The following is a 124,737-nucleotide window of genomic DNA, read 5'->3' on the forward strand; positions in this document are numbered from 1 at the left end:
AGACTATTCCTTGCAAACAGTGGCTGCAAAGGGCACATCAGCAAAAATGAGCCTGAGGTCAGCTGTAGTAATTACCTGGATGCAGCCATGTCTATTCACTGCACAAGCATCTTGCATGTGATGCAGGGCAGAATTCTTGTTATTACATGGCAGGTTACAGTTATTCTCATTACTACAAGGGGGTGGCAGGTTACAGTGGATGAGCGAGAGGGTTGTGAGTGTCTTGCATAGTGCAGTGGGTTGAACTAGATCAGGGGTAGTCAACCTGTGGTCTTCCAGATGTTCATGGACTACAATTCCCATTTGCTGGCAGGGGCTCATGGGAATTGTAGCCCATGAACATCTGGAGGACCACAGGTTGACTACCCCTGGACTAGATGACCCATGAGGTGCCTTCCAACTCTATTATTCTATGATTCTATGGGCAGAGTAGCACACAAAAGGTTTACCATTTGCTATATACCTTCAGTAGTCATCTGCCCACATATTTTCCTTATGCAAACCTCAGGCTGCTTGCCTTATGGACTTTGCTAATATTTATTTGCCTCCAGAAGAACTAATCTATATCTGCACCCCAAAGAAGGAAGAATATTCTTATCATCCTTGGGGTTTAACATTAAACTGGTAATGAAAAAAAATAACAGGTTAACAACAGAAGACATTTGGAAATGTCATCTTTTCCTCACCTATCACCAACTTATAATAAACAGTATCCTGTCTTGACACTAAGGTAATAGTGAAATTGGAATTTCACAGATAAGCAAATAAAATCTTCTTCTAGACAACGACAGTGAGCAGGGCAGATGCATATTGGCATAGGTGCTCTTGTCCCTTCAGACACTGAACAGACTAGTCCAATTTCCTGTAGTGTCCAAATCTTACGTAGCCATTGCAAAAGAATAGGTATACAATGCCTATCTTTTGTCAGCTGACTAAAACCAAATGGGCCTAAACCAAATGGAATTTTGCCAATCAAATAAATCCAGAATTACAGTTTAAACAGTTAGAGTGTGACTACGGTGTAAGATAAATGTTGGAGAGAAAGCATAAATAATTCCTTCCCAGTTCATTCTGACACAGAGATCATCAACTTTAATTTGCTTTGCATGCTGAATGGTGGAGGTTTTCTGGTTTCTGGCTGCTGTCATCATCCAACAAATTATTATACATTAAAGAAATGAGCTCTGTCTCAAGGGAATGATGCCAACAATTCATGAGCTAGAAAATAATGGGGAAAAATTGCACCTACAGAATTATTGAAAACATCTGAAGAAATGAGTTAATGGTGATTGCTTACCAATTCCTTTCGAATGTCTCCAATGGTGTGCTACGAAATAAGGAATAGAAATACGAGGACCAGATGTGAATGTGTGGCTAGGATTCAAGTTTTATGAGAACTTCTAATCGAAACTTAATGGTTCCATATTTTATTATAACTCCTCCTGCTGAATTCCAGGGAGGATACTTGTTTCAGTCAAAACAACAAAGGTTCTAGTGGGAACTTAAGACTGACAGATCAGCTCTGCACTATCTTCAAGATGTGCCAAAATAAAATGTTAGTCTCTTGTCGGAGACTGCTTCCATACTGGGAACTTCACTACCCCATATCCCATGCTGGAACACACATCTGGGGCCGATGAGGAACACTGGGCCAAATGCTCCCCTGTGTGGGAGAAGGAAGAGGCAGGACAACCAGATCTATCTCAAATTCCAGTCTGACGCAAAGCCTCCAGTGCGGAAACAGTTAGTGTGGAGGAAAAGTCAGGGAGGTCCCTAGACTGGAGTGGCAGGCTTTCACTCCCAGCAGCAGTAGAATGATGTTTGCAAAAAGGATTACTGCTTTCCATGGTACCCTCAGCTGGCAGATAGACAAAGAAGCTGTGAAACAAATAAATCAAGGTCTGAAAGGCAGGTCTGTCTGTCCGTCCGTCCATCCGTCCTTCCTTCCTTCCTCCCTCCCTTCCTCCCTCCCTTCCTCCCTCCCTTCCTTCCTTCTTTCCTGTAGGGATGTAAAATTGGTTACAGATGTGGCTGGATACTAAAAGGAAACCAACAGAAACTTACTCCAGGTTTAAGAAGGTTATTTAGACCCAAGAAATAAAAGACACAGGTGGAAACTGGAAGATGCCCAAGGCACACCTGCACCATTGGCTACTGCACTGGCATTTCCAACAGCAACCATTCACTTCCAGGATTGTCTTGCCTATGCAGGAAAATCCAGTAGCAAATGATTACCATAGTACAACAATACTGTAATAGCCACTTGTGGGTGCAGCCCAAGTTTAATTGGAGAGTCCAGAGATTCAAATTAAATGGAAAGCAAAGAGAAGTGCAAGCACAAAACCCTCAAACTGCTAAAATCACCCACTAACTTAGTACCTAGGCAGGAGAGAGGAACAGCCAAGTCCAGCTTCCTCACTCTTCCTGTGTGTGTTAGCAACACTGGGGTCCTTTTAATAGATGATGTGAATTCCAGTGGCCTATTATGTCATTGGTTTTTCTAGAGCACAAAGTAGGAGCCGCAGGTTTCCCAGGTAAGTCACTCCTCCTAGCCCAATACGCCAGACTTAAATGTCTGGACGGGTACTGTTCTCAAGTTATTCAATTTAGCTGACCAAGGCTATTAGTGCCCCTTTCACACCAATTTGCCACACTTAGGAATGTTCTGTTTTTCTCTGTACAGTCCATCCACTTTCCTGCCACCTAGAAGCATCCTAGGTCTTTCTTTTCTTTTGCCAGCTAGTCACAGCTGACTTATGGCGACCCCAGAGGGGTCTTCAAGGCAATTCAGAGATGGTTTGCCAGTGCCTGCTTCCATGTCACAACCCTGGTATTCTTTGGAGGTCTCCCATCCAAAAACTAGAAAGACCTGATCCTGCTTAGCACCCAAGATCTAATGAGACTGAACTAACACAAACTATCCAGGGCAGAGTCTGCACTTACTTTGTTTATTCCATTGTCAATCCTGTTGAATTCAGATAGATTTGAACTCGGGTCTTCCCCCCCCCCCATTGAAACAGGAAAGTGTTCTGCACATGGTTAGGGTGGTTCAGAATGGGGGGGTATCCAAGCCTTTTTCTTTCTTTTCTTGAAGGGGGGGGGAGAGGAGCAAAGCAGGGCGCCTTTTTCTTTTCTTGGAGGGGGGGGAGAGAATCGAAGAAGGCAGAGGAGGGAGAAAAAATCCAAGACCGATAGAAGTTGAGAGAAATTAGGGGCTTCTCCTTTAAGGCAAGCTTGTCACATGGCCACCTTTGGCCAATCAGGACGTCTCCACCACAGAAGTTCAAAACAGCTTGCTTTCTCAATCTGAATCTTAAAATATTGAGGTTTAAAAGCACTCTAAGATATCGCACAATAAAGGTAGGGTCACTCCAGATCAATCCTTCTTGCTGCAGAAGGAAAATTTAAATCGCCCAAAATCAAAACAGAAATCGCATTCTGTGTAGACGACAGGGACTGAATCGACCTGGGATTGGAATAAAACCTCTGTGCAGTTTACACCCAGGTCAGCCCATTTTTGATACAAAAGAAATATTTGAGGGAAGGATGAAAGGCACTTGTCATCACAGGTGTCACAAGTTTGTTGTTTCCCCTGCAGAATGATCCAATGGGACACCCAACCCAACCCTCTCTCTCTTTGTGTATGATCCCAGGGCAGCAGTCCTTGATTGCTACCTCATTGTGAACCAGGATTGGCCAGAAACAGTGCCTGCATTGTGGAAATCCCAGCCAGAAGGTGTTAAGCAAACACGGTATCTTAGTTTCTATTAAAGATGTCAAATATTCCTTTTCCAGATAACATTTGAAATGACTAAAGGGAAGTTTTTTATTAGTTTAATCTGAATTATTGGGGATTCCTTGTATTTGTCTTTGGACTATCGTTTTGATGCTTTATTTCTTCCTTGGGACTTTGTTAAACTCCTTCAAGTTTAAATAATAATAAAATTGCAATAAAAATTGCGAGCAGTTTGGGAGTTCGGATAAGGAATGCTTCAGGCTCCCAGAAGACTCTTTCCTATTTTAATTCCTAAGGTCTTTCCCAGTGTCCTTTGTGCCTCCAGGAAACACTAAGTGGCTTTTGTAATTTGCGAGCCATTGTGGGTTAAGAGTACTGGATAAATACCTGAGAGACCTGGGTCAAACGCCCACTGGTGCTGAGGAAGTTCTCTGGGTGACCTTGGGCCAGTCACTCCCTCTTGATTGTTGTGAGGATAAAATGGAGGCCAGGAGCAAGATGTAAGCTGCTTTAGGTCCACAATGGCGAGAAAGATGGGATACCAATGAACTAAATAAATAAAAGTATTGTGTGATAATTATTATCAGACTGGGGCCAGAGAGACCCAGATTTGAGTCTCTGCTCTGCCAGGATGCTCACTGGCAGAGAATAAAATGGGCCATGCAGGTTGCCATGATGGAAGAAAGGGTAAAAATAAAATAAGCATATTTATTTACTTAGACCCTACTTTTTTCTTCCTTGGGGACCTAAAGAGCTAATACCATTCTCTCCTCCTTTTAACTTTGCAACAACAACCCTGTGAAGTGGGTTAGGCTGAGAGAATGTGACAGGCCCAAGGTCACCCACCGAGCATCCATGGTAGACTGGAGATTTAAATCTGGGTCGCTCAGATCCTGACCCGACACTCTAGCCACATTGGCTCATGGATAAAGGCCTTTATATGGCTCTGTATTTTACCTGTCGCATTGGAACAAGTGATCCGTCTCCTCTGATCTATTTTCAGCTCTCCTCTGCTTTCTCCTGCCCAGTCTTATTTGCCCCTTGCTCTAGATTCATTCCAGGATCTGAGCTGTCATACAGCATCTTATTTATCCCTGACCTTTTCTATACAGTCATTTTTATGTGTTTTCCAGGTTATTTATTTGTGCAGCTATGCTTTTATCACCACAGCCGAACAACAGAATAGAAAATAAACCATTCTGCTTCCTTTTAAACACAAAGGGAACCATTCAGCACATCCATCAACTAGCATAAAAGACACTTGTGGCGGCAGCAGTGAAACTAAACATTCTGGAACTAAACTGAGTGACTTCCCCATTTGCATTTCAATGTGCCACATATTCATTCAGCCCAGAGCTGCTCCATGAAAAAGTACTGCTGTATGAACTCTCTGGAAATAAACCGAAAAGCTTGCATGTCACTTTCAACAATGGAGGACAACACAGAAGAATTAGGTTTCTGCTTAGAGCTTATTTGGGGTTCTTTTGTGTTGTTGTTTTGTTACAGTCTCTGTAATAAAGTATTTACAAGAATCACAATTTCCAGAGTGATTCGTTTTCCTCTAAGGTATTGGAAAAGGTGCAAGCTGAGAAAGTTCTGTTTGCTTGCTTAGCGTTTCAGGGCGACTTGGTTTTGAAATACTTCCTGATATTCTTCATACTCAGCAGCCTGTGCACTCCCCAGAAATTACAACGCAATCCTAAGCACACTTTCCTGGAAATAAGCCCCGTTTAATAGACTGAGTAGGATTTTGAGTGGACCCATTTAGGACGGCATTATGAGCCAGGTACTCAGTTGCGGCTTGATATTTAAAGAGGAAGCAATTGCTTATGGAGGGAGGGAAGCCAGCATGGTGTAGTCTGTTCTCATCAGATCTTGGGAGCTAAGCAGTGATGGTCCCTGGCTAGGAGACCACCAGGGAAGGCTCTGCAGACGAAGGCAATGGCAAACCACCTCTGCTTCTCGCTGGCCTAGAAAGCCCCTTTCTGGGGTCACCCTCAGTTGGCTGCAATCTCCATATGGGCTTATGGCAGGGATGTGGCTGCAGGTTTCAACTTAAGTGTCTTCAGTAAGTACCTCCGCTTCACTAGGGTGTTGCATCAGCCACACACTGGAAGTAAGAATTGGGACCTACAGGTGTCCAGCGCTGTACAGCCCTGCACCCACCGCAGATTCATTTCCTACAGTTTTCTTGATAAAAGATTCAGGGTTACTCAATGTAATTCATTGGCTGCATGATCATGGGAGCCCTTATTCATACCTAGATAAGGTATGGACATTTATGCCACAAGACGCTGGCAAATAAGGGTTAGACAAATGCAGGCAGGCCATTATTTGCCTACAAGAGCACTAATAAAAGTAGAAACTCCACCTGCAATGTACCTATTTGCTTGTGGTGCTTTTCTTAACATGCCTCGCCTGTGACTTTCACAGAAGGATTTGGCTTATGCAGTTTGGTGTCACCACACCTTTGAGGAATTTGAAATGGCATACCTAGCATAGTTCTTGGTCTTCCCCATTTGTCTACAGAACCCTGCAAGGTAGATCAGGCTGAGAGATCGTGACTTGCCCAAGATCACCCAGAAAGCTTCATAGCTAATGGTTGGCCTGAATACAGGTCTCCCTCCTCCTAAGTCAGCTCTCTAACCATTGCACTACACTGGCTTGCTTACTGAAGGTGAGTGCTGATCTAGGTTTTATATTTGCTTGCCTCCTTAAACAGTTCCCTGCCATAGCATTTACTGTTGCCTCACCCTTACTGATGTAAAAATGTGAAGTGTTAAGTGATACCCATATGCCCCCCCCCTTTATTTTCATACACAGACACTTTAGGCCTGACATGTTCCTAACGCCCATTGTCTGCCACCGCTCCAAGAGGCGATGGGATTTTAAAGTTCACTGGCACTGTGAGCGTGATGATGTCACTTCTGGGCTTTCCCAGCAATAGCCCTAGGAATTACCAGAAACTCTATGGTTTCACCATAGAGTTTCTCTAGAGCTACAGCTGTCATTTCCAAGTTTTCCTCAAAAGTAGTGTCATCACACTTGTACCACTGCTCCCCTGTCCTGCCCCACCCCCAACTCTCTTGCTGGTTGCCAGGCAACCCTAACACATACCTACAGTTCTTGTGGAAAAGAAGCGAAGAGAGGTTTTTTATCTGTAGTAATATTAGCAGTGCAAAATTGAAACACACAGTGGGGGGGCAAAGGCAAACACATACAGAGATCATTATTTTGGTTACAGTAGGCACAAAAAAGTTGTTGAATATAGATTACGTTCCTGGAAAAGAACGTTGCAAATGCTAACCAGTTCAATATAATTTGTCAACAATTGCGAAACTGAAGTCCTTTGCCACTAGGTGGCTCCCTTTTGCATTCTAGTGAAACAGCTTCTAACATTTCCATTTCTTCTGTTTATATTAACAACTCCAACGGAATATTCTCACAGTTGCAACTTGGCTATGAAAAAAACTACTTTCACTGAAAACCTCATATAAATAAAAGTCTGCAAGAAATAAAACTCAATCTGCAGTGAGAATCACTGCATGGAACGAGTATGACCAAGTAAACAAAGTTTGAGTCCAGTGGCACCTTTAAGACCAACAAAGTTTTATTCAAAGTATAACCTTTAGTGCAGTGATCCCCAACCCCCAGTCCAAGGACCAGTACCGGTCCGTTGATAAGTTGGTACCGGGCCGAAGCTCCTCGTCCTCCTCCCCGGCTGCTGCCTCGGGGGCTGCCCTGCCACTCTGCCACCAGCTCACCTTTGTTGCTCTCCAGTGGCCGCCATGGCTGGGGCTCCCCCTCGGCGTGGCACAGTGCAGTTGCTGCTGGCAGCGGCCTTAGCAGGCAGCAGGAAGTCAGGGGTGCCGGTGAAAGCAAGTGGAGCAGGGGCTTAGGCATCCCTCGGCAAAAGACTACCCCCACCTCCAGGTCTCAGTAAAATTATCAAGCGTTGACCGGTCCCCAGTGATAAAAAGGTTGGGGACCACTGCTTTAGTGTGCATGTAGACTTCTTCATATACCAACCTGGAGATTGATACCCTCATTGCAGGCCCGAATCATTCTTAAGGCCTTGCCAAAATTGTGTTAAATACTGAGGTCCATTCTGCATAGCGTTAATGTAGCTGAAGTGTTGCCATTGTGTAATGCTATATATTTCTCGTTATTCACAATGTCGTACACAATCAGCAACACTCCTACAACACTCCCGCAAAAATCGCTTCGTTGTAGTGCTTTTCGGGGAATCCACAAAAGTGGATTCCCCTTAAAAAAAACTGCTAGACTCTTGGGAACAACCTGCAACACATCCGGAAAAGACATGTGCGTTCAGAATGTAACGGTAGAAAGAATGTCCCTCCCTAATCTTTCGCACCCAGTGTCGCGATCGCCATTCCCCCCTCCTTAAACCAGAAAAAGCAACGAATAATTTCATTGGCTGAAATCACTCCACAAGCAAGTGTCTGTAAAGTTTCCAAGCACAATACAGCCCACTCCCCCCACCCCACTTCGTCACTGCCCATAATTTCAGCCAGGAATAGCAGGGGGGGGGGTATTCTTTTCTTTAAGAGCGTGCAAACAATTAAGCGCCAGCTCCTATGCCAGCAGAAAAGGTCTCTCTGATACATGGAAGTAACAAATATGCGTTGCTACCGGCGTTTTCGAGTTTTTAAAAAAGAGTTCTTAAAGGTAAACACAAACACAACAGTTAATTGGCTGTTCTGGTTGATTGATAGCCAGGGGCGGGAGGAAGCACGGAAAAATATCACCTCCTCTGTTGCGATTTCGGCGAGACCGGAAACTTGTGCATTAGCAGAGCAGTGCGACCTGCTGCTTTTTCCTGCAGCACTTTTTCAATAGCGCTCAGACTTAGCAACATTGCCCTTTGTGCGGAACTGCCCTGAGCAGTTGAACAAGAACAGACGACAAAGGGGAATTCTTGAGCTACAAATTATTGCAATACTTAGGACAATGGAACCCCCAGGACTTTACACTGATATTAGTTTTTTATCTCACTATACTAGCTAAGAGCCTCTTGTGGCGCAGAGTGGTAAGGCAGCCGTCTGAAAGCTTTGCCGATAAGGCTGTGAGTTCAATCCCAGCAGCCGGCTCAAGGTTGACTCAGCCTTCCATCCTTCCGAGGTCGGTAAAATGAGTACCCAGCTTGCTGGGGGGTAAACGGTAATGACTGGGGAAGGCACTGGCAAACCACCCCGTATTGAGTCTGCCATGAAAACGCTAGAGGGCGTCACCCCAAGGATCAGACATGACTCGGTGCTTGCACAGGGGATACCTTTACCTTTACCTTTACCTTTATACTAGCTAACTTCATTGAGTTCTTACATCTGTATTCCCACAAATCCCCCAGAAGGGATAGTCTCTTTATTTTATATATATCCTCTTTATTTTATTTATTTGGAATTGTAGATTGTAATGTAATGAATAGTAGAATGTAATATAATTTGGAATGTAGATTGGAATGCATTTCTCTGGTCTGGGAACCAAGATACACTGCACAGCTAAGTGCTCCACTTCAAATAAGAGAATGCAGTAAAGTTGCCTCCACACTTGAAAGGAAACAGATGAAGCATGATAGCAGGAGCTCAGTTAATTACACTCAACATTCTCCAATTAGGAAAGTAGATCTAGGTGGGAAGCCATGTTAGTCTGAAGCGACAGAACACATTTTGAGTCCAGTAGCTCCTTTATGATCAACCAAGTTTTTTTTTTTCAAGCTATAAGCTTTTGGGTGCACACACACATTTCTTGAGATACAATGAACTGGAAATTTCCAGTCCATATGCATAGGTAGAAAGTGAGCAGTATATTAGCATACAGCATAAAGGACCAAAAAAAGAATAAACTGAGATCATATGGTTACCATTTGCTTGGGTTTAATGGGGGGGGGGGGCTAGTAAAGGAAATAAACGTCAACATTGGTTCACAGGGACCACTATTTAAATTAGTTATATAGAAGGCAGGGGGGGTGGGGGATCATTAGTTTTCCATAGGAACCCTGAGCATGGGGATTGTTCATCCTCCCCCCCCCACATTATTTCTCAGAAGCCCCTTTGTCGTTCACTGATAATATGAAGAGGGGCATAGAAGAGTAACTACAAGTAAAGCCTTGACTCTAAGGAGATATGAAAGCGCAGAAATGTTGAATAAAATAATTTATTTAAAAGTGCAACGCTAATACTCGTATGTTTGCAAAAAACAAAATGATCAGCATAGACAAACTACATGCCATTCAGAGAAATAGTCCAACAGCATTAATCCTTCCCTGTATTTCCTTGCAGGGGAAGGCAGAGCTCAATTTAAGCGGGACGTTACCTTGTGTAAAAATAAAAGTGCAACATTTCAATGAGTCTCATGCCTGTGTGAAGCTCTGGTGGGCAAAGGGAACAAAGTTTTTTCCACATTGTCTCCGCCTTGAAGTAACATCGGCTAACCCGCGCCCTCCCCCCAAACTGCAAGACCCCCTTCAAAAGGCATTTCCGTCCCGCCGATAAGGTTAGCGCAGTACCTCCGAGAATTTTTCAATCCCTTCACGTACTGCAGCAAAGCCTACAACTCCCAGAGGGCAACGAGTCCCGCGCGATGGGAGGAGGCCGGGCGGCCCAGCTCCAGCCACTCTTGTCGGAGTATGCCGAGTCACGCTCCGTCTTCCTGCGGTGCTTGCTGGGACTTGTAGTTTGAGACGACGGGACGGGGCCGCGTGAATCTAACCCGACGAACCAGTGGCGGCGTCGCGGGCAACTCGGGGCGGACGCTGCAGCGGCGAGGCTGCTCCCGCACAACAGGTAGGCGCTGCTGCTGCCGCCGCTTTGCTCTTCCAGCCACCCTCCCTCCGCTTGCTGGGCTTGGCCGCCTCCGCTTCTCGGCGTCTCTCTCTCTCTCTGCCGGCGGGGCAGCGCGATGAAGAGGGCGAAGCTGAAACGGAGGACGAGGCGTGAGAGCGGCTGCGGCGGCCGGTGAGGCGAGGGGGCGCCGGGCCCGGTAGGTAGGAAGGAAGGTGGGTAGAAGAGTGGCCTTGGCTGCCTCCCTGGGGCGAGACGGAGAACAGACCCCCTTCCTCCCTCTCAGGCGGCCGTCCTGGGCGCGCTTGGCGGGAAGGAGTCACGGGACGCGCTCCTGAGTAAGCCTGCCTGGCGTGGCCCCCCCTGGATTCAGGGAGAGTTGCCCCCTGGGCCCGCTTACGGGAGAGGAGCAGATGGCCGAGGTGTGCATTGAAGGCAGCAGGAGTAAAATTGCTCCGTCCGAGTCCTCGGGAAGGAAAAGGGGGAGGGGGCCGTTCTGCCGGGGTCTTTGCATGGCCCCTCAGCGTGGAGAGCCAGTTTGGTGTCGTGGCTGAGAGCAGCGGCCTCTAATGTGGAGAATCGGGTTTGATTTCCCCACTCATGCTCCGCAGGCAGATAGCTGCCTGCTGGGCTGTTACAGCTCTCTCAGAGCTCTCTCAGCCTCACCTACCTCACAGGGAGATAGGGTGGTCAGCTCTGGGTTGGGAAATACCTGGAGACTTTGGGGGTGGAGCTGGGAGTGGATGGATTATAATGCTATGGAGTCTGCCCTCCGAAGTAAGCCGTTTTCCCCAGAGGAACGGATCCTGAGATCAGTCTGCGTATATATGAGTTATAATTCCTGGGGATCTCCAGGCCTCACCTGGAGTCTGGCATCCCTGTGAGAGGAGGGGTAGGCAGTTGTAAACCGTTTTGAGACTCTTTGGGGGTAGTTAAAAGTGGGGCACAAACCCCCCCCCCCCAACATTTCTTCTAATGTGGAGAAGATTTTGTGGTGTAAGTTTTTTAGTGTGGTACCTGGAATGTTACCTGTTAATGTTTTAGGAAAGAAAACAGGCAGTTAAAAAGAAAAACAACCAGTTTGTTTTTGTTTCCTGGCTATCCTTTACAAATAGGATGAGATTATTAAATGGCTAGATTAAATTCCTATAACACTTTAGAGACCAACAAGATTGAGGGGTGTATGTTTCTGAGTCAGAGCTACTTTCTTCAGAAACAAGTTGAAATTGAAATTTCTGAAAACATATCTGAGTCAGAAGGTGGTGGAGTTTTGTTGAGGCCATTGCTGACTTATTCAGCTGCATTTTTATTGTGTGATGGCAAACCACCCTCTCTGTCTCCTGCCTAGAAAATCCTCCAGGGTCTCCATAAATCAGGTGTGATTTGAGGGCCCTTTCTACTACCACATTGAGATTGAGTACTGTTGTTAAGTACACTTTTACAACAAATTCTTCAGGGCAGAATTCATCATTCTGCCTTCATTTTCTTCTCTCAACAAGCCTATGAGGATAGGTTACGCTGTAAGTGGCTGGTCTAAAGTCACCCCTCAAGAAGGAGGGATGAATCAGAGTCTTACCGATCCTAGCCCAACACTAGCCACATTACCATCCTGAATGTATTAGAATAGAAAACAAATTGCAAACCTTGAGGGCAAAAGGCCATGAGATGCAAGAGGTACTATCTTGGGTTCTTGTTTGCCCCTGCTGTTTGTAGTCTTTTCCTGTGTGTTAGAGCATGGTGATATTTATAAACACTTCATACATCTGATGCAGTTCATCAAATGGTATTTAAGATGCCGGCCTTGACCTGGATGGCCCTCACATGCCTGAACTCAGAAGCTAAGCAGAGTTGGCCCTGATTAGTATTTGAATGGGAAACCACTAAGCAGTTTCAAGGGTGCTACACTGAGGCAGGCAAGGGCAAACTACTTCTGAATGTCTCTTCCCAATGGGTCTCCATAAGCTGGCTGCTCCTTGACAGCACTTCCTACCACCACCATCATATAAGATGCTACAGGATGGTTTGATTGAGTAAGTGGCCACAGTTTAATCTTTCATTACTTTCTATTTCCACAGTCCTAATCATGGAATGTAACATTTATGCCATGGATAGTCAGAGCTTGACAAATTAATATTGCAAAGGTGTGATTGCTTACCTAGTTCAGTGGTTCTCAACCTTCCTAATGCCATGACCCTTTAATAAAGTTTCTCATGTTGTGGTGACTCCCAACCATAAAATTATGCAAGTGTTCTTAAACAGAAATTAAATCGAGACTGACCAATGGCATGAAGATCCATTGTTCAAGATTGTATATAAATTGTTTTTCCCCACGGGGTTTCTCAGTTCAGTTCTGCCTTGTCCCACCATGCCAATCTTGCTCTTTTCCACTGTTCCGGACAGACGAATGCTCTATCTTGATCTACCTCGCAAGGCTGTTGTGAGGATGAAATGGAAGAGGAGGGATGTCGGCCATTTTGGGACCCCCTTGGAGAGAAGGGTGGGGTACGAACCGAGTAACAAAAAACAATGATTTGGAAGAACAAAAATTGAGTCCAGGGGCACCTTTAAGCCCAACAAAGATTTATTCAAGGTGTGAGCTTTGGTGTGCAAGCACCCTCCCTCAGACTCCAGGAGTGCCTGGCAGGAGATTGCACTGTGCTGGAGGCGCAGCTGGCAGTTGAACACAGGCGCCTGCAGGAGCAGCAACAGTGGTGGCGCCTCCTACCGCCAAGCTGCTTGCCCTGCTGTGACCCCTGTGAAAGGGTCATTTGACCTCCCAAAGGGGAGCCAACCCCCAGGTTAAGAACCACTTCCGTAGTTCATTTTGTGATGGCTTATGATAAGATAGTCAGTCACTGCCTTTTTGTATGCTTTGGTGGGTTTTATTGAACATTTTATGACTATTGGAGAAAATTAAGGTTGGATGTTCAAGATGACTGACCTTAAATATCTTGAGAACTTCCAGGATTCAGAGATTTCCTTGGGCCACTATTTTGTGAACTCACAAGAATCTTTTCTATCAGCACATTTTAATATTTCATTAGATAAGTAACATACCTAAATGTTGAGATTTTGCTTTTAATCTAAACTGTAAGTGGGTGCTTGCTAACTGGAAAATTTGGGTAAGAGATATATGGATGCTTTCATGAATTCTTTATGGTTGTGTCTTGTCCATTGTTCATTATAAACCATGACCTGTATCCTGCTTTTCCAGCCTAAGGAGCTTTCCTCAATTTAAGTTAATTTTCCTGCAGAAGAACTAGTTTAGATGGAGGGAGGGTAGAGACTGTAATAGCAGGATATTATAGACCATTATTTTCCACTAAATTCTAAATTGGTGGGTCTTGTTAGTGGATGAATCTTTCAATACTGGGAATGAGCTGGCACAAAAACCGAGCTATATTACCATGGAATCCAAAGCATTTCCCAAACAAACTGATAAATAAATTTCAATTTGTTGTGATGTAGAATGAATGGCTTTTAAATAAGAGCATTCATTGTTGTTAGCTTGTATACAGACTGTCCTACTACTGGAAACTGTTTAGGACCTGTTCCTATCATTGTGTTAGTCCTACCTGATCAGCAGTTAGATAATTGCCATTCCTTGAGGTATGGTTAGAAGACACACAAAGCAAAGGAAGAGAAAAGGCAATCAAGGTGACTAGGCAAGGAAAGAGATAGGGTGGGAGCAAAACACTGGGTTGGTAGAGCTCTCCAAGGCTAGGTTTCTCCAAAATGTCCTAGAAAGCCAGCTGCAACATTGGTGTGTGCATGTGTAAGCACCTTTTCTGTTGTGGAAATTGCAACCTGTTCTCAAAGGGGCGGTGATGTTTCAAAAAAGAGATTGGAAATAGATGTTTTGTTACAATTTAAGAACCCCTCCAATGGGGTTCAATTGAGCCTCTTGTGGCGCAGAGTGGTAAGGCAGCCGTCTGACAGCTTTGCCCATAAGGCTGGGAGTTCAATCCCAGCAGCCGGCTCAAGGTTGACTCAGCCTTCCATCCTTCCGAGGTCGGTAAAATGAGTACCCAGCTTGCTGGGGGGTAAACGGTAATGACTGGGGAAGGCACTGGCAAACCACCCCGTATTGAGTCTGCCAAGAAAACGCTAGAGGGCGTCACCCCAAGGGTCAGACATGACTCGGTGCTTGCACAGGGGATACCTTTACCTTTACCAATGGTAAGGTTGGGGATATGAGGACGTATGACTCGCAACAGGTTGCACTGCTTATCCTTTGCCCTTGTTTCAGATGTGTGTGGTATAGTAAGTGCCAGATTTTTCAGTCTCATGCAGCAAATCCATTCCACAGCATGGTTCACCTGTGTATGAAGTTCCCTTACTATCTGAATTGCTGGGACAGTGAAAGCTGCCAAACTCAGTAAAGACGAGCAGGTAACAGAGAGAAAGAGAGAGGATTGAAAACATAATATAGAGAGTGCTATGGAGTGTAAGAAAAAAAGTGGGGATTAAAAAGATCTGGTATGGGAAGAAAATAAAGTTGAAGATGACTGAAAGGGGAAAGGAAAGAGAGAATGGTTTTAATGTGTGGGGGGGGTTGGAGAGAGGATTGTGGGATCGAAAGATAGTAGGGGTGAGGCAAAACAATGGTACAGACCTGTCATTGTGCAACAAAGCAGAATGGAATACTATGAGATTCAGCGAGAGAATGCTGTGGAAAGTAACGAAAGTTAATAGAAAACAGTAAACAGTGAAAAGTGAAAAACAAGAAAGAGTTAAAATAAAATAGTAACAATATAAATGTTTTAAGAAACACCATTGTATTCTGATATTCTCGTAAACAAATCCCACTTTCTTCCCCCCCTCCAGACACATGAAGGAGAAAATTAATGAAATCGTTGTTTTAAGTTCTGCAATCAAGAACAATAAATGTTCTTAGGCTACCTGTGAAGAATGGCTACCCCATATGTTCCTGTTCCAATTCCTATAGGAAGTTCCACTACTTTTTCAGCAAATAGAAGCCAAAGAAGATCATCTCTTGGGAGCATTTCAACAAGTTCTAGTTTGTCCAAAGGGCAGCTGGAAGTCTCTTCTAACAGTAGCTTTAAAAAGATGAGTGTTCCTGATGAGATTGGTGCCACTTCATCTCCTTGTAATAGCCCACTTGTTAGGACTAAATTTGTAGGTATGAACTCATCTATGGAATACTGCACCCACCCCTCAGAAGATACCACACAAAATACAGATTCTGGAAGCTGGGAAGATCGGCCTACTACACCTACGATACTAGGGTATGAGGTGATGGAAGAAAGAGCGAAATTTACTGTAAGTTGTGTGTTTCTTGTCTCAAATCCTTCTTCCTTCGAAGGGTTTGACCCCAGCACTTTAATATTTGAAGATTATATAATGTTTTATGAATGAATATTATTCTAATTTCATGGTGAACTGAAATACAGGTATGGGATTCTTCCTAGACTTCTTTTTACTATAATGATTTTTAAGTTGCCCCTGCTGTACTAGGCTCTTTAAACTACTATAAAACTAGCTAGTTTAAATTTTTTTAAAGATAAATATGTCAGTTCTGCAAACTTTAACTTTGTTCATCTGTATACAGGTAGTTTAACTTTTGCTTGATCACATAGGATCACTTCTACCATTCTTGGCCTGGTTCCACAGTTTGGTTTTTGAAGTTTTTGGAGGATGAGGGCTATTCTGATTTGGCATTACTGTTTTATACAAGTCAGGGCTTGTGTTGAGTTGGCTGCATAATCCTGTTCATTAGCTCCAGTCAGTGAATTGAAAACTTCCATTATAATGAAAAGAATTATGGTAGTAGTATGGTAGAAGTATGGTAGCTGCTAATAGGCAGAAAGGAAAGAAGTCGGGGGAGTCATCTTCCTGTGGGATAAATGCCAGTAATGTTTGATACCATCGTACCTAGATGTTTTAATACCTTCGCACTTGGTATAGTTAAATAACACTAAACTTAGAATGGTGTTTCCGAATATTATGTTGTATCCTGCCATTCCACTTAGCTAATTTGAGAGCCTTTTTTCAGTATAAGAAGCTCACACCAGAGGGAAAGAACCTTTTATGCTAGTGGTAGGCTCTGCACTTAGCTGAGGAGAATGAAAGGATTCAATACATCCTGTTTGGTGTTGCAGTTCTTCTGATTGTGTTGGGTCAGTGATGATCTTTTATGAAATCCACATAAAAACAGCATATTCTAAATCCCATTCACTAGATTAATTGCAATTTGTAAGCCTAATTGTGCAATACCTGATGAAGGGATGAATCTCTAATACAACATATATAAACACATTGAAGCTTCCTTATACTGAATCTGATCATCTGTATTGTCAAGATCAGTTTTGTCTACTCAGACTAGCAGTGGCTTTCCAGGGTGTAAGACAGAGGTCTTTCGTGTCACCTGCTACCTGATCCTTTTCACTGGAGATGTCAAGGATTAAACTTGGGGCCTTCTGCTACCAAACAGATGCTGTGGAGATACAAATAAGCAGTTAATTGCTTTCCAAAATGTAGTATGAAGTTAAACAAAGGTTTCCCAGCCATGGTACCCAAGGTACCATGTGATACAGCAAAAGCCCCTCAATGGTACCAAGAATTTGGGGTTTTCAAAATGGTGACTAGGAAGAGTTCCCTTGTGTCTGCTATCTCTGTTTCTGGGTGAAGAGGAAAGAGGTATTTAAAAAAAATTAAACAATTCTACCCTTATTTGGACAGGTTTACCTGCCCCCTTCCAAAGTGGCCAGTGATGGGCCTGGAGGAGTCCTGGCCATTTAAACCTTTACCGTCCAAGACTCCTCTCACTTCTGAGGGGACGTGATAGAGAGGCGTAGCCAGCTGAGCACTTCCTAGTACCTCAATGCCTGAAAAATATTTTACCAGTACCTCCATGGCCAAAAGGTTGAAAAAGGCTAGGTTATCAGTGTATGAAGCAGACTTCTCTGGTAGCATACAAATCATCCCTTCTAGAGGTTCAGTGCTTACATCCTAGTAGCAAATATTCCCATAAGTAGCAAACATTTCCATGGGGGAGGACCAGAAGCAGCTTTTGGTTGAGAGGATTAAAGATATCTTGCAGTTCTTGTTGAAACAGGAAATATTTGGGCAAGCAATTATTTAGATATTTAAGTACATATGTTTGATTGTTTTCTAATTTCACTTATAAAAGTTAGCAAATTCTGATATTAATTTACCACATTATCAGTGAGAGTTTTACTTATAACAGTTAAATGGCTAATGTCTTAAATCAAATAAAGCCATTGACGTGCTAGTGACACAGTTACAATTACAATCAGATTGTAAAGTTTTGCGTAATTTGTGGAATCTTCTCTGCTCATGAAAGAGCTTTTAAAAATGGAAAATCTGAATTCCTCCTTCTGGCAACAGTTGGCTTTCTGAAAAATGCTACATTCGTAAATACCATGCCAGCCTTATGCATTCATGAAACAGATGTTCATTTTTCAAACTTTAGTCAACATTCAACAAGTTTTGATCACACTTGTTCTCTTCCTCAAACAAAGCATGTTTATATTGGCTTTCAAGTAATTATAGTGTAAGTATGCTACACTGTACAGAAGATTTAGTGAAGTGGTTTTAATAGATTTCTGCTTAACAGGTTTATAAAATCCTTATTAAGAGAAATCCTGAGAAAAACTGGGTGGTTTTCAGAAGGTATGCTGACTTCTCCAGGCTTAATGACAAGGTAAATTAAAAGGCAAACATGTCCAGTTATTTTTTTATTGGACTTATATACCTGGCCAGTTGACTTGAGGTGGATTAATTTATAAATGAATTATAGAAATTCCTTTTGTTTCATTTTTTCATAAATTGTCAGGTTTTCAAAATATGAATGGTTTTTTATTGAGAGGTATTGATAATTATTTTATCATAGAATATTACTCATAAAAATACCTTCTAATTAGGGTTCTCCAGCTAGTGTTTCCAACCACCCTTCCTGTGACCAGTGGGAAAAATTAAGTTGTGATATTTCTACTAGAGAAAGCCTGGAAGTGATATCAGTCCACATAAGGAATCATCAGAAACACTATGGCTTTACCATAGTTTTTCCAGCAATTTTCCAAGAGGCATGATGTCACTTCCATGTTTTTTCAGGAAATGGCAGTTGCCTCCAAGCATGTACTCTTCCACCAGTTGCCAGGCTGTGCCTCTCAATGCTTCCTCCTGTATTTATCTGAAGTGCTGTCACATATAATTATTCATCTGCAGAGTATTTAACTAATGACTCCCTTAATATCTCTATGCAGTACTAGTGAAGACCATGCAATGGGTTGGATCCATTCCTTATTCAAATGGAAAGTATTTTTTTCTTGTGTGAGCATGATTTCTGTATTTTCCCCCATCTACCTACAGTGTCTTGTAATACAGGGGTAGTCAACGTGTGGTCCTCCAGATCTTCTTGGACTACAATTCCCATGAGCCCCTGCCAGCATTTGCTGGCAGGGGCTCCTGGGAATTGTAGTCCATGAACATCTGGAAGACCACAGGCTGATTACCCCTGTTGTAACATATCTTCCATCATGGAGTGGACCTTTTGAGGCATTTCAGTGACTTTGAGGAATGGGGAGGTTGTAAAAGATAAATTTCATGATTAGAACTCTGCTCACAGTTCTTAGGATCTGCCTTTATGGTCACCTCTCACATGCTAAATGATACTGATGTGCATTCTTTCAAGATGATCATATTCCCATGTAATTTGTCTGCCTCTCTTTTTTTGCTTGACTGAAAAGTAAATGAATTTGTATCTTGGTGACATTCAGATAGGTTAGGGAAAGCACAGGGAAGGCAGTATAAAGGCACAAGAAGTAAGCTCCAGTATGTAAATGTCATTGTGCAATTTTTGTTCCTACTAATACATGTATCAGTGTATCAAAGAAAAGGGGTTGTATTCTGGGAGAAATGTTTCAGTTGTCTGTATTTGATGCTCAGGTCAGCAGTTCATCCTATAAGAAATGCACTACTGTGGATACTCCTAACCAGTGAGCTGGCCAGTGTAATCGGGAGGCTCATGTTTTTGAAATTATATTTGAAGAGCCAAAACTGGATCATGAAACTCTCTGGATTACAATACTGGCTAGAAGTTTAAGCTTTGTTAGTTTTCTGCTGCCGCTTTTTACTTCCTTTTGGAGCCTGGTCATTATAATCACTGTTGATGAAAACACTAAGATGCAAGAGTCACATCCTTACTTAGTAAACACTCGCCAAACAGGACCAGTAACTGCCCTTTAAAGTATCTTATTGTCCCTCGATCTAGCACTCTGCTGCAGAGACCAATATTTTTATCATAATAATAATTCTATACCACCCTCCCAAAATGGCTCAAGGTGGTGTATATAATAAAAATCTGCTAAGGGAGCAGCTCATTGGGGAAAAAGAGTGTGGGAAGGAACATGATTGGTGCTAACTTAAATCCTGCTTAGAAGTACAAAAAGCAACTAACTCCTTATTTTGGTGTATTTTTTCAGCTGAAAGATATGTTTCCTGGTTTTCGATTGGCACTTCCACCAAAGCGTTGGTTCAAGGATAATTACAACCCTGACTTCCTGGAAGACAGACAGCTAGGACTGCAAGCATTCTTACAGAATTTAGTTGCTCACAAAGACATTACTAATTGGTAGGTGATACCCACCTCTCTCTTCCAAATCTCTCTGGCTGTCCTTAGAACCTAATAGATATTAGGAGTGGTCTAAGTTGTGCTATCATCATTTTGAATTGTATTATCGCTTTTTCTGTGTAGTGTTGTAAGTAATTGAATCCCCTAGTTTTTTTTTTATTAAGAATTTTAAAAACATAGGAAGCTAAGAGATCTTAATGTTATGATGAGAAAACGCAGTAGTTTAAGAAAAGTAATGGAACTTAATTGTTAGGCTTCAACAGGAATTTTAGGTGGAATAGCCCAGGCTAGCCCTACCTTGTCAGATCTCAGAAGTGAAGCAGGGTTGACCCTGGCTAGTAGTTGGATGGAAAACCTCCAAGGAATACTGGGCTGCAATGCAAAGGCAGTCAAGGGCAAATTACCTCTGAACATCTCTTGCCTTGAAAATCCTACAGGGTTGCCATGTCACCCATTTAGTGACTTTGAAAAAGAGAAAAGGTTACAGGAAAGAGAGTATCTGAACTGTTTAATATATCAGAAAACAATAATTGGTTACCATGAATTCAATACTAGGAGAATATTAAGATCACATATTTCCTTCTTGCCACATCCTCATGCTCAGATGATTATTTAAAACATTGATAGAGCTACCTATTTTCTGGAAACTGGAACCCACTATGAGAACCAAAAACTGTACATCTTTTTGAAAAATCAATCCATCATTAAAATAGCAAGCAGTAACAAATGTATCATTGTCCAAACAGTTGCCCCCTTCCACATCTACCCATTGTTGCCACTCCGTTCAACCCAGCAAGCTGTAGCTTGTGTGGCCTGTAAAACCGGATTTGAAACAGTGGATTGTTCCCAATTTGAAAATCTGCTTTGTAAGGCAAGTGCAAACCTTAATTCTGTTTGTGCGGATATAACAAATGTGCTTGCTGTTGCCAGAAATAATTAACTTCCGCATGAGGGAAGGCAAGAAGGAAAGTCAGCCCAAAGTTCTTTCACGCTCATTCACAGGGGGGTTTGAACCAAGTACCTTGCATGAGCAGACAGTGTTTAGCAGCAGAGGGACACATGTCACAATAGAGGACAGCACTGCATAAGTAGTGTATGGGATCCAAGCTGAAGTAATCATGCTGAGTACATTCTGCTTGGTAAAATGGGTTTTGAGACGATTGAAGGTTCTTCATTATTGAAAAGTTGGACTCTGTGTTCCACATTTCATAATGCTTTTGCTACCTGGGAATATGGTGTACTCACCAAGTGCAAACATAAACATGGTGTGGAATTTATATGTTTTGGATAAATGTATGCACAAGTGTATCTGAAGAATAGGAGGAAGCAGTTCTAAATCTAAAGGGCTGATTTTCTTGACGAGAAAGAGAGAGAAGGTAGAGAATGGAAGTGAGCCTAGAGAGGAAGGAAGAGACTTAGGATTGGTGCAGGAACTGGGGGGAGAGAATAAAAATGTACAATTGTCTGGGGTTAAAGGAAGAGCCATTCTTTGCCTGTTCTAGAAGGATAAGGATGGTCTTGGTACCCAGGTGCAGCAGCATGATGGTAAAGGGCAATGCATTTAGTTTGCTGACAAATTCTGGGCTTCAAAAGCCCTCCTTTAGACTCTGATTTCATGTTTTTGTTTGTGTAATTGGAAAGGAAGTCATTGAGAGTCACTCTGGGATTAGCGACCATGCATGATGTACAGGAGATGGCTGTTTTGTTGTTTTATCCAAGAAGTGACATTGGTTGTCTTACATGATGGCTCTGGAATTTTTCTAATTATGTAGGAATGCGTCATCCTACCTCTGTTTTGGGAGTTATCTTAGTGAGTCAAAAGACAGCCCTTCCAGCAGAAGGGGTTCATGATTCCCTTTTCTCCATACATTGAGTCATTTTTATTTAAGGGTAATTTATAAGTTCTCTTGACTTTGCCAGGCGAGCCTGAGCTGTCCTATACAGCTTCTAGGACACAAGGATGTCTTTTTAGGGTAACAGTTTGAAGAGAAAAAAGGAAAGGCCAATAATGCCATTGCTCCCTTAATGCCTTTGTAATTAAGTCCTAAATTGTGGTTAACCAAGTATATTTCATATTAGAATTCTAGTCATATAGTTACTTAGTAAACATTATAAAAATTATAAAAACATAAAAGAGCCCTGCTGGACCAGATCACAGGTTCATGTAGTCCAGCATCCTATTTCCAACAGCTATTGCTGTTTCTCTCTGAGATCTAATATTCAGAAGTGTTTTGTGTCTAACCATGAAGAGTTCATATATTGAAGATATATTCATGCATTATTCTTAAGTATAGTTGTATTACAGTTTAAGAAAATTGAAAAGGATAGTTTTCATAGTTGCGTAATGTGTTTGTTTTAGTCCAGCCAAACACTCCACAACCTTCCTTAAAAGTCCAATTGATATTTTAAACTCATTGATGTAAGAATATTGTATATTTTATCATCAGCCTTCCACATAACATCTTGGCAACACTAGATACATATTTGTGTATCAAAATTGAGCTGTAATTCAGTAGCCTTGTCTAAATTTGTTATGGAACAAGTTAAATCAAGGGTGAAAAGCACAATGTTTTCCTATAATAAGTTGTTTTAAAAGAACCGTTTGCAACTTCATAACCACAGATTTGAAAAGAGCAGTTCAACCATGAAGAGATGGTCCACTGTAAATACGTTTGGGAAGGGCCAACTATTGTTCCTGTCAAATGAACCAAAGTAGCAGAGTCGGTTCTGATTTTTAGATAGCATTTATCCAGCCAAACAACCTGTGAATGGAAAAGGAACACTGGCTTTAGTTTTCCCATTGACAAGCCTGCAGATTTGTGTATGACAATGTAATAACTCCCTGGTGGCTGTCTTTGTGTGAAAATATAATATAGAAACCCCATGGAAAGCTTTCTGTTTTTAGAACCTCCCCACAGTTCTGGACCTTTCAGCATACCAGCATCCTGCAAAAAAAAAAAAAAAAAAAAAAAAAAGGATTCCTTATACCCTGCCTGTCTCCCCAGTGAGGAACCAAAATGGTTTAAATATTACTAAATGTATTGGGCATCTCTCCCTAAGACAGGCTCAAGGTAGCTAACAGATACACAAAGTAAATATAAAAACATGGTAAGGGAGGTATCAAAGATTACCCCCAGACTCCAGATGGTGTGTGCTGTTTCCAGCTGCACTCTTGCAGGTAGGGGAGGTGCACTTCCTCTTCGGGTCTTTTCCTGCCCAGTCAAAAGGACCTGCGTCTTCAAGGGGTCAAGCTTCAGGTCGCTTTGTTGCATCCACTCTGTCATGGCTCCCAGCCACCTGGCCAACGTTTTGGGTGCAGTATTTGGCCAGCTGTATATCAACGGGTGTCATCTGCATACTGGTGACACTCTAGCCCATATCCCCAAACCAGCTGCGCTAGAGGCACAACAAGATGTTAAATAGTATCGGGGAGAGGATTGTGCCCTGTGGAGCTCCACAGTGGACAGTGGCTCAACAGCTCTTCCCCAATCACAACCCTCTGTCCCTGACCATAGAGAAAGGAGACTAACCACTGCAACAGTTGCTATAACATTTAATAATATGAGCAGGTTGGAAGCCAGACTGGAATGGGTCCATTGATCCCATTTATCCTAGAATTGTTCCTCTGAGTTAGGTTAGCCAGATTTGAACCTCAGTCTCCCATATCTTTGTCCGCCATTCCAACCACTACACCACAGTGTCTGTATCTCTTTGCAGCTTGATGCTATACCCACTGAATTACATTTTGAGTATCAACCATGCTGGTTTCCATGTGTAGAGGCACCCTTACTTTTTACTCAGGAATTTATAATTTATAACTTTTGCTAGGCAATAGTAGACTTTAAAATACATAAAAGTGGCCATCTGGAGATGGCCATAACAGCAAATCTTGTTTCATCTGTAGATGTATTTGTATCTCCCCTTAGTTTGACAAGTTTGCTATGGAGCATTGATGGCTTGCTGTTGTATTTCTCAAATTTTGCAACTCCGCTGGATGGCTGCAATTAATTGGCTTTTTTTTACTCCTCAACTATTACATTCTCTATTCAAATTCATATATAAATCTAAATAAATATTTATGCCAGTTGATTTAAAACATACCTGTTTTAAAACCCGGTTGCTTTAATCATTTCTAGATTTTCACTAGCTCAATGCTTCTTTGAACTGTAGCAATTTGTTCTTTTAAAAGAGTCACTTGTATTGGACTACTTGGAAGGAATTGTCACTGATTTTTCTTGTCTTTGAAAAGATTTGCTGAATCCCCCCAAGCTGTTTTTGGGGAGATTCCCCCATCTTCCAAGAGCTGCATTTGAGGAGTATTTGGAGTCCTGCAGAAGGATATCAGCATAGAAATGCTGGACAGGATCCAAGCCACTGTTTCACTGTTCAACCTACACAGAAAAACACAAGTTAAAAAACGTAGGGAAACCTACCCATTATTAACTCAAGTAGTTCAGTACAGTGACTCTTCTTAGTAGAACAAATTGCTACAGTTCAAAGAAGCATTGTACTTTAGGATGCTTTCTCATTGGGCTAATTTTGGATGTTAATTCCACTTTTCTGCCATCTCTTCTTTCTAAGTCTTGCAGTAAGGGAGTTTCTTTGTTTGGATGATCCACCAGGGCCTTTTGATAGCCTCGAAGAGAGCAGGGTAAGTAATCTGTTGTTACAAAAAGGACTTTAACTGAACTCTTAAGTCTGAGCTTTGCCTTAACAGTGTTCTGTAACAGGGTTGTTTTTTTTTTAACAGAAGAGCATATATTTGTTCTTTGTTTACCACAGACACAAAAATATGTCTCCTGCATGGGAAAAACTACAAAATGAATAATCCATGGATTGTGCATTAGTACCTAAAGAACACCAGAATTTGCAGAAAGACAGAGCCAGTAATGAAGCACAGATTGCTGAAGGAGGCCAAGGGCAGGAAAAGAATGAGGAAGTAATAAGAAATAATTATACAATTTCACATTCTTCTAAATGTCATTGGCATTCTTCCATTTGCCTCACTGGTCATTTAGTGTCAATGAAATTGAATAATTTCTTCTCACTTGAATTTTTCTTTTTCTGAACTTTCATGATCTTATCACCTGTAATGTGTGTGTCAGTCTCACATACAAGTCTTTCTGCTTTGTTTAATGTTGCTTTTCATTTGCTTGGATCCCAATTACAATAGCATTTTTTTAATTGGATCATGTTTCACATTTTTGGAAAATATTTTTTCACACCTATTTATTATCGTTTATCCTCTCCACTCAAGAGCCTCTTGTGGCGCAGAGTGGTAAGGCAGCAGAAATGTTGTCTGAAAGCTCTGCCCATAAGGCTGGGAGTTCAATCGCAGCAGCCGGCTCAAGGTCGACTCAGCCTTCCATCCTTCCGAGGTCGGTAAAATGAGTACCCAGCTTGCTGGGGGGTAAACGGTAATGACTGGGGAAGGCACTGGCAAACCACCTCATATTGAGTCTGCCATGAAAACGCTAGAGGGCGTCACTCCAAGGGTCAGACATGACCCAGTGCTTACACAGGGGATACCTTTACCTTATCCTCTCCACTCAGAATGACATATGTAGTACTTCATTTTTATCCTCATGACAATCCTGAGAGGTAGATTAAGCTAAGAGTGTAACTTACCCTAGATGACAGTGAATTAATTGCTAAGTAGGGTTTGATCCCGGGTCTTATTAATGTTAACTCATCCTCTTATTACTATACCACAACAGTTCTATATTATTAACACATAACATATAATTGTTTACTCTCCTAATGTATTTGTATCTCTCTAACTTTGCTCCAAAAGTCTTATCCTGCCTAATATAGTATGTTGCCCAGATTGCTTGCAGCTGTTGGTGTTATTTTGACTTGGGCGTCTGATTTTGCAAAACAGTGCAGAACACAATTAAGTGACTTTATGAAATTAAAACCCTATCTAATTAAAATAATACATTCTAAATATATGCAACAAAGTAGCATATTTGGATTGCTTCCATCATAAGTAAATTATGGAAAAAGCTGTTGCTTACCAACTACATTGATTTCAGCCTGTAAACTTATAATATAAATTTGCTTTTGAATCTCATACCAAGTGACTCACTTCAATGTGTCCAATTTATCTCACAGAATAAATAGCTTGAATATGCTACAATAACATACTAAACTGATTAATACAGACTATTCTAACATTTAAATTAAAGTATCATAATAGCATTAATATTTTCCGGTGCCTATTCACTTTGGCTGTGATGAACTTCATATTGAAGTGTTTCTACAGTTAAGAGATTATCTTCTTTGACTCATCATGAACATATGATTAACTGACAGTATCATCCTAAGCAGAGTTTACGCACTTTGTTGCATTTAGTGTACACTGGATTTAGTGTACACTCTGCTTAGGTCAACAATATGAATGTGCTACAGTGCCAAATGAAAATTTCTGCCAAGAATCACAAGTTTCTTCTGTTTGTGGAATGATAAATATGAAATGCAAATTTATCGTCAGTTGTGGAATGGTGGGTTCTCTTTTAGTGCTTTGCAATTTCTCATACTTAGATGGTAAGAATTCAAAAAATTGACATACTTTGGCTTCTACTCCTCTCAGTAGGGAATCCCCATTTACCAGCACCTAATCCCAATATCTTGGAGAGCAGACGAGCTAGTCCTCTCATCTGCAGGGGCCTGTGACACGTCTGCTGAGCTTCAGGGAGAATAACCCTTGTTCCTATGGTCCAGAGTCACTTTCTATAGGCAGGTCTTGGAAATTATTTCTGAGAATCCGGGGGCAGAACATTTTTTTTAAATACCTCTGGGTAACGTTTTTCCATCCGCTATCCTCTTGTGTTGGGTTCTTCTCTGATTGGTGAGATAACTTTCCCACCTCTCCCAATTGCCCTCCAGAAAGTGCTCCATGAGTTCTTTCCAAGAACTCTTCACCCTCCTTTATAGAATAAAGTGTGGACAGGCATTCTTCTAGCTTCTGTACCTTCTTCTCCAGGAGTGCTACTAAGTTGCACTTGGTGCATGTGTATTTAAAGTTACCCTGAAGTAAAGATACAAACTTGTCATAGCCTCAGGCCCATTATCAGCTACTTTGCTTTGATCCATTGGGTGAAGAACCTGACCTCTTCTGCAAACCCTGGAACACTTGCAGAGTCCTCTGGCTTGATCACTCATCTGGTGAGTGATCATCTAGTGAGTGATATAGCACAAAGGCCCACCCAGCAGAGGGTGGAGCTAATATTCAGCCCCAAGCAAAATTGTCACCTAAGGCAAATCAGCTAATGCATTTAGCTGCAATCCTCACCACCCAGACAAGAAACATAAAAACATAACACTCAAACAGCCCCCACTCTCCTGCAACATATATACCCTCGCACACTATAAGAAAGAAAGCAGCACTCACTGGTAGCTCCCAAGCTGGTTCTTGCTCTTTCTCCCTGTCCAGCTGCTTGCATTGCTTTAAAAATCATATTTATATCCAGTTTACTGCTACTAGTAGTGATTTTTGTTTGATTTATTAGTCTTATGTGAGGTTTGGAAGGGATCATTTGTATGTTTCAAAACCGTTATATCCTGTCTTTCCCCTCTGTGTTAAAGGTACCAGTTATCGTTTATTAGTTTCAAACCAACTTTATCCTGTTTGATTAACATTCTTGTGTTTGAAGTTACCCCACTTAAAATGCGATAGCCAAAACTAGTTACACAGTTCCATTTGAGACTAAAACTTTTCACAATAGAATGGTGGCATTTTCAATATTCATGATACTTCTGTTTATAAATAGAAATGAAGACAAACAATAATTGACCAATTTTGATTAGGTGTCATCACCCTGGGGGGCATCATCAGCTTGAGGATTTACATTTTTCCTCATTCCCCCTTCCCTCATTTTGTCTTCACTCTACTACATGAGGCTTTAGTCTTTGAACTTTTAAAATTAAGGCTTTAATTTTTATTTTCATTCTTTGAAGTTACATCTAAATTTTATTCTATTATAAAGGGTGATAAGCATAATTCAACTTGTGACAAAGATGCTGAACAAACTGTTAAACTCAATCTCAGAAGAGCATTCCAAACAAATTTCTAAGCAAACTTCCTTGCAAACTGGAAGAACATGTTTCCTTTGATCTTGCTTTGCAGGCTTATCAGGAAGCTTTTATGAAAACAAAATTTTTGAACTTAATAAAGTAATTCAGTAAGACTCCATATATTTTAATATGCTTACAGAAGAAGATTTGGTTCTCCTATGCTGCTTTTCTTTATTCAAAGGAGTCTCAAAGCGGTTTACAGTCACCTTCCCTTTCCTCTCCCCTCAACAGACACCCTGTGAGGTGGGTGAGGCTGAGAGAGCCCTGATATCGATCAGAATAGCTTTGTCAGTGCTGTGGCGGGCCCAAAGTCACCCAGCTGGTTGCATGTGGGGGAGTGCAGATTCAAACCTGGCTCACCAGATTAGAAGTCTGTACTCCTAACCCACTACACCAAGCTGGCTCACTAGTTTTCAAAGATGCTTGTTGTGTTGTACTGGCGGCTAGGGATGTGTATTCAGCTGAACTGAGCTGAAAAAATAACTGAGGAATACCTTACCAATACTGGGAGGGGAGTATTATTTAAGTTGATTACTGATTTTCTGATCTCATTGGCTACCAGTATAGTTTGAATAAAAGCCGAATTCTTTCAGTTTCTCTTTGGGGATATTTAACTATACTGATCAGCTGGGATGGTGGCAAGAGACCTCTCCACCTCACTCAGATTGTGGGGACAACTTCTGCTGTGACACGGTTTAAACCCCACCAAAGCAGAAGCCTTCCCAGCCAGGTCTGTGTGCAGTGGGGAGGTCTCTGCCTGCAACATGCAGATCCTGGGGACAACTTCTCCTACAGCACTGGTTGGACTGGCTTTAAAAAAAAAAAAGAATGCTTTTCTTTTTGGAGCTATTGAACCCCCCCCCCAAAAAAAATCAGGATTTCTAAAAACTCCTGAAAATAAAGACTATACCAGGATTTTCCAGAAAAAAAGAAAGAAAAATGGGTCCAATTTTTTAATTGCACACCCTATTGACTGCTGATTAGTTTCTCCATCCATACTTTTAAAGGATTGTGTTACCAGAGTTGGAATCTTATGAAAGAAACAAGGCCATTAAGTAACAATTTGGAAGGGTATGGTACATCTCAGGAGCAAAATAAGTTAGCTTAAAAGGGTTTTAACATACCAAAAACGTTCATTTGTGATGTTTTTTGCGCATTACTACTAAAAAATATTCTTAGTGTAATGTAGTGAAATCAAGGAATTCTGTACTTTGTTAACATTATTTTTTATTTAAAAGATCCATTAAGGCAACCATGAATACAAAAATTATTATATCAATATGACCTGTTTGGAGTTCACCACATAAAACTGTTGTAAAAATATTACTAACTTTCTTCTAGGCTTTTTGTGAGACTCTGGAGGAAACAAATTACCGCCTACAAAAGGAACTTGCTGAAAAACAAAGGGAAGTAGAAGCTCTAAAAAATACATTACATGAAAAAGAAGTATATATAAATGCTATGGAGAAAAGAATTAGGTAAGCTGAATGGAAATGCTTGGAAATTTTCACCCTGATCCAAAGTGTTACTGAGTTCCTGAAGAACCTTCCCAAGGCACTCCCGTTGTAAAGTCAACCTTCAGAAGCCTGTGGCAGAGCACGTGACCTAGATGAAGGAGCGAATCAGGGAAATCTCACTGTGTTTTTAGAAGGACTGGAGCATGTGCTCATGACTGTTGAGAACTCAGCCTCAGTGGCTGATGTAGCATATGTGTGCTGAATTCAGCAGCTGACATTTTTTTGAGGTTGGAATAGAGGGAAGAAAGCAGAAGCTTATGGCAGCTGCACCAAAGCAAAATCTTTACTGATATGTACAGCCTGATCTTTTCCCGTAAACATTTTAAATTGTAGCTTGGAGATGAAAGCGAGAAAAATAAATGAAACCCTTAATATTTCTCCAAGTAAAGCTTGGTGTTCATATTGAGGATGTCTTTTTATCAGATACAGTCCAATTGGCAGTGCATATTGGGGAATGGGCTGTAGTCCATGAAAGTTTGTATTGAGGTGTCCCAAGTCTGTATTTCTTTTTAAAACGTTTGTGATATTTTTACACCATTCAATTTAAAAGATCTTGCTGCTCAGTACTTTTTACTGTTTGCCAAGATGGGAGTCCATTGGGACATCTCAATTTCATAGCTGGGGGATTCAATAATAGCTGTTGCTTGTGAGTGAAGAAAAAAGGGCAATTAGAACACGGTTGTTTCTTAGCAAATTGTTGTCTGAAGGCCAGTACAGTGGTAGAAATACATTTCTATTTGCCAAGGTCTTTTCAAGGAAGATTTGCTTGGGTGCTTTATTTTCAAGCTTAAATATACTGTGAGTTAAATATCTATTGATTTTTATTTTCAGGGATTTAAATGTAGAGGAAACAAAGTCTGGTAAATTGTCTGGAGAAGACAGTGAGTGCAGCGGAGAAGTGGAATCTTCTGCAATAGAAGCAGATCAAGGTGGCCTGAGTGAAGACAACTGGTAAACCAAACACTCTAGTTTTAATTTCACATTGTTTGTCTAAAATGTGTTGCGCCTGCAGGAATAACAATCAATCCTCAGGAATGTTCTGCTGCACAAGAACCATTAATTTTTTTAGTGGTGCACAGAATTTCCTAGAGGATTGTGCTCTTTGCTGGAAAGCTGGGTTTTATTTTGCTTGTTGTAGAACATTTATATCCTGAGGGTTCCAGGTAGGCAGCTCAGAAATAAAACTGAAAATATAGATATGGTAGTAATAAGAAGAGATCCAGAAAACTGCTCAAATCTTCTCAACGAAATACCAAAAGCAGTAGTAAAAAGATAACTAATCAGAAGCATTCAGGAAAAGGTCAAGGAGAATAGAATATCTTGTTAGGCAACAGATGGAGCCAAACAGTGCTATGCTAAGCAGAACTGGACTGTTCTTAGCCCATTAGCTACAATGGACTCTGTTTAGGATACACTTTAAGTATATGTAGCAGTTGAACCTTACCAGGGTTGGCATTCCATAGATGGGTTGGAAAGGATATCACAGAGATGGGGAAAGCTCAGGAGAAGGCAATCAAGATGATTAGAAGATTGTAACACTTTCCTTATGAAGGAAGGCTGAAGAATCCAGAATCTTAGATTAGAAAAGAGGTGACTGGGCAGGGAGAGAGAAGCTTGGTAGAGGCTGATAAAATTATGCATGGCGTGGAAGGAGATGACAAAGAATTTCTTCTCCTGCCTCCAAAATACTAGGGCAACATCCAATAAATTTGAGAGACATTAGGCTCAGGATGGACAAAAGGAAATACTTATTTACATAGCAAGTGACTAAAATGTGGAATTTACTGCCAGAGGATGTAGTGATGGCCACAGACATAGACAACTTTAAAAGATGATAAAGATAGACTTCTTTATGAATCTATCAATGGCTATTAGCCATGGTGACTAAAGGAATCTCTTCATTCAGAGGCACTAAACATCTGAGTCCCAGAGCCAGGAAGCAACCTCAGGGGAAGGCCTTTTTATTGGCCCTTTGTGCCCTTTTATTGGCCCTTTGGAGGAACTGGTTGGCTGTTGTGTATGAGACGGGATGTTGGCTCCTCTTGTGTTCTCATATAATACTTTTTTAAATGATGACAATAAGCCAAACACATACACAGTAATCAGGGTCAGCAAAGGTAAACCAGTAAAACAGATAAGTCTTCATCCCCTGCTGGAGGACAGATGAAAATCTCTGGGGAAAGAATTCTATAGTTTTGTAATTAAGAAACGTACTGAAGTTGGAGAAAGGAGGTCTAGTTTTGATAGCTGGTCTAACTTCCAAATAAGGAGGTCTCAGAATCGGGGCCTCTATCATGAATAAATATTTCCTCCTCTAAAGGTACTGGCTTCAGTCTGCAAGGTGCTGTTTGAAATGGGAAGGAATGCTGAAAAGCGTTAATGATTAGAGGAGGGCACAAATTGCAAAAATGTAGGTCAGTTCAGGGTTCACTTCATAGCTCAGCAGAAACTGAACCCTGAACTGGGGCGGGAGGCCTTTTGTTAACTGGATTAATTTGTGCAGGTTGGGGCCCTGCAATTGAACCACAGACCCATTCATTGGGGCTTGTAGAAAGCCTGAAAAACATGTGAGTGGGAGGGAGCAGTCTTTTCCCTACCACTTAGCTGTTTTGGGTTGTGTTGTATAGTCCCTTTAAAGGTTGAAAGGACTGCAGAAGACAGCCCGGATAACAGTGGGCCACAGAAGGTGGGGAAGGAGACAGGGGAGATCGCTGGGAGAAGTCTCCCTCTCCCTTTTCAGGGCTTCATAGCCAGGAAGAAGGGAGAGATCTCCCAGGAGAAAGTGGATCTCCCTGCCTGCCCATTGGTCTTGGACTTACTCACACAGCACATTTAAAGTGGAAAGGACAGGGAGTCAGAGGCAGCTAAGCTGACTCCCTGGTAGTCCCTTTAAACAGGTTGTGCAAGTGAGCCGAAGACTGCTGAGACCTGAAGAAATACGCTTCCACGTGAAAGCTTACACCTTGAATAAAACCTTGTTGGTCTTAAAAGTGCCATTGTACTGAAACTTTCTTCTGCTGCCTCAGACCAGTATGGCTACCCACCTGAATCTATTTCCACATGTACTTGTAAGAAATGGATATAAATCATCTGGTAGGCTTTGTAACAGGATTTTCTTATCCCCTTCCACCACAGTTCAGAAAAAGAGAATCAAGAACCATCTTGGAGTAGTTCAGCGGCAGAAAATTCTGTACCGGAAATTGAAGTTGCTGAGATAGCATGTTCTGCAGATGAAGAGATGTAAATGACACCAGTTGCTGTTACAAAATAATAAATAATGTCTGAAGCAGTTGGAACAAAAGCATAAAATAGCTCTGAGGCAAGCACAGCAGGTAAGAAGGCCAGGCTAAGTAAAGGCTAAGCATAGGAAGTATATGTGCTGCTTTAGTTCAGCTGTTATCTAGCCTTTAGATATATTTAATATATTTTATATATATGTATATATGTGTGTTTGTAAGTACTGGTTAAGGCCAGCTCAAATTATTCCTAAAATTCTAAGTAAAATACAAAAATGGCTGCAGTTTAGCAATATGTAAAGGCTAAAAAGTCAAATCGGTAGAGACCAATCATGTTTGCTTGTCATGTGACATGTTGCTGCAAATCACATGTTTGCTATTAATAGATGATACATTTTGAATGGGCAGCTTTCTGGCATCTGATTATTATTTTTTTTACAAATTCTTTATACAGGCATATAATTTTATGCTCTTGGAAATATAACTATGCCGTCTAGGCTTAATAAAAGAATATGATCTCTTGTGGTTTTTAAAGTCATAAATGTAAATAACTGATATGCAAATTTTAATGCATTAAAAATAGGAATGCTTACAGTACCAAAAGAATGTTTTAGAAATGGAAATATGATTGAAAGACTTTATGATGAAAATCAACTCGGTGAAGGAGAACCCAGACACACTGTGAATATTCACCAATATGAGGGAAAATGTAAAAACTGAATAACTTTTATTTTTATTAAACCTTCTGCCACTTTTGCCACAATGCCATGTAATCATCAACTCAACAACTTTGCCTTATATAATGAACACTACCTCTTTGTTGCTGATGCATCGCGTGTGTTTTTCTGTATATTATATGCAGATAGTTTGGGTTCTTAAAACCATGGCTGTCCTGTGCAGTTAATTCGCTAAGTAAAATCTAGTTGCGGTTTTCCCCTTTTAGAATGCTGTACACATGGAAACTTGCTACAATGTGTTTGTGTAGCCTATTTTCCAGTCGTATTATGTCCAATGGTGCACTTTATTATAATAATAAGACTTATTGTGCCAAGTTCATTGGCTAATTTTTTTATTTTTAGAGTTGGACCCTTGAGATTCAGAAAAGTGGGGGAAAGGATTGCATTGCCATGTCTTGTTATTGTGCTTCTTCTAAGCATGTTTGTGGGTCAGCTTTATGAAATCTTCAAAAAATTCTGGTCAGCAGTTGTTTGCTCAAAGTGCCTTGTTTTGTCCGGTCATCGGGTGGGAAGAAGGCTGTTTTTGTTTTCTTCTGTGCAACCTACTCCTTTGTTTAATTCTGTTAACATGCAATCACAATGTGCTGGTGGCTTATTTCAATGCTCACTTTGTATTTTGGAGCATAGGGACAACAGTCTGTCGAACTGCATAAAACTGTCTGGGAAAATAAAATTTTGGACATTACAACTGATCATTTCTGTTAAAATCTGTGCTGACAATAAGGGGTTGGGATACACACTGATCAACAGTTAACCGTAGACTGGAGGAATTAATGGAGCATAAAATGATTTTAATGTTTGCATGTAGCTCACTCTCTTGAAATGTTTTGAAATAAGGCTTTATTATGTTGCCTCTTTCAGTTTCTGATTACAGCTAGTAATCTACAGTTCTTGAACAATACATAGTTGGAAGTATGTAATGGGAATTTGAGTACATTAGGTAGGCTTTGAAGCTCATGTTTTGTACTTCGCATCTAGCTGATTGACCAGTTTCCCTGGTTGCTCTTTGGGTATTGAAAGCCTCATCTGTGCCAACTTGGTTAATGTGTCGTGCAAAAACCTGAGACAAAAATGCTAAAAGTTACTTAAGACTTGTTATTGTAAGAGCAGAATTTTGCCCTATTTCTTTAAAAAACTGCACAAGTGTTCTTAAATTAACAATGAAATCCTGAATAGAGTTATATCCTTCTAAAGCCATTTACTTCAATGGACTTGGAAGGCTATGATTGTGTTTAGGATTGTGATGTTGAGTGCTACAATTGGATACGTTTGTAACTATTGGCTTCTAATTTGTGGGTCAATTGAAATGTGTATCTCTTTCAAATGCAGACCTTTAAATGTAGACTCTACAGGACTTTTTTTTTTTTAAAAAAAAGGTTTCCTTTGGTTAACTGTCTTGACATAACAAGATGAGAAAGAAAAACACTTTTCCTATCCACCAGAGATAGGTGTATACTGCACATTTTGGAAATTCCTGGTTACAGTGATTTCATCGATCAAGTCAGAAGCTAATTTGTGGCTGCCCACTGGAGAAATGTATGCAATTGTTTTCCTGCCTATTTTAAGTCATTTGTGCATGCCCCTTTCCTCATTGCCATCCTCCCCCCCTCTTTTCCTCTCCCTCCCTCCATCCCAAAATATCAGCCTTTTTAATAAAATGGGTAATCACGTCACAATGCAGTTTCTAGCAATAAAAAAGCAGCAGTCTTCCATGTTGTACTGCTGCAGCATTGAACCATGATAATTCATGTTTAAAGAAAAACATACATCCATTATATTTGGTGGGGGTGGGGAGGTGGGAGATCAAGGGCACAGAATTGGTGGAATTAAGGGGTGCAATGAAATTGAAGCTGCAAACTGGCGTTATATTGTGTAAAAAAAAAAGGGGGGGGGAGCATTTTAGCCTAGGAAAAGCCTGTCTAGAGTTGACTCACAGCATCCAAAGGAAACCCCTAAAGCAAGGCTAAAATAAGATACATCTCCTGTCAGGTTGACTGACTGGAAACAATCACTTCTCAGGAAGAAAGCATTTATTTTCCAAGCAGATCCATACCTTAGAATTTCAAAGCCAAAACTGGCGAGTACACTCAAAAGACAGTACTTTTACCCCAAAGATTTCCCACTCCCTTCAAGGGTGCCCCCTCCCATGCCCAGGTACCATCCGGGAAAGCAGCCAAGCCAAGGCAATAACCCAAACCTCCCTGACCTTGGTTCAGCTAGCTACAGCTACTACACATATAAGACTGTCTGATAATGTTGCAAAGGAGAACAAAGCATTTCAGAAAGTACAGTTAACAGAAGGCCAAAGCAGACAAGCTGGTCATACAGAATCCAAGATGGATACACATTGGTTCACAGATCTCATGGCAGTGATCATGTGATTCTGACACTAATGTGGAAATGTTCAGAGCGGTCCCATACTCACCAGGGCCTTCCAAATCACCTGAAAGACATTTGAGCTGAAATGATTCAGCATGAGAGGGTGCCTGTTTTCCTGATAAATCTTTTAAATTGTTTTTGTATGGTTGCTGTGTATGTTTGATTGAATCTACCATGGGGGTGGCTTGTCCTCAGTTGCATAGGGCAGAGGTAGTCAACCTGTGGTCCTCCAGATGTTCATGGCCAACCAGGTTGGGCTCTGCCAGTTACGCAGGGGTGGGAGAAGGAAAGCAAATGAACTAGCGATGGAAGGTGAGCTGCTAGGGGGCAAATGGAGGAAAGCAAAGCATAACCACTACCATCCCCCCCAAAAAAAACCCTTAGGGCAAGGGTAATCAACCTGTGGTCCACCAGATGTTCATGGACTACAATACCCATGAGCCCCTGCCAGCAAATGCTGGCAGGGGCTCATGGGAATTGTAGTTCATGAACATGTGGAAGATCACAGGTTGACTATCCCTGGCATGGGGGATATTTTGCTATTTCACCCAATGATGCTTCTGCTGTACTGAGATCAGCAAACACTTTATTGCCTTACCCAGGCAGCCACCAGCACCTGGCACCACCATCTTTTTAGAAGGTGGGCAAGGCTAGATTAATATTTTGGCCAGGGAGGTTCTGAATGGCCATTTGAGATCTGATTAGCTGTACAAATTTTTAAAAGCATTGCTTTGGCAGCAGCCACCACTACAGCTCTGGCTCCTGCAGGAAAATTCCAAGGGTACCCACAACTTGAAAAAAACTGGGAAGCTCTGAAATAAGCCTGTTTGCCCCTTAAAAGAAGCTGAGATCTTGAAAGTGGAATAAAGGATGGCTGGGCCTGGTGGCAAAGCTGATTTGGATTAACTGGAACAGGAACAAGTTTCTGGTAACTTGGGGGGAAATTGTAGAGCAGGGATGGACCCAAAGGGGATAATTACAAGCCAAGAGAACAAGGAAATCAATTGTGCATTACCTTGGCAGTGATGCATTAAATGGTCCTTTTATTTGCTTCCCAGAACAATTATCTGAGAATAGAAAAGGTTTTATGGTCAGGCACTGGACTTTTGTTGTTGTCATGATTTGGTACTGTATCTATAAATTTTAAACATGGCTCTTTACATTTGTTAGGATTCTTATGAAAGGTCTGTCTGTTGTAGACTGTGTGACTTTAAGTAAGTTTCCTACCTCTGTGTCCTATTCCTTTTACCTTTTTGAGTGTATTGCCTAGATGTGGGTTTAAGGTCTCCTACTAGAATTTAACGGTAATGACTGGGGAAGGCACTGGCAAACCACCCTGTATTGAGTCTGCCAAGAAAACGCTAGAGGATGTCACCCCAAGGGTCAGACATGACTCGGTGCTTGCACAGGGGATAACTTTACCTTTTTACTAGAATTTAATGATTTAGGAGGATGTCACACAGGAGGCACATGCTCACGTAGCTTAGAGTTGGTTACCTTGTCGAATCCTTTCAAGCAGTTCTGTCTTACAACCTTCTCTTCGTCTGCCATCATGGAGATTTTGGCACCCACCCTGCCCCCATTGTGAGTGCAATCTAGTTTGCAGTCTGTGTTGTGTGCAAAGTCACCCCCACCCCACCCTGCTTTCAGTTTATGGATTAGATGTGATGCCGTTCTAGTCTGCTTTAATGATTCCAAGTTGGTTAGTATAGTTAAAACTGAACTGGTAGGTACTTGGGATGTGTAATGGAAGTATTGTACTTTCAGCACCATTTAGTTCAAAGGCTAGACAATTGTAGACTAACTCCTAGCCATCCTGTATTCAAATATTTCCTTATGGTGATTTCCTCCTGCCTGTGTAATATTTCCTTTTTTGGATACTACCCTGTGGGTCCTTTTGCCTGTCTAGGAGCCTAGGAAAAAGGGCATATGGTTTGAGCTTAAATTCTAGCAGGATCTTCAGTGTGGGTTGAGCATGCAGCATACAAAACTACATCTTCTATGCATGATGAGATTATAGATCCAAGGAATACCTGACAAAAACTATGTGCTGCCCATCTCTTCATAGCTGAACTTCCCATCTGTGATAGATATGGAAGTACCTTTAAAGGGGGGAGGTGTTCTGAATTTGAGTTCTTGCCTTGTAATGCTTTAGTGAAATTCCTTGCTGCTGCTCTTTGAATTTCCCCATCATGACTCTTTGGCAAGAAGCTCATTGTATAAAGTATGACCAGGTGAGTTTGACTAGTCATTATGGGGAGCTGGTTTCAGAAAATGCAGTTTGGGGCAAGTGATCCCCAACACTCAGAACCTCAGTATCTTTTCACTCAATAGTTTTGAAGTTAATTTATGCTTTTTTGGGGGGGTGGGAATAGCCTGAGGGTAATTATATTACTTGCACATTTCCAGTTTTACGGAATATGGATGGCTTGAACTGCTACTAATGCAGGATCTTAAGGCTCATGAGTCTGCTAAAATTAAATCATGCAATGTAATGGGATTTCCTTAGTCCATAAAGGAACGATCTTCATTTCAGATATAAATGTTCATAACTTTGCTTTTGTCTAAAACTCTTCTACAGAGCTCAAGTTAAAAATAGCAAATGATCTAATTCTCATAGGCAAAGGGAAAATTGGGAGGGGCCATGACTTCGGGTAGAATATCTGCTTAGCATGCAGAAGGTCCCAGGTTCAATCCCAATCTCCACTTAAAATACCTGGTACCTGTGAAAGACCTAAGCCTAGATCTTGAAGAATCACTCCCAATTTGAGTAGACAACACAGATTTTGGTAACATTGTAATTCACATCCTTTATTCATGCACTGTTTTCTCTAAGAGTCTTCTGGGTCTTAGAGTCATAAGCAAAACTGGCGTATTTATTGATTCTACTATATTTCTGATGAAGTGTGCTTGTCTATATATTGGCAGTGAGTTATGAGAGGACCCTTAACGAGATGCCACATTGCTGAGTGTGCAAGAAATCTGAGAGCTTTGTTTCTTAAAACCAAGTACCAGGCCCTCTAAATCTGCCCCATGACTCAGCCTTTATAGTTTCAACAGCACAGAACTTTTGATATAGTAAAAAAATAAAATAAAATAACTTGCTTTAAATGGTGACAGACTCTATCAGCATAAGGTTTTGAGGTTATAACTTTCTTTGTCAAATGCATGGAGTCCATCCTTAGCCAGCAAAGATACACTTGTGGAAGTGTGAATAAAATGTGAACAGTGGGATTAAAAGACCATGACAGGCAAGAGGGTATAATCACTGCGGAAACAGCAAGGAATGGGGGAAATAACCAAGTGATAGGAGTGCCACTTATCAAACAGTGTGGAGCAAAACTCAAGACTTCACAAGTAGGCAAGCATTAGTGGTTAGAGTGCTGACCTGAAGTCTCTGGGTGACCCAAGGCCAGTTGCTTACTCTTAGCCTACCCTACTTTTCAGGATTGTTGTGAAGATAAAAAGCAGCTTTGCATTCCTAGGGAGGGAAAGGGAAGGTATAAACAAGTATAGGAGCCAACCAGGTTGGGCTCTGCAAGTGAGGCAGGGATGGAAGCAGGAAAGCAAATGAACTAGTGATGGAAGGTGAGCTGCTAGGGGGCAAATAGAGGAAAGCAAAGCATAACCACTACCATCTCCCCCCCCCAAAAAAAACCCTTAGGGCAAGGGTAGTCAACCTGTGGTCCTCTAGATGTTCATGGACTACAATTCCCACAAGCCCCTGCCAGCAAATACTGGCAGGGGCTCATGGGAATTGTAGTCCATGAACATCTAGAGGACCACAGGTTAACTACCCCTGCCTTAGGGGGTGCAAAGTGTTGGTATACAGCTGCCTAATGTTCTTGTGTCTAACTGATACGTAACTGGACAAAAGTCTGTTTGGCATCAATGAAACTTCCTTCTTTGTAAATAAGCACAGGGTGGAGTCTTTCTGTTGCATGGCAACAAAGTACATTCCTCAGGATATTTAGCAGCTAGACTCATATCTGCAGTTCTGTGTGTGAGAGAAATAGTGAGTGAGGTGTTTGTTGGCAGGACTGTAGGACTATCCCCCTCCCTCCATGATATAAGACTAGGGGAGGGCATAGCAGCCATCCTGGACAACGGGTGGTGATTAGGCTTCAGGATCCCATAATTTTGCTGGTGAGAGGGGGAGGGTGAAGGTACCATTGTGCCTGTAGTGCTTGAAGCCTTCTGCATCTGGTTGTCTTCCTGACTCTGTTCATCCCCACCTGCGATGAGTCAGTGCTGGCACTTTCTCTGTGAAGGGCTAATTGTGTATGAAGATGCAGTACCCCATGGCTTGTTTTCCCGGGTTCCCTGCCACTGCTGTTTCTTTTGTTTGGGACCATTATGGCATACAGAAGGTTTCTGCCTTTTCATCTAAACTCAATCCAAGCTTTCCGAATAGCAAGAGTGTGCCTGGGAATAGCTGAAAGATTCACAAATTTATTCTGCTTGCGTTTTTAAATGCCACGGGATGCTTGGGCAGGCTAGTGAGGTGATTGCTCTGGACTTTATGAAGTAGTCAGCCCTGTATAGTATGTTGCAAGAGATACTATGTGCTCCCCAACAATATTTGTGGGTGCTGATTTCTTAATATGAAAAAGGTTGAAACTGTAGATTTTTGTGGGAAAATGAATTTAGGGTGCCCCCTAATGGTCAGAAAAAACGTTGCCTTGCATAATTTCACATACTGTATTTGCTGGCGTATAAGTCTACTTTTTTATAAGACTACCCCTAAAAAACATGCTTCCAAATGGGGGGGGTCATCCTATACGCCGGGTGCACTTCAGTTGGGATAGACATAGCTGCCCATAGTGGCCTCCCAATGCCCACCCACCTCATTCTACATACCATCCAGTATCGCGTGGTATCCAGCGCGGCCGCAGCAGGTCATCAGCGTGGCTGCAGCGAGTATCAGCAGCAAGACAGGGGTGCCTGCCTTTTTGGCGTGACTGGTCCCGCCCCACCCCTTGTCTACGCAGAGCTCGCACGTGCGCACTAGTGCCGGTCACAGGGAGATGCAGGGGTGGGCCGGGTATATAACAAACTATATTTTGAGTGGAAATGTTGGGGGGTTTTCTTATACGCTGGCAAATATGGTATTACTCAAATTACATGCAACAGAGGCATAGTTCTTTTCAGATGCTCACTGGTACCCTGCTTCTAAGCACAATAACATTAAGGGGCATTGCAGCATCTTCTTGCTTTTACTGCTGAGAATTGCCTTGCTTTCTCCCTGCTCTAATTAGATGTGACACAGAACACTTGTAAGGTTAGGCCTCTGCAAGAGCTGTAGGCCTCTGACTAGGCAGGAGGCAAAGGGTGAGAGCACAAAGGTTCTTGGGCTGGAGGCCAGCCATTTTATAAAAGAATTTGAAGTAGGCTGATGAGACATCCCTTCTTAAAGTGGACAACCAGAATAGTTCCTTCTCCCGCCCTATAACAATTATCTCCAACTAGCCTTTATATGCCCTCAGGGGTAGCCAACCTGTGACCCTCCCGATCTCCATGGACTACAATTCCCATGAGAACTGTAGTCCATGAACATCTGGAGGACCACAGGTTGACTACCCCTGCCCTAGATAATCCCATGTTTTGAGCAGAAATTACATTTAATAGCAACTCCTGTAAGGACAGATGAATTGGACTTATTCCTTTCACTGCATCATTGGGGTTTTTTTTAGAATCTTAGGTTTCTACATTCATGGAATCTTCCTTCTGGTCTTTAGGTTAGTATGAAAGAGTGACACAATATTTGACCAGTACCATGTGAATATATAGACCTGTCACATTGTGTTTCAGTCTTCAGACAAACTTCAGCCATTAAGCACCTGGCTCTTGGCTTTAGCATTGTGCTATGCTTGGACCAATGAAAGACTCCTACAAGCTGTTTCTTAACTAGCTGCCTAGAAAAGAGCTATCCCAAAATTGGCTGTGGGTTTAGATTTCCTGAAGCAAGCTATAACTGTACAGTTTCCACCCAGACACTAATTATACATTTTGTCTTAGTCTGTCTCGTAAACAACAGGCTCACAAATACCTTACAGAAATCTCTAGAAAATCCAGAACCCTGTTCTTTCCCCAATCCCGGGTCATGATTAGACCAAGAAAAATAAAGCCTTAAACTACATCATATCCACTGGCACACCTATGATTAAGGTTGAAAAATGATTAACTCTGTAAGTTACTACTGGAAGGTCTACATTCATTAAATGGCAGATGCCAAACAGTAGATTGTCCAGTCTATTTGTTACTTCTGGGGTTAACCTGGAAGCAATGTCTGGAATTGGGAAGGAGCTTAGTGGGAACATGATGCCGTAGAATCGGAAGCTGTCCTTAATTCCAGGATCTGTAAACCAGAGTCTACTAATTCCAAACACCATTCTTGAGGTTGGTAATCCTAGTTATTCAGGGCCTCAGGAGCACGAAATACAGCCAAACTCGAAATGCCCTTTTTCAGAGGGCTTCACTGATATTTGCTTCAACTCAGTTTCATCAGGGAGGAATACCGAAGTTAACTATGAAAGGAATCCCAGAACTTCTAACTGTGGATGCACCAGCAACCTCATGCCCCTTTGGATCCTGGATTGTCAGTATCCAAGGGGCAAACAGTTCACTGTTTGTCTTCATCCAGCTGTTCAAGAAAACTAATTAAAAGCCTGATTCTAATACTCATGAAAATAAAATATGACATTAATTTAAATGGTATTTATTGCAAAGAAGCACAGATGTGCATGATTCCAAAAGGCACAGAGTTGCTACTAGACGTCTAGTTCACCTTTACCTTATTTCCAAACAGCATCACACTAGACATTTCTATTCTCCACCAGCCCCCTAACTCACAGCACTGACAAGGGTAAGGCAATTCTCTGCCCAATAGATACGATGTATGGTAAACAGAGAGCCTCCTATACTCAGTAGTCTAGTTCACATAAGGTGAAACCCGGCCTGCCTTGAACAATGCTTGTTCCATCCTCCTTGTTCTTCCCTTGCCAAAACCCAGCTTGTATCCCAGCCTGCACTGCAGCAAAGACAGTGCCACAACATCTATGTTCATTCAACTGGAAAGTCTAATTAGGTTAATAAACAAAATTCATGGTTTGAGAATCCTAGGCATTTAAATGAAGTCCTATAAGGGCTAAACTGAAGCAAAAAAAAAAATTGGCATGTTGAATTTATAACCTATACAAGTGAGTGTCAACCAGCACACCAGTCACAATGTCAGTCCCCTCCCACCAACTGCTGCTAGATCAAACCCTGCTCAACATCGCATGTATACAGTATGTGATTAGTAAACGGTACTCAACAGCAACACTTTATTTACATTTGCTCTTCCTTGCCAGTCGCCCATTCGTCTGCGCACACCTAGCTTTGTGGTAAGGGTGTTCCATATTTTGCAGCCTTTGTCAAAAGGTAACTGGCTGCAAAATATGGAACACAAAATCAAATAAGTTATTCCAATCCTGTAATTAAACATTTAAAGAAGAGATTAATTCAAACAAAACACATTGAAGAAATGGGAGCCTTTTCAAAAAGCTACAATCTTAAAAGCTTTTAAGACTGTTCCTTTCAGCAACAGGCGGGGCACTGTGAAATCTCTCTATGAAAGATTCAGCGTTATAAAGGAAACTGAATGGAAAATGCAGCAAATGAGTCTCTTCTTTACTCTGGTCACAGCAGAGACTGGCATGTCCCACTTGATTTTAGCGCAAGGCCCTCACATTCGTTTTAATTTGGATTTCCTCCCAGTTACTTTTGCAAGTATGTTAAAACTAAAATAGTCTAATTCAAGGAAGAAATCTGTGAGTTCCACCTTTTCTATTAAGTATTTTAGATCGCATTCAAAATAATGTTTTGTGACACCTCAGGGACTAATAATGCAGTAGAGTTATACTGCTTAGTGCTTTATGATTATGTGCCTATGTAAGATAAGTCATCTTTTCATACACTGATGTAAAGAGGAGCTTGCAACTATACTTGCATTAGCCATTAAAGTGCCATGGGATTTTGTTTTCCTGACTACAAGTATTTGCATGAAGTAAGAGTCTGTATATAAGTACAGAAATTCAACAGTGCAAAATCACTTGTGGATCTGTATTTCCTGTATGCAATAACAGCTAAATGGGGGCCCCAATGGACTATCAATTTTAATCCCCTACCCCAAATCTGCAAAGGCCTGTACAAAAGAGACTCCCATTTTCAACTCATTCCTTTTCTACCTGAGATGGGGAAATCTAGCATTTAAACTATGCTAAACTCACCACCATTGCATCAGCTATCCTGTGCAGCAAGCCAGTTTTGCAGCGTATTTGCCCAGAACAGCTAAGCTACCTTGGCCCAAAGGGGAAAGAAGCTGGAGGGCCTTGTAAGAGCTGGATCTCTATCTTGCTGCTGCAGAACATTTCATGCTGACAGAGAAAGACATACAGACAATCCTTAAGGCCAAAGGATAATAAATACTGTGATTACCCAGTAATATGTCTCTTCAATACACATACAAAAGAAAAAACTACATGAGAAGAAAGGGCATTTTTGATACTGTTTTGGAGTATTCCCAGCGCAGTTTTTAAAAAATGAAGATACAAAAAACATCAACAGTGACCAGTTTGGTCTGTACCAAACACAAACACACTGTGTAGAACACATGAACTCTGGCCGTGGTGTTTGCCGTAAGTCCCCAAGCTCCTGTTAAGAGGCCCAGGCTGCCAGCTGCTTCATGTCGTCGTCATCCTCCACTCTTCTCCTTGAAGACGCTGTAGCAACAGATGAGTAAAAAACAAGTCACTATACAGGAGTAACAAGATACGAAGTCTATGATTTAATAGAAACTCTTCCACATGAATTGCAGCTGTGTTGTACCGAACTCAGATTCCAGTAAAATCAGGTGGAAGATGTGCTTGCCATTGTTAAGAAAAGTCTTGTTGGAAGGTGCTAGAACCACTCAAAGAGCTTTGTTCTGTGAGCCAGGCTTCGATCCATGGTCTTAGTTCAGAGATTTGGATAGCCAGTTGCCGATCTTTATGCACTATTCCTGTACCTCCTCCTCCTACTACCAGTGCAGGTTCTAATCCCATGCTTGTCATGGGCAGTATGTCTGTTGCTATTAAATACACAAAATGGCTTGGGTCCTGGAAACTGCCAGACAAGGTCACTGATGGTCCAAAATCTCCCTTCCCCCCCAGGATCTGCTTTCCAACACAGGGAGCATTCCCAACATGGAAGGATTCATGTGTCAACCTTTTTGCCTCTCCAATGAGCAGAGCTATGCTCATAGAGGGGACAGAAAGGACTGATTTCCTCCCTCCTTCCCCGCTGCCTGACCTGCACAGCTATTAGTACACATGAGTATATGAGAAATAAACTTTCCACAACCTTGCACTAACAGGAGTCCACCCAATAAATATCAGCAAGAGACAATATCCTGGACAATTGAGAAAATGAGGCAGTAGCAGCAAAAGGAAGCATTTCTATTATTTGTCTTCAGCATTGGGCAACATTTGCTAGAACAACTCTACACTGTAGCTGTGAAACTGCTATGTAGTTTGGCTCTAACCTATGAATGCAACCAACTCTGGCATCATTTAAAATCTACAGATGCAATAAGCTTGGTGTTATTTAAAAACACAGATTTTAAAATGACAACAGTCACGACACCTGTAGCTTTTCAAATAATTAAACAAGCAAGAGTACCCAATAGGAGTTCAGTGTTTTTCAGATCTACACAGTACTCTTGAAAGAACCAGGAAAAGGTCACTCTTCAGTGTGAACATTAAGCACAGGACAGCTTGGTCAATATTGCTGTATAGCAAATCCTGACTGTATTATTGCTGCCAACCTGGCTTTCTGTTTTGTTATTATACAGTGACCTCAATAAGGGCTCAGGTAATATAACAGTAGCTTTCTTCCGCTGAGACTTAGTCCAAGGAGTGGGTGGGGGAAAAACAACGAGGCCAGCCAGGAGAAACCTTGTGCCCAGTCCCTAAGGAAATATCCATGAACACTAATGGTCATAGCAGCTCTCCAGTACCTTGCAGTCCTTTTATGCTAGCCCATAAACTATCTAGATCTTCACATGAAGGCAACAAAAGTAGGATCAATGAAGCCTGTAGGACTGAAAACTCTAGTACCCTTATATTAAAATAACAGTTGCAAAAACAAGAAACAAGTTTATCCGTTAGAAATGAATTGTATCATAGGTCATCTCTTGCCCCTGATTATTTCCATTTTATACCCTGCCAACTGGCAACTCAACACAACCAACAGCTTACTGGGCTGTGAGGGCAGCGATGTGGCCGGTACACTTGGTAATCGGACATTTGCCATTTTGTTGTTGAGTTCCTCTTGCTCCAGTTCCTCCAATTCTGCCAGCAGTTCATCCTGAAAGTAAGAGGTTCAAGAAATAAGCTCAGTTATAAATTGGGCACCAGTGAGTAACTGCATGGATAGGGCAGGGAAATGAACGGAGGAGCTTCACTCTGATCCAGGGTTTCTTCTCTAGGAGAGTATAAGCCTCTAGTGGGCTTGTGTAGCCCAGTTTCAAAACTCCCATTTCCTTTTCTACTTGACATTCCATGCCTCCTAAACAGAAATGAGCATGCTAAGTCCACATCAGGCCACGGTGGAATTCTCTTTTTTAAAATTGTCTTTTTCTATTATTTATCTAACTAGTATCAAAGCCCATTTTAAAAATGGGCTTTGAAAGGGGTGGCAGGCAGGAGGGCGTGAGAGGGTGGCCGTGGCTCCCTTTGATCCGCAAAGCGGGCGACAGGGCTTTGTGGCCCGCAGGGAGGCTGCAAACTCCCCCCCCCCGCTCCCTCCCAGCAGGAGCGTACCTGCGGGCTGCAAAGTCCTATCGCTGCCTCTCTCCTCATGGGCGACAATGGAGGCCGCAGCCACAAGGCTTCTAGCAGCCAAGGAGGGAGGGTGGGAGCTGGAGGGGGAGGGCTAATCAGGGTGGACCTGGATGGACAGGGCCCTGGACAGTCTCCTCCCAGGAGGCTGTTTCCCAAATATATAAGGGAGCAAAATAGTATTAAGGATTTATATGCCTCCTTCCCCCAGGGCTCAGGATGGCTTACAACATCTACAGTAACAGAGTTAAAACATTTGTCTATTAAAAATTAAGGTGGGGCATTAAAACAGTTAATGTTAAAGAACTTAGGCAACCAGGCTGGGAAGCTCTTATAAATGGGCTAGTTCTTTGCTCCCTTTCAACACACCCCAGACATATTTGGTATGTGCAAGAGAGCAGCAACTGTCTTGTAGACCAGTAATTTTAAATACAAGAGACAGTTGTCAGCCAATTCAGATCCCCAGGGGAGAAAAAACTGGAATATAAATTCCGTAAATTATTTGCAGGGTTGGATTGGTTAAAAAACCCAACCAAGTATTAGTTTCTCAGGCATCAGAAAACAGCTCTGAACAAGTTTTCAGAGTCATTCTGTCTTCCAGTACAGAAGAGTCACATGACTCTTGGGTTCTTACTCATTCACGATGGATCAGGTGGAGGTACAACAATGGAGAGCTTGATCCCAATAGCTTTGATGTTGCCCCACTAGGTGATCAAGAAGAGGCTAGGGCCTTTTGATACCACACAGCATCAGCAGAACATGCAGGCATATCAGAATGCCTCAAGAACAATTTGCCCCCACACGACAAACCTCCTGAAAGAGAAGCATCAAGTGAAAGGCCACACTTGCTTTAAAGGGGGCCAGGGTTTGAAAGGCCACCTTCCGTTCTTCTCTGAGGTTGTGGCTATTTGGTGTACCCATGAGGCAGTGGATGGCTAAAGGCACTGAAAAATTGTGCTTTATTCCCACACTGTAGGACTCTTCCTTGTTCCACTTGAAAGAGCCGAGAACATGGGGATGATTTAGGGGCATAAGTGAGCTGAATGTCAGTGTTGTATGCATCTGCTCTGAAGGCAGACTTGGCTGGAATATCTCATTCCACTTCTGTGTATCACAGCATGGTAGGCATAAATCACACAACTGAACCAATGTATTTTTAAAAAAGTAAAAACAGTGGAAGTAGTAGCCCTGAGATAGAAGGCATGCTTCCAGGGGTGAGGATGCAAGACTCTTAAAATACAGACTGAATTTCAGTAATTCTGACCACTTGGCAAAAGTGGTCCGCAGAATTTTACCCCAGTCCTATACTTAAGATTTCTTTTGAGAAAATTTATCTCTAGCATGGCCCTTATTCAGAGCTGGGTAGTCTGAAATCTATTTTTTCACCACTTGAGCACAGTCTGCTTCTTAAGTCAACTGAGGTTTGAAGTGCAAGTGTGTTAAGTACTTGGAAATGAGCTTGACAAAATTTGATCAAATTAAAACAAGAGAGTGACATTTCAGCAGTAGGCATGGTTTCTTTTTCATTTGGCTGTATTACCAACCTCATCAAAATCATCACCAACTTTTCTTGTAAGAGCCTCTGTTATCTCTTGTGCAATATCTTGCTGTTCAGTGATATCTTGCATCATGTCATCAATTTTGTCCAGATCCCTGTGGAAACAAACATCCCAATTACTTGATTTCTCCAAATGAATTCACAGATTGGAAAGGGTTCCATTGGTAGACTCAGTTTTTTTGCATGCAAGGATCTCAATGCAGCTGGAATGTAAGTGGCCTGAAAAGCACAGTCTTCAGTGAACTATGGCCCAGGTCACACGGAGATAAAGCTGCCAACAGTCTGGAGGGGGAAAAAATAACCTGCTTCTTTAACAGAAGCAAAATGGGATGTTATTTATATTTCCTTCCATGCCATGAAGTTTCAGCTGCCCGTTTTCACACCTTAGCCCTCTATTAAAGGGCAGGACATTGTTCTCCAGGCCTGTCGACAATGCTATTCAGAGGATGAACTAGTGTTGCTAGCCCAGGGCTAGCAACCAGCTGGAGGCATACCAGCATCGGGGAAGCTCACCAGTGCCAGGCACATCCCAGAAGATATGTCATCCACGTGGGGTGATACTGTAACTAGAGTATCATTCACATATGATGCCACTTCCGGGTCACACTAAATGGACAGTACTGCATTGCCATCACAGGCAAGTTTCCCCTCCATCTCCCCCCTCATGGAGGAAGAAGACTGCCATTCCTGGAGCCCTGGGAACCCTAAGATGAGCTGAAAGTGGGACAAGGAACAGAACATCCAAACTCCGCTATTGGTACACATAACAGACATAGCAATGGGTAATTTGAACTGAATTGGCCACTACAAAACCTGAATAGGGAAAATGAAACAGCTCTCGCAAGGACTGAATTCTAGCACTTCCTAGAATCGAAAGCTGTACGGGCCAATAGCATCCATAGCAACAGCCCACAAAATTAGAATTTCTAGCCAAAAAGGAAACCGAACTCCAACAATAGCAAAAATTGTAGCCATAATGACAAGGGCAATTTCCTAAGAAATGTTGCTATTTTTCTCCACTTACATATTTTCGTGGACTTTTTTCATTGCTTGAGCAGCATAACCCATGTTTTTGAATACTTCTGTGTTTGTGTAGGAATTTTCAAGGGCTTCACGCTGGAATTCAATGGTGGAAAGCGTCCCATCGATTTGGGTCAGCTGTTTCTCATATCTCTTTTTTCTCTTCAATGCTTGCAGTGCGACTGTTTGCATAATAAGGGAGAAGATGTCAGCTATGTATCATTTCATAATGCAATAGAAATGCAAATGCTTCACAGATTTAGTGCTGAACGAGGAAGGAATCAGGCAAGATGGAAAACCTGGACATGGAAAAGTAAATGGAGACGCAGAATCTCTCAGTTCCTTATGAGGGTCTTCTTTGAATTATTGTAAAGAACCATGAATATCTGTTTGTATTCCACGCATGAGACAGAAAGACCCACCCCAGAATCACTATGGTTTGGGAAAACGGGGGGAGGGGGAAGCCTCCCTCCCTCCACCCCCCCCCCCTCCCCCAGAATTGCCAACTCCATCTTGGGAAATTCCTGGGGCATGGAGGGAAGAATGTGACTGAAGCTGCTACTTCCTGCTGGCGAACTGTAGTCTAGAATTTTTTAATTTATTTTCAACTGTCTCATCATAATTCCAGAAGAACTCCAGGCTCCACCTAGTAATAGTGATAGTCCCTCATGACTTGGTCCTGAGCCAAACTGGACCTCCATAGACTTTTAAAATAATATTTCCTGCAGCTCTTGTGTGGCTGCAGAGAAAGCAAGTCCCTGGACCAGACCCATTGGCACTGTCAGGGTTGATTATTATTATACTCCTCCCATGTCCTCCTCCCAACATGGTGCAGTTGTTAGGAGCTGCAGCTTCTAATCTAGAGAGCAGGGCTTGATTCCCTGCTTCTCCACATGCAGCCAGCTGGGTCACCTTGGGCTTGCCACAGCCCTAATACTGCTGTTCTCACAGAGCAGTAATATCAGGGCTCTCTCAGCCTCACCTACCTCACAGGGCAGGCACCTTTGAGCAGTGAAAAGCTGCTTTGAGACTCCTTTGGGCAGTGAAAAGCACGGTATAAAAACCAAATCTTCTAGTGCCAATTATTATTATTGCCATGAATGGAACACTGTATAAGCCAATAGGATCTGTTTCACTGTAACCTATAATCTGTTTCAATTGCAATTTGATATACAGTAAGGGAAAGAAACGCTGTCCAAGAACAAAAAGTGAAAAATTCCATGGAATGCACACAGATATTTACATTGAAAAATTTTACATTGTGTTGTAGGCCCAGACCCCTCATTTGTTCTGACTTCAACTTTATGATTTTTTTAAGCGATGTATTGACCTAGGAGTTCCTCTTAGACCAGATACAAGGATTTCTGTTGCAAGGAAATAAGATTCTAGAATTTGCCATTTCTTTGCAGTTGTGTGCTGCAGGGACAAAGACCCTAAGTGCTTTAATGACACATCCAATGAACATTTCAAATCACAAGGATGAAAACAGGTGGTTGCCTATGAACTACACCACACACCATCTTGTGGCACCCTAAAGTTTGTCCTTTGCATTTGTTGTCCTTTCACATCCTTTCCTCCAAGGAATTCAAGGATTCATGGTACCTGACCCATCCCCATTTCGTCCTTAGGATTATTTTGCCCAGCATCAGCCCAGGACCTTCATAACTAAGTAGGGATTTGATCATGGGCCTCTCTAGTCTCCGTCCAACACTGTAACCATTACACCACACTGTCTCCCATTAGAAATTATTGGAATTCCTAGATTCTTTATAGTACTGCAAGATGAAATGCTAGTCACCCAATGTGATTTGCTAGGATCAGTGCAGGTTTAACAGCACTAAGAGCTCCACTTCCAATAACATAATTCAGATCACTTCTACGGAATGGCTACTCACATTCTAAGGGGCCAGTGATGCTATGCAAGATTTTGTCTTCACTGTTATGTATAAGTTACCATATTTTCTTATGGTCGTCGTAAGAAAGCATCCAAAATGCATATGGTTTACTACCAGAAATTGAGATTAATTGGATTGAAGAATGCTTCTAAGCATGTTAGATTGGGCCCTTAATAATGTAATTATGGGGTAGGGGAGATATGCCACATGGCCTGCAATTATCCTAAGGCGCTTAAATCTGTCCTTGCAATAAATTACTTCCAAACTTAAAACCAACATTCCACAAGGACACATTTAAACTCATGTCTTCATTTAAACTTCCTGTGTTTAGCATCTCTCAGTCCAGATAACTGTAGCACAAACTGATTACTGGCACTACAGTAAAACAAAGGTATCCCATCACTGGAGGCACATTCTCCCACGCATACCCTGACAAAAGCACAAATATCAGCTATCTTCCAGGGCACGGGTTCAGCAAGCTGTCTGTTACACCCACTATACATAGAAACACACACCATAGATTTAGCTGATTAGGGCTATTCAACTGTAGCCATCAGCCTCTCATCTCGCCAATAATTGATCAGTAGCACAACTGGCAAATAACAACTTTGTGTAGAACCAAAATGGAGATGCTGACAGGCAGCAGCACATGGAAGGAACTCTTTGGATCACAGCAGCCAAACTGAGGACTGTGAACTTCAAGATCTGCCCAGTCTTGTTTGACTGGCTGGGCCACAGCAAGGCATTCCAGGAACACGTCACGAGCCTCATTTCAACTCCTTATGTCATAGGAAACACACGTTTTCCTTAAGAGCAAGGCTAGTCCACTAGCTTTTATTCTGAGCCATCTAGACAGATTTTAGGAACACGCCTGTTGTTGATTCACATAAAATATCCTTTGTTTTGCAGAAGTGTATGACATTAATACACTCGCAAGAATTCACTGTCAGAACATGAGCTGAATGCATCCTTCGTGACCAACCAAATTAACAAATATATCCTGTAAAACTGCTGTTTTATTTATGCCATTTTCACTAGTTTGAAATCAGTGCACACACAGAGCACCCTATAGGGTCAGAAATATCTGGCAACACATGTCTGCTTGGTAAGTAACAACCTCATATAAAGCCAAAAAGAATATGCTGACAGGCAGCAGCAGATAGAAGGAGCTCTCTGAATTAAAGCAGCCACTTGTGGGGAGGGGAGCCAGTGCTCTTGTGGCCATCGGGGAACTTCAAAGTAGCAATTGCTGAAACGAGTGATGAGGTTTTCCTCTATCTTTTCCTAGATCCTTGATTTGAATAGGATAGGGGGGCTATTCTTATGGAGTACTAAACCCTGTACATCAGTGGTTCCCAACCTTCCTACTGCTGCGACCCTTTAATACAGTTCCTCATGTAGTGGTGACCCTCCAACCATAAAATTATGCAAGTGTTCTTTCACAGAAATTAAACCAAAACTGACCAATAGCATGAAGATCCATTGTTCATGATTGTATATAAATTGTTTTTTTTCCGGGGTTTCTCAGTTCAGTTCTGTCCCACCATGCCGATCTCGGACTTTTCCACTGCTCCAGACAGAGGAATGCTATATCTCGATCTACCCCGCAAGGCTGTTGTATGGATGGCACCCCCCTCACCAGACCAAGCTGCTTGTCCTGCCACGACCCCTGTGGAAGGGTCATTTGACCCCCAGGTTGAAAACCACTGCTGTACATACACAAAACCTGTGCCAGGTTCCTTTCATTTCAGCATGTTTCTTCCAGTGCTTTACTGAGGAGCCTTTAAATAACAGCTGTGTATTCATTCAGTAAATGCAGGTTTGTCATTCATTTGCTGCACAGTCAGCATTCCTTCATTTCGAGAATGTATTGTACAGGATATGGACTTACGTTGCAGACACTCATAGTGACAGGAAGAAGAAGAAGAAGAAGATCCTCATCCCAAAAAGTTCAGAAAAAGAACAGAGCCAGTTAAGAGTCAAAGAGGGATCTGAGGAAATAAACATAAAGTCACAGGTCACTTCATCTCTACCCTGCCATTATTCTGACCTCAGAACTACAATAGTAAGAGCCAACACTTGCCTAGAGTTCTGTGGAGATTTGCATTAAAGTAGCACTCATTATGCACATCCCTGTTGTAATCCAAAATAAAGCAAAAAAGCTTTCCCTAAGAGAGTGGAGATAAAACTAACATAAAGCCTACTAGGCATGCCAGAGTTGCTGATACACGCATTGCTCAAATTGAGAGCTAGAAGCCGAATAACATTTGCACTACTCCTCATTAATGCCTCCAAGCATCAAACTCCAATTATTTCACCAATGCATGATTATCACAGCATACTTAATGTCTTCAGGCTTCAATTGCATCTCTTTTACAGTTTTAAAAAATGTAGAATATTTGTCACATGCGACTAGTGGCAGTGAACACAGCATGCCACCTGAGCCTGCTGCTCCTTGCCACTTTCTCTCCAGTTTGGTGTAGTGGTTAGGAGTGCGGACTTCTAATCTGGCATGCTGGGTTCGATTCTGCACTCCCCCACATGCAGCCAGCTGGGTGCCCTTGGGCTCACCACGGCACTGATACAGCTGTTCTGACCGGGCAGTGATATCAGGGCTCTCTCAGCCTCACCCACCCCACAGGGTGTCCTTTTGAAACTCCTTCCGGTACAGAAAAGTGGCTTATAAGTACCAACTCTTTCTCTTCTTATCCCAACTAAAGTAGGAGAGTTAGGTGTTCGAGGGCCTAAGCAGAGTTGGCAAACTGGTAGAGAGTTAAAACACCAGAAATGGCAAGGCTTACAGGAGGAAACAAGGTGATGGTTGCTATCCTCCCAACCACTAGGGTCGCCATCAAGGGTTTTTACAGTATATGGTTTTAAAATTTTATTGATTGTCAAAGCTAGGTTATTTACCCATCCTGAGCACGTAGGAAGAGCTATCTATGTACCTATCATCTATATCTACCTATCCAGAAATTCCTGGAGGTTTGGTTGTGGTTCCCAGGGAATACGATTATCAGCCTCTGGGTAGAATGTTCTGCCAAAGTTACAGCTGATATTCAGACTACAGAGGTCAGTTCCTCTGAAGAAATAGCAACTTTCCTGAGTGGATTCCATGATTACACATCCTTGTTGACAACCCCCCCCCCGGACAACCCCAACTGTCCAGAAATATCCCAAGTCAGAGTTGGCATTTTTACTAGGAAACGCCATGCTAGGGCAGCCAGTGCCAGAGCAGGAAGATGCGTGCCTAGGTAATGCCAGCACATGATGGTGCTTCCAACAGAAACCAGAAGCAATGTCATGATGTCAGCAAAATATCAGCAAAACCCAAAGTGTCCCTCACAAACTCTTGACACCACTTCCAATTTTCGCCAGAAGCATCATGCTTCACTAACAATATGTTGGCACGCATCTGTCATTTCTCCATTTTTCTCCCAGTGGCCTTTGAAGCACTGGTGGGAAGAGGAAGGAATCACCAGTAGGTCTCTCTCTGCAGTGACACCTAGAGAAGGAACTCTACAGGATGTAAAGTCATAGAGCCTGCCCTACAAAGCTACCATTTCCTCCAAGAAAATGGATCTCTGTAGTTTGGAGATAATTTCAGGAGAACTCCACTTCCCATCTTGTGGCTGGTAACCCTTTATATCATTGAGGGCACATCCCCTTAATATGGAGCTGATCCTGCATATGACAGCAGTTTAGAGTGTTGGGGGAGGGGACCCCTGATAACAACAGGTCAAACCCAGACTGGCTCTGCTATTACTTCAGACGTGATCTGGTCAAGAAGAGAAATTCTATGAAACAGAGAACAAAGTAAAGGAGAAAGGCAGTAGAGTTTTCCCTCACCCATGTGTGTGTGTGGGTGGATGGGTGGGTGTGTGTGTGTATGGATTAAGTGACATCAAGTAAGTTCTGATTTATGGCAACCCTATAAATTAATGTCCTCCAAATCATCCTATCATTAACAGGCTTGCCAACCGAGGGTCACAGCTTCCTTGATTGAGTCAACCCATCTGTTGGATTTCCTCTTTTCCTGCTGCCTTCTATTTTCAAGCTGGCAATGGCAAAAACTTTATTCAAACAATATAAGCAAATATAAGCAGAACGAGTTCCTAGGTACAATAGCCTCATTGTTTCAACTCAATCAGAGAACTGTAACAAAGTAAGAATATATCATGTCCTCATGCAGACCATATAAAAATGAAAACGAGGCTGTTGTACCTAGGAACTCATTCTGCTTATATTGTTTGAATAAAGTTTTTGCCATTGCCAGCTTGAAAACTACGTTCTTCTGTCTACTCATCTTCAGCTGCTTCTATTTTTGCCTAGCATTATTGTCTTTTCCAGTGACCCTCATCTTCTCATCATATGACCAAAGTAAGATAGGCTCAGTTTAGTCACTTCAGCTTCTAGGGAGTGTTCAGGCTAGATTTGATCTGGAACCCACTTGTCTTTTGGGCAGTCTATGATATCCAAAAAACTGTCCTCCAACACCACATTTCAACTGAATCAACTTCTTGTCAGCTTTCTTCATTGTCCTCACAGAGTTTCTGGGGTAAGAAGTGATCCTAAATGATTTACCATTGTGCTTTCTTCTTCACAGAACTAACCAGGGTTAGCAGCAGTGGCACTGCCATTGTCTGAAAGCTGCTCTGTCAGTGTCCCCTTCCCCTACCTTTTGAAGATTCCTCCATACCCATCACCATAGGAACTGTCTGTTCTCTTCTGCCGATGGGGCCTTTGATCCCTGAAAGGGGTGGGTGCACCTCAGCTTTGTGTTTCAGCTTTGGTCATTCTGAGTGACTCTGCTAGGAGTCTTGGCAGTCTCAACTCCTAACAGTATTCAAGGTGTGAGCTTTCGAGTGCAAGCACTCTTCCTCAGACTAAGCTCACGCCTTGAATAAATCTTTGTTGGTCTTAAAGGCGCTACTGGACTCTGATTTTATTGTGCTACTTCAGACCAACACAGCTACTCATTTGAATCTATCCTTCCAGTATTGTCTGAGCTGTGCTGACACATGTAAATGCCTTCATCACATTAAGGTGTTCATCTAAGTGCGGGCCCCTCACCCGCGCACACTATTATCTGCTAAAAACTGATGTCCCCTAATATTTATTAAAGTATTTGCAGGCCACTTTCACCATCTAAAAAGGGCCCAAGGCAGCCAACACATTAGAATGCTCAGACCTCTGGATAAACCCAACAAGAAACAGAGTTCTAAAAAAAACACTATAAAGAGGGTTAGGTAAAGGTAAAGGTATCCCCTGTGCACGCACCGGGTCATGTCTGACCCTTGGGGTGACGCCCTCCAGCGTTTTCATGGCAGACTCAATACAGGGTGGTTTGCCAGTGCCTTCCCCAGTCATTACCGTTTACCCCCCAGCAAGCTGGGTACTCATTTTACCGACCTCGGAAGGATGGAAGGCTGAGTCAACCTTGAGCCGGCTGCTGGGATCGAACTCCCAACCTCATGGGCAGAGTTTCAGATTGCATATCTGCTGCCTTACCACTCTGCGCCACAAGAGGGTTGCCAGCCTCCAATTGGGCCCTGGCGATTTCATACAGAATGTCAACTGATCTCCAAATTAGAGAGATCAGTTCCCTGAGAGATAAATGCCAGTTGGGTCCACACAAGTGGATAAATGGGCCTGCCTTCTTATAGCAGTCACACAAGCTAAGTTCAGTTTGATTACCACCACATTTCAGACTGAGGGTGATCTGACATAAAGCCCATTGCTGATACTTTACCTACCTATACAAGCCATGGAACAAACTACAGGACTAGAGGGGTCTGAAGGCTCATGGACTCAGGACTGTACAGCCAGAACATATTGAACAGACCTATCTGATCCACAAAGGTCTAACTGATAGACCGAGAGCTGAACATGCGTGTTTAAGCACATGCATGAAAATTATAAGATGATGAATGCACCATTCCCCTTGTATGTCAGCCATGAGAAGGGCTAAAGACTTAAAAAAAATTTAAGCTGGAAATTCAGAGAACTGGCAGTTCATGGCAAAAAGATCACTGTAACACAATGCCAATTTTACCTAAAATCATCCAAGAAAATTTCTGGCAGGGCTCAGTTTAGGGAAAATGACACTCTATGGCCAGTGCCAATACCTCTGCATTCACAATAGTAATAAAAGGGAAACAGAATAATATGGAAACAGGGGCAGCCTTTGCTATTTTGGAAAGCAACTTCAGTAACTAGAAATCTCTTCCCAGGCAGCCGACCCGTCCAGTTCACTGCAGCCTTGATGCAGGGTTCTTGTGCGTAGGCTTCTAGGCTTGTGCTGTGCTTACATGAAACTCTTGCATCACTGCCCAACTTGAAATAACAACTCTGTCTCAACAGCCAGGTCATTCACATGGAATGCTGAGGCACCATCAGGAGAGCTGCATAAGAGAATCCGGACTGTCCGGACATTTTAAAGATGCGTTAGCAGCCACCAGAACTCATTACCCCACATTGACCTACACTTCACACCACAAGTTTGTCACAGTCTGTTTGGGAAATCACCATGATTCTGTATTTTCTGAACACTCCGAGAATACATTTTTTTTCTCAGGTAATAGATACATTCCTCCCCAGTAATATGGCTGAACTAGCATCAGGGACATCGACGTCACAAAACATATTTAGTAATCATTAGGGAGGATATTACCAAGTCAAATGTCTTGCCATCTTACCAATGCCACCCCCTTGGTCAGGGCAATGCAGTCCAGACGTATAGACTGTATGCATCGCTCCCTGATCACCCATGGCTGAGATATAGGTGGCTTAGAGGTGGGTCTGGGAAAAATATGTCTCCCTCCCAATTGTCCATTCTGCCACGTTGGATCCAGGTACCATAAGTAGGGTTGCCAGCTCTGGGTTGTTACCACAGAACTTTGAATGAAAACCTGGAGATTTGAGGGGTGAATTCTGGAGAGGGCAGGGACTTCGGCATGGCACAGAGCCCCGTAGTCCATTCTAGAAAGCAGCCATTTTCTCCAGGGGAGCTGATCTGTCAGCTGAAGAGCAGCGGAAAAAGTGCAATATCTCAAAATCCCACCTGGAGGCTGGCAACCATAACCATGGGTCTGGGAAGCCTGTACCCCATCATCTATCTATATACCACTGCTGTGGATCTCCCAAGCACAACCAGCGGTGGCTCTGTCTGGGAAGCATGCAGAGCCTCTCTCAGTCACCTCGGCTTATTACCTTGGCCCCAGGCAGTAGTTACTTAAGTCAGGGAGGCTCACATCTCCTCCCCTGCCCCTCCCCACAGCAACTACACTGCTGTGGGCAAGGAGATAGTACCTGGATCTCACAGCTTTGGATACAGGCAGTGAAGGACCCAGTCAGGAAGGCACATGCCTCTCAGCTGTCACCCCTGCTGCTGGTCTGGACAACACACACTCTCTGTTCCAGTCATCTATGCAGATGCCAGCAGGGGCCAGTCAAGCTCTGGAGGGAAGGCTGGTGGAACTCACCCTTTTGAAGCCAGTCCTAGCACCACTGGCAGATTCAGTACACCGTGGCTGCTTCACAATTCCTGAACCAAGATTAGTGAGCCTTCAGCATCTGCATGGTTCTGTGCTTAACGTGTTAATTCTCTGGAGACTGTTCTGGTGCCATTTTATGGTTTAGAAGTTATATAATCTCCTGTTCTGAAGTCTCCATCTAAGGGTAAGGGAAGATTTGGCGCAAGACAGCATAGCTATCCTATTCCTATGGCAGCATCATTTAAAAGCTCCTAGGCTTGGGCAGCTTGTGCCAAAAGAGGTCCAGCAAAAACTGTTCAATATTCAAGTGAGAAATCTGAAGCAAGGCTGAGACCCAGCAACTTTAAAGGCTGCTCCTAGAGAAAACACAGATGTTGACGTGGCTCTCCTCTGGCGCCTTTTCTCATTAGCACAATAGAAGACTCCTTATCTGCAATATGCACACCCAAATCAATTTCCTGTATCCACTTCCTAGGGAAAAAAACCCTGAAATCTCAGATTTGAAATCTCCTCTCCTCCACAGGCACATACAGAGCAGTATATTCAAAAGTTTACCTGCTATTAGAGACTTAATTACTGAACTGATGGTTGAAGGACGCAGAGCATTTGGGGATTGTTCCAGTTATTTTTACATACATACAAGAATAGAGCATAATGTTTCAGATCTTTATAACACGCTCTTCCGAGTACTGTGCTCTCATAGTCTTTTCTTGTTTCTTTAAAGCTGGTACTAGCTATCATAACTAAGCCTTAATTGGCATGCAAAGGCTGGTACTACATGGAAGGTTTGAGAATCAAAGGTTTTTGATTCCACAAGCTATATGATCTGTAGTAAAATAACCCCAGCCACCAAGTCAGTGTTTACAGTGGAAACTCACCATGCAGATGACGCATGGGTTTGTGCTTAAGGCAGAGATCAGTTTCCTAACTTTAATTCTGGATGATAATAAGCCAAGCCCTCTTTCCTCAACTTTTGTGTCCCTCTAAATTCACTAGCACATCAACGTATGTGGCTGAATCCTAACCTGTTTAGCTGTGCCAATAACATATCAAAGAGTTGCTGTAGAAATAAATGTGGACAAATATTTAGGGCATCTTAAAAAGTGAGTGCTTCCCACACAAACAAAAGGGAATGGGACACAAGCACAACCTAATCCTGTGCATGTTTACTCAGAATTAAGCCACACCAGTTTTATCACAATGAAGTGTGAAAGTGAGACCTACCATGCAATGGTAGGTGCATTCACTGCTGAATTTAGTGATTCTTTCTCCCAGATAAAGTACTCATGGGATTTAGTCTTTTCTTTTATCCAACATATAAGTTACATCTAAAGGTGAAACATGAGCCCTTTCACCAAGCGGAAAGCCATTCTTATTTTGTACTCCTACATAGAACCATACAGGCCAGGTAGTCCAACCCCCTGCTCAAGGCAGGATCAGCCTAAAGCATCCAGAATAAATATCTGTCCAGTTGCTGCTTAAAGACCATCAGAGAGGTGGCCGATTCCACTGCTGAACTACTCTGACTATGAAATTCCCCCCCCCAAATATCTAACCACCCCCATTGTACATGTAATTTAAACCCATTACTGAGGGTCCTATCTTCTGTTGCCAACAGGAACCACTCCCTGCCCTCCTCCAAGTGACATAAACTTAGAACACACTTGAACGACTTCATGCAGAAACTTTTCTTGGATAGCTAGGGTGGGTCTCCAGCAGCGCAGTCTTAAACTGAGCAACACTTTTCTATATCCACTGAAGGCAATGGACATAGAAGGGTGCAACTCTGTTTAGAATTGCCCTGCCGATGCAATGCAAACACATCACAAACATAGGCAGCTCTATATCCTGACTGGCTCTTCATCAACCCTAAAATATCACATTCTGAAGACCAAAAACAAATCCATTGGGGAGAAGACAGTGACTTAAACCACATAAGGCTCTTCAGTTTAAAACAACAGGGTCTGTTTTATGCATAAAGTATTCTCTATATTTTACAATAGCAAATAACGTGCATCATTAAGTTGCCAAACGTGAGATTCTTAAAGGCAAACCACTTTATTGCTGGAGTTTTTTAAAGCTCCACTTTAATATATTTACTGAGCAAGTTTTTATCATGCTATTGCAACAGTCACACCTGATTCCAAGGACACATACATCCTGGTCTTCAGGTAATTTACAAATCCTGACTAGTTTAGCATTGACAAGAGGCATCACAGCAGAATGTGTAAATAATGTGATCTGTGTTCATGTGCCTCACTACATAATAGGAACATGATATCATTGTTAATTATAGCTTTTGAGGTGATCTAATTCTAGAAACGTTCCAGAATCTAAAACGTAGCTTTTTTTGCTATCGTAATTTATTAAAGCTTAAGCAAGGTGAAACCTGTCAGATGGGTGTAAGGTTCACAGTATTATACAAGCAGGAAACAAGGGGTGGCAGCAGAGGCAATGCAAGGGAATAGATTCTGTGAAAACAATGGAGTCGCCTTCTGGGAACGATTGGAGGGGAGGGGGGAAATAGGTGTTTTTTCCTTGGAAGAGTAAAGATGTCCATGTAAAGTTGTGATCCAATGTTCTTTTCACAAATATTCCACACACCCATTCATGGCGCAGATGAAAGTTTTAAATGGACTTTCCACCGTCTTTTAGAAGTTGGGCAGCTCTTTCTCCCCTTCCACTTCCCACAGAGTCCCTGGTACGGAGCAGAAGGGACAACGGGGGCATACCCTCTGAGATCAGCCCGCCAGGCAGCCTCCACCTGCTCCCCAGCCAAGGGCCAAGCGTTTTGAGCGCGGAGCGGAAGGGAACTCACCCCGCTTGTCCCTGGTGCCGTGCCTCTTGGCCACGGCCAGCTCCTTCTGGATCCTGGCTTCCAGGTACTCCTGCTTCTTGGTGAGCATCTCCTCCGTCTCCCGCAGGCGGGCGAGGGCTTCCTGGGGCGTGGGCCCCCCCTTGCCTTTGCCCCCGCCGCTGCCGCCGCCTCGGAATAACTTGTGGATCTTGCTCATCTCGGCAGCCCGCTCGACGGCCGCGAAGAGAAGGCGATCCGGCCAGGCGGACTCTGCGCTCCCTCCCGGGGTTCACCACAAGGCCAGGAGCGGCGCCAGCCCCATTTCCTCGCTCCGGCCGGCCGCGGCGACGGAGCAACTCCAGGCGGGAAGGAAGCGGCGGCTCCCCAGGCGGAGGGCCGAGCCACGTGACCCGTGCGCACCTGCCTCAGGTGTTGCTACCTGAGGAACGGGCCCCGCCCCCGCCCCCGCCCCCACCCGTCACCCGTCACCCCTGTCCCGGGAGGGCACTCTGCACACGCCCATGGGCAGGCTCGTTCACCAAAGTTTTACTCTGCCCTTCTGCACCTTAGAGCAGGGGTAGTCAACCTGTGGTCCTCCAGATGTTGATGGACTACAATTCCCATGAGCCCCTGCCTGCAAGCGCGGTACAAGCGAAGTCAAACTATAAAAAGGCAGAATAACACGAACGTTGGTTTACGGGGATTCCTCGTGGAGAGCGAGGCTCTCACGTCACAGCCCCGGCTGGAAGCCCCAGGCTGCCAACCTACAGGTGGGGCCAGGGGGGGGGTCTCCTGGTATTGCGGCTGACTCCCATGTATTGCATACGAAAGGGCAGCGGGGCCGAGCCGTAGCGCGGCTTTGGTCAAGTGCTGAGCGTCGTAAGCCCCGCCCCTTGAAGGGACTCGGAGCTGCCGAGGCAAGACTTGCAGCGTCCCGGGCGGAAGATTGGGAACAACGGCGTGCGCGTGCGCGTGATGCAACCATGGCGGAACTGGAGATTGGGCGGCACTGCGCGGTGGAAGGCTGCCGGCAGCTGGGTAAGAGGGGCCGGAGAGGCGGAAAGAAAGAGCGGGCCAGTTGACAGAAAGGAGGCCGAGACGCTCGAGAAAATGGGGCTTCCCAAGCGCCTGTGGTCTTTTGGTGGCCAAACTGTGGCTCTCCAGATGTCCACAGACTACAACTCCCACGAGCCCCTGCCAGCATCTGGAGAGCCACAGTTTGGCCACCTTTCGCGTTCCTTTGGTTTGAAGTATTCGCCCTGCGTGGAGGGTTGGCGTTCGAATGGAAACCGGAAATAAATGCGTTCTTAACTCTTGGGTCTTTTCAGAACTGCTTCCCCAAAAGGAGGAGACCGTGTGCATTCAAGGGCGTGGGTTTTGCCCACGAGCCATTGCTTCATTATTAGTTTCCGTAGTCTAGCTTGACCGGGGCTCCGTGGTTACTGCAGGCAATTATCCTCAGAAGTCATGGCAGTTTGGTCACGTTTGCGGGTGGAGATCATGCTTGCTGAGTAATAAGAGATGCCAAATGTCTCAGGTTAAAATGAGATGTTTTGCTTTGCAATCAGTCTTCTTTAAGCCGGGCAACAATATAGTTACAGCAGATCGGTGGTGAGTGAAAGATCTGTTGTCTGTGCTTTCATACAGACACTTTGTTATATAAATTAATTCTATGATGCAGGGTCAGAACAGGATTGGGGAGACTCAGGTTCAAATCGCCAGTTGCCTGCTGTTGGGATAACCTTCCTCACAGGGTTGTTGTGAGGAATCGGGAAGAACAAAATGCACCATCCTTGATAACGTAGGAGGAAGGGAAGTATCAGTGCAGGGTTGATAGAAACCATGTCAGATGCCTGGGACAGCCTAGGCAAATGGACACAGCAGCCCTCTCCCACTTGCTGTGTACCATTGCTGAGAGGTCCAGGGGTTAAGAATCAGTTTCTACTACTCAGATACCTCCATGTGAAGCAGTGAGTTATAGTCCAGGAAAGCTTGGCTGCAATAGACTTAGTCCAGCTAGTCCTCTGGCATCAGATCCTTAATGTAACTGCTGCTAGGTTGCGCTGTTCACAGTTTGGCTACTTCTCCCTCAAATCAAAAGGAGATGATTTTTTGTGATCTTATAACAAAGCTAAAGCTGTTATAACACCTGACTCCTTCTGGGCTGAACAATACACCAGACAGCTCCCTCTGCTCATGGCCAAAACACCAATCTGCCACAGGACTCAAAAGGAAATCTAAGCTGGAGGGATGGTCTAGCTTTCTGTTAGCTGTTCATAGTTAATTCATTGTTCCATATTATCTGAAATGTCAAATCTCTTACCTTTCCCTGTGTTGTGTATTTGTAGCAGGGAGAGACCAGCTCAAACGGTAATCAGTGATGGATACTGATGTTAAATCTGTTTGATGGATTGCTATTACTACTGGAGAAGTAGGGTTTATTTGTTTTAACAGTAGTTATTTTTTATAATGGTTGACCTTGAAAAATATAGGAGCTTTTTGTGTTGCCATTTTTGCACTCTTAAGCCTTACTCATTAAGTGCACAGCTTATTCTTACGGAATGGAACTTGTGTGATGGAAAGCACCTCCTGTTCCACAACAGTCTCTTGTGTGCCTTGAAACTCTGTGGGTAGGTCACCCTCCTGAAACATCATGGCCAGAGCCCGGGATATTCCTTAGAATGGAAAGTGGCAAAAAAAATTCCGCTTCTGTATCAGTATTCTGTATCAGAGATGATGGTGTCTATATTTTGTATCAGATATGATGAGCCACCTTTGTTAGCATTATACTCGGGGTTTAGATGTAAAACTTACAGAGCACAATGACACCCCACATAGCCGCCTCTCCACTCCTATAATAAATCTTTCACTCAGCCCACCTTTGCATATGCTGTGCAAACTGGTGTTTTCTTGTGTAAGATTCACTGGATCAATGGGACTTACTGTGCAATCTAGGTGCATATTATATTGTTCAAAAATCATGAAAGTGGGTTAGAATCAGCATCTTCTTTGGGAAGATGGAGTTCTGTGAGAGCCAGATGATGGCTGAAAGATGAGGCTTTAGTGGCAAGCAGCACCTTAGTTGGTCAAAAACCGATCCATGATATTTCCACTTAGATCTTGTAAATGTTATGAAATGTACACTGATACAAACAGCTAAAATTACCATGTGTTTCATTTCAGATTTTCTACCTTTTGTGTGTGATGGCTGCTCCCAAGTTTTCTGGTATGAAGCCCTTAAGTAGTATTATTTAAGAACTGTGGTCAGTTTTCTTGGAGCTTAATAGTGATATAGCTTCCTCACAGTCCTGAGGAATTTAAAACCAGTGGGTGCAGAGATGAGAAGTGGCTGAGGGAATATTGGAGAACAAACTAACAGAGAAATGCAAGTTTAGGGACAGAAAAATATTTGTTGCCCATAACCATTTATGTGGAGTCCGGTATACCAATGAGTACAACTCAATTTTAAAAGTGATGAGTCTTTCCCAGTGAGCTTGATGTGTTGTAATGGGGCCATCAGTTAGACCAGGGGTAGTCAAACTGCGGCCCTCCAGATGTCCATGGACTACAATTCCCAGGAGCCCCTGCCAGCAAATGCTCCTGGGAATTGTAGTCCATGGACATCTGGAGGGCCGCAGTTTGACTACCCCTGAGTTAGACCATGACACTTATGGACACCATGCTGTCCATAAGTGTTTTCTGGAACCCACTTGCTTCTCCCCCAAAGCAAAGGGCAGGTGGTGGCTTTCCTCTCCTTGACTGGGATAAAAAGTACTTCAGAAGACCCAGGCGGTATCTTGAATCTACAAGAAGTACCCACCTGGAAACAGCTGCCCCCACCACACCAATCACCCAACATTTTGTGAATACCTTATCCATAGCAGCCATTTTGTGTTTCAGCCGACTTTCTATGACCGCCATTCTGTGGTAGATCCTGCTACCCTCCCTTGGAATTCCAAATGTGACCAAGGGCTCAACAGGTTTAGTGATCTGGATCAGGGTGTTGCACTAGGATCAGGAAGACCTAGTTTTGAATCCCCATTCTTCTATGAAGCTGAATGTGGCTTTGAATCAGTCCCAAATTGTAGTGTTTTTCTGAATATAAAATTTGTAAAGAATAGTTTCTGAGGTTATTGGTGGAAGAGCAGGATGAAAAATTGTTGATAGATACGTTCTCATGTTCTTTCTTTTTACATGATGCTTTAACTGTTATGTAACTCTTAAGTCTTCAGCACCGAAGCCGATCTGCTCATGGTTGCTCTGAGGTAAGTGGGTCAACTTCATTGTAGCCTATAACATCTCTGGTTCCTTGGGAAGTTTAGTTCCCTTTATTCCATTTCGGGTAACTTTGTACATAATACTTACAAACATTGCTTGAAAGCACACTCACCTATCTCATGTGTTAGTAGTATTAATAGGGGTATTTAGGGAAGCAGCCTGAAGTTATTTCTGTCATCATAGCAGCCCAAATAATCTTCCCGTTGAATATGCAGCCAGCTGCCTTTCTTCACTGAGCTTTCTTCACACGGTTTTGTACTCAAGGGGAAATGTGTACATTTTAAAAGGAGCAGGGTTGCATTAATGAGCCATGTCTTGAAATAAAGTGCCTTGCTATTAATTTGTAGTTCCACACTTCTTTCTGTTATTTTACGTGAGTTTATTTAATTTTATTTCAGACTGTCTTTAAGTTTTAACAAGTACTCTTTCCTTTGCCTACATATTACTATTCTCCTGAGACTATAAAATAATATTCTGGCTTCAGCATTCCTAGGTGATGTTAATTGCTTATGTTACTTTGCTTCTTTTCTATTTTAGTTCTGCTAATATTACTGTTAAGAGGATATAGTAATTTACACATGTCACATGGGTAAAGTCACACGTAGGAAGTATTCTTGGGAACAATTCACATATTCTTTTTTATTCAGAAAGGGCTATAAATTGGATCACTGTATTATTGAAGAAAATTCCAGGACTGAGCTACCATTTTAGAAAATGTAGATTTTAGTTATATTGTAGTGCATATTTGTAAACAAGGCAATTCTGTACAACATATTCTTATACAGCATTTTAAAAAATTGGTTTTAGGTAAACCTGAAAAGCGAGGAAGTGAAACCAGATCTTCACAAATCCTTCTTGTGCTCATACAGAGGTTGTGATGGGAAAGAACTTGTACCAGTACTGTGCTCATTTTGTGAAAAGCAGTTTTGTTTAAGGTGAGCAAAGGAATTAATGTTTACTGTTTCCTTGTGTTAACCTGTTGGTTGGCTAGTGACTGTTTCCACAACTATTATTGTTCACAGGCACCGTCATCAGCCGGACCATGAATGTGAGGCCCTAGAAGCCCCTAAGCCTCGCATGGCTGTCACCCAACAACTTGTTAAAAATATTGTAGGCAAGTATAGTAAAAAGTACTGTTTTCTACAGAATACAGTTCGGGGCTAGGTAGTAAGACAAAATACTGGTCCAAAGGTGTTAAGAGGAAATATGAAAGCATCAACATTATTTATTTGTACAATCCCCAGTTTTTGACTTATTAATTTGCCTCACAGCCTGCCTTCTACAGATGGAGCTGCACTCCTAGTGCCATATCATGTCAGAGGCATATTTCTCTGCTAGTGGCTTGGGTTATTTTTATTTACTTTCCCGGCCCTAGGGAAGCGCGCCTAGCCTCAACCAGGGCCAGGGCCTTTTCGGTCTTAGCCCCCACCTGGTGGAATGAGCTCCTGGGAGAGCTGCGGGCCCTGCGGGATCTTCCAGCGTTCTGCAGGGCCTGCAAAACGGAGCTCTTCCGCCAGGTCCACGGTTGAGGCTGGGGTTGGCGTGGTACATCGACTGCTCCCCTCCCCAGGCTTCTTCTAGAACATTGTTTACCTCCTTCTCCTCTGCCCTCCCTTTAGTAATGGGGGTGGGAAGGGGATTTTTTTTGCTCCACCATGTTGTGATGGTTTAAAGTCTTTTAATGGGAGTTTTAATGGGGTTTTAAGACATTGTAACCCACCACGAGCCATTTGGGAGTGGCGGGAAATAAATTGAAATAATAATAGTAATAATAATTATTATTAATAATAATAATAATTATTATTATTATTATTATTTACCTAATTTGTAAGTTAGTTTCTTCCCCTAATGGGACCCAAAGGTTCTTACCATGTATTATTCCACGATGTTATATGTAAACTGCCCTGAGCCATATGGGTGGGCGGTATACAAATCTAAGAAATTAAATAAATAAAGTTACACATCTTCCCCTTCTGACAACAACCATGTGAAGTAGAGTGTGCAAGTGATCCAAACTCCCCGAGTGAGCTTCTGGGGATTAAAATGTGGATCTCCTAGATCAGTGGTCCCCAACCTTTTTATCACCGGGGACCGGTCAACACTTGACAATTTTACTGAGGCCTGGGGGGGGGGGTAGTCTTTTGCCAAGGGACGTTGCCACCACCTGAGCCCCCTGCTCCATTTGCTTTCCAGCTGGCACCCCTGACTTTCCGCCGCCCACTGGGAGACGCTGCCAGCAGCAGCTGCACAGTGCCATGCCGAGGGGGAGCCTCAGCCATGGCAGCTGCTAGAGACCACCAAAGGTGAGCCAGCGGCAGAGTAGCAGGGCAGCCCCCGAGGCGGCAGCCAGGGAGGAGGACGAGGAAGAGCCGCGGCCCGGTACCGACTGATCCACAGACTGGGACCGGTCCCCAGACCAGAGGTTGGGGACCACTGTCCTAGATCCAGTTCAACACTCTGACCACTGCACCACACTGCCTTTACATACCTGATGTACTTTTGAGTCTATTACAGTTAACTTGTAAGGGAGGAAAGGAACAAAACACGTCATAAACAGTATTTCCTCAGTGACAATAATGTTGCAGTTTCAATGCTAGGAAAATGCAGTGCAGAGACTTCTGCATCCCATATAACAACTGACTTAACAATTGTGCATCTGTCATTTTCCTTTTGGTGTTTTGATGCTGTGCAGTCTGTCTTGAATATATAGAATGGACTTTCTCAACCTTTTTACCATTGAGAAAGCCCTGAATCATTCTTCTGGCTTTGAGAAACCCCAGAAGTGATGTCAGCAGGCCACTCAATTGCAGAAACCCTTCCAGGGACATCAGAAAACCCAAGGGTTTCACACAACTCCTGTTGAGGAAGCCAAATAACAGCAGACACACATTGGTTAGAGGTCAAATAAAAATTCCATTCTATGTATGGAAGCTAATGGAGGCAGGCTGTGTGTTCTCCCAGTATGCCATGCACTGAGCATTTTGGAAAAAGTTACCGTGGTATATAATTCTCTGTGTACCAAAATAATGAGAATGTAATTCTTGTTTAAATGGGTTAATGCAATGTACCTTAGATTCCAAGAAAGAAACCACGGTGATGAAAAGATGCAAGGGAGCCAAGAACGCTGAAACAGCAGCAAAAGTGGCCCTGATGAAACTCAAAATGCATGCTTGTGGGGATAACTCCTTGCCACTGGTAAGTCAACCATGACTGCTTCCTTCCATCCACATTTGTGCTTTTCCCCCTTGCCATTTTTAATTCAACAAAGGGGGGGGGGGGGTTGCTTGTGTAGAATTACAGCTTTAATCATTATGGTAATTCATTTCCTGCAGCCTAATACAGTCTTAATTCCCCCTCATTACTACTGCTGATCAGTAGGAATATTGTTTGCCATTAGCATTCTAAAGAGGCACCTTTGTATGTACATTTTTAAATGCTCTTTTGTAATATTTTTCCTATCCTCTGTTGCAAAGTGGGCTTAGCAAACAAGGAGGATTCAAACCAAGCAAGGCCTTCTAGTAGGAACTCCATCTTTAAATAATAAATAACTCCACTCAGAACAGGGTCCCACATCCATGACAAAGCATGAGATTACTCCAGATTCACTCAGTTAAGGTTGCAGAAGGTCCTACATGTTAGCTCTTTGTTTCGCCTCACTTTGAGCATAATAATGCACCTGGAGACTGAAATGCAGCATGCACATTATTTCTTGTTCTGATCATTGTAGTTACCTTGGACCTCTAGGGTTGCTCATCATTCTCCTCGCTTTGCAAGTGAATGGAGAAATGAGCTGGCAGGGATGTTGACAGGTCACTGAATTTCTCTAAGAGAGCTTGCCAACTGCCTTCTGTTAAGACTGGGGGGGGAGGGAGATGAGTTCACAAATATAATATTGCCTGTGACACTTTGCAGAACAGTTGTTTCTGACTGAATCTGTGTTAAAACTGCAGTGTTCCTGGCTCTTCAGAAGGTGTTTAAAAATTAGCTTGAAAGGAAACAGGAGTTGGGTCCTACAGCTCTGCTCCAATAATGGAGAAATTTCCCAGGCATTTTGCTTCAGGAGAAGACTCCTTGTGCCAGAGGGAAGTACCTTTGCTAGCAGTATCCAGATTAGAGTTCCTGTAGGAGGACACAAGTGCCTAAATAAAGCAAGAGAAGAGCTCATTTTTTTTGTACCCCACTATTTACTTCATGACTGAGTCTCAAAATAGCTTACAATTGCCTTCCCTTCCTATCCTGTGAGATAGGTGAGGCCGAGCTCTTAGAGAACTGAGTGGCCCAAGGTCACACATCTGGCTGCGTGTGGAGGAGGGCAGAATAAAACTCAGTTCTCCTAATTAGAGGCCACCACTCTTAAACATTATACCAAGCTGGAGGAGAAAGGAAGGGGAAACTTTAAGGAAATTGCTGACAGTATATGCAAGGGAGAGTATTGAAAGCCCATCTCCATATTTATAATGCTTTCAACCATTTCTTTTGTAATGAGGCCCCTCTGTTTCAAAGCAGGTATAAAGTGGTATCTATGCAGATAGAACAGCCAGCTCCCAGATGTACTCAGATTGAGGCGGAGTTTTTTGTCATGCCTAGGTGACTTGAAACTCCTATTTTAATACTATGTATTTGGGCTTTTCTGTTGTAGACTGAGAGAATCTACTTGCAAGTATTTTTACCAAAAGGAAACAAGGAGAAAAGCAAGCCCATGTTCTTTTGCAGTAAATGGAGCATTGGCAGAGTAATTGATTCAGCAGCTGCCTTGGCAAGCCTTAAAAACGACAACAACAAAAGCATCGCCAAGGTAACTCAACTGAAGGATCTTCTTGGATCCCAAATTTTTATTTGAGTTATAATGCAGTAATGCCAGAATTTCTTTTTACATTTTCAGAAATTAAGACTGTGCCACCCAGCATCAGGAGAAGCTGTACCTGTGGACCACACCTTGGGCTCTTGGCTAAGCAACAAAGAATGCCCACTCCATAATGGCGGGAATGTTATTTTGGAGTATCTTGATAATGAAACTCGGTTTTTAGAAGATACAAATTCATATGTAGAATAATTGCAGGAAGCTCTTGATATGTAGGATTCAGATTCAGTCAAAACAAGGTCCTTGGTCTGTTTAAAACTGTGTGGCATAAGGAAAGTGGTTTATTCACAGGAATTGGTTTTAGAAATAGACATATCAGCATACAGTTTACTCCATTCTATGGTACACCAAGGTGCTGAATAACCTGCATGTTTGTCTCTTGATGCTTTGGCCTAAGGTGTGAGCTGTGACTCCATTGAAAAAGTTATTGAGTCTGATTTGACATCAGGGTAGTTTCAGAGGGCAGCTGTGTTGGTCTGCAGCAGGAGAGCTAGATTCAAGATGCACATGAGGTTCTGGGGCATCAGTTTTCAGGAGTCAAAGCTCCCTTTGCCAGGTAACTTCATCCAAGTTGACATTGGATGCTCGTCCCACTTGTGAGCTGTGCTGCCTCATGAGCACATGCAAATCACCATAAATTCAGAAGCTAATTTCTGATGAGTTATAGGTGAGGCATCCAAAGTAGAGTAGAAACAGAGAACCTGGCATTTAGAGAAACTTCTAGAATGGGAGATGGTGAAATGCGTAGGTGCAAGTTGGTTTGTGAAAAGGTTACATTTCCTTGGCACCGAGATCTATTTTGCCCCTGTTGCAAAAGACCTTGGCAGGTCTTGGGGATTGAAAATGTATTTAGAAACTAAGACTATGTAATCAAACAAGGAAAAATGTGGTGATAACAATGACCCATTTCTTCACCACCTTACATCTACTGCTCTTGTGTTCTCCCCATCACTAGGCATCGCACCATGAGCACAGCCACAGAAGCACTTTACTGTATCTCAAGATGCAGTTTGAGAGGCAGCACAAGCAATTATTTCATTCTATCCTCTTACTTCAACATTAGCTGATTTGCAGAGTTAACAGAAAGAATGGACATTGTAAACACTGTTTTTTGTGTGTGTACAACGAGATTGGCAGATGAAACCCTGCTGAACTTTCTGTCAATGCAGCATCCATTACAGTGTACAGCAATTGATTTTCTGTGGTGGCCCTGATTTCGTGAAATTCCCTGCAGAAGGAAAGCTGATTAACATAAACTTGCCGACCTTAGGCACTGCGTTTTAAAGACAAGCTTTTGGGGACACTGGGGTTTTGAACTGGTGTGTGGTTCATGGTTACAGTACTGACGTTTGAAGTTCAATAGCATTTTTGGAATCTGTTCTACACTCATAATGAAAGAAATGAAAGACCTCTCTCCTTTTTGTTGCCAGTTCTTTCGGATATGGATCTCTAGAACATGCAAAAAATTTTATATATATTCTTTTGTAATGAGGGGACCCTTTCAAGGCCCGTTCTTAAGGACAGCTTTGAAGCTAGTGTGTGTGTGTGTGTATACACACATACACACGCACGCACACACACACACACATATATATATACACACACACACACACACACATATACAAGAGCCTCTTGTGGCGCAGAGTGGTAAGGCAGCCGCCTGAAAGCTTTGCTCATGAGGTTGGGAGTTCGATCCCAGCAGCCGGCTCAAGGTTGACTCAGCCTTCCATCCTTCTGAGGTCGGTAAAATGAGTACTCAGCTTGCTGCTGGGGGGTAAACGGTCATGACTGGGGAAGGCACTGGCAAACTACCCCGTATTGAGTCTTCCATGAAAACCCTAGAGGGCGTCACCCTAAGGGTCAGACATGACTCGGTGCTTGCACAGGGGATACCTTTACCTTTATACACATACACATACATATATACACATACACACACACACATATACATATACATATATATATACACACATACACACACACACACACACATGGCCTTAAAAGGGTCCCCTCCCCTGGCCAGGCAGCTTAAGGTGGGTTTGGGCTGCAGCTTGCAGCCGGATCAAGTGGGGTGGGTGGGGACTAGCCAGCTCCTTAGCAGGCCCGACAGAGCTCCTTAGCAGGCCCTGCCTAGCAGGCCAAGAGGCCCTTGTTAGCAGGCCCTCCAACACGACCCTTTGCCCAGGGCCCTCTTCCCTTACCTGCTGCTGGCTCCAGACACTGAAGTGCATCCAGACACTGAAGAAGCTAAGAGTCCAGGGACAGAGGGTGGAAGCTACAGGGGCAGGGGCCTATTCCAACCTGGACAGCCAAACATGTTCCACCCCCCAGGCTGTTTCACAAATATATAGAGGAACCATGGATAAGGATATTATATTTATATATTTTTCAGTCTTTACCCTGCCACTCTCAACAATGTCGTCTCGTGGTGGCTTACAATATAAAATCAATAAAGACACAATATGCCCCATAAAACCCCTATCAAAATATTCAACAGTAACAACAGTAACAAAATAAGATGGTAGTGTAACTTCTCTAATACTCCCAACCCAACTTAGCTGTTCCAGCCTAGGGCAAATACCATGGCCCTAGATGATCAGAACCCTTGAATTTTCGTCATCAGAGCTTAGCATAGAGCTTAGCATAGGGTGGGACCCACAGTTCATAACTCCAGTTGCCTCCCTGGCCTCAACCAAATGCCTGTTGGAACAGCTCCATCCTGCAGGCCCTGCGAAACCTAGGTAGCTCATATATGTGTGTGATACTCAAATTTTAGCAATATATGTGCGCATAACAAAGGTTGATGGGCCTCTGTGTTTACATGTTTTGTGTTTTTGGCATTGAAGCGAAGATCAACTTATGGTATTGTAGCATTATAACATGAAACCCTGGCATTCAAGACAAACACATAACCTGTCTCCACGAATACTGGAACCACTCAGTACAATGCAGGGAAGAATAATGAGTAAGCAAGCATTCAGGGCTTTATATGCTGATATCTCAAGTATATTTTGCTGTATGGACAAAATCATGGGTGTCAGCTTGAATGGTCCTTGTTAGGGTAAATGCAACTATAGGTTACCCAGGTCTGATTTTTGGAGTTACAGCAGAGGAATTGAGCTTCTCAAGTTAGTTTTATAGTCCATCTATCTTTTTCAGCTCGGTTCCCCACGGTGGTATCCAAGGGTGCTGAGGCCCACCAAGTGTTTTAAGGAAGTGCTCAGTAGGCCTTCTTGTTGGCCATTGGACATGATTGGCTGCAGATTTTTAAAATTTTGCCTTGGCAGCAGCTGCCATCACATAAAGATATTCCCTGCATGACTACATACAAACTGGGTATATGCAGGAAAATATTTGTTAACCACAGGTTCATTTTAAAAGGCACCCTGTTAAATGGGGTTCTCTCTAAAACATGGGTTGTTATTCCAGTTATGCATGGCCCAACTCCGAGATTTTGTGGCAGCCATTTTACACTTGTGCACAATGCCCAGCGTCACAATTCCAGAGGGGCCTGCTGGCTCAAAAAGAGCTGGGAAACCCTGATTTAAACAGATGCAAGTGGTGTGTTTAAATAAAATTGTGCAACGGTTTTTTTAAGATACGGTGATGAGATTGGCCCACTTTTGGAGGGACATCTGGGGGTACCTGGCAAATTGTACTTACGGCTGGGCAGAAGAGGGCAGGACCAGGAAGCGCGCCTCCAATGCCTGAACGGGGTGCAATTAACACCTGCACCAGTTGCCAGGAATTTGGGAGTGACATTTGATGCCTCCCTCTCTATGGAGGCTCAGGTCACCAATGTAGCTCGGACGGCATTTTTCCATCTTCGCCAAGCCCGGCTACTAGCGCCCTACCTGTCCTCGGAACACCTGGCCACAGTGATCCATGCAACGGTCACTTCCAGATTAGACTTCTGTAACTCGCTCTACGCGGGCCTTCCCTTGTCTTTGACTCGGAAGTTACAGCTGGTCCAAAATGCGGCTGCCAGGGTCCTCACTAGAACACCTTTGAGGGCCCACATTCAGCCGGTGCTTCGTCATCTGCACTGGTTACCAGTTTTGTTTCCGAATCAGATTCAAGGTATTGGTATTGACCTTTAAGGCTATACGCGGCCTGGGTCCCGTGTACCTGCGGGACCGCTTGGTTGCTTATGCCCCCCGCAGGGCACTCCGCTCTGCGGGTATGAATTTACTGGTTGTCCCGGGCCCACGGGATGCTCGCCTGGCCTCGACCCGGGCCAGGGCCTTTTCAGTCCTGGCCCCAACCTGGTGGAACGAGCTCCCAGAAGAGCTAAGGGCCCTGCAGGATCTACCAGCTTTCCGCAGGGCCTGTAAGACGGAGCTCTTCCGCCAGGCATATGGTTGAGGCCAGGGCAGCTCTCCCACTAATCCATCAGAGGATCCCCTCCAATATTGAGATCTCTAACACCGAGATCATGGTTAGATGTATTGTATTGGTGCCACCCTCTTCTGAACATTATTCTCTCCACCAGGCTGAACTAAGATCAGAATTGTGACCACCGCCGCTATATGTTATGTGATATGTTATATGTAACTTTTAATTGGGGTTTTTATGGGGATTTTATTGTGTTTTAACTATTTATGTTGTAAACCGCCCTGAGACCTATTGGGAGAAGGGCGGTCTAAAAATTAAATAATAATAATAATAATAATAATAATAATACGTTGAAATTAAAAAATATATATTACAATACTATTTTTGCATTCTATGCATTCTGTGAAACTTTTTGTTGTTCCATGTGGACCAAATATTTAATCAAGAACCCCCCCCCCCTCTGTCAACGGTGTCCCACTTTACCAATGTTATCATCTGGTCATCTTATTTTAAGACCAAAGTTTGAGTCCAGTAACACCTTTAAAATCAACCACGTTCAATCCCCCATGTAAGCTTTTGTGTGCATGCACACTTCCATCAGATGCCTTACACCTGGAATTAAAATGTGTTCTTCAAGGTGCTACCGGGCTCCAACTGTCCCATTGCTTCACACCAGCACAGCCATCCACTTCAACCAGTGTGGAGTCCTGGTGTCCTGCTTGATCATAAATTGCCGCGTTTCGCGCTCCCTGAAGGTCCCTGTGCTTTAGGGATTCCTCCCGCCCTGAGGTGGGAACGGAGCGGCTGCAGGCTTTGTATCTCAGTGCTTTACCCTTCACGGGCACCAGGGGGCGCGCCGAAACCAAAATAACACGAGCCACCCTCCGTCTTCGGTCGCCCCGTTTCTCCTCCCCGAGGCAGGCGCAGTAAGCGACCCATCGCCTGAGGCAAGGGAGGGGAGGGGGGAGAATGGACTGTTAGATCCTGCGCAGTAGTGATGTGGAGGCTGTCACGTGGTGCCAGGCTCTGAAGCCGGCTTTCCTAGTTCGGCGGCCGGAGAAGGGCAGCGGGGCCGTTTCGCCGAACCCTGTCCTTGGAGGTCCGAGGAAGTCACTCCCCTCCCCCCCCCCCCCCCGTCTCCTGGTAAGTCGCCGCTTTGGGAAGAGCTGCGCGTGCTGGCCGCCGGGAGGGGAGGGGGTTCTGAATGAGGAACTGGCCGCTTTGCAGAGGGAGGGGCGAAGGGAAGCCGACATGGCCACGCCTCCTGCTCGTGGGGGGGGGGGCGCCGCTGGGGCTCCCCCTTTGCTGGGCTGCGGTGCTTTTTGGGGCCGGCGCGGAGTTGCTCTTTCTGTTTCGGAACAGAATCCGCTTGGGGGCGAGGCCGCCTCCTCCACTTCGGCCAGACCCAGTTCTCTCAGAGCTCTTTCAGCCCCACCTACCTCACAGGGGGAGAGGAAGGGAAAGTGATTGTAAGCCACTCAGAGGCTTCGTTTGATTAGTGAAAAGCGGAGTGTAAAAAAACAGATCGTCTGAATCCTTGTCGACCGCAAGCCTGATCCGTATGTTGCAAGAAGAGCTTCTGAGCAACTCCTTCTTCCCGAGGACATCTCCTTGGAGAGGGTCACATCTCCAAGGGTTAGCTGGGGCTGAGGGGGCCTAGGCGAGGCCTGAACAGGGCCCTGCAGCAGAGGAGGGACAGCCCCGTGGTCCTCAGTCCATCAGGAGTGGCCTCGTTTTCTCTAGGGAACCTTCTTGAGACTCCTTACAAAGTAAAATATGCTAAAAACATAGAAGCACCGGAAACAATAGTAACAATAATAAGATTGTATAAACTGTGGTTCATCGTTGTTCCAGTTGAACTGCCTCTTAATATACAAGTTTCATTTTTAACATGCTTAGAGCCAGTATGTTGTCGTATCAGTAGGATCTGGGAGACCCAACTTCAAATCTGGCCTCTGCTGAGTGACCTTGTGGTAATCATACACTCTCAGTCCCTCATAGGGTTGTTGTGATGATAAAATGGAGGAAAAGAGAATGATGCTAGCTGCTGAAAGGGTGTCCTTTGAGGAGAAAGGCAGAGCAGAAAATACAGTAATGGTTCATGGGTCCAAAGGAATCTATAGTCATTCATTTCTAATAACCTCAAAAGCAACCTCTCTCTTTTTTGTGTGTTTTTGCCAGCCAAGGTTGTCTTGTCTTTCTCCGGGTTTGCTTAATGAACTTTACTTAGCTATCAGTTCGCATATGTCTGCAAGTGTGTGAACATGATTCATTCAGGCAGGTCCCATCCAGTTGCAGGAATCTGTAACATAGGCTTCATTATATTATACTTATATAGAAGATTTTCTCTGCATCTGCCCAGTATCATATAACATATGAGGAAAGGTGTAGTCCATACTTACAAAACGATTCACCTTTTGTTGTCCCCTTAATTTCAGCTTGACAATCTGGAGAAGCTGAAAAATGGCAGACCAATCTTGCCAGACACAGAAGCAGCTTTCTTTTTTAGAACTGGAGTCCTAGTGATACTTGGGTTGCCAGCTACTTAGGAGAGGAAAACAGCATGGTTTGCTCCCATGTCAACAGAAGTTTGGTATTCAGTGGACAAAGCTTTTCATGGCATGTAACTAGAAGTTATCACCTGATAATTGCTACTGTTGGAGGATTACAGGGACAGATGTAAAGGTGTAGCCTCTAAATGCATTCCTCCAAATAACTGTTTAAGGCTTGGTTGCACTCATTGATTTTCATATATGCAACAGGTGGTTGCAAAAGAAGATGAGAACAATAGAGATGTTGCTGGCATTAAACAGAAGGCAGCTATGTGTCACCATAGTCTTTCAGTGGAGGAGATATGCTGAGATATTCTAAATGACCAATATTAATTTCCAGAAGGAAGACAAGAACAGTCATCTAAATTCCTGAGAACCAAGCCTTGAAGAGAGCACTTTAAAATTCTTAGACATCATTAAATTAAGCAATCAGGTGGATTTTTCTGTTTTTTTCAGGAAGAAGGTAATTCTTCACTCATGGGTTTCCTCAGTTTCTTGTGTTATAATGTTGTATTTTCAACTTTCATTAACTGCAATGTCATATTATTGCTTGGGTTAATCATTTTCTCCTGCTTGTAATTGAAACCTGCTGCCATCTGATTTGCCTCTGAAAATTTTAGCTAATAGAGCCCTTATTTCTTAGCTCTTGAAATTGTCCAGTCTTACTCGCCAGTGCTGGTCTTGTTTAAAAACTTATGAAATAGGAATGAAGTCTTAAGTGTATAGTGAAGGCTAAGCTTTAAGTGGCCCAGGGGTGTAAAGCAATGCTGTAGCATGAATCTAATTCCAATGGGTACCTCCATTTTACTGATCAAAAATTCAGAGGTGGGAATACCCAGGGTGTGGATACCTCTTTCTGTAACTCCAGGATAATCCTCAGGTTTGTGCAAATATACAAAATGCTTTAAGAGTGGGTGCTTACTTATTCCCAAGGGAAAAATAACTCATGCATGTATCACAAAAATAAATCCCACAGTGAGAGATATTATGAAGTGTTTTTATTTTGCTTTTAAAGCAAAGAACCAACTGGGAGATAATCTAAGCAGTGGGCACGTTGGAAGGGAATCTTGTTATTGGGACTCCTGGCGGGGGGGGGGCTGGCAGCAGGGGGGGATAATGAATAGATGGTTTGGAGGATGGGATTTGAAGGTGCAGCGAAATAGGTAAGGGAGGAACCAGGCAATTAGTCAGGTTAGCAGGAAGGGAAGTACAGGCAGAAGAAGAGGGGAGGAAGGGATTTCTGGGGGCCACTTCCTTGTTATACTATGTTTCAAAATGAACAGTAATCTTACTGAAATATCTTTTCTTTGTAAAACTTGCATTTTGGTAAGTTACGTAATGAACCAAAACATCTCCTATTTCGAATCATGCTTACACTCATGTTTTAACATTCTCTGATTGGGTTTGAAGCTATACTTGGAGGCAAACCCTATTGAAGATTATGGAGTTTAACTTCAAATCCAGCAGGTTTAAAATCAGAGTGCTAGGTTGAAGCTCTAAGATGAGGACTGCTAAGGTGGGAGAGCACAATCAGAGGGTCCTGATCACTTAGGGAGGGATGCATAAATCTCGGTAAATCATGTAATTTGCTTTCATATAATGTTTGGGTTGGCCCTGGGTGGTATGAATGGGGACAGAGATCAAGGTACATGGTGGCTGTGAATAATTCTGCCTAGGCACACTCTCTGAGAGTTCCTTATGAGTAAATATGTTGAGGAGTATTATGCAGTTCATAAATTATACAGCTTATTTATTACATTCTGCCATTTTAGTGCTTCTGGGCAAAGACTGACTAACTGCATTTTACGCTTTTATATAGAAACATTTACTTGATTAAGTAAATTGGACGGTGTGGCTGTATGCTGTATCTGTTGGCCTCATATACCAGCCATATCGTAGTTTTCTCTGAAGACTTTAAGAATATTTGCAGCCTGACTCTCTGGCCAGCCACATTTATATACCCTGCTCAGTGTTACCTGGCCCAGGTGTGCATAAGAGCACCATCTTGAAACAGTTTTGAAACAGAGCATCTTAAGTAGACAATGGGAACCAAAAGTGTAGCTAAAGCACCAGTAAGACAAAATAGTGTTTTTTCTGGAATTAATGTTATTGATAATTTGCATATTTCAACAGAAGAAAGCAGAGTTTGTTAAAATTTTAATCACATAATCAGTATTTTATTGTATGTGTGATGTGATGTTTTTGCTTCTGCACATTGTTGCCTAGGTAAAAGTAGATTTTACAATGGCTGATCCTTGGCAAGAATGCATGGACTATGCCGTTACTTTAGCAAGAAAAGCTGGAAAGGTAAGGGAACTAAGTTTGAGTCCAGTGGCAACTTTTAAAACCACTACAGTTTAATTCTGGGTGTAAGCTTTCATGTGCATGCATACTTCTTTAGATGGAGAGGTAGAGGGTTATTTACTGTTCTGAAGGAAACGTTTGGTTGCCGCTGTCTTAGCAAAGTGCATTGTGTTGTTTATCTGCATTATTAAAGGCCATAATATCTGCTGCTTTCCAAAAAAGTCACATAGAGTATTTATTTACAGGTAATCTGTGAGGCACTGAAGGAGGAAATAGCTGTCATGGTTAAAAGCTCTCCTGCAGATCTAGTGACAGTCACTGATCAGAAAGTGGAAAACATGATTATTTCTTCAATAAAAGAAAAATATCCTTCTCACAGGTACTGAATATTTATGAACTCTAGTTTTATGATCAGTGAAAAGCATCTGAAAAGTGTGAATTATTGTGAAGGATGTTCAGGTTAACACAGTGAAAGCAACATCCTTAAAGTTGCACTCACTGAAAGTTCTAGTTTGCTCCTTGCAAACCATTTTCCTACAAATATATTCTAGAAATAATTGCCTGGGCTTATTTAGCAAAAGTCTGCATTGACTTTACCTGTTATTTCAGATGATTTGCTTCATTGCCCAGAAAGTTTTATATTTTGATTTTGTGGCCTTTCACTGTTGATTTTTTAAAAATTTATTTAGAATAAACATGTTTGCAGAGTCAGTGTTCATTTAACACTCACCATCAGTAAAAAATAGCAGTATGAGTAAAAAAGAGAGAAAGCGGCTCAAATAGCTACATGCAGCAGAGTAGAATCATAGCAGCTGACACTCAGATTCCCCAGTTTTCAAAAAGAAGGATCCCCTTGATTGGTTGTAGATGCAAATGCTTTGAATAACTGTAAATAAAAGTAATGGTTTCTAGTTACTGAACAGTATAATTTGGAACTGTAATGATGCGATGACTCAACATTTATTTGTTTTTTTGAAACGAGAGGATGTCTCTTTGCAGAAACAGCATGAAGGAAGCTGTATAGTTCTATAACAGGGGTAGTCAAACTGCGGCCCTCCAGATGTCCATGGACTACAATTCCCTGGAGCCCCCTGCCAGCGAATGCTAGGAACTCCTGGGAATTGTAGTCCATAGACATCTGGAGGGCCGCAGTTTGACTACCCCTACCTGTGATGATTATGAGAACAGGACAGGCTGCAGAGAGCCTGTGGAACAGAAAGCTTTTATGAGCAATTATATAAGGTCTTCACTGTATAAACTTTCTCTGTTTCTGGTCTAGCTCACCAGCAGGAAGCTGGCAGCCGAATGGCCATAGGAAGCACCTGTCACAGAAACTACCCCTGTTCTATAACATAGTTCTGAGGCATATATGTAGGGTACAAGATTGGAAATGGTTATGCTGAAAAAGAGCAAATCATGGCAAGCCTAGAATTAGCCAGATGAGGCACACCTCTGAGCAATCAAACACCCTAATCTATGAAATTGGCCTCTTGCTAGTCAACTGATCTATTTGACCCAGAGCTAAATTTTTAGTGCTGTTATCTTTTAGAGTAGAGCAGGGGTAGTCAAACTGCGGCCCTCCAGATGTCCATGGACTACAATTCCCAGGAGCCCCCTGCCAGCAAATGCATTTGCTGGCAGGGGGCTCCTGGGAATTGTAGTCCATGGACATCTGGAGGGCCGCAGTTTGACTACCCCTGGAGTAGAGGCTTGTCTGTATGTCTGGATTTACCTGGCATAAAAATCAAATGGTTATTCTTTGTTTTTATGTCTCTTGGAATAGAAAAATTGGCCATATATGCAGTATTTGGACAAAACCAGGATCAGTAGTTCAACTATAATTACATTCATATTGTCAGGACAATTCTGGTAATGGGGGGAAGGGGGTTCTACTAAGAGGACCCTGGGCAGGAGGATTAAAATCTGGGGTTTTTTTTAAAGCAAAGTGTTTGAATTATTGAAATTCTTTTACCATCTCTTGAACATCAACAACAATCTCTAAACCCAATGAATTAATATCATAAAATGAGGAACGTATAACTTGCTAAAACAATAATGCACTTTTGATCAGTAGGCTGACACAAATCAGGGTTTTTAACACGGGAGATAAGTAGAAAAACAAAAGAAACATATAGATATATACTTCAAAATGCAACCTGATATTGCACTTAGCTTTGTGTTTTGCTTCAACTTCTGAAGTTACTATGCAGTCTCCTTGAGAGCAAGGGGGGCTTGATTCACCAAGGAATTTTCAATGAACACCCTTCCCTTGCACATCAGATATGACTGCAACTTTTTTTGTTGCGGGGCAGACTGATGCAGACTGATCCAGGAGGCTTTTTGGTGGTCTTGACACTCCTGCCTTCAGGGATCTGGAGCTGACTTTACATTTTAGGGATCTGAGTAGCTCATGTAAAAAAGATTTGCATGTTATGCAATCTTGCAGCTAAACTTTAAAAAAAAATTTGTTCACTCTAGTTTTATTGGCGAAGAATCTGTTGCAGCTGGTGCAGGAAGTATTCTAACTGACAATCCCACCTGGATTATTGATCCTATTGATGGAACGACTAACTTTGTTCACAGGTATGCATCTACATCTCCCACAATATTGTCACCTATTTCCATATCTTATTTTACCAGTCAAAGCAAGAGGGCTGTGTTGTGGAATGATCTTGGGGTTGGGGGAAGGGCTTGTTCTTGATACAGAGACAATATTAGAGTTGCAAATTTCCATAATTTTTCCTTACAAATTCAAATATATAATTTTTATACTAAGTGCAATGTATTTATATCTTTGTTTTTTCAGGTTTCCCTTTGTAGCAGTTTCCATTGGCTTTGTAGTAAAGAAAAAGGTAATTAGTTGGGTTATTTTAGTAGAAAAGTTTCCATCCCAGCTTATCTCCAGAATATAGCTTTGTGTGTTTGTTTATTAAAAACACTAAAGCATTGCATTTTCCTGACGGCAGATGGAATTTGGAGTTGTGTTTAGCTGCGTGGAAGACAAGATGTACACTGCTAGGAAAGGGAAAGGTGCATTTTGTAACGGGCAAAAGATCCACGTATCACAACAACAAGGTGAGGCTTTTATTTTGTGTTTTGTTTTATAAAATGTGGAAGGAGTAACAGGCTAATAGATGTGAAAAGCCAAGTTTGGACAAAATATATTTCAGCTGATGGAATCTAGCTGGCAACCAAAGAACCAATGGCAGGAGTGTTTTTTTCTTCAACCTGTCTCTCAGAATTAACACAACACGGGGGTTGTCTAGTAGAATGAATTTTTGTGCATGCCATTACCATCCTATCCTGCCAATAGATTCCTGATTACATATTTTTCCCAACATATTCCTCTCTTCTTATGCTATGAAGGACTGCATCTTTTAAAAAGAAATGGGGTGGGGGGAGCATGTCCAATCAGTTACATGTTTGTAGCTTCTGCTCTAATAATTGATTCAGTTGGGAAAAAATCTATGCAGACTGTGTACAAGGCTAGCAACAAGGGCTGAGAGGCAAAAGTGGGTTCTCTGAGCTTGATCCTGAATAGGAAATAGCTTGTGTGAACAAAACATAGTGAGATCAAATTATCCTGCAGCCTCACTTGTCATTTTATTTGTGCCTGACTACAACCCAGCAGGAGACAATGGGGGGAAATGGGTAGAACCCTGTGGGACATAAATGATCCTGGATCTGTAAGTCTAACTGGTGCAGTAGGGCTGGTTCTTATTAAGACCCTGTTGGCTTCCTTTTCAGATCCTTGTTGAATGACAAGGGGGGTTGCAGCAGTATCATAGATAACAGCAGGACAAACCATATTTTTGGCATCTTTTGTGGTATTATGCACAGAATGGAATAATGTTTTGTTGGCACCTTTCTTAAAATGACTGATGGTACTTTTCTATTATTTATTGTGTTCTATATGAACAAAAATAAATTGAGTATACAGTAGATACCTTTATTTTTGCCATTTCCCCCCAGATATTACAAAAGCGCTCATAGTGTCTGAGCTGGGTTCCAACCGTGAACCAGAGGTTTTAAAAACTGTTCTTTCTAATATGCAAAGGCTTCTCAGCATTCCTATACATGGGTATGTCATCTTTTACAATTCTTTTTAAAAATCTCATTTGTACTTAGGGTTATACTTTCAATAGTGCCCTCTTAAGCAGCATCACACCCTTCTAAGCCCATTGAACTTAAGGAGTGTAACTCTGTTTAGAATTACGCAACAAGTTGCTTCTTAACCAATAGGTGTGGCCCAGGGCATAAAAGAATGCCTCCCCCCAATATGCTCAGGAACCCAAAGGCAAATCTTTCCAGCTTTGGTATGCTGCTTGCTTGGGCTGGAACAGGAGCAGTAGCATTGTAGGGGACTTGTTCTCCTTTTGTAAGCTGCTTTCAATATTGGTTTGTTTGAGAGAGTGGGATAGAAATACTTAATTGAAAATAAAAACCACGTGTCTCCTGTCTTCAAGGTATTGGGGGGATATTATACAAGAGCAATAAATAGAAGTATTTAGGATAGGAGACAAATGTGAATCAGCAGAAGGGGGCATTGCTGTAGGGATTTCGACTTCTTTTGAATGAACTCCTTCTTTCCTTGCAATGCTCTGGACCATAGGTTGCTTGTTGACAGCACCATTAGACACATATCTTACAGTGGTCTGTTTTGAGCATGGCAGACGTAGTTCTAAAAATAGAATTTAAGATTGGAAAGCATAAAATATGAATATAACGACAATACAAAGGCGAATGAATGATTTGATCACTGTGGTTGTGACTGTGATCAATAACATGCTGATAATGGGTTGGAATAAAATGTCTATTGCCGCTGGTATAGGCCACTTCTGCTGAGAGGAGAGGGGCTTTGTTTTTTGTTTTTGTTTTTTGTTGTTGTTGTTTTGCCAAGTTCTACTACAGCAGTGGTCCCCAACCTGCGGGCCACGGCCCGGCGCCGGGCCGCGGCTCCCTCTCCCCGCCCCCCCCCCCCCGCAGTAAAAAACTTCCCAGGCCGCAATCTTGCGGCCCGGGAAGCTTCTTACTGCGGGGAGAGGGAATCAGGGCCGCGCCCGTGCAGGCCGCGCCCACGAGGCCCGATCCGCGGGCGCGGCTCGAAGCGTGGGCGTGGCCCGAAGCGTGGGCGTGGCCCGAAGCGTGGGCGTGGCCCGCGCGGGCGCGGCCCGATGCCCTGCCGGTCCCCAGCCTAATAAAGGTTGGGGACCACTGTACTACAGAACCCCAGTTCACCCTTGTCCCCAGAAGAAGCATTCCATGGGACCTTGGAGAGAGGGCTCTTGTTCCATTGGCAGAGGTTGGCTGAAAGTACTTCAGATCATTTTCCACATTGGTATTCCAGATGACTTCCTCAGGCATAATAATGCACAACCTTTTTTTTTTTTTTTTTTTTAGTAATGCATGTTCCCTGTTTTAGGATTAGAGCAGTCGGGACAGCAGCTATAAATATGTGTTTGGTGGCAACAGGAGGAGCAGATGCCTATTATGAGATGGGGATTCATTGCTGGGATATGGCAGGAGCTGGAATCATCATTACAGAAGCTGGTGGAGTCCTGCTTGATGTCTCAGGTAAAGCACAAGAAACATGTGGGACACTGGCATATCTCCTACAGATAGTTAGCGAACAAAATGTTGGATGCTATGCTTTGTTTAATTGTTTAACACATTATAAATACTTCGAACCCCAACCCCACACTATTCCCCAGCATCCCTTCCCCTGCAAGATTTTGGTGAGCACAAAATGCTGTTTGGGGAAACGTAACTGGGAAAGTTCTGTAGGTGCTGCTGTGTTTCCAGTGTTTAAGATCAAACTCAAAGAATGCAACAACTCTTTGACTATCAGGAGACATGTATGCATTTAACTGTGTCTTGGTACCATTCAGTGGGGTGTGGGCAAATCTAATTTGTGTAGGTGCTCCAGATTTGTAGTGGTTGTATGTGGAATGTTTGCCCTCCTGTGCCAGCGTACACATTCAGCCTTTCATGCTGAAAGTTGATGCTCATCCAACTCTTTCAGAGTCATTCAGAGATTCAGAGCTTCTAAAAAGTTCTTTGAGCTGATGCACACTGCCTCCCTTTAAAGGACAGACTTATCTTCAATGGCTGTGTGTCTCTTATCGGTGACCTCTGCAGATTACAGGGCTTCAGGTTGTAAAAGTTGCCTTGAACAGAATTACTTGAAGACTACTACCAAAGTGCAGAGCTGCCTTGCATTTCCTCATTGTGGGTTGGATCCTCTGGGTCCGTTCCATTAGTGGTGGTGCTTTCCAGTTCAATGTCCATTTATCTCTCACTGAAACTCCAGGTGGATTGATACCATTAAAACAATGCAAGAACAGTATGAAAACTGCAGTATGCAGCTGGATTACAGAATTAGAGCACAGTGAACTAAAACAGAATAATATATGGAATACAACCATGTACTTACTGCCAACAGTGTAACAGAGCTTTAGTTGGATTTGGTGCCACAAATAATGTGTCTCTCTTCTCATGTAGGTGGACCATTTGATTTGATGTCAAGAAGAATAATTGCAGCAAACAGCCAAGTTCTAGCCGAGAGGATAGCCAAAGAACTTCAGATTATCCCTTGGGAAAGGGATGATGCGGCAAATTAAATGTCATCCTTTCACCTTACTTGTGACAGACAGTTGGTCTACATTCATAAAAATAGCTTTCCTTGCCAAGGACACAGTTCTGCACTTGAGTAGAATAGTAAGCAAGTATAAGTTTGGTCTGAAGATTTCGAAGTCTGATACTTGAATTCCCCCTCTCCTCTTCCCCCCACCCTCCAGATGCCACATGCATTCTGGATTTTTAACCATTGTCCATTTTAGAAAGCATTTTAAAATATCACTAATTGTGATGCTGGCAGGAAACTGGATGGATTCAGTGTCCTGCAATTTGGGCATTAGATGTATAGTACGTGTACAGACACTTTATCAGAAGCTCCCTCCACCTCAATTTATTTCTGATATGAAAAAACGGGACAAATAGAAGGGGTGCGTCTTTGCTGCTGTTGTTCCAGAATTTGATCACCCTTCCTGCAAGGTGAATAGGCAGCTTATGCATCCTGCAGGTCTGTTCTGCTAATGGTTGTGCTTTCCTCTTGTGCAAGGAGGCTTATGTTGACAGAAGGCTCCTTGTGCAGAGGGATCCAATGAGGAATTTCTTAGATCTCCAGGGTTTCTATATGGACCACATTAGGATTTCTACCCACATAATTCCTCACCTTTTACTGCAGCATGCTGCTTTAGGGGGTGCTCCACCGCCAAGGAGCAGGGAGAGAGCTCACTCTCTGTGAGTAGAAATCCTTCTTTCCACAAAATCATTTTGGTTGATCCAACTTGTTGTGGACCCATTTGGGACTACAGCTCTGAAGTGAGCTTGGGTCATGAAGGACTGCTGCGTTGTGTTTACAGTGCCACAACAGTTGGCTGTTTGTTTGTTTTCTAGATAGTTACTGTACATGAGTATCTTATTTGGTGTAAAATAATTATTTATGCCATTAAATCATACATTGGATGGTTGACTGAAGAGCATTTTGCACTTTTAGTAAAATTGAGTTCAATCATTTATATTTAGATTGGTGTGACTGGATCTTTGCCATCAGAATGTTTTTAGTGTGCCACCTGCAGCCGTATCTTTATCACAAAACAGTGTGCATTACTATGCTTCCTCCGAGGACTGTAATCATTTTTTATGTGCAGACAGGCAATCTGTTAACAAAACTGGTGTGTTTGTAATATTACAAAAATATTCTGCACCTTTGTGTACTAGTCTGCTGGACTCCATTACATTTCAGCCAAAGTTATGCCATCACTGCAAACCTACATTCTTCTTTACAGGTTGTAATAATGGGTTGTTGGATTAAATGCAACCAGTAAGGTTAATCTTTAAAACTAATTTCTTTACATTTACATGGACGTGTAAATCAATCACCATAAAGTTAAACTGTTCGTAGCTCAATGCTGAGCAATTGTGGAAGCCCAGTGGTTCCGTTCTGTGAGCCTCTGTGATGAAGGTAGGCATCCCACGGGTCGGGGGTGTAGGAGCTTTAGCACCACAGCCAGGAGACAGCTGCATGAAGTGCCAAAAGCCATGGATCCTATTCTAAATATTAATCACATTTTCTCTAGACGTTGCTTGTGCCTCACCAGCCTTCAGGATTTTACTTTTTCCAAAGTGACAGAGCAATTCCTAAGTATATTCAGACAAATAGATGACTTCTGGGTTCCTGTATGAAGCTGTAGGTTATGGGGGGGGGGATCCATTGTGAGACAGATTTGTTTTGTAAAAACTCTTCTGAAATGTTCTAAGTGTACACTTAAAATAAAGATTACCTTCAGACTATTGACTTTGGAAAAGCATGAATGTTTTTTGTTAGTCAAACAGTATGTATGTAGCACATCAAAAACAAAAGTTATCCATCAATGACTATCAAGCACTTAGTCACTTAAAAAAAAAGAAGCAAATACACCATAAATGCAGTGGTTTTATGAGAATCAGTAGAGACAGCTAGTGTGGTATAGTGGTAAGAGTGTGAGATTAGGATCTAATCGCCATTGTTTTATCCCTTAATGGGTGATCTAGACCCATCACTGTTGTGTAGCCAAATCCCCATCGCTGTTGTAAGGAAGGGGGGGAACATGGACACCACTCTGGCCTGAATTATTGCATAACTCTGAACAAGAGTGAAAGAAGGATATGCTGTCAACAGTGAAAACTGTATATGCAGTGCTAGCCATCTACCATCCGCTTTCCCTCTAACACAGTGGTCCCCAACCTTTATTAGGCTGGGGACCGGCAGGGCATCGGGCCCCGCCCGCGGGGACCGCGCCCGCGCGGGCCACGCCCACACTTCTGGCCGCGCCCGCGGATCGGGCCGCACCCGCGAGCCACGCCCGCGGATTGAGCCACGCCCGCGGATCTGCACGGGCGCAGCCCGGCCCTGATTCCCTCTTCCCGCCCTCCCGCAGTAAGTAGCTTCCTGGGCCGCAAGCTTGCGGCCTGGGAAGTTTTTTACTGCGGGGGGGCGGGGAGAGGGAGCTGCGGCCCGGCGCCATGGCCTTCGCGGCCCGGCGCCGGGCCGCGGCCCGCAGGTTGGGGACCACTGCTCTAACAGACAAAGGAGTTATTGTGTCCCACCCTGTATACTGTTCAGGGCAGAGTGTGGGTACAGGACTGGGGGGATCAGGATTCAAATCCCCATTCAGTCCAGTTCAACAACTTAACCTATCTTACAATGTTATTGTAAGGATTATATAGAGAAGAGAAAGCTCTCTAAGCTCCAAAGAAGAGGGACAGAAGGAAAATGTAAAAGAAATCTCTGTCCATTTTAATTTGTGCTGGAGAAATCTTCACTGAAGTTAAATTAATTTTAAACCGCATTGGAAAGGATCCTAAAATGGGGACACTTGTGAGAGAATAGTGGGGAAAACATCTGTGCTTGTGTGGATATTAAAAAAAAAAAACAGGGCTGGAAGGTGTTTAGATGTTGCCTCATAGCCACTAGATGGACTCAGTTCACTAAGCTAAAAAGCAATAAAGGGCATGTACTAATCTTTTTAAAAAATACATTGGGGAGTTTAAATGTGATCCAAAATAAAAGTCCTCTGTAAGTACACACACATACCACCTGCATGTAATTTCGGCAATGCGGATGGCTGACAGTCACGGCAGTCCCATAAAAGTATTGGAGATGGTGGGAGGAGTGCACTGGATGCAGATGGTGGGGACAGGATTCTTCACTCCTACTCACCTTGCAGACTGGCCACTTAGAAACCACCAGGAAAGTTTAAAGAGGGCAACTGAGCTTGTGGCTATGGAGTAGAACTAGCCTGCTCAAGCCCCTCATGACTCTTAATAGCCTGGAGCAGGGGTAGTCAAACTGCGGCCCTCCAGATGTCCATGGACTACAATTCCCATGAGCCCCTGCCAGCATTTGCTGGCAGGGGCTCATGGGAATTGTAGTCCATGGACATCTGGAGGGCTGCAGTTTGACTACCCCTGGCCTGGAGGATAAAAGGCTGGAATGGATGTCATGACACTCACATATCCCTTAAACTAAATATGTACAGTCCAGGTACTGTGCGATCTATTTTTCTTTCTCAGTGCATTGAGTAATTCTTAGATCTACAAGTAATACGGGTACAACTGAACAGTGTAAACTAAGTCCAAAGTACTAGTTCCTATTTTTATTTTTAAAACATGTACACATTGGTGTTTCCTATAATCAAAACTAATAACACAAAATTCCTTACCCAGCAGAATACCTGGGAGTTTAACAGATCCTGGAATTGGGCAGGTGTATAAACTGACAGATGTTCTTGTCCAAGGAGAGGAAGATGAGAAGCTTTTTAGTTCTCCCCAGAGTTCACCTTTCAGATGTGGGGCTACACAAGCACCAAACGTCAAACCTCAGCAGCCAGAGTTAGGCAGCTGTTGTACTCTGGCCTGCAGAACTTGTGCTCAGGCCTAGGTGGCAGAAGTGCCTCACCTAGCTGTAGGTTTCAGCAGGAGTCATATGCTGCTGTCCTACAGGAAATGAGAATTTCCCAATTGCTCTCCCCATGATTCACAAGCCTCCAGAACAAGTTGACAGCAGAATTGGAAGTCAGATGCTTATCAGCAGAGCCAGGTAGGAGCAACTCCCCTGAAGAACTTTTAAAAGGGGCTGGAACTGAGGCTTTCTCTGCCCTGCAGTTCATCATGGACCCCCCTCCCCCATCTGACCTAACCCAGGAGTTTTCTGTAGTTATTTGGTTTCTGAAACAACAGTTTTTTTAACTATGAGAGAGGCCAGATGTTAGAATAAGGACTGCCTCTGCCATTGAATCCCATCACCAGCCATAACTCATCCACATGCTAAATAAAGTTCCAAACAGAACTAAAATGGCCAGGTCCAGCTGAAGAATGGACACGTCACTCCAGTGGGATGCCCCAAATAATCCCAGTTTCCTTATCTAGCTGAGACCTGCACTTAAAATGATGTGGAAGTGGATTCCGTGGGGTACCATTTCACTCTAAATAGTGATGGAAAGTGCTGTCCAGTTGGGCCTGTATAGTTCCCAAGACAAGAGACGGATGGATATGGTCTGCCATTGCCTGCCTCTGCGTAGTAACCCTGGGATCCCTCCGTGTTCTCTCCTCCAAGTACTAATGAGGCAGGCTCTGACAAGATCAAGCTAGCCTGGCCCATCCCGGTCAGGGCATATCCATGGATGGCAGAACTGTACCAACAGGTCCAGTCACATAGATCTTTCTCACTTGATTGGGGCTTGGCCAGAACACAGAATGGCTGTGTGGAGAAAGACCTATATGATTCTCTTCATCCATGTAAAGTGGCAGAGTGAAGAGAAGGTGAGAGCAGATTCCTAATTGGAGATTTTTCTCTGGTTTCCTGGAGTAGGCTTAAACAAAGTGTGGCTTGAATCTAGCACAGTGTTTCTATGGGGGAAGAAAGATTTCACAGACAAACGAGAGATCAGTCATTGTATTCAAGATCTCTCTGAGAGTTTCTTTTCAAAAGATCCCCGGGGTACTAATTGAGCAGAGTGCCAAGGAATGCTAAAAGTATCAATAGAAAGACTTAACTCAGGGATATTGAATACAACTGAAGTATACATTGAGGTGTGGTCACTGAGGAAACAGAAAATATAGAAAACAGGACATTATTTATCCAGAATCTGCTCTGACTTCAGCAATATTAAATAAAAGACACCAAAAGGAATTATCACTTCATTATCTATAAATCACGCCTGAAGCCAATCTTTTTCTTCTTTGGGTTTATCCAAGCATGCAATTGGTGATGAATAGTCAGGCAATGAAAACAGAAAACAGAAGAACTTCATCCAAAATAAGATAGTCAGTATGTTTCTCCTAATAGCTCACTTAAGGTCATATGGTCAAGATTCTTGACTCAAGAAGGCCTTTAAATAGACGGCTGTTCGTGGGCAGAACACAGAATCTCTTTGGTTCCACTTCCCCAAGCCAAGACAAGCTGTTTCCCACTTGAAGGTAGTCCAGAGAAGGCACCTGTGGACACCTGTGCCTATGAAAAGCCACTGGCCAGAAAAAGAGACTGCCCAAAGGAGTCTCAAAGCGGCTTAAAATCACCTTCCCTTCCTCTCCCCACAACAGACACCCTGTGGGGTAGGTGAGGATGAAAGTGTTCTGAGAGAGATTGCTCGGTGAGAACAGCTCTAACAGCACTGTAATTAGCCCAAGGACACCCAGCTGGCTGCCTATGGAGGAGTGGGGAATCAAACCTGGCCAGATTACCAAATATGACTGTTGCAAGCTTTAGTATCAGTGTCCATGTTCACATTAGATGTCAGGGCAGAGGAGGCCCACTCAGCAGCAGAGGGAGGATTAAATAAGAGGCAAAGCCCAAACCCCCTGCATATTCCCTGGGCTCCCTGCATGTAATTGCTGCCTTAACTGAATGGATGGGGGGGGGGGGGCAGGTGAAGGTCAGGGATGGTGGGGAGATGTTCAGAAAAGAGCATTCGGTTTGCACATGGCGGAAGTAGGTGCTGACGGTGCATTAGTGCATTTCCACATGGGGAATAATGTTTTGGGTGGTTGGATAAGGCTGTGGAGCTGGCAGGAAATAAAAATCTGCCAAAGACAAACTCGAGCCGACATCGTTGGAAAGCAGCGATGCTTGAAGACTGGTCATGGTGCTGGGGAGCATCACACGTCCCCTTGTGCTTTCAGCTTATTGTTGAATTTAGGACCTGACAGAAGGAGGTGTGGGATGGTGTGGCTGCCGCATCCCCTTCCCTAAAACCTCTTGACCACAGGAGTTTCTTTAAGACAGGGCTTGTTAGGCTCCCCTAGTTGATGCCACTTGGCCACCAGTCTTCAGCTGCCATATCTATGGCAATAGAATGAGGCCCTTCATTAAAATCTTCTGAAATGTGCTAGTCCTTAAAGAGCCATGAGGTTGCTGCAGGCAATCACTCCCTGTATTGTGCAAAATGTCTCGTGCATATTGAGCAAAGGGAGGGTGGTTAGATGTTGAGGAGGAAAGTGGGTCATAGTCAGTAGTAAAATATCTCCGGAACCTGGTATTACATTTTATGGCACACGTAGCCCAGCCCAACAAAGTGGCATGTCAGATCTGGCCTTCATAACAAATTAGGTCAACCACTCTGGCATAGAGTCCACCTTCCAAGGCAGCCATTTTCTCCAGGTGAATTGATCTCCATTGGCCCAGAGATCGGTTGTAATGGTGGGAGAGCTCCAGCCACCACTTGGAGATTGGCAACTCTGCTCTTAATGTATCCTTATAGTTGGCCATCACAGTTTACACTTCTCAGACAAGCTAATCCGTCCTTGCCTTTTTGCCTCCCTGACATCAGTCCATTATGCTGTGCAGAAAAGGTGGTGGTATGTTCAAAGTGTGCCCATCTGTAATATTGGGAGTCTTGCTGTGTTGTTGGCAAACACCACGATCATTCTTTGAGCTAAACTTCACAAAGACCGGCCCCTCCTAGCGTACAAATGTCTGCCCATTGAAGTGTTTTGTTTTAAACTTATGGAGCTATTCTGTCAATAATGAAGCTACAAGTAACCTTTGCTACTTGTGCTTCTGTAATGACTCTCTAAATAGCCAGTGCTGATATTGTAGCCTACGTTTCTTCCCATCCATGTCTCCTGTGGTATGTCAATATTCGAACACCTCTTCCCTCCCACCATTATTGTTCCCCACAAAGATCTTGCTTAGGGAGTGGCCTTCCTCTTTCCTACAGCTGTGAAGAATGTGGATCTTGCTGGCCTTTGTACAATGAAAAGAAGCTATGCCTTTAATTTTAGTATACTATCAGGATTGGGAGGGGGCTTCCACGAAGCAGGGTGATTCTTTCCCCTTATAACCTGTCCCCCTAACAATGAGATGGCTTCCATTTTTGCAACTTTATCCCCAAATTCCAGAACTACAACCCGATTGTAATCATAAGTCACTCATACCCTCCATAGCAGACCAATTAAATCCTTGGATGGGGAGGGAGGTTATGCCTATAAAATCGGCATGGCCCAAAGATTTGTGTTTTTCCCCCTTCTTTTTCCTTCTCTGTCATAAAGCACTAAGCCTGGTGAAGAATTCTGCAGAGCTCAAAAGCTTGCTTACTGTGTTGGATCTTAATAAAAGGTCTCACAAGACTTTTGTGATTCATCAGAGATGATACTTGCAGACTGACACGGGAACCATCCTACAACAGCTCTCCAGCCCTCCAATGTAGGCAGAAGGCTCTCTTCAAATATTGAGAGACCAGCAGTAGACTCCACCACAAAATAATTGACTTGGGGGGGGGGGCACTTCAGTATTTTTGCTCTCACAGGGTTAAAGTACAGTTTTGGTTAAGCTTTCATTTGAGTCAAGGTGGGCATGAGAGTTGTCAGTCCCTTCCTCCATGCATACTTCAAGTGGCACTATAAATGAACACTTTGTAGCTGTATAGGGGTGGTGTGTGCACTTAAAATGGCCCAGCAGACAGTCTGACTCACTCAAGTTAGAAGGAAGGGAGCTTAAAATAGGCAAGGTACAAGGGATCAGGAAATAGGACAGTGAGTGCCAGATAACTCATCAGCAAGTACCATACTCCAGAGCAGGGGTAGTCAAACTGCGGCCCTCCAGATGTCCATGGACTACAATTCCCAGGAGCCCCTGACAGCATTCGCTGTCAGGGGCTCCTGGGAATTGTAGTCCATGGACATCTGGAGGGCCGCAGTTTGACTACCCCTGCTCCAGAGGGACCATGTGGATAACTGTGGGATTATGGAGTACTGCATTTTGCTATCACTGTGAAGTTAGGGTGCATTCCACTAAACTATTAAATTACCTGCTTTATTTTGCTGTGCACAGAAGGACCATGTTCAAATTTGCATTACTGAACAATAATGAAGCCACAAAGTTTAAATCTGAAATAAAACCTGAAATTCCTTTCCTTCATGCTCTTTCATAGATCCTAGTGCAGACGATGTCGTTCATGGCATACTCCTGTGGATTAGAAACATGACAATGTTGAACTGACCCCATTTCACAGTATCCATGAGCAAGACTTATTTTCACTAATTTCTAGGAGATGGATTGTGCTTTCTTGTTGGAGGAAACAATCAGCTTATGTAAAGCCACACTGGAGCACTTTGTGTGGGCAAGTGCAACTGTGTAATGTATTGTGTTATCCCACAAAAAGGTAGCTTTCCTATGCACATTCCAGAACACGGAACAGGGGCTGCAGCTGAGCGCTTGGACAGCTTGAGTCACCACAGGGCCACTTGCAGTCTGCTGATCTTGCCGGATGGCAAAGAATTGTTTTTGTATTTTGCAGTGGCTTTAAATAAGGATACCAACCATATCCTAATACAGAACACTCAAGGATCCTAATTTAGGGCTGCGAATTTACAGATTGGAAATCTGGGGTTACAACGGATCTCCAGGCGACTGAGCTTCATTCACCTGGAGTAACCGGCCACTTTGTAAAGCAGATTCTATAGCATTTTACCACATTGAAGCCCCTCCCCTCCGCAAACTCCACCCTCCTCAGGATCCACCCCCAAAACCTCCAGGTGTTTCCCAATCTGGAGCTGGCAACCCTATGCTAATCCCATATTACTCTGCTTTCAAATCCACACTTGCTTCCATCAAACTGGATGTGAGTTTCATGTTCAGAGCTCCTTGTAGTTTTTGAAACTGAATTCTCAGACCTTGGGACCTTGTTCAGATTGGGACTCCAAGGAAAGGGAATTTAAAGCCTCCTCTCATGCCCCCTAACCACTTCCCCAACCTGAAATGGCCCTGGAAAGCCTCTGGAGCATTTGACTAAAGGAGATTGTCCTTGACATTCAGTACAGCATAGATTTTTAAGCAGAACTGACTTTTTAAGATTGTGGTAACAAAAGTCTGCAGAATAAGGGGGGAGGGGGGGCTCACCATCACCATTTTCCCCTGTATTAATTTTCTTTTGATGATAGTATGGTTGCCGTTCCATTTCTGCACATGAATCAGACCACCATTGTCCCTGGTTATAACACTCTAAAAAAGAGAAAAGAGAATTTGAATATAGAAAGGACATTATTCTATACAGAATATAGAAAGGACATTTGTCTAACTGCAGTTCCGATGGTCAACAAACACAGCTGTCAAGATGTTCTATTTCAACATTCTAAAACATGGGAAACATCCCAAGAGATAACAGCAATATTCACCTTAGCTTTCCTGTTATCCAGTGTTATTTCCTCAAACTCTTGGCCGAGTCTAAAGGAGATCTCGTTAACTTTGAAGCCAGTCTCTGTTCTAATGGTCATAAGGTCTTTGTCCATGGTGATGATTATTTTGGGTTTGGCTAGGCTGCCGATTTTCCTTTGGGCAAAACTGACTCCTATAAATAGGAGGCAAAGCAGAAAATGAGCTTTCAGAAAGATTCTAGGTGATGAGTTTTAATTACTCATTACCAAACCAGACAAGCCAGTCCTAAAGAACCCTGGATTGACTCCTGCAGGACTCGTGGTGATTTTTTTTAATGCAAAAAGCCTTCAGTGCTACAAGAACGATGGACATGGAACTATGAGAAGAAATGGTTCTCAAAATTTGGGTACTACTGAGTTGAATCTATCAGAACCAACCCCATATGATAACATACAAAAGAGTGCATGTACTTCTGATTACATGCTGAACATTCCAAAGCCTCCAATTGGCCCTGAGTGGGTGATATGTGCCCAATAGGGAGAGGGCACTCCCCCACTCAGGGCCAATTCATGGTCTTCCTTTCGCCCCCCCCCCTCCTCCCCCTCCTTTCTGCTGCTTCTAGCAGGTAGGGAGAAGAGCCAGCCCCACTTCATGGCAAAATACCGAAGGTAAGCCAGAACAGTGGGTGAAGGGATGACCCTGATGGGCCACTCAGAGAGGGGAGGGAAGAGGGCTGGCTATGCTCAGCAGCACCACTGGCAAGCCTTGCTCACCAGTTGCCCCACTCCCATTCTTTTGTTGTTTCTCACCCTCCAGAGAGCGGGGGAAGGTGTATTGCCCAAGCTCAGTGGTCCTGCTGGCAGAGGACCAGGCTTGGTGGTCCTGCTCACCAGCTGGCCCACCCTGGTCTCAATGTGCATGGGAGAGCAGAGGGGAGGGCCAGCCATGCTCAGTAGTACCTTGGGCAGAGGGCTGGCTCAGGTGGCCCTGCTCACTGGATGGACTGCTCCAGTTCTTCCACCCCCTCCCCCTTGAAAGACCTCAGCCTAACACCCTGATGGACTAAGGAGCTGAGCCCAAATGAAAGGCACCCAAGAAGGCCAGAGTCCAGGCCTGTAACCTAGTACCAATTGCATTCCTGGGTGCAACAGGCTTCACCTCTATTATTTAAATATTTTTCAGTCGTAACTCTGTCTTGCACTTTTTTTTAATTAAGTCTGCTGGATGTTACTATTTTAATGGTGATTGTTTTAATTGTTTTATTGTTATTTGGATTGGATTAGATTTTTAACAATGCTGTTAGCTGTCCCGAGATGCAAGTGAGGGGCAGAATATGAATTTAATAATAAATAAAAAAATAAAAAATGTTCTGGTTCAAAACAAAACTTCACATCCTCCTACAAAGAAATTTCAAAACTAGAAAGGAATCCTGAGCATTTTACATTACATACAATATCAGTTTCAGGGTCAGTATTGATAACTCCCAACAGAATAGGCTTGCTTACCGAGTTCTTTCATATACTCATCAAAATTCTCACTGGATATGAGTTTCCAGGTTCCTAAGAACTGCTCAGACATTATGTAAGAGTGATGAATAGAGATCCTAAGGCAAAGAAAAATAAAGCTGGCATTTGCTGAAGAAATACAGGCCTGGGGAGATTCTGCAAAAAAGCCTCTAGGTTTGTACATGTCAGGAAAGCACCATATAAACTAAAACACCCTGTCTGGAAGTTGTTCCACCTCTTTGCTGCTTTCTCCACTTGCTTCTTTTCTGAGCCCATTGTGATAGTGACAATAGCAAAAGCAGAGGCTGTCATTTCCTCACTCCCCCACTCTTTCAGGGCCCATCAGAGTGGCAAAAGGTGTCAGCAAGGAGGAGGAGCAAATTGCCACTGTTATCCCTACCCCAACAAATGAGTAAGCAGTAGAGACCACTCATCCTTTGTCCTGCACCCTTGAAAATCCAAGGACATCACAGCCTACTACTCCCCCAGGAACTGACATCACATGTTATATGATGCTCTAGGAATTTCCTTAGACTCTCTGGTCTTTACCTAGATTGTCAGAAGTAATAGCATCTTGAAAATCCACCTTCCCCTGACATTTGTTTATGCAGAGCTGGTGACTGTAATGGCCACTGAGCCACTGTGAACTGGATAAACCTACACAGATATAACAGGACTCTTTCTAAACAGAGTCAGAGGCGGCTAGCATTTCATAGAAACAGGAGTTAATGGGTACTCTTTGGTCCCCATATTATTAGATCTCAGTTTGGACTTGAACTATGGCACATATGAAGGATTTCAGCCATCCCTTCTGCACTATTTTCTCAACTTGAAATAGTCAAAGTATAGGGTTACCAATTTTCAGGCAGGCCTGGAGTCCTCCCGTGATAATCTCCATACTGCTGAGATCTGTTCCCTCAGAAAAAGAAATGGCTGCTTTGGAGGGTAGACTCTAGTCCAGGGGTAGTCAAACTGCGGCCCTCCAGATGTCCATGGACTACAATTCCCAGGAGCCCCTGCCAGCGAATGCTGGCAGGGGCTCCTGGGAATTGTAGTCCATGGACATCTGGAGGGCCGCAGTTTGACTACCCCTGCTCTAGTCTATGGCATTGGTCCCCAGTGAGTTCCCTCTCCTGGCTCCACCTCCAAAACCTCCAGGAGTTTCCCCAACATGGAACTGGCAATCCTAGGAGGATCTAAAAAAATTGTCTCCATTTTTAACCAGAGATTAATATGGTCACCAACAAGCCTAAAGAAAAATCTCCTAGCCTTGTGATATAGATTTCATGTATGGAAAAGGGCAACTGAAGCTTTTCATGGCATGGAGATAAATAACACCCTATTAAGCATGTACTAAAAAGGCAGGAAATCACCGGGTAATAAACATCCCATTTACGTTCTAATAAAAGGACAGGTCATCTCCCCCCTAGGCAATTGGCAACCATACAAGAGTTCTAAGTGTCACCTGACAGGCAGATGGGCAGAATTTCAACAGGTCAGGATTTCCCAACTACCACAACTTCATAGGAAATGAACACAACCACTTAAATATTGCCTAGCTTTGTAGATAGGACCAAAGACCTAATTCAAGAAATCATATTCAGAAAGTAGATGGAATTTATTTCTCTAAAAGCACTAGTTTGCTGTTCATTTTCATCTCTTGCATTTCAAAAGGCTAGCATTTCTTTAGCAGGTTGTTCAAAAATCTACTAACTTACCAGCACTGATATTTTACCCTTGAATAAAGATACACAGGAAAGCATTTCCTGTGTCAAATGGCAGAAAGGATTTGTGCTTCCAGGGCAGGAGGAACTATCCCTAGTACTTTATATTAACAGAACAGAACATAAATGATTACATCTGTAGAAATGGGATATGCTTACATGAACCTGAGAACTCACACTGAGATCTCACACTGAGATTTAAGTCTGTTTTCTAGGTTTCATTGTTTTTCTGTTCACTCCCATGACGATGATACACTCCAACATAAATACTGCCCTTAAAGTCTCTTAATTCCTATTATAAATAGGAAGTCCAATGCCCCAATATATAGCCAAATCTTTTATGTGCATCTCTATAGTTCAAACAGTAATGACTGGGAAAGGGAATGGCAAACCACCCCGTATTGAGTCTGCCAGGAAAACACTGGAGGGTCAGACATGACTCTGTGCTTGCACAGGGGTACCTTTACCTTTATAGTTCAAACAGTAAATCAACATGTTCTTAAAGTATAGAGATCTAAGATGGATGATTTATAACAAACCATTCCCACTACTTCTCCTTGGGGGTGCCTTGCACTGTCTGTCAGTTTTCTATTTAGCCTTGTGTTGCCATGCCAATTTCTAGGTGGAGCCTGGAGGTCTCCCAGAATTACAACATATTTCCAGACTATAGGGGTCAGTTCCACTGAATATTAAGCACCTAAGGCTGCCAAGTCCTCTGCACCCAGATTCCATTGATTTCTGCTGCTGGAAGCAGTGGCAAGAAGAAAAAAAATTAAAAGAAAAGTAAGGCCTTATCTTCTTATAGGAAACTCTTGCCTTAGAGTTCCTAATGATTCCTAGAGCTACCTAGAAGTGACAAAGGTTACTCTAGGAATTGCTAGTGGTAACTCTGTGTCAAGAAACTTACTGTAAGAAGACATGCCTCTGTTTTTCTTTTAGTTCTCACAGAAAGCTGTTTCCACCAACTTTCCCACCTACCAAGCACTGCCTAGCAACATAATGGCAGCTTTGGAGGGTGAACTAAATAGCATTATATCACTGCTGAACATGCCCTTCTTGGACTCTGCCCCCAAATCTCTATAATTTCCTAACCCTGTGTTGGTGACTTTAATTTAGCCCTAGCCTCATCATTGTAAAATGTGTAGAACAGGGTTACCCATCAGCAGCTGGCAAACAATGGGAATTTGTGTGGGTGGGGAAACTGGAGGTGTCATTGCATGATGGCATTTTGTCACTTCTGGATTAGTGATAAGCCATTCTAGGAACTGTAGAAATTTCTATTGTAGAATCATAGAATTTCTGGCAATTCCTCAAGCACAATGACATCACTTCCTGGTTTCCCTTCAAAGTGATGTAATGCCATTCCATTGACTGCAATGTTTTTTTCTTCCTCCTGTCACTGGCAAGGGGAGCTTGAGATGGAAGAAAAGCTGCCTGTTATTAAGTTGTTAAAGGAACACAGACATCGGAGAAGAGTGGAAACCTATTTGTCACATATATATAAGTAACACATTGTATTGCCTACACAGGTCCTTTCTAGTACTGTACTTACCATGTATCCCATCTATGTCTGTAAAACAAACAATCGAACAAGCTATTCCAGGATGTCAAAGAACACCCTTTGTATTGAGTAGTAAATGTTATAACAACACTATGCCCCTTTTGCAATGTATATGTCCTACAGCCAGCCTCCAGCAACATTTTGCTATTTCAAGAAACATCTACCACCAGTACCTCTTAACTGTAGCGTGATAGTCTTTTTTATTTTGCTTGGAAAAGCACATGGTTATAGAATTCAGCATTTGGCACTGTACTGCTTAGGAGGAAACCTGAAACAATGTTATTTTTCCTAATTGTTTTAATTAAACAACAGAATATAAGGTCCAAAGCAGCTGCAGGGGCAGGAAGACTGTTGATTGTGTGATCTCTAGGCATATTTGAGCTGGCATCCCAAATATAAACAAAACCGATGGTGTTTACTTGGGCTTGTACACTATTTTATCCACTTCTCCAAGGCCAAGGTTAAATGTGATGAGGTTAGTTCCATTTTCAAAGAAGGAGAACACTGTTGGCTGCTTAATGGCATCTTGTTGCAGAATAACTCTTTATTATTTCTAGGGGGATGTTCAATAGAGGAAAGATAAACAGATGTGCTTGTCATAACTAGGGTTGCCAATGGAGTTGCCACATCCTTCCTGGGAACCGGAGGGAGATGGGGAGAGGAACAGCAAGGATGCTGGGAACAACAAGGACGCCCATCCAATTACAGTGACATATATACATCACTGTCCACATAACCCAGAAGTGACACAACCACTTTCAGGACACCAGGAGCAATGCTCTGGTATTTGGGCAAAAAACTCTATGGTCAATTTGGCTTCTACCATAGAGTTTTTGCCCAAGGACCAGATTATAGCATCATTTCTGGGTCATGTGGGCAGTTACACAGATGTGTTGCTGCATGTAGGAGGATTTTCCCTTTTTCTATCTCCCTCCTCCAGTCAGCTGATCAGTGGCAGGGAGGTGGGACTTGGCACCAGGAGACCCTCACTTCCACTGGGGGTCTGACAATCCTAGTTACCAAGTGGAGGAAGTGGTCCTGTCCTCTTCATATAGGCTGAATGAGATGTTATTTACCTTACCGTCATACTTTGAAATACTTTAGCTGCCCATTTCCACACACTAAGCCTCTGTTATGTTGGCAGAGTTTAAACATGCAAAGAGGTCAAAGCACCAAGCTGCTTAATAGAATAAAATAGTTTTATTAAGTAGGGAAACAACATACAGAAAGAGTGGGGAGAGAGAGACCTAACTGTCCTATTGTCTTCATTCTGTTTGTTGTGAAGGCAAGCAAGAGGAAGTATACTCAAAGGAGCAGGAAGTCCCCTAATGAGCCAGTCAGGACACTGAAGATTATTTGAAAAACACCAGGAAGGTCCTGTTAGAAAACTATACTAAATACACATCTCCTCCAATGCCCCGTGCAAGATAATCTTCATATCTTTTTGAATCATGCACATGGCAGATCTTGCCTATTCCAACAAGTTAAAGGAATAGATTTTGCCTTGCAGGCCTGTTGGCAACCCTGTCTGCTGTGAGGGTTGGTCCTTCTTCCCAGAAAATCTGATTCTACTTGCCACTTCAATAGCAGATAGGATCCAGCTCAGCCAAGGGGTTGCAACTAAAAAGATAGACACTGTTCCTTGGCCATTGGCCACCTAGATGGCACATTGAAGGTATAGTTAGTTGTATTCATTTCCAGAATATGACAAGGAAGAGATGTACACCTTCCGCCCTACATACCAGTTTTGATAGGTCACCACAACCCTCCACTCCTGGATTAGTACTAAATGATGGGCTCAGGACATTGTAATGCTAGCTGGAGAGCTGGAGAAGTTGGAAGTGGGCATGGGGAAGGCCTTCCCTGCTGCTACCACACACTGAAAAAAATTGAGAATAAAGTTCCTCCATTTCTTCCATATAACAGAGTGCAGAAGGGGATCCAGTGACTTCCGGATTATTAAAAAGCACACAGCAGAGGAGATTCAGAAACCATTCTATACACCCAATAAAGGGTAATAGGGTTGCTCCAATCAGTGACAGGGGAGAAAAAAAGAACAAAAAATGCTGCTGGTCTCTGTACCAATACATCATTTCCACGAACAACTGGGAATTCCTAACGCTACCCATTTTTACATGCCCCTCCCCTACCCAATAGTTCATTACCAAGCTCATCCTGATATCCCTAATTGATCACTGCCAGGTATCTTGGAGGTGTGAGCATCTTTTCTTTTCATACCTCATGAGTTGTTTGGAATGTACAGCAGTGCAACAGCTAACAGATTTTTAAGTCCACTGAAATAAATGGGCTTAAAAGGTACAATTGGTTAAGATTACATTGCAAAAAGACAGTTGCAGTTTACATGCAGCAACAAACTAGGGTTTGGCTTGTTATTCTTATGTATCAGGTGTGGATGGCCTCCTCCCTTTTCTTTCTCAGTTGCCTCCTGAATTTTCCCAGCTGCAGCATACTATAATTTACTCACCCTTGACCCAGGCAGACTGTGGTTTGACCAAGCTGTAGTTTGTCTCCAACTTAGAATAGAAACCTTAATCTGATTGTAAATCTTGAATTCTAGTAAACAAACTGCAGTTTGTTTGACAAGGTAGAGTTTGAATATAACAATGCTAGGAACAAAAAGAGGAAACATGGGGCGGGGGTGATCCCCTAGCTGAGCCAGTGACTTAAATTACTAAAAAATGTAGCATGCTGATATCATTCAATGCATCCTTTCTAGTTAAAATTATCAGCTCTGCCAAAACATCACATTGCCACTTTGTGGGAGGCAGCAATGCCACAGGTGAGAGTTCTCCCTATCACTCTAGCTCTGTGAGGCTAAAAGCTTTGCCTGCTGAATTTCTCCCTGTACTGAAATGGTTAAATTCATAGGAGCTCTGCCAGAAAAAAAAGTGGAACCATAATCCATCCCTGACTGTCCCCAGGGTCTCTTTAACCTTTGTTTGTTCCAAAGAATAATAGGCACCATTTCCCCCTCTAGAAGCATGGTGATTAAAAACTTGAGATCTTATTTCCCCTCTAACAAAATGACCAGGAGGGGAAAACCAGCAAGAGCAGAGGTTAAAGCCAGGAAAGGGGGAAATTTCCAGGAGCAAAGTTCAGTTAGACCATCTCCTTTCTAAAGGGAGTGAGAGGTTCAAGCTGTTACCAGTGACAGACAATCATTCAAACTGAAAATCACCTGTGTGCAAATTGGCATTTGATTGTGAAGTGTAAGGAACACTCTCTCTCACACACCTCTGAGCACTAGTTTTTAAGAATGTGGGACTAGTGGGAGACCTGTCCCCTCTCATTCCATGTGGGATTTGGGATCAGTCATACCCTCTCAGCCTCACTTACCTCACAGAGTGGTTGAAAGGATAAAATGGAGGAGAGAAGGATATAAGCCACTTTGGGTCCCCATTAGGGAGAAACGAGGGACAAAAATGAATAAAATTAAACAACTGGTATTTCAAATGTTTTGAACATGTACGTTCCCACACTGCTTCCCCGTGGCTATTTCCTTTTCGCAGTTGATATGTTCTGTTAGCCTAAAAACAACAAAAGTATGTAAAATATGCTTGTTGGGCTCTATCCCTTTAATAGAAACATAATGTGTGGAAACGGACAACTGAAAATTTTCATAGCATGGAGTTTAATAACATCAACTGGTAAATAACTTCCTGTAATCTGCTTACACGTTCCTCAGTGAGGAATCCTCACTCTGTTCAGGGATATCACATGATTGCCTTTTAGACTAATATAAAATCTTACTTTGATTTTCTTTGAATTATTACCTACATATTCCATTTTTATCTCAACTTTCTTCCCAAAAAAAAACCCCCTCAGGGCTAGGCTTGGCAACCTTTAATCTAGCCCTTTTCACTACCTGATCTGTCAGCAATTATCAGGTGACATTATTTTAAATACCCATTTCCGCTCATTACACTCTATTAAAAGGATAGGGCATTTTTTCCCTGCCCTCTTGGCAACCTTGATCAATCTGCTCTAAACTGTCATTCTGACGCAGCCTATTGATGAATGTGCCTACAGACTACAACAATAGTCCAAACTCAGGGATTGCTAATTTCAGAGTTGATTGCAGTCATTTATTTCTCATGATGACTATTGTAGTTTGCACATTACACCCAAGGTATTTAAATAATTTTGCAATCCATGAGAACACCTGTTCTCCCTATCGCAATAATTAATGATTCATGGTGCCACACCCCGGCAGCTCTGAGGTTTTGGGTCACAGCCATTAATTCACATACTCCGGAGGAGCCCACCAATCCTGCTATGAGTATTCTACTGCTGCTCACTCTGCTTTAAGGAAGTTTATGGTTGTTCAGGGTTTCTTTGCATGCTGCTGAGAAAGCATTTTGTCTCCAGCCTTCTAAGCTGCTGGTTGATAGAAGATCCATTTTTAGGGGCTTCTAGGACATTTCCAGGTTTTTTAAAAGCATTTGTGGTAGCAGACCTGCATCAAATTAGCACAAGATAAAATCTGTGTCCTCCTAAATCTGCTACCTGAAAGTTTCAGAATTTAAGGTGGGAAAGTAAATATCACTGGAGTAACATCTATTGTTACTGAAGTAATTGTGCTTAAATAACTTTACCAGAGGCTGCTTTTGATGCTTAGTTAATTTAGCACACTATCACAGCTGTCTCAAGGGTACACTCAAGCTCACTGAATACTTAATACTGCCTTATGGGCCAAAATTAGATTCATCATGGACAAGTAAAAAAAAATGTTGATAACCCTTTCAGTTTATACATATGCCTTAAAAAATTCAGATCATTTAAGTCATTGTGAACATTCAGTCATGGATGGCAGCAGCCCTTGCTGATCAATGAATGCAGACCGCAAAAGGTATATGACCTTGTGTGTGTTAAAAGGTTTTTAAGTGAAGATCTTCCTTTCCATAACCTAATTGTCACAGCAAATCTGTAAATGCTGACAATACAGCACTCCTCTGTGCCAACAACTGCAAAAGTCTAATAGCCCTATGACCTACTGAGGAATAAGGAAAAACTGGTAATTGGAGTCCCAGATGGCTTCTGTTGCTATTGGCTAATCCTAGATGGTCACATGGCAAGGCTTCTTTTTAAAGTCATCCTTACTGAGTGAGAGAAAGTGGTGTTTCTGCTGCTGCTCTGGAGTGCTTAGGGAAGGTGCTTAGTTAATCAGCCACAATGTGTGAGCAGTTCTTGGGAACGTGGAGGCTGGTTTCTAGTGAGAACTTTGATGATTACATGAAAGAACTTGGTAAGTGATGTTTGTGACTTGGCTTGATCATGATGTGGTGATAATAGTAATATTTCAGTTTGTTTTGGGGTTGTTTTGTTTTAGAAAACTGGGTTTTTGTTCTTTTAGTACTAAAGTCAATTTCCTGTGGTCTTAAATTCTTCACATCCTATGAAAAATGTAGCTGTTGTATCTTTCCTTGACTGTTTACATTGATTTTTTTTTTGTAATGAATTAATAGTAGCAGAATATTGCAATTTCTGTTTGGTTACTCTCTGGCTGCCAGCTCTGTCAGGAGAAATTCCTGGGGGTTGTGTCTGTGGAAGGCTGAATTTAGGGAAGGAGTTGAGCTGCTTTCTTCACAGAAATTGATCTCTGTAGCCTACAAACAACTGGGACAATCCTGGGGAAATTCCAGGCCTTGCCTGGAGACTGGCAAATTTTTTGTCAGGCTTGTTGCTAAGCTAGGCATGTTTGCTAAGTACGTTAAATTTTTTGGTTTCTACTCTGTAGAACTCTGCAACAGCAAAGTGAACTCAGCTGAATGATGTCAATGTGATACGTATGCACTGTCAGAATTGCAAGGCTTCTTTAAAAATGCTTCAGTGGATCTTTCTTTGTTTAGAAATGTCAAACAAGGGTGTGCTGAGAACACAACCGTGTGTAGCCAGCAACTGTTCAAACTATAGTGGGATTACTGTACGGAATGATTACCAAGATTAAGTCCTTCAAGAATGTGAGGGGGAGTCCCTTGGAGCTTACTTCAATTCTGAGTGTTTTCTTGAGGAATGTGTATAGCTTTGGATGTTGAATATCTTAATGAGTTCCCTCCTACAGTGTAGAGGCCAGAATTCAGAGTTCTAAACCAGGGGAGAACTCTCCTGGACAGTGTGAATGCTAATCATTTGAAGGGCTGTTCAGTTTGACCCTGCATGTGTGCGTACCTCCACTATAGTACATAGAAATCACTTTTAAGGTACCAACCAAAGAGTTTCATATCTTCATATCCCTGCGTTTTTCTAACTTTAATTTGGTGAAATGGTAGCTGTTTTTGTATAAAAGCATTCTAAACCTTTCTGATTCCTCCTGAGTCTGCAATTAGTTCCTTCATGGTTGGCAGAAGAATCAGGTGCTATTTGCAATACCTTAAAGTGATTCTTCACGTGAACAAACTTTGCTTTGGCCGGCTGCTGCCAGGGTAGCCCCATTGATCTGAACAGCTAGCCGTGCAACACATACCCTCAGAACGATGTACTTCAGGGATTAAATCAGTCATTTGCAGATATATTGTTTGTTTTACCATATACTTGCCAAAGCTGGAATTAAAGGTGCTAATGACAAGAATTAAAGAACCAGATCGAGTCAAAGTAGGAGTCGTTCAGATATTACAGGCTTCCCTTTTTAAAATAGCGCTTCTCCAACTACTTATTCTGTTGGGCTGAGATCACCATGCAATGAGCAGATTATGAAGCATGTAATGACTGGGGAAGGCACTGGCAAACCACCCCGTATTGAGTCTGCCATGAAAACGCTAGAGGGCGTCACTCCAAGGGTCAGACATGACCCGGTGCTTGCGCAGGGGATACCTTTACCTTTTTATGAAACCCTAATGATAGTCTTTGTTTCTAGGTGTGGGCTTTGCTACTAGGAAGATAGCTGCTGTTGCCAAGCCTAACGTCATTTTCAGTTGCAATGGGGATCTTATAACCATCCGGACAGAGAGCACATTCAAGAACACAGAGATTTCCTTCAAACTGGGAGAAGAGTTTGATGAGACGACAGCAGACGATAGGAAAGTAAAGGTTAGTCCTGTACTTAAAGCTATTACTGGGTGTGTGCTTCAAGAGAACTAGCACTAAAGACCAAGGTAACTCAAAGGTGGTAGGCTAAACTTGAGTAGAAGGTGCAGGCAAAGATTTTGGTCACTTTAACCAAGTGTGTAGTGGATCCTTGTCCTTGGGAATCTCTGGGAACTAGAGTTGCCAGCTCTGGGTTGGGAGATACCTGGAGACTTTGGGGTTGGAGCTGGAGATGGGTGGGATTTGGGGCAGGGAGGGGATTTCAATGGAATATAATGCTATAGAGCCCACCCTCCAAAGCAGCTATTTTCTTCAGGGGAACTGATCTCTGTCACCTGGAGATGAACTATAAAATTGGTGGGCCCCCTAGTTCTACCTGGGGACTGGCATCCCTACTGGAAACTAGTAAGAAGCTTCTGGACCTTAATCTGTAAGGTCAGTCTTTTAATCTGATATTTGAAGTTACTGCTTGGGCAAACAGAGTGATATCCATATGAATCTAAAACACAGGCAATGTGCTGTTGCTCCAGCAGTGACCAACTGGTCTAAATCATGCCTATAGGCTGGCTGTTGGTTTACAGGTCCTGTGTCTTGCTGAGCAACTGACCAAAGGGCAGTCAACAGATCTACATAGCTAAAGAGCTCTGCCTTGAGTTTCAGCCACCATTCCCTATGTCCCACCTCCAGCCCAGGCATACCTGATCTTGCCAGTTCTCAGAAACTAAGCAGGGTTGGCCTTTGTTAGGATTTGGATGGGGGACCTCCAAGGAAAAACTAGCATTGTGATGGGGAGGTAGGCAATGGGAAACCATCTCCAAACCTCTCTTGCCTAGCTTCCAGACAATCCTACAATTTTAGGCTCTCCTGACTACACACACACACACACCATAGGATGAATAAGTCCCTTGCAGTCTGCTCTCCACTGTGTAACCTTGATCAGCATTCGTTCTGCCTAGCATTCAACTTCATTTCCGCCAAAGTCCTGTTTAGGCAGCAGTTGGTTTAATACCTTTCTTCTGGAGTTTCTCTTCACACATCTCCCAAACCCGTAACAGGCCAATCATGGTTTAAGAAGTCCACTTGTGTAGTGTCTGTCATTTGTTCCCCCCTCCAAGATGGAATTATCTCTATAGTTATGGCTTGTCTGTTTAAGTAACTGTGATTTCTCATGGTACATTACGATCACTGTTTGGCATATTTTGGTAGGTGAGTGTCCTACCCCAATCATGATTCCCTGATGAAAGAATAATTGTTCTCTTCTCTTAACAGAGTCTTGTGACGCTAGACAATGGAACTCTCATTCAGTTGCAGAAATGGGGTGGGAAAGAGACCACAATTAAGAGAAAGATAGCTGATGGAAAGCTGGTTGTGGTGAGTTCACTTTGTTTTCCAGGAGCTCCTTGGACCAATTTCAAAATCTCAAACTAATTCAAGGGGAAGGTGAAAAGGAGAACAAATGTGAGGTGCTATCAAGCTGGCTTTATGGTATAAGACAAGTGCAGAAGCCACTGATACAGCACACTGAAATGCTCTTTTAAAGCATTTGAATATGCACCAGGTTTGTGCTAAAGCAAAGCAGGGGCCACTACATTATAATGTGCATCTTGCAGCGATACAGTGCCCCTTTGCCTTTGAAGCAGAAAAGTAGAGAGACTTATTCATAATGCAAGATGGGGATTCTACAATAAACCAATAATGACCTTGCTGCAGGTCTTAATTGGGTCCAAAAGAAAAGGCCATGACGCAATGGTGGGAATGATGGCTGTGGTGCAGCTTGGCTTCCTCCATATGGCTTGCTTGCATGTGTGAACTAGCCCCAGGTTTCTTAGCCAGAGAGTTATTAGACGCAACCAAATTTCCTGCCAAACTTGGTACATGACCATGCTTGCAAAGGATCCACCTTGGCCACCACGTACCAAATAAGGGAGGATCCAACAACTTGATGAAATATATGGTGTACTGACAACACTCAGATTAAAGCAAGCCTGTATACCAGGTTCTTCTGTGCTCAGTTTATTTCATTTATTTGTGTGTGGGATAAGTGCTCTTAGTCACTCTGAATGGTTGCATAATGATGTGACTTGACTCTACTACACACCAAAAAACAATAGGATACAAGAGGAAATATTATCAAATACCAACTGAAGAGTTTAGAGCATTCTTAAGAAATAGGATTGAGAGAACTGGAAACAAAGAAGAGAGAGCTGAACCTGCTTCAGCCTTTGAGCTTTGATCAAAAGCATTAGTTGTGTTACACCAGGCATTCTCAACCAGGGTTTTGTGAAACTGGGGTTTCTTGACAGCCCTGGAAGGGTTTCCTGAATGGGTGGGAGAATTTTTAAAATTTGTTAGACATTTATCAGGTGATATGACCATATATGGTCATGTCAATCCACTCACCCCCCTCCAAAATGGCCAATGATGGGGGTGGAAAGGGGCAGGGCCCCCGGTGGACTTGTACACAGCTATGCTTCCCAACCATATTCTGTATGACTGGACCACATCTGGGGTTTCTCGAAGCCTGAAGAATGTTTCAGGGGTTTCTCAGTGGTAAAAAAGTTGAGAAAGGCTGTATTGCACCAATATACAGATTGGTTGTTTACTTTTTAGTTGGTGTTTTGACTCTACCAGAGCCATGTGGGATTAGAGCACTAATGCCCTTATTCTCTCACAATGTAGTCCCCAATTAAGAACATGGGGTATGTAGCTCAAGCTGGCGCTTTTGAGAATAATATTAAAAGTGGGTTGCAAAGCCTTTCATATGGGCAACTGAAATCCAGAGCTGTTCTTTTTTGAAGAGTTCTGCTGATGAATCCTTTTGGAAGAGTAATTAACACCACAGTGGTACACAGTCTACTATTTAAAGATTTATTTAGGAATGAACATATATGATAGGAATGAGGGAAGGCAAAGGGAGGCTCCTAACTACATCTCTAGCTGACAAGAGGGTAAGACTGAATATGGCACTTCCAAGATGGAGGAAATTGCAATTTGGAGACAGATAAAAGTAACAGCGGGAGAAAAGGTTCTTGCTGACCCCTGGTTCTTTCCTTTGTATACCAGATATTGCATTCCCAAGGAATCTAGACTACCTTATACTGATACTTCTGTGGTGTTTTTCTTTTTTAGGAGTGCATTATGAACAACGTTGTCTCCACCAGAGTCTATGAAAAAGCATGAAGGCTCTTGTCGCCTGATGAATAGGACCTTGAACTATAAGGTGAAGCTCAGTTCACAGAGCAAGAGCCCTGAAAGGCTAATTGCTTCCAAGAACTGACTTGTTTACCGGCCAACTCTACAGCAGCTGTGCATCACCTGAAGTATTGTGGTTATTCAATAAAATGGTCACCTTTGGAGGGAAAAGCTGTTCTTGGTCCACTTTGTTCCACTAACTTGAGAGGGCTTCAAGACTGTGCAGCCAAGTATTCTTAGGATTATCAAAATGATTCAGTTGAAAATGGTAGAATGTTCTTATTAGAGCTAACTTGTAGAAATCTTGCTGTTCTCACCATTGGGGGCCCCAAAGCAGTTTACGACAACATACAATTTAAACTTTCAAAGATGCAGAATTTCCTCAAGGAAGAGGCATTATGAAGACATTTCTTCAGGGATGAAATCCAGAGGCATATCTGTACTTGGTAGTCAATATCTCTTTGAATAAGTTCAGTTTTTAGGGGTACCAGATGCCCATCCACAGGTCTCAGTCATCTTGGCTGGGTGTTTCAATTCCAGTTCTCTTGCCTTTTATCTTTTTTGGGGGGACAGAACATAGTTCAAACACTTTAGCATGACCTCTGGAAGGGATGAACAGATGGGTACATCTTACTGCCCTATGTTTCTGCTGTCCTCTCAGCCACTCCTAAGTGGATACCATTGTTCCTCTTTTTCTGCTGTATCCTTGAAATTATTTAATACAATCTACATCCTGCCTCTCTGTCCTCACAGGGGACACCAAGGTGGCTAATACATAATGTAATGAAAGTACATGTTAAAGCAAACCAAACAATGGCAACAAATTAAAACCAGAGCTAAAAACATACTAAGACATAAAAGTAACAATAAAAAGCGCTGGGCAGGTACAGGTGCATTCAGCTATATCAGAGTTTGAAAAAAACATTGATATTTATCAGCTGTTCTTTCAGAAGGATGAGAGTGCACTTCCTTTATCCTGCTGAAGCTTCAGCTTAACAAAGGCATTTTAAGCTGTGATTCTTTTAAATGCCTTCGGTGCCTTTATTTATTATATATTTATATACCGCCCTCCCTTTTGGCTCAGGACAGGTTTACATTGTAACAAAGCAATACAGTACAATAAACATCTTGATTAAAATATAATCATTTAACAGTGAAAAGACTTGTAATGAAACAGTGTAATTTAACAATCAGCATCTTGGCTTGATGTAGGTGGAAGAATGCCAGCCTAGCTACTTTTGCGTTCTGTTTCTCCTTTGAGAGGGAGGTGCCAAAGTTCATGCCCAGGTTCCTGGCTGAGTGTGCAATTGACAGTAGCACCCCATGCCGGCTGGGCAATCATGCTTCCTTGCTTGACCCTTTCCTACCAAACCACAGGACCTCTGTCTTTGAAGGATTAAGCTTCGAATACATGATGAGTCGGGGTGAGTCAGGATGGCCGTCCATCACGAGGAAAAGCTGACTGTCATCAGCATAGTGCTGGCATCCCAGTCCGAACCTCCTTATCAGTTGGGCAAGAGGGCGCATAAAGATGTTATAAGATTGGGGAGAGAACTGTTCCTTGTGGCACCCCACAGTGGAGTTGCCAGCAATGCGATCTGTTCTCCCCTATTGCCACTCTCTGTTGTGTCTCTGGAGGAAAGAAATGAGCCACTGAAGGGTTGCTTCTCAAATGCGGCGTTGGTGAGGCAGCAAGCAAGTAGTTCGTGATCTACTGTGTTAAATGCTGCCATGAGATCAAGTAGTATTAGCAGTGTTAACTCACCCCGATTAGCTAATGGTGGAGGTCATCTATCAGGGTGACCAGTGCTGTCTCAACCCCCATGGCCAGTCCAGAAGCCTGACTGAGCCGGGTCAAGGGCTGAAGCTTCTTCCAGGAAAGCTGTAATGGGGAATCTAAGGTAGAGGCATTATCATTTTCATTGTAGCTTCCGGTACTTCTACTCAAAAAACACTTCAAGTTTCAAAAAGAATGAGAAAGTCATCTTCTATAGACCACCCCAAAGAAGATACCGCCATCTTCCATTATTTCTGATGGAGAGGGAAAACTGATGTTAAACAAAGTCTCTGCAGTAGAAACTGAATGGGGTGATATTTTTGCAAAAACAATGCCGTTATAGCAATGCCAGCTCAACAAATCTAAGCTGGGGGTGAGGGCTGCAAGCCTAGCACAGCCAGGGTGTGTACAGAGTGCTCAGAAGAACCAGTCATATACAAACAACCCAGCAGAACAAAGTAGGGGGCACTTTTTGGGGGTACTCTGTACAAGCTCTGTTTTTTGCTGGGCACTTTGTGCAGGGTGTGTTGGGTTTATAAACCACTGTACTTGGATTTGTTGAGTTGGCATTGCCACAGTGACACTTGTTCTACTGGTCATTCTGTATATACGTGATTCTGCTGGGCTTGGGAACCCCCACCGCACCCGTAGATTTACAATGAAAGAACTTCTCTGATTTGAAATCATTCTTTTTTGGGGCTGGGCTGTTCCCCCACACCACCATTGGAAAAATGGATGGGTGCACCTTCTTTGGGGATCCATAAAATTAGATTCTCAGTCCAACATTTTTGAAATGGGGCATCTTTTGAAGAGAGACAACAGAAGCTATGCTGAATTTTTGGTGTCTCTACTTCCAAAAACAGCCCCCCTAGACTCCTGATACCCTCAGGTAGATTCCCCATTGAATTTAATGGTCCCATGGACCATCATGGAGTTTGAGGACAGGGAAATCAAGATTTCTGGGAGAAATCCAAATACAATACAAGTGTAGGAATTTGGGTTTGGGGGGGAATCCCAAAATTTGGGGGGCCCAATATATCCAAATCCCAATTTTTCTTATGCACTCCCCTAGAAGGAGGTATCACAGAGGAAACACTAATCAAAACTTCACCTGCTGGTCTGGGGCAGATGAGTGTCCCTAGGAAACAAGTCCAGTGTTTTGGTGCCACTACTGAGAAGACCCCCTCAGAAGTTGATGATATCCAAACAGGACCTTCAAAAATTATTGCAGTTTGGTGAGGGGGCAGGTAGTCCTTTAGGAATGGTGACTCCAGTGTATATAGGTCTCTAAAGGTTAGTCCCAGCTCCTTGAATTGTGCCCAGGAACAAATTGGGAGCCAGTGCAGATAGGCTAACACTGAAGTGCTATAATAACTCCACTCAACACCTTGAAATTTCCAAGGACATTGCAGTAATCTAATTTTTAAAAAATTAGTGCTTACTATATTGTCATAATTAATTAGAAATTATAAGAATTACAGTGCATCTGTGTGAAAAACAGAAGTTCCACAGAAGTGGAGATTACCATACTACTGGGACCCTCTGTATGATGTGTGAGGAAGGGAAAAGACAAGGGGATCTGAAAGCTTCTTAGTATAGCAGCTCCATCACCAATGCAACAACCTGTGCTATGATGATGAAAGCAACACAATGTCTTCCTTCTGTGTTAGGACCCCAGACTCCCTCCCTGTGCACAGGTTCACCTGCAAACCCCCCTTCTAATATTTCGGGCCCATCAAAGTATGACTGGGCCAGGGAGCATGCACAGACATGCTTGCATGCCAGAAGTAGGACAAGCTTGCTCTAATGAGCAGCCATTTCTTTCCAGAAGAATCTTGGCTGTCATAGAGTAATTAATTGTACACAGGTCTGATAATTGACCTTTACATTACCTGGGAGTGTCTCAAAGGAATCCTCATACTCTGGCAGTTTGCTAATCCTCTCAGATAGCCCTCAGCACTATCTCAACATTTGGACTTATTTTTTCCTAATTTCTTCCCTGATTAAGTTATCTACCCCAATAATTTCCCATCCAGATCATGAAATTCATTTTTGCATAGTGGCTCCGCCACACCCAAATGCAAATATGAATGCAAATACGGCAACAGTCTGAGAAAACCCTTTCTGAATTACCCCATTCCAATGTTCTCCCTTTAACTCAGTCATGATTTCTTTGTTACACAATTGCTAAAACATTAACTGATTTCCATTTCTTTATTTCAAACTGGTAATTGATTCAAACATGCAATCATTGCCTTGGGATATATTTTTGGGTATTTAAATATCACAGCTTGTGTGTGCTTTTTCTGAATCCGCAACACACACATACCCTTGCACACACTCTTCATAGACATCTGCACGTCAGAAGGCCGCTATGGATCATTTCTGACCCAAAATATTGATACTCTTTCGCACCATCTTAACTCTTTTCTTTCTTCTTGCAGGCTTGTTTAGTTTGGTGAGCCAGTTTGGTGTAGTGGTTAGGAGTGCGGACTTCTAATCTGGCATGCCGGGTTCGATTCTGCGCTCCCCCACATGCAACCAACTGGGTGACCTTGGGCTTGCCACAGCACTGATAAAACTGTTCTGACTGAGTAGTGATATCAGGGCTCTCTCAGCCTCACCCACCTCACAGTGTGTCTGTTGTGGGGAGAGGAATGGGAAGGCGACTGTAAGCCACTTTGAGCCTCCTTCGGGTAGGGAAAAGCGGCATATAAGAACCAAATTTTCTTCTTCTTCTTCTTTAAATAGTGTTAAAGTGTTTTAGGCATTTTTGTTTTTCCAGTAAAATCTTTTCAGGGGTAAATGTTTAAAGTGCCTCTGCCTGAGATACAGGCTAGGATTGTCCCCCAGTATACATAGGTGGAAGAATCTCACTAGTTATTCCTCTTGCTTAAAAAGTCTCCAAGAATCAGTCATTCCCCCATCATATGTACAGGAGATAGGTCTGTTTTAGAAAACAGCTATGTGGAAACACCAATGCCCTCTGCTAGAATGTTGAGCTGAATGATCAGCCACTACCTGAATCAAGACAGAAAAAAATGAGTCAGTTTATTTCTTTCCTTAATTTATACCCTCCCTCTCCCACCAAGGTGACCCAAAGCAGCTTACATTGTTCTTCTCTCCATTTAATCCTCACAGCAACCCTGTGTGGTCGGTTGGGCTGAGAGCGTGTCAGTAGGCCAAGGTCGCCCAGTGTGCTTCCATGGAAGACAGCATATGATTAGATGCATTGGCATAGCAATGGAGAATTACTTTTCTTTTTTTTTTTTTAAGATTGCTTGCATTGCTTTCCCTTTAAAACTGGGAGAAAGTTGATTGGCTGGCTGCCATGATTAGCTGGCTGCCTCTCCTCTGCCATTTTAATCAGCCATGTGGAGTGCCAGGAAGTGGGAGAAAGCAGGAGAAGAAGCCGAGAGAGCAAGGAGATGAGAAAATGTGTGTGTGTGTGTGTGTGGGGGGGGGTGATGTTTTAATAGCATTAAGCAATTGCGCTGGCTTAACGCTATGTTTCTAGAAGTGCAGAATGTCCCCATGTATTCCTTGGAGAAAGTGTGGGTGAAGATCTGTTGGGTGAGCAGAGTTGATTTTAAAGAATCCATCTGTTGCACGCTCAGATGGCAGCATAAATGGACCCTTAGCCTGGGCATCAGTTAATTCAAGTTACATTTTTACAAAACCAGATACCAACCTTGCCGCTAATTAAACACTGTAACATTTTTATGCTACTGTTTTTCAGAAATATTTTGTATGCCACCTTATTTCCTCTGTTCTTCCTTGTGGGCAGCACAATCTTACTTGGCATTCTGAACACTGGCCTGGCCTTTCCATGCAAATACACAATAGCAGTGAGAGCAAAAATTTGTTCTCAAGAAGTATCACAATATCATCCTGTCCGATTGTTTTCCTGACCTACTAGCAGAAAATGCATATCACCCATAACACCCTCTGGTCTCTGATCTGCCTTATGACTCAGCAGAGGTGGCAGTGGCAGCTCAATGGTGCTAGTCTTGAGGCTGGCTCGGGCATTAAGACAAGGTGCTCATTGTTGGCCTGTGACGTTGCCCCATTGCATTGGGTGGTTCTAAGCAACAGCAGGCCAGGACATCGTTTTAAAAGACGCTGCAGAGTTGAAAGCGGCTCACATAATCTTCCTGCATCCGACCCTGTTGCTGCTTTTCTCCTGAAAGGACGCTGCTTAGCCAAACCTGCAACATGTGCAACAAATTTGTGGGGTCCTGGAGACTGGTCTCCAGTGAAAACTTTGATGATTACATGAAAGAACTGGGTAAGAGAATTTTGGTTTGAAGGCTGTGCTTACCACCATCCTCTTCTCTCATATGCTGTGACTTCTCAGGCACTTTGCTTTTACTTGAGAATACTGAAATTGCGGGGGAGGTCAGAAAAACTTTTATTTCTGACATAACAGAGCTCCAGGCCTTTCCTTGCCTTTCCATATTGATGAGAAATGAATATTTGTTTTCTTGTTTAATGAGAAATTTTACCTGCTACTGATGGCACAACGGTTGCAATTATTTGCCATGAGTCAATGAGTTTTCCTCCTCAGCAACTGGATAGATGCAATCTTAGGCATGCACAGGAGATGTTAGTTGCAAGTTTGCTTGCTTTGACACGGCTATTCCGATCATGCTAACAACATTTGTTGTGACCATTACACTCACTGTAGGAATTATTCCTGATAGTGCTATTTGCTTCAGGGGCTAAATGCGGTCTTTGAGCCCCTTTAATTGATAAATGCTTGCACTGACTAGTAATTTTATCAAAGTAATAAGAATTGGAAAAATTATTGGAACAGAATTAAGATTGGCTAGCATTTACATGCCAAAGGTATTTGTTTTTCCTGCATATCACAGATTCCTTTAGATAATTTAAAAAAATATTCCTGGATCCTGGGATTCTATCAATGGAATGAATTAAAAGAAGCCGTTTTTATCAATTCAACTTCTGCTGGATGGCCCCAGAAGTGGCCGCTGAAATATGGCACCTGGCATGGGAGGCAGCAGCAAGAAGAGGGGAATCGTTGCAGTCGCCTGCACAGTCATGCACTTGCTCTGCCTGCAGAAGAATTAGGAGAGCGATTTGGGTGCATTGCCTAATCTTGTCCCTGTTATGCCATCTGGCATGGTCTGAAAGCTCCCCGTTCCCATCCTCAGCAGCATGTTGGTGGGCATAAAGGAAGATGAAAACATTCCCTTCCCTGAACTCACTCTCTTTACTGATGCTTTGAGTGATGCCATTAACATGTAGAGGCTTACGCTGCAATAAAACTTGGTTAGTTTTTAAATTTCCACTAGACTCTTTTTTTTTTCTTTTCTTTTTTGGCTGTGTCAGATTAACATACCTGGAATTATTCTCTGGAAGTATTTTAACATGACAATGTCTGAAATAGCTAAAAAAAGAACTGATTCATACCACTTACTATGTTGATAAACCGAATTTCACATGACATTTTAAAGGTGGGCCCTCAAAAACCATCATGTTCCATACAGAATCAGGCAAAGATAATGCAACTAAAATGACTCTTTACAAGAAACTAGGAACATCATCACACATGAAGTAGGTGGCAAGACTTTCTCTTAAAATCAGAGTTCAAACTAGGAATATGCAGTTAACATGCATTTGCATTCAGATCAGTTTATTTACAAGCAATTGAATTCTCATGCTTTACTTCATGTGCTTATTCCCAAACTGGGGGAGGTGAGTCACACATGAAGTGCAATACTAAAATCCTGTGTATGTGTAAATTAGACATCACAGATCAAATATCACAAATTGAAATCAAACCAGGGTGCCTGCAGGGCTTGGAAACACTCCTCACAGGAAGAGGAGCTATGGTCATATCAAGTTAAATAATATTCAATACAATCAGTTCAGGCATTCACCAGTGAATCATCCAGTTCCAAGTATTCAAGGAAAACAGCTCTTAATTACTAAAGGAACATGAAATGTCTTGATGTTGTTTTCCACAAACTTCAGTGGCACATTGACTTTCTGAGTCTGTATTTGCTTGTCTTGTTAACAACCGGTACTGCTCATAGGAGTTCACTTTTGTTATTTATGATATAACATGGGAAGCCCTAATAAGCTGTCTATGAAAAAGTAGGCCTGTGTAGGACATTTGTAGGTAGCTGCTATCTATTTTTCTAGCTTTCAGGTATATTCCCAGACTTGTGAGCTTTGTAATGCAGGCAATGCAGTCAAGGGCCTATTATGCACGGCTGCTGAAACAGCAGCTTGGAGAACGCGGAGGCGGAAGAAGCGAAGCAAACCGCTTATGCATGGGACGGAACGCAACGGTGGCAAAACCCAGAGCACCCTGGTCCCGGGAAGCTCAACTTTCTTCTGCATCTTGCTAACGTGGCTTTTTCAGCGGCGTACATTGACTCTGCACCTGGTTGCCGCCTGCAGCGTGCATAATTGGTGATTTTAGCTGCCGCCATTCCACCCCAAATGCAGACCTTCCACTCAGTGCATAATGGGCCTATATGGGGTTTTTGCCCTGTAGTATATAGCAATGCCTTTTTCTTCTCCATTTTGTAGGTGTGGGGTTGGCTACCCGGAAACTTGGCAGCCTGGCCAAGCCCAAGGTCATAATCCGCATGAAGGGTGATGTGGTAACCATTCGAACAGAAAGTGCCTTCAGAAACACAGAGATCACATTTAAGTTGGGCCAGGAATTTGAAGAAACCACAGCAGATAACAGGAAAACCAAGGTGAGGACTAGTCTTTCCTAATTTTGTGTAGCTTGTCCAGATGGTTTAAGTGAGAATCATTCTCTTCCTTTGTGGAGAACCATCATGCCTTAGATCAGAAAATCACATGGCCTGCTCCAAGCCCTAATCACTTAATACAGGATACAGATGGGCTGTAAACCTTGCGAAACTTACCAGAGAAGTGGTGACAGTGGTAGTGATTGAGAAAGAGATTCTCTGCAAGATAAATTGCAAAAACCTTGTGCATTGCAAGAGCATTTGATGTGGTTACTTTGTAATATTTGCATAGCTGTTTCATTCATACTAATCAAACTGCTATCCTCTTCTTTATCAAAGGGATTTGTCCCTTTGGTGTATATATCTATTGGTACTTTTAATTGTCTTACATCAAAATAGTTGAGTTTTCCTGACTGAATGACAGACAGGGGTGCCAAAATATTTAGAGTACTTTCCAATGAGTAAAGGCCTGAGAAATAATCAAGGACATTTTTGAAATGCATCTAACCAGCTTCCCTGGCTCTGGCTTTTAATAAGTCAAAGGTCAGCTTATGACATTCAAATTCTGATTTATTCTTTGGGTCTCTACAGACAACCATAACTTTAGATAAAGGCTCATTGGTTCAAGTACAGAAGTGGAATGGCAAGGAGTCAACTATAAGAAGAAAACTAATTGATGGGAAAATGGTGGTGGTAAGTCAACATCTTTGAATGACATTGGACATGTGTCATTTTCCCTGCAGCCAGCTGGGTGATATCAGGGCTCTCTCAGCCTCACTTACCTCACAGGAGAGGAAAGAAAAGAAAGGAGAGGAAAGAAAGACGACTGTAAGCCACTTTGAGACTCCTTCGAGTAGAGAAAAGCCGCATATAAGAACCAACTCTTCTGCTGTTGCTGTGCTCCATTTGGGAGAATACATGTACTGATGGGCTGTATATAACTATGCACAAGGGGGCAAATAGTAGTTTTCCAGGGCTGTTTCAGGTCTACAGTCTGTACTTGTGGTTCAGATATGCTGGCAAGTAATACACAGATACTCCCAGTTTTCCCTAACTGCTGAAAAATGAGCCAGATTCAAGCAATTGTGTCCTACCAGCCCCCCAAAGAAAAAAATCACTACTGCCTGTCACATGTTATGATTAGGTGTATTCTCTATTCATCATTCACACTGAGCAGCAATTCTTACCACATGTTTAGGTTTTATTGACTGAAAGTGATGTGAGCTTCATGGCCAAGCAGGAACTTGAACCCTGGTTTCCCTCCCCGTGGTCCAGAACTGTAGCCCCTATACCACACTGATTTCTAAACCCCATGCTTTAACATCAGATTTGAGACTGCAGTGTGAAGTTTTTCGGGGATATAAAAATAAATAAATGCTAAACTGGAAACCCAAACACAACTACTAGTCGTCACACTCAATATAAGATAGTATTCGGCATGACAATACCATCTTGTACTACTTGTAGATGAGCAGTGTTCTCTTTACAGAGTAAATGCAAAGTTTTTGAGGATACAATTTGCTTTAGTGGGCATTGGATAAGACTAATTCAGATATCCCAAATTTTCTTCTGTGCTTTAGGAATGCATCATGAAAGGAGTCACCTGTAGGCGAGTCTATGAGAGAATGTGAGGACCCTCCTTGTGTCCAGTAGATTGAATTTAGGCCCTCAAATCCACGTTATTTCTGTGGAGAAAATAAGACCATCCACCATGTTCGTTTGTCTCCTATACTTCCTTTTATTAAGGAGCAACTATGTTATAAACATATAGTTCAAAACTCACTGTACAAATAGTGTAAAAGTATATGTGATTTAATAAAAGCTTACCAATGTCAGAATCAGAAGTATGTTATTTCCGTGTAGCAATATTTTTCCACCATTAATTGTCTCAATAGGTTGCCAACCAGAATGGTCTCCAGACAAAGATTCCAGTTCTTTTGGAGAAAATGTCTGCTTCAGAAGGTGGGATCTATTGCATTATACCCTACTGAGCACCCTCCCCTCCCAAACTTTGCCTTCCACAGCTCCAGCCTCAAATCTCCTAGTAATTCTCAACTCAGAGCTGAAACCCTAGGCATGACCATGATGGCTAAATGTAGGCGTGCTCAGAGGCAGTGGTATTGCCATAAAATATGCTGAGAAATAGAGCCTCTTGTGGCGCTGAGTAGTAAGGCAGTAGACATGCAGCCTGAAAGCTCTGACCATGAGGCTGGGAGTTCGATCCCAGCAGCCGGCTCAAGGTCGACTCAGCCTTCCATCCTTCTGAGGTCGATAAAATGAGTACCCAGCTTGCTGGGGGGTAAACGGTAATGACTGGGGAAGGCACTGGCAAACCACCCCGTATTGAGTCTGCCATGAAAACGCTGGAGGGCATCTCCCCAAGGGTCAGACGTGACCCAGCGCTTACACCTTTATGCTGAGAAATAGTGTTTTTCTGAATGCCAGTTTTTATGGACTACATACAGGGAAAAATTACTATCTGTGTTCTGCTTCTAAAGCTTTCAGTGCATCTAGTTGACCACTGTGGATTACAGGACTGGACGGACCATTATTTTGATTGACTGGTGTGTGTGTGTTGTTATTTATGACTTAAATTCAGTTACAAAGAAGTAGGCCATCTTATATCTTCATTAAGCTGAGGCCAAACTACACCCCCTTTCCAAATAGATTTCATCTCAAAAAAGGAGCACCATCACCATGATGGAGAAGAGAGAAGAAGGTTTGTTCTGGAATTAACCACAGTCTAGAGTTTGTTTTCCACAGTCTCAGACACCTGAGTGATTGATACTCTGAGGAGACATTATTTGTTCAATTCTTCCCATGTGAAATTTTTCTCTGTTTACTGACTAGCCTCCTGGTCTAAGTGTCTTTCTTGTTTATAGTCACATTCTGAACAACTGCTTTAGAGTGTCATATAGTGTCCTGGGTGGGGGTGGGGTGGGGAATAGTTCTCTTTTTACAAATTTCTATATAGAAAAACAATCATTAGAAAGGGTACCATGGGAGCTGGGAGTTTTTATTTCCCGGACAGGAAAAATGCAGCTGAGCTGATAGCACTAATGGCAAAAACAGATGAGGCATGTGGTGTGTCATAGAATGCACCGGCAGCATTTATTTGAACTCTAAACCTCTTGTCTTGACTAACATCACGAGAGCCGAGGAGGACCTGGTTCTGAAAACTCATTTCCTAAAAAGGCTTTGTGGCTGCCCTGTGCTTCAATGGAATGGGATTTATGCATGTCTAACATAACAAAGGGATGGTACTGCTCTGGTTTTCTGCTCATAACTTCCCTTTTCTCTACTTTTGAACACAAGGGTTCCCAACAGGGTGCCAAAGGTGCAAGTCACTTCCTTTCTTGGCACCCCGAAAGGGTTTTTAGAAAGTGGGAGCGGTCAAGAGGTGCTCTTGCCCTACAACAATTTTGATTGGTCATTGGAAATAATGTCCTTAAAGGAACAGCTGCCACAACAGTGTTGATTTTATTTTATTTCATTCCTCTTTCCCAATGTAATTTTTACATCACTTCTCCTTCTCCTCTACATTTGAGCTTCCTCTGGGCCCCAACAAATCTGGCCACCAGCAAAGGGGGGGGGGGTAATGTTGTCAGCTCCAGGTTGGGAAACTCTGAAGATCTGAGGATGGACCCTGGGCAGGATAGGAACCTTAGTGGGGGACTATGCCATAGAGCCCAAAATGTCCATTTCTCCATGGGTACTACTAATCTCTGTAGTCTGGAGATCTGTATTTCTAGGAGATCCCCAGGTTCCACTTGAAAGCTGGCATCCCTAGGCTCCACTCTTGCAGCAGCCATTTTGTGATTGTGTCCAACATCCTATGTCAGAATCACAAAGTTGCCCACAGGATCAAAACCAGTGAGGAGACCAGCTCTAATGGGTCAACAGCTCTTTAATGGGGTAGGTCACAGTTTTGTAACCTGTGAAACTAATATTGTTCTTTACTGATTTCTTCAGTTTAACACAATCACAGCTTTATTTTCTAAAATTTATTTTAGATGTGCCTTGGTACACATAAGTGCTTTGAGGACAAGAAAAAAGTAGTTTTGTCCCTTTAACAGAGCAGAAATAGGCAGCTGAAGCTTTTCCTGGCATAAATAATGCTACCTGATAACTGAGGGGCTTTCCGCACCGGGATCCTTGTAGCAAATTGTTTGCTGAATGAAAAATCGCCATTTAAAATAGTGCAATTCGTCATTATGCATACCTGACTTTGTAGTGGAATCCAGTTGCGTTTCTATCGTTTCCCACAAGCTTCCGGTCTCAGCAAAAATCGCTAGACAGGAAGCGCTATTGCCAAGCTCGTCCCGCCCCTGGCCGTCAAGCAGCCAATGGGCAGCCGTTAGCATGCTCCCAAACAGCCCCTTTCCCTTTAAGAAAGGTTTTTTTTTTTAAACACACCCATTGCAACGAATATGTGTTGATTCGTTGCAACGGAGAGACCCATCAGCTGGCAGGTGTGTTTGAGCTGTCGTTTCATCGTTGCCACGCTCCCCCCAAGTGAAAAAAAAAATCCCCCCCCCCCTCACGGGCCCAATTTTCGGCCGAAAACAGTGTAAAAATAAAGGGAAAATACATCAGCAGACGGGCTTGTCTGTTGTTTGTGCTTAGTGAATAAACAGCTCTGGGGAGGGACTGAAGCCGGGGAAGCCTCTAAACAGGCTTGCTGGTGGGTTGAACTTCGCTCGCTCGGAGAAAAAAAAATGGCGATTGCTTCGCCGGAAGATCAGAGGAGAGAGCCAGGGGGAGGGACTTTGTAGAAACCACAACAATGGTAACGCACAGAACTTTCCCGCTAGTGTTGCAGATTGGTTGCAGGAGTGTAGCGCTTTCCGGAGGGTGAATCCACTTTTGGGGATTTCCCTGAAAGCGCTACAAGGAAGCGCTTTTTGCGGATCGGTTTCAGGTGTGTGGCAGATTGTCAACGATGTTGTGCATAAT

At 43.0% G+C, this 124,737-nt stretch overlaps 7 protein-coding genes across 16 annotated transcripts; 5 read left to right on the forward strand and 2 right to left on the reverse strand.

The window, feature by feature from the left end:
* Positions 1-10,326: 10,326 nt before the first annotated feature.
* On the forward strand, positions 10,327-34,406 carry SNX16 (sorting nexin 16). Of its 6 annotated transcripts, none has more exons than XM_077352026.1 (8): positions 10,336-10,539; positions 15,364-15,819; positions 18,137-18,223; positions 20,004-20,152; positions 24,734-24,803; positions 29,570-29,706; positions 30,577-30,696; positions 32,881-34,406. In XM_077352026.1, exons 2-8 carry the CDS (start codon positions 15,448-15,450, stop codon positions 32,987-32,989), a joined length of 1,044 nt encoding a protein of 347 aa, XP_077208141.1. In that variant the 5' UTR covers positions 10,336-10,539; positions 15,364-15,447; the 3' UTR covers positions 32,990-34,406. The 6 variants fall into 6 exon arrangements, with proteins under 6 accessions (XP_077208146.1, XP_077208141.1, XP_077208143.1 ...); XM_077352028.1 differs by lacking the exon at positions 10,336-10,539 and adding an exon at positions 10,551-10,751; XM_077352027.1 differs by lacking the exon at positions 10,336-10,539 and adding an exon at positions 10,551-10,735.
* Positions 34,407-42,799: 8,393 nt separating this feature from the next.
* On the reverse strand, positions 42,800-62,160 carry CHMP4C (charged multivesicular body protein 4C). The gene is made up of 5 exons (XM_077352034.1): positions 61,744-62,160; positions 49,539-49,716; positions 48,501-48,609; positions 46,375-46,483; positions 42,800-44,859 (listed from the first exon to the last, which is right to left on the reverse strand). Exons 1-5 carry the CDS (start codon positions 61,937-61,939, stop codon positions 44,795-44,797), a joined length of 657 nt encoding a protein of 218 aa, XP_077208149.1. The 5' UTR covers positions 61,940-62,160; the 3' UTR covers positions 42,800-44,794.
* Positions 62,161-62,550: 390 nt separating this feature from the next.
* ZFAND1 (zinc finger AN1-type containing 1) lies at positions 62,551-72,271 on the forward strand. Its single transcript, XM_077352032.1, has 8 exons — positions 62,551-62,760; positions 64,906-64,948; positions 65,948-65,987; positions 66,808-66,935; positions 67,023-67,114; positions 69,074-69,195; positions 70,640-70,795; positions 70,883-72,271. The coding sequence occupies exons 1-8, from the start codon at positions 62,706-62,708 to the stop codon at positions 71,051-71,053; spliced, it is 807 nt and encodes a 268-aa protein (XP_077208147.1). The 5' UTR covers positions 62,551-62,705; the 3' UTR covers positions 71,054-72,271.
* A 3,865-nt stretch (positions 72,272-76,136) lies between these two features.
* On the forward strand, positions 76,137-88,411 carry IMPA1 (inositol monophosphatase 1). Of its 3 annotated transcripts, XM_077352036.1 has the most exons (10): positions 76,138-76,339; positions 78,089-78,211; positions 79,975-80,055; positions 80,298-80,431; positions 82,531-82,635; positions 82,859-82,904; positions 83,019-83,127; positions 84,025-84,133; positions 85,475-85,626; positions 86,554-88,411. In XM_077352036.1, exons 3-10 carry the CDS (start codon positions 79,993-79,995, stop codon positions 86,670-86,672), a joined length of 837 nt encoding a protein of 278 aa, XP_077208151.1. In that variant the 5' UTR covers positions 76,138-76,339; positions 78,089-78,211; positions 79,975-79,992; the 3' UTR covers positions 86,673-88,411. The 3 variants fall into 3 exon arrangements, with proteins under 3 accessions (XP_077208152.1, XP_077208151.1, XP_077208150.1); XM_077352037.1 differs by lacking the exon at positions 78,089-78,211 and having other exon boundaries at positions 76,137-76,339; XM_077352035.1 differs by lacking the exon at positions 76,138-76,339 and having other exon boundaries at positions 77,008-78,211.
* A 6,495-nt stretch (positions 88,412-94,906) lies between these two features.
* LOC143844205 (myelin P2 protein-like) lies at positions 94,907-103,889 on the reverse strand. 3 transcript variants are annotated; one of them, XM_077351186.1, is made up of 5 exons: positions 103,523-103,889; positions 97,753-97,850; positions 96,268-96,440; positions 95,993-96,094; positions 94,907-95,059 (listed from the first exon to the last, which is right to left on the reverse strand). In XM_077351186.1, exons 2-5 carry the CDS (start codon positions 97,823-97,825, stop codon positions 95,009-95,011), a joined length of 399 nt encoding a protein of 132 aa, XP_077207301.1. In that variant the 5' UTR covers positions 97,826-97,850; positions 103,523-103,889; the 3' UTR covers positions 94,907-95,008. The 3 variants fall into 3 exon arrangements, with proteins under 3 accessions (XP_077207301.1, XP_077207302.1, XP_077207303.1); XM_077351187.1 differs by lacking the exon at positions 103,523-103,889 and adding an exon at positions 99,471-99,513; XM_077351188.1 differs by lacking the exon at positions 103,523-103,889 and adding an exon at positions 98,608-98,715.
* Positions 103,890-106,133: 2,244 nt separating this feature from the next.
* Positions 106,134-111,444, forward strand: LOC143844638 (fatty acid-binding protein, adipocyte-like). Its single transcript, XM_077352038.1, has 4 exons — positions 106,134-106,303; positions 107,912-108,084; positions 109,351-109,452; positions 111,211-111,444. The coding sequence occupies exons 1-4, from the start codon at positions 106,231-106,233 to the stop codon at positions 111,259-111,261; spliced, it is 399 nt and encodes a 132-aa protein (XP_077208153.1). The 5' UTR covers positions 106,134-106,230; the 3' UTR covers positions 111,262-111,444.
* A 5,738-nt stretch (positions 111,445-117,182) lies between these two features.
* On the forward strand, positions 117,183-121,632 carry LOC143844639 (myelin P2 protein-like). The gene is made up of 4 exons (XM_077352039.1): positions 117,183-117,338; positions 119,612-119,784; positions 120,373-120,474; positions 121,362-121,632. The coding sequence occupies exons 1-4, from the start codon at positions 117,266-117,268 to the stop codon at positions 121,410-121,412; spliced, it is 399 nt and encodes a 132-aa protein (XP_077208154.1). The 5' UTR covers positions 117,183-117,265; the 3' UTR covers positions 121,413-121,632.
* Positions 121,633-124,737: the final 3,105 nt, after the last annotated feature.

The sequence above is a fragment of the Paroedura picta genome, chromosome 9, assembly GCF_049243985.1.
Source record: "Paroedura picta isolate Pp20150507F chromosome 9, Ppicta_v3.0, whole genome shotgun sequence".
NCBI lineage: Eukaryota > Metazoa > Chordata > Lepidosauria > Squamata > Gekkonidae > Paroedura > Paroedura picta.

What these genes read in the sequence shown, in the direction of transcription:
- LOC143844638 (XM_077352038.1), top strand. Translation starts at nt 106,231, where the DNA reads ATGTGTGAGCAGTTCTTGGGAACGTGGAGGCTGGTTTCTAGTGAGAAC. An exon ending in TGATTACATGAAAGAACTTG is followed by an intron (nt 106,304 to 107,911) that starts GTAAGTGATGTT and finishes CTTTGTTTCTAG; the next exon opens with GTGTGGGCTTTGCTACTAGG. An exon ending in CTGATGGAAAGCTGGTTGTG is followed by an intron (nt 109,453 to 111,210) that starts GTGAGTTCACTT and finishes TTTCTTTTTTAG; the next exon opens with GAGTGCATTATGAACAACGT.
- CHMP4C (XM_077352034.1), bottom strand. Translation starts at nt 61,939, where the DNA reads ATGAGCAAGATCCACAAGTTATTCCGAGGCGGCGGCAGCGGCGGGGGC. An exon ending in CGGCACCAGGGACAAGCGGG is followed by an intron (nt 49,717 to 61,743) that starts GTGAGTTCCCTT and finishes TTATGCAAACAG; the next exon opens with TCGCACTGCAAGCATTGAAG. An exon ending in ATCGCTGCCCTCACAGCCCA is followed by an intron (nt 44,860 to 46,374) that starts GTAAGCTGTTGG and finishes CTGTTGCTACAG; the next exon opens with CGTCTTCAAGGAGAAGAGTG.
- LOC143844205 (XM_077351186.1), bottom strand. Translation starts at nt 97,825, where the DNA reads ATGTCTGAGCAGTTCTTAGGAACCTGGAAACTCATATCCAGTGAGAAT. An exon ending in TGAGTATATGAAAGAACTCG is followed by an intron (nt 96,441 to 97,752) that starts GTAAGCAAGCCT and finishes TCCTATTTATAG; the next exon opens with GAGTCAGTTTTGCCCAAAGG. An exon ending in TGGATAACAGGAAAGCTAAG is followed by an intron (nt 96,095 to 96,267) that starts GTGAATATTGCT and finishes TCTCTTTTTTAG; the next exon opens with AGTGTTATAACCAGGGACAA.
- LOC143844639 (XM_077352039.1), top strand. Translation starts at nt 117,266, where the DNA reads ATGTGCAACAAATTTGTGGGGTCCTGGAGACTGGTCTCCAGTGAAAAC. An exon ending in CAGATAACAGGAAAACCAAG is followed by an intron (nt 119,785 to 120,372) that starts GTGAGGACTAGT and finishes GGGTCTCTACAG; the next exon opens with ACAACCATAACTTTAGATAA. An exon ending in TTGATGGGAAAATGGTGGTG is followed by an intron (nt 120,475 to 121,361) that starts GTAAGTCAACAT and finishes TCTGTGCTTTAG; the next exon opens with GAATGCATCATGAAAGGAGT.
- ZFAND1 (XM_077352032.1), top strand. Translation starts at nt 62,706, where the DNA reads ATGGCGGAACTGGAGATTGGGCGGCACTGCGCGGTGGAAGGCTGCCGG. An exon ending in GGAAGGCTGCCGGCAGCTGG is followed by an intron (nt 62,761 to 64,905) that starts GTAAGAGGGGCC and finishes GTTTCATTTCAG; the next exon opens with ATTTTCTACCTTTTGTGTGT. An exon ending in GGCTGCTCCCAAGTTTTCTG is followed by an intron (nt 64,949 to 65,947) that starts GTATGAAGCCCT and finishes GTAACTCTTAAG; the next exon opens with TCTTCAGCACCGAAGCCGAT.
- SNX16 (XM_077352026.1), top strand. Translation starts at nt 15,448, where the DNA reads ATGGCTACCCCATATGTTCCTGTTCCAATTCCTATAGGAAGTTCCACT. An exon ending in TCTCCAGGCTTAATGACAAG is followed by an intron (nt 18,224 to 20,003) that starts GTAAATTAAAAG and finishes GTATTTTTTCAG; the next exon opens with CTGAAAGATATGTTTCCTGG. An exon ending in GCTATGGAGAAAAGAATTAG is followed by an intron (nt 29,707 to 30,576) that starts GTAAGCTGAATG and finishes TTTTATTTTCAG; the next exon opens with GGATTTAAATGTAGAGGAAA.
- IMPA1 (XM_077352037.1), top strand. Translation starts at nt 79,993, where the DNA reads ATGGCTGATCCTTGGCAAGAATGCATGGACTATGCCGTTACTTTAGCA. An exon ending in ACGACTAACTTTGTTCACAG is followed by an intron (nt 82,636 to 82,858) that starts GTATGCATCTAC and finishes TTGTTTTTTCAG; the next exon opens with GTTTCCCTTTGTAGCAGTTT. An exon ending in CCACGTATCACAACAACAAG is followed by an intron (nt 83,128 to 84,024) that starts GTGAGGCTTTTA and finishes ATTTCCCCCCAG; the next exon opens with ATATTACAAAAGCGCTCATA.